This window comes from Pinus tabuliformis, chromosome 5_1 (assembly GCF_031772625.1).
Source record: "Pinus tabuliformis cultivar Carrire ecotype Pingquan chromosome 5_1, CPIR1, whole genome shotgun sequence".
Taxonomy (NCBI): Eukaryota; Viridiplantae; Streptophyta; class Pinopsida; order Pinales; family Pinaceae; genus Pinus; species Pinus tabuliformis.
The window spans coordinates 839,976,818-840,120,996 of NC_142305.1; the positions used below are offsets into that span (position 1 = coordinate 839,976,818).

At 39.0% G+C, this 144,179-nt stretch overlaps 1 pseudogene; it reads right to left on the reverse strand.

The window, feature by feature from the left end:
* Positions 1-1,069: 1,069 nt before the first annotated feature.
* LOC149167493 (phosphatidylinositol/phosphatidylcholine transfer protein SFH6-like) lies at positions 1,070-63,629 on the reverse strand (annotated as a pseudogene).
* Positions 63,630-144,179: the final 80,550 nt, after the last annotated feature.

The following is a 144,179-nucleotide window of genomic DNA, read 5'->3' on the forward strand; positions in this document are numbered from 1 at the left end:
TGAGGCATTCTAGTGAACAAAGCGAAAATTCTACGCTTCTCGATGCACATGCAATCATGGCTCAACACATTCATATTTTTTTCAGAATGAAAAAGTGGAGTTGAATTGTTCTAGCCACAACGTGACCTTAATAATCCTCAGTTGTCAAACTTGACCAAATTTTTTATGAATATTGTATGGTAGTTGAAGGGACCTGGTGTTGATCTTTTGTGATCGAGGGAAGGTCGTAGATCAACAGGTTTACCAAGGAATGTGGAGAAAATGTCTTCATGGATTTAGAAACAATGCTCCTATATTATGCTGGGATTCATGGGAGGCCAGAGTGTATGCTCTCTGACTTCGTCCCAATGAAAATTTTGGGTATGGAAGCTTTCACTGATGCTTTGTATTGTGCTATCATTGCATCAATTATGACAGAGTTAATGAACCTAAGGATAAAGAAACTTCATAAATTTCAACAGGCTATGATTCTGCCTTAGAAGTTAGATTTTTACTTTTTGGTCTTATCATTATGTGATAATATTGGCTTATAGGAGGATTCTTGGTAGTCAAGCAATAAATATACTATCCAAGATATTAGTTCCCAAGGTGAATATTGTGGAGTTTACAATGATTCCTAAGAAGTAAGAGATCTATCTAATCTGTATCGTCCTCAGAAGTAGATGGATTAAGAATTGTTGCTTTAGAATCTGTAGAGACAATGGAAAAGAATGATAAGATCCATGGAAAATAGAAAGAGAACCCATTTCTAAAGTATTGTTTTAATTTTAGATTCACAAACAAAAAAAAATGTCTTTGCAAGTGTGGTAAGAAGTTATGAACATTATTTAGAAGAAATCCATTTGGCATATTTATGTATCGCCACTCTTTGCTTGGAAAAATGTTGAAAGGAAAACAAAAATTACAATAAAAAATATATAGCAAGAAATTCTAAATGATAATCCTGACTAACTACATATGAAAAATTACAGAAACTTGATTTCACAAAGTATGAGTAAATTTATGTGGTTAGACAGAAACTTAAATTCAAAAAGTACCAATAAATTTTATGTGGTTAGATCAGAGGCAATCAAGTCACCTTTGTGTAATGTGGTTTACCATGTGAAATTGTCTTCCCATCAACAACGTCTGTCACAATTTTCCTTGCAATTCTAGCTTCACCAAGCACCAACTGCACAACCAAATATGAGCACATATTATAATTTTATGGAATATCAAATAAAGCTAACCATAAAAAATGCTATAGGCTTGAAAGCATATTTTGCGTTCTAAAAAAGAAAATGACTTCTTCCTCCCAGTAAATTTTTGTATCATTATCAAAATGAAGCGATAATCAATGGCATGATTCTAAACTCCACACCTTCATTATCTATGGATCCTTCCACAGTCCCTTTTCAGATGTAGGGTACCCTCATTCTTCATTACATCCACAGTTACCACCCAAAAAATCAAGTAATTGGCTGTTTGCAAAGAAAGCAAATGATATAAGAATTATCTATAGACTATTATTTTATGTACAAAGACCTGGATCTGAATGTCTCCAGATTAAAATTTCAAACAATTGAGCAGTAACAAGAAGGATACCTTGTATCAATGACTTTTAAGAGTCCGCTTTGATACTTATTTCCAAGTACCTACGCTAACAAGAAACATTTTTTAAATAGAATATAAAGATTAATGTCTTGGCGAACTGGACAAGGAGGAAGCAACAATATAAGACATTTACAAGAAATTTGATGTACAATAAAGGAATCCACTCTCACATACATGTATCTTTGCAGTTGTATTTAGATCAAGGAAACTTTTTATAGTGTTCCATAACAATCTAAAATTAGCCCCAACATTGATGATAAACATTGAACACAATGTCTACAACAATTTGCATTGCATATTGTGTTAAGTAATACACATAACAAAAATAATTGTATACACTATAATGATGCACATTACAAACTGAAAACTAACCATGGATGTCAAATTGCTTGCTGCAATTTTTAAGTATGCCTTTCATGAACTATTGACATGACTTGCTATACTTTAATTAAATATCACAAAGTACGATAGGATAGTTGTCCCCATTAATTTTCTGTATATGTAATATAAGTTCTCTTGTAGCCTTGTTGAAATTCCTTAGACCCTGAATCAAAAGAAAATATTAGGCCAATACACACAAGTAGCTGCAAAGCATAAGTAAATATGGGACAAGAAGCACAAATTCATGAGTGGAGTGTAATTTGTCCAATAGGTAACATGCAAAAGACTATTTACACATCAAAACAAAACCAAAATATCTTGAATGTTGATGAATTGAATCAATATGATCACTCCAAAACTAGTCATATCAAAGAAAGTAAGAAAATGATAGAATAGTAGACCTACTACACCCTGGACATTAAAAATTATTGTGGTGGAATCGATGTGACATTTTTCAACAATGGAATAGGCATAAAACTTAAAATTAAAAGTCTTCTCAAATTCCTAAACATGATACTACAGTAATGTCTCAATAGTTATAACCCGCAATAAGTTTTAATTGGATCAACCTTGTTAGTCCTCTCTATATAAAATGGTCTTCCATCCTTGTCTACTATGTTAGTGTCAATATCTGCATACTTCCATCAGGGATCAAATTTGCTCTTTGCATTTTCATTTTAGGGGTCCCATACTAAAATTTTTACATCATTTCACTAGGTCATGTTAAACTGATCCATTGATGGTTGTCTTCTCTTTAGAAAATCTAAATTTCTCCCTCATAGAGTGTACTTGCTGACCCTTAGGTTGTCTTCAGTTATGGTTTCATGGTCAATTTGCAATCATGCTTTCATTAGGTCATAAGGCATGTTTCATTAGGTCTTAGGGTTTCATATCCAAGGTCAAGAGCTTGATTTAAGAGTGTAAATAAAGGGTAGCAAGGGTATGAGGATGATAAATAAGTCAAACATGATGGCTTGTAGGTCGTAGTTACTATATCATTATCTTGTAACCTAATGCAATTTTCACCTCAAAAACATGTTTTTGAGGTGAAAACATAGCATTTTGAGTTAATTTGTATTTATTATGTAATTTTAAGTCACTTTATGTAATAAATGATCCCAACTACACCAAAGCATCTCTCCTTGCTGCAAGACAAAGAAACACTGCAAAAATCAGTTCAAGTTGAGCATTATCCACTTGATGTTTTTGAGGTGAAAACATAGCATTTTGAGTTAATTTATATTTCTTATGTAATTTTAAGTCACTTTATGTAATAAATGATCCCAACTGCACCAAAACATCACTCCTTGCTGCAAGACAAAGAAACACTACAAAAATCAGTTCAAGTTGAGCATTATCCACCTGAAAAGAAACAAATAAGAAAAGGCATTAAAAACAGAGTTTTGAAGAAGGTCAAGAAACATTAGAAAGTGGGTTTTTCAAGTGAAAAATCAAAATTTACTCCTATATAAGGCCTCACATTTCATTTTCAAGTTCATTATTTTCATTTGGAAAGCAAGAAGTCAAAAAGTGAGGAGAAGAGGAAAGGTTGAGTGAGTTTTGAGCAAAGGAGGAGTGGCGCTACACTTCTGGAGGGTGGCATTGCACGTTTGGAGTAGTGGTGGAGTAGCGCTGCGCGTAGGTAGACTGGCACTGCGCTTTTCAGGCAGACAGGTGTGGCGCTGCGCGTTGAGAGGTTTGTGCTACACGTTTGGAGAATTTCCGAGTGTAAATTTACACTGTGCTGCGCTTCTAGAGGTGGTGTTGTGCATCTATGTGGCGGCGCTATGTGTTGAGCAGAAGGGCCAGAAAGGCCTCAAACTTCAAAAAACTTTAAAATTCTCCCTTTCTTCCCTTCATACAAGCAAGTCTTCCTCCTATTCTACATTATGGGTTTGCATTTCAAAATTTTAAAAATCATTCCCCATGGCAAGTGCGAAACCCTAAATTTTCCCCTAGTTATGCCTAAAACCCTAAACCCCCATTGTTCCTCCTATCACCTATCACTACAACTCTAAACTTTTTCCCTATCCATTTATCCCCTTATACCTATATCCCTTTTTCCCTATCCCTTTATCCCTATTCCATAATATCCACATCCCTTTATCCCTCTTCCCAAAGGGCAATTTCTCAAACAAAACAAGCCCTCCCTCTCATTTTTATGATTCCTACTCCCTCATTCATTTTCTAGCCCATAAGGTCATCTCCCATCCCCTCACTCCTAAATCACTCTCACTCATTCCCTTCATACAACCTCAAGCCTTGCAAACATGGACAGAGAGGACCGAGACTATGAGGAGGAGGAAAACACAGGCAGTGACACCTCAGCAGATAGAGCTAGGAATCAGAGAAAACCACACAAGGGAGGAAAAATTAACAGAGAAGAGCCATCAAACCTTAGAGAATTGAAGGCCTCCCTGTTGGCTGTCACATGTTTCAGATATCTTGGCTGCTATGAGTTCTATGAGCAGGTGGAGAGAGTTCAATATCACCCTGAGCTCACCAGACTTTTTGTAGCTCATCTTCAGGACAACAAGGTGACTCTTGCTGGGGTAACATTCACAGTCTCACCCTCCATCATTGCAGATGCAACCAGGATTCCAAATGTAGGGGAGAAGTGGTACAAGGCCCAGGACCTAGATGAACACTATTATGAGCCTTATATCAAACCCTGGTACAAAAATGAGGTGAAAAGACTTTTTCCTTTCAGATTTCTTGAAGACAAGTATGTCCCCATGATGAAAATCATCATGAAATATTTCACTTGTGAGGGCAGATTTTCCAGGCTGTACACCTATCACATCAGGCTCCTCATGCATTTTACCAGGGTGAAGATGTTAAACCTCCCTTATTTCTTATTCAGGAATATTGAGAAGATGGCTCATTTTGTGCAGAAGAAGCCATACCCTCAACAAATGAGCAATCTCTATCATTATTCCCTGATCAAGATGATTGTGCTTCATCATCTCAGTCTCCTCAACATCTCTTGGGAGACATTTATTGCTCATGACATCTTCATGGGTCCTCAAATTCCTCCACCAGTGTCTCAAGAAGCAGGGGGACCTTCTAGCAGTGCTCAAGTGAAAACAGATGAGGAGGCCAAAGATACTAGAGACACTGAGGTGCCCAGGACTTACATGACATATCAGAGGGGCACAGGGAGATTGTTTGCAACCGATAGGCAAGTGTTTGCTCCATGGGATGTGGAAGGGACCTTGCCTTCTTCGTCAACCCATAGGCAAATGATTGCTCCACAGGATGTGGAAGGGGATTTTCCTTCTTCATCAGCACAACAGGTACAGGTGCAGCAACGACACAAAGGGAAGGAAAAGATGCTGGAGGAGAGTTCAGATGATGAGGAGGAAAGATACTTTGACTTGACAGAGCATGATGAGCCAGAGTAGCATTATACTCATCATGGTGTGGAAATAATTGACTTAGAGGCTCAGGACAAAGAAACAAGAAAGGACATCATCATACAAGAGAAGGTGGCTCAAGTCCATGTTGGGTTGTGTTATATTCTTTCCACGACTAGCCCACGTAGTTAACCGGGGGGTTAGAGGGGGGGAAGAGCCCCCCTTCATTACGTCGATTGTGTAGCGGGGGGGGGGGGGGGGGGGTCATAGGGGGTTTGAGGCCTACCCGTAACCCCACTTTATGGGGTTTGGGGCAACGCCCCGGAAAATTTTGGTTTTGGACCCTATGTTAGGATGGGCAGACCCACCTATGGTTTTGTGCATGATTTCGCACATGTTTTTGGATGTGATGGTTTTCAGTCCATGGTATTGGATACTTCGACATGTATAAATATGTATTATAACATTGAAAGGAACATAATGAAAAATCAAGCTGGTAGTCCCGGTTTTGGGATCCAGGGGAAATCTCTATGTATATGTGTTTTATGTGTACTGCTTTTGCATTGTTTATTTTCTGTGTTTTAGAATTCGTATGCAGGTAATTTATGTACGAGGTTAAAACCTACATTTGGTATCAGAGTAGTTTTGGCTTCAAGGGGATGCCTTTGTTGTTGAGGGGTTTTGCTGAGGCCTGTGGTAGATCCTATTCAGTGGGAGATCTGCGAGATTGATTCTGGTGGTGAAAGAAGATGACGAGTAGTGGAAAGATAGAGATCGAGAAATTTAATGGTCAGAGTTTTGAGTTGTGGAAACTCAGGATGGAGGATCTGTTGGTGGATAAAGATTAGTGGATCGCGGTAGATCCGGGTACTAAACCAATGGGAGTGTCCAGTGAAGAATGGAAGAAGTTAGATCAGAAGGCAAAGAACACAATACAATTGTGTGTCTCAGATTCAGTATTGCTAAATGTATTAGGGGAAGCTACGACGAAGGCTTTGTGGGACAAGTTAGGGACTTTGTACCAATCTAAGTCTCTGGTGAATAAACTGTTCCTGCTAAAAAAGCTGTATAACCCAGGATGAAAGATGGAGACTTGGTGACAGAGCATCTGAACGCATTTAATACTGTGGTAAGTCAGTTAGCATCTATTGATATTAAAATTTCAGATGAAGATAAGTGCATTAGTTTGTTGTGTTCTCTACCAGATTCGTGGGATAGTCTGGTTATTGCAATAGGTAGCAATGCAACTGCCTTGCAGTTTGATGAAATAGTCTCATCCTTGTTGATGGAGGAGATGAGACGAAAAAATATGGAGAGCCAGAATGGTGATGCCTTGTCTATACGAGGACGATCCCAGAACAGAAACAAAAATAAGTCATCAAGCGGGAGATCTAAATCTAGAGGGAGATCTAAATCTCAGGGAAAACCTATAAAGGTGGTGTGCTGGAAATGTGGAAAGGAAGGGCACTACAAAAGGGACTGTAAATATAAAGCTCCTAATAAAGGAAAGGGATTTGATTATGCTCCTTCTACAGAGGCGAAAACCACCTCAGATGAAGGTGGGGATGTGTACTTGGCTTCTTCAAGTACACATGTAGATCATGAGGCATGGTTGATTGACTCAAGTGAATCCTTTCACTTCACTCCCCATAGAGAGTGGTTCTGTGAGTATGAGAAATACGATGGGGGTGATGTCTTCTTAGGGGATGATAGGAAGGCTAGAATCATTGGTCGCGGAAAAGTAAAGTTGAACTTGCAAGGTGGAAGGGTTAGAACACTTCCGAGTGTTCTGCATATTCCTGGATTGGCTAGAAATCTGATTTCTGTAAGCAAGCTGGATGATGCAGGTGTAAAAACAGTGTTTGAGAAGGATACCTGCAAAATGGTTCAGGGAGCACTGGTATTGATGCAGGGAGTTTGAATTGGAACTTTGTACAAGCTGCAAGGTAGAACTGTTATTGATGGGTGCAACAGTTCTGTGGTCCCTAAAAGTGGAGCAAAAAATCTAGTGGTCTCTGGAGAGAAGACCATGTTGTGGCATCAAAGGCTTGGACATATTGGAGAGAAGGGCCTTCGAATACTTCATGGTAAAGGTATGAGTAATAACTCTCTAGATTTTGATTTCTGTGAAAATTGTGTATATGGGAAGCAGAATCGGGTGAGTTTCCCCTCTGGTAGTAAGAGGGCGAAACAAATATTAGAACTTGTGCATAGTGATGTGTTTGGACCTGTGAAGGTTCCATCACTGGGTAAGTCTGTGTACTATGTATCATTTATAGATGACTTGTCAACGAATACATGGATATATTTCCTTAAGAAGAAATCTGAAGCCTTTGACAGGTTTAAAGAAGTTAAGGCTCTTGTGGAAAATCAGACAGAAAAGAAGATAAAGGTGTTGATGATAGATAACGGTGGATAGTTTTGCAGTAAGTAATTTGAAGAATTCTGTAAGAAGTGTGGTATAGCATGACATAAGACTACTCCATATACACCTCAACAAAATGGAGTTGCAGAAAGAATGAATAAGACGTTGATGGAAAGGGTAAGAAGCATGCTCAGTGGTGCAGGGTTAGGACAAGAATTTTGGGCAGAGGCGGTGGATGCTGCATGTTACCTGGTCAATAGGTCACCTTCATCAGCGTTGGAGGATAAGACTCCACAAGAGGTATGGACTGGTAAGAAACCTTCTCTTTCACATCTGAGGGTATTTGGATGTGATGCATATGTACATGTTCCAAAGGAGAAATCAACCAAGTTGGATAGTAAATCTGAAAAGTGCATCTTTATTGGGTATAAGGATGGTTTAAAGGGTTATAAGCTTTGGAACCCAGTCACACAGAAGTTTGTGTACAACCGAGATGTGGTGTTCAGAGAGGTAAAATATGTTATTAAACATGAAGTCCAACCAAAGGAACTTGAGAAGATAGAGTTTGAGCTTAAGGAGGAAGAATTAGACTCTACAATAGAGGAGGAATCAGAAGATGAAGAGCCACAAACTCCGGGTGTGAGAAGATCAGTTTGAGAAAGAAGGCAGCCAAAAAGTTATAGTTCGTCTGCTTTTTGTTCAAATTTTTCTTTATCTATTACTAACGATGATCCCAAAACTGTGAAGGAAGTAGTAGATTTAGAGGATGGAAAACTCTGGAAAGAGGCCATGGTTGATGAAATGGAATCTTTGCATAAAAATGAGGCTTCGGATCTGGTGGAGTTGTCGGCTGGAAGGAAACCCATTGGCAGCAAATGGGTGTTCAAGAAGAAGACAAATGCAAAAGGAAAGGTGGAGAAATACAAAGCTCGGTTGGTAGCAAAAGGTTATTCCCAGGTGTCGGGAATTGATTTTGGTGATATTTTTTCTCTTGTTGCCAAGGTAACTTCTATTAGATTACTTTTATCTGTTGCTGCTGCTTTTGATTTTGAGGTAGAACAGATGTATGTGAAGACAACATTTCTTCACGGGGATCTGGAAGAGGAAATATACATGAAGCAACCTGAAGTCTTTGCGGTGAAGGGTAAGAAATAACTGGTATGCAAGTTAAAGAAGTCTCTGTATGGGTTAAAACAATCACCAAGGATGTGGTATCAAAAATTTGATACATTTATACGGGGACTTGGCTTCACCAGAAGCAAATTAGATCACTGTGTGTATTTTAAATTAATTGGTGACCATGTTATTTATCTAGTCTTGTATGTGGATGATATGTTGCTTGTTGGAAATGATAAAGAAATTATCCAGGATTTTAAGACCCAATTGTCCTCCAAATTCGACATGAAAGATCTTGGTGCTGCAAACTATATTTTGGGCATGGAAATTAAAAGAGATCGGGCAAAGAGGAAGCTCTGGTTAAACTAGAGGAAGTATGTCGAGAAAATACTGCAGAGGTTTAATATGCAGGATAGTAAACCGGTGAAGGTTCCTATTCCTGTAGGTGCGAGGTTATCTGCTGAATAGTGTCCCAAGACACAAGAAGAGGAAGAGGACATGTCCTGTGTTCCATATGTAAGTGCAGTCGGTAGCTTGATGTATGCAATGGTCTGTACTAGACCAGACATTGCACATGTAGTGGGAGTATTGAGTAGGTTTATGTCAAAACCAGGGAAAGAGCACTGGACAACAATGAAGCAGGTTTTCAGGTATTTGCGTGGCACTAGTGATTATGGTTTGTGCTACCAAGGAAGATCAGGATTGGATAGAATGTTGGATATTCATGGCTTTGTTGATGCAGACTGGGCTGGAGATCTGGATCAGAGAAGATCTACAAGTGGGTATGTGTTTAACCTATTTATAGGTGCAGTTAGTTGGATGAGTAAGAAACAATCTATAGTGGCACTATCAACTACAGAGGCAGAATACATGGCAGCCACTCATGCAAGCAAGGAAGCAATTTGGTTGCAGAGATTGTGTTCAAGTATGGGGTTAGAATAGGGAGCTATAAGAATAGACTGTGACAGCCAAAGTGCAATTTTCTTGGCAAAGAACCCCACATATCATTCAAAGACAAAGCACATTAATGTTCAGTATCACTTTGTGAGGGATATGATAGAAGACAAAAAGGTGTCGCTGGTAAAGGTGGACACTTTGAAGAATAGTACAGATGCATTGACAAAATCTGTGAGCTCTGAGAAGATCCCCTGGTGTAGAGAAACAATGGGCGTTTCAGGGCTGGAAAAATGACTTAGCTCTCTTGTGGCCCCCTGTGGAAAGAAAAAAACAAGTGGGAGAATGTTGGGTTGTGTTATATTCTTTCCATGACTAGCCCACGTAGTTAATCGGGAGGTTAGAGGGGGGGCGGAGCCCCCCTTTGTTGCGCCGATCGTGTAGCGGGGGGGGGGGGTGGTCACAGGGGGTTTGAGGCATACCCGTAACCCCACTTTGGTTTTGAATCCTATGTTAGGATGGGCAGAGCCACCTATGGTTTTGTGCATGATTTTCGCACATGTTTTTGGACGCGATGGTTTTCGGGTCCATGGTATTGGATGCTTCGACATGTATAAATATTTATTATAACATTGAAAGGAACATAATGAAAAATCAAGCTAGTAGTCCCAGTTTTGGGATCCAGGGGAAAATCTCTGTGTATATGTGTTTTATGTGTCATGCTCTCGCATTGTTTATTTTCTGTGTTTTAGAATTCGTATGCAGGTAATTTCTGTACGGGGTTAAAACCTACAGTCCAAGCTTTGATGGACAATTTGGAGAGGGCCAAGTATGTCATCACATATTTGGAACAAGAAAAAAAGTACTTGAGTGACAAGCAGGTCCTAATGGAGCTAGAACTGCTCAAGGTAAAATGACAAAGTGACAAGGAGGCACAGGTCACTTTGACTCCTATTGAGAAGGAAGTTGAAGATGATAGAGAGAATTGGCTTGAGAGAATCAATTTGCACCTTGAGAAGCTGTTGCAGAAGGCCAATAGAGATAACCAGATGATCAGGCACATGGCCTACCACTACAGGACCCAAAACAAAATTTGCAACATGAGGATAAAAAAGATGAAAGCTAGGCTAAGGCGGGATCAAAAGGACAAAAAAGAGGAGGATAGGCTTAGGTTTCTTGCTAAAGCTTCCTTGGCTCATAAAGATGCTTGATGGTGGTGCTGCTCACCAATTTTGGTCAGGTTTGGAGGAGATTTTTCTTTTTGCAAATTGCACACACAGAAAATCTGGCTCAACGCGCAGCGCCACTAGCGCTGTGCTTTTCCTACGGGCACCCAATGCACAAATGGCTTACATTTTTGGATTCAGAGTGATGAGTACAAGCACCCTATGGATTTGCTAAGTTTTTGGGGTAGAGCTGGTCCACCAAAGGGTCAAAAAACACCCTAAAAATGACCTTTCTGCCACTTTTTGGACACACAGAAGCAGTATTGGGAGAATGAAGTTCTGAGGGATCAAATGAGCTTAAAATGGAGAAATTCCAGGTTTTTTTGGAAAGTAGACTTGAATACATTTCCAATGAGATATCATGAGCTCAATTTGGATGCTGGGAAGGCCTCCAAAAGGGACCTGAAAGTGGCGCTACGTGTTGGGCTAGTGGTGCTGCGCGTAGGCCAGATTTTGCAGAGGATGCCTATTTTTCCATATTTTGACTGTGTTCATGGATTTTCTCTCATGGAGGATGATTTAACATTGTAAATGATGACTTGGTATGTAAATATGATGGATAACTAGTAGTAGAGGGTAGATTCATTACATTAGAAGTCAATTTGAGCTCAAATGAATCAATTTTTCACTTTTAGAGGCAAGTTGTTAGGATGCCTATATTCCCGTTTCTTGTTCAGTTTTGGTTAGATTAGCTCCTCATCTTAGGGATTCGACCCCTGAGGATGGGAGGCGGTTGAAACAATGTCTATATCTTCTTCTTCTTTCTCATTGTAAAGGGTTGGACTCAGCTAGATGCTTAGACCTTGATTGTACATCCTTTTGTAGCATTTTAGTAGGAGATTAATAAGAATTGTAGCTATTTTTATGGGATCCATGTGGTATGGAGTTTTAGTACAATTTCTTCTTTTGTGATCATATGTTTATGTGTTTTGTATACTTTGTTAATCACTTCATTGCTTTCCAAGTGAATGCTTTCAAGTTGATAGGCATAATTCATTATATCAATGCTCTGCTTTGGGAAAACATTCGCCATTTCATGTTTTCTGCAGTCTAGGAAGGATCCATGGTTTTCACATGCTCTTCTTAGCTTCTCACCAGTCTTAAACATCTCGCCCCATCAAGCCTTAGAGTGCTAAACCTTATGCCTACCTTTCCCCATTGAACACCTTGCAATTCTGACCTAATTCCCTAGCCCTAACTGTCCAGCTCCTCCTAATCCAGCAAAACCCTTTCAAAATCAAATCAAACCTTATGCTACTATACCTAGCCTAATATCCTTTTCCTGATCCAGTCATCTTGGCTGAGATCCTTATGGAGAGAGCCCTCTCCCAGCCTAGTAGGGCTAGCTACTTGGCTAAGCATGGTTTGTGGTTACCCTAGCATTTGTTAGATAAACTTGACTTAGGATAGAGTCAAAGTTGACCAAGCTAAACAGTGATGGTTTTGGGGCACATGGTATTGTGCACCCATAGTATTCTGCCCATGGTATTATATGTAATGGAGCTTATAAAAGGCTGGAAGGACTTCATCGTAATGCAAGACCTGGAGGTGAGTGGTGAAGGCTCACTTGGTTGGATTGGCCAGGGTTTTGGCCAAGGATAATGAAATTTCATTATGGTTGGGTTTTTCCCTAGATTTGGGGTTTTCCCGGATAAACATTTGTGTTTATGTGTTTGTGGTTGTTGCCGATTATTTTTATATTTATTCCTCTAAGTAATTCTCAGTAGTTATTTATGTTATGCAGTAAATTTCGTAACAACTGGTATCAGAGCTAGATATTGGCTTCAAAGGAATTCTTTGATGCCAGGGGTTTATAGTGCTTGATGAGATCAATGCAACCTTTTTACAGATTTGGGTCTAAAAATAATGGTGGAACAATCGTAGGTGGAAGAACCTCAAGGAGAATGTGCGGAAGATAGTGCCGTAACTGCTAGGGATCACAGTGCATTTGCGATATTTACTGGTTTGGAACATGTTGACGAATTTTTCGGGATTCATGCGGCTATTTAAAGAAGGTCAGCAGAAGACAATTGTTCATGCAGCTTTGAAAATTGTTCGTTTTGTGCTACGTGAGGCCACCGGTGCTGGAATCTACAAGGTTCTCGACGGGCTTGCAGTTGGAGCGGTTTGATAGAAGTTTTTGAGCACATCAAATTGAGAGAGGATGGATCAGAATTGCAGCAGCAATAAACAAAAAAAATTAATGAAGTCAAAATTATTGCATGTAAATGGGCATACTACTGTAAGACCTGGTAAGGCATGTGTACCTCTCGGTGATCATCGGTAAAGTCTGGGTTAGACCTAGGTGATAGGGGGGATGTCAGGTTAAAAATACCCCGGGTAAAAACTTTGAGAGGGGTAAGAGCTAGAGTGAGCGGGATTGTCTCACTTAGCAGGTTTGGCTGGAGTTAGTCAAGGAACCCCAAGTCAAGTTTAAGGGGGGAATTGTTACATAAACTTGACTTAGGATAGAGTCAAAGTTGACCAAGTTAAATAGTGATGGTTTTGGGGCACATGGTATTGTGCACCCATAATATTCTGCCCGTGGTATTATATGTAATGGATCTTATAAAAGGTTGGAATGACTTCATTGTAATGCAAGGCCTGGAGGTGAGCGGTGAAGGCTCATTTGGCCAAATTGGCTAGAGTTTTGGCCAAGGATAATGAAATTTCATTATGGTTGGGTTTTTCCCCAGATTTGGGGTTTTCCCGAATAAACATGTATGTTTATGTGTTTATGGTTGTTGCTGGTTATTTTTATATTTATTCCTCTCAGTAATTCTCCGTAATTATTTATGTTATCCAGTAAATTTACTAACAGCATTGCCTTCCTTTAGCCTGAGGTTCAGTCAAGGTGATAACATAGTGGCGACCATACTGGGGAACGAAATACTAATCACCCCGGTAGTATCTTTCATTTGAATTCTTAAGCTTATGGATGATGAGTTTTAGAATTTACTAGGTTGAATTGGAAAGTTGTAAAGCAATATATAAAACTTCGAAATTTGAGCACACTGGCTTCGAGAAAGTACACTAGGGCCAATCCAGATCCAAACCCTGCCCCAGTAGTGGATAATCCCAATCTGATTTCGAGAAGACTCAAAAGACAAGAAAGTTCAGTCAGTCCCACACCTTCAATAAAAGTAGATTCCTGCCCTGATGAGTGGTTGTTTTTAGAAGACCTTCCCTTTGATCTGTCGTTTGACCTTTCCCTATTTAGAACTAGGTCTGAAAGTGCACTTGATGACATAGTTCTAGATCCAGAGTTTATTGCAGATCTCGAAGTCCAAAAGGTGAACCGGTCAATTGATGAGTATATTCTAAATTCCCCTCAATCATCCCTCACTACTGCTAAGATCCCCGAGCTTTCTGAACCAGTGTCCACTACCCTTAGTTCATCATTATTCCCTTCAACCTCTGAAGTTCATTCCCCACCTCCATTTATACCTTCACTTCCCTATCAACCTACCATTCCCCATCAATCACCTATTACTCCCAGTTCTCCATCAACTACTGCATCAAATCCTAGTAGCCCAATCCTTGCTTTAAATCCACCTCCCCCACCTCGAGTTATGGCTGCCCGGTATGCACCCCTTGTTTTACCTCAGAATCTTGGTGCCATGCTCGCTGATTATCAAACCAAAATACCTTTCTTTGATGCCACTCAAACTGTTACAGCTCAACCACATGTTGATAAAATGAATGATTTCTTTGACCTCCATGAAGTTGAGATTGAAGATGTGACGATGAGATTGTTTGTACAAAGCTTTTGAGGTGAAGTTCGAAAATGGTTCAGAGCTTTACCAGTAGCTTATATCACCACTTTACCAATCCTCCATAGGCAGTTCCTGGATCGGTGGGAGGTGAAGACGAATCCACTTTAGATTTTGTCTGAGTATGAGAACATCAAAAGAAATGTCAGCAAGAGTGTGCAAGACTATTGTGTGAGGTTTAATGTAGTATACAATTCTATTCCTGCCAACATTAAACCACCAGAGGTATTGGCTTTGCTCAAATTTCCAGATGGTTTTGATGCTAATATGGCATATCAGTTGTGGGAACGAGATCCTACCACACTAGAAGACATGCAAAAGAATGTTGTGAGTGTAGAAGCAAACTTGCTGGCCAAAAGAGCAAGAATGAGATGTGAGAAAAGAGTGACCATAAAAGAAGAAACATCTACTTCAGAGGTAAAGATGGATACACTGATTCGAACAGTGGAGAGGATGGTTGACTGGTTAACCATCACAGATAGACCTGAACTAATAATCCGGAATCCAAATTTTAGAGGACAGTAGTAGCAACAATTTCGAATCAAGCGGAGAGAACAAAAGGCACCAGAGCAACCAACGCAACAACAACAGATAAGAAATCCCTTACATCAGACTTATGTTCAAGGAATGGAAGAAGAAGATGAGGAAGATCCGGTAATTGAAATAAATCACTTTTTCACTGCTGATGGTATGCCTATATTTCTGGCTGAAGATGAAGAATATCCAGAAGTTCCAAACATTCAAAGGGATGAAGATTACATCTTAGCAAATGATGTGGTTTTGGAGGCTGAATCTGATGATTATCAGCGTGGTTATATGAAAGCCTTGACTGCACAGCAGAGGCAATACTCTTTAAGGAGCAGAGATGTACCGGTCAATCCCATTCAGAAAAGAAAAGATGTGCAATCAAAGAATGATTCCTCAAACACTCAGAAGAAAGGGAAAGAGCTTGCTGATCCGAATCCCAGCAAGGTACCATCAACAAGTATCATTGCAAACGAGAAGAACAATCAGCAAAAAGATAGTGCAATGAAAGAGCAAGCAGATAAGAAGGACATTGGTGTCAAAGAGGTAAAAAAAATTTCATCCTTTAATTTAGAAAGTGAAATTGCTAAATTAAAAGTGTCCATTCCTTTGACTGAGCTTGTTAAGAATAGAAATTATAAACACCATGTATCTAGAATATTGCAAATAGATCCTTTGTCAGACATGGTGAATGTCGAGGATGATCATCCTGAACTCATTTTTGGTCCAGCCATAGAAGGTCAGCCTGAAGATAGCGAAGTCCCTCCCTTTTATCTGAGTCTTAGATTGCATGAGTATATTCTCCATAATGCTATGTTAGATTTCGGAGCTTCCCACAATTTGATGCCTAAAGCCATTATGGAAAAGTTGGGCCTGGATATCACCCGGAAATATCATGATTTGTACTCCTTTGACTCTGGTAGATTTCATTGCATTGGTCTCATCAAAGATTTGGTGGTTTCTTTAGATCAAATCCTAGCCAAAAATGTCTTGATGGATGTGGTAGTTGCTGATATACTGCCTCGATTTGATATTCTCTTATCTAGATCGTGGGGTGATAAACTCAAAGGCACTTTACAACTTGACTTCTCTTATGCTACGATCCCTGTTTTCGGTCAATTGAGGAAGTTGTACCGGGAAAATAAAATGAAGTATATGATCACTAGTGAAGAGAAGCCTGTGAATCATCTGATAAATGTTTTACATACTGATTTAGAGTCCTTTGTTTTGTCCTCTGATAGTGGATTGAATGATGTAGATATTCAGCTTGTAGAAGTAGATGTTGTACCAGAAATTTCTGAGAATTTTAGAGCAATTCTTAATCAAGAAAAAGAAAAAATAGAAATTTCTTCTGAGCAGTCTACACAGCAGCAAAAGGTCAGTGAAGAGCAGAAAAATGAAGTAATCAACAAAGGCAAGGTAGAGAAAGAGACAGAATTTCAGCATCTAGAAGATGAAGCCGACCTTTGGAACATGGACTTCGACGGCACTGTGGGTAAGGATGGTGCTGGTATTGGAATTTGGATTCAAAGCCCTACTTTCCAGCCTACCAAAGTCCCAAGTAATGTTAGAGTATGTTCCTACAAGTTAGCTTTTGATTGCTCTAATAATGAAGCAGAGTATGAGGCTTTGATTACAGGTCTTAAAATTTTGAAGAAACTGGATGTGAAAAGGATTTCTGTTTATGGTGATTTAGAGCTGGTGATTAAACAAGTAAAAGGAGAATATCAAGCAAAACATCTGCGGATGAGAGCCTACAAAAATGCAATTTTGGATATTTTGAGGATGTTTCCAGAATATACCTTGACAGCAGTACCCCGGACTCAAAACATCATTGCAGATTCACTTGCCACTGCGGCCAGCAATTTGAAGATTCCAATGAATTCTAGCAACAAATTTGAAATTCATGTCAAACATAGGCTTGCTGTTCTTGATAATTTGAGGTATTGGCAAGTTTTTTGTGGTGATAATGAAATTAATGCCTTTTTGCAGAATGAAGGAAAGTTTAAGAATGCTTCCATTGATGATGTTTGTGATTTCGATGAACAAGATATTGAGGTAAATCAGATGGAGGTTTTACAGCTAAAGGATAATATTATTCCTAGAGGTCTCATACCTTTAGAGGAGCTTTTTGATCAGGATGATGTGGCGAGAAAACCAACCTTGGTTCCTACAGACAAAGGAGTAGAAGATGTAAATCTTGGAACAAATGACCATCCCAAGCTTGTAAAGTTATCAAAAGCATTGTCTCCCGAAGTAAAGGCTAAGTATGTTAGATTACTTTCTGAATTTTCTAATGTTTTCGCATGGGATTATTCAGATTTGAAAGTGTATGACAAAGATATCATTCAGCGTACTATTCCTATCAAGATGGATCAAAAACCTTTTATACAGAAGTTGAGAAGAATCAATCCAAAGCTGTAGCCATCCATCGAGAAAGAGGTAAATAGATTGTTTAAAGATGGCATCATTGTTCCAATTAGATTTTCTGATTGGATTTCAAATTTGGTCCCGGTACGAAAGAAGACCGAAGAGATAAGGTTGTGCATAAATTTTTGGGACCTCAACAAAGTATCCTTAAAGGATAATTACCCTCTTCCTAAGATGGACCATATTCTGCAAAGAGTTGTTGGAGCATCACGAATGTCAGTAGTAGATGGTTACTTAGGCTATAATCAGATCTTGGTGCATGAAAAAGACCAAGACAAAACTGCCTTCACAAAACCTTGGGGAACTTTTTAGTATGCCAAAATGCCATTTGGATTGAAGAATGCCAGAGCCACTTTTCAGCGGGCGATGGACATAACTTTTGCTAATAAAAAGGATGTTTTCTTGGTAGTTTATTTAGATGACTTGACGATATTTTCTGGTTTTGATGATGAACATTTGCAGCACTTAAGGATTGTCTTTAAGAAATGTAGGAAGTTTGGGATTTATCTAAACCCAAAAAAGAGTATTTTTTCCATGGACAAGGGTAAACTCTTTGGTCATATAATTTCTAAAGATGGTATTCGCATTGATCCTTCAAGGGTGGAGGCAATCCAGCATATAGACTTTCCGCGCAACAAAAAGGAGATTCAAGCTTTCAATGGTAAGATGAATTTCTTACGCAGATAGATACCAAATTTGGCTGAGCATTTACGTGAAATAACTAATATGTTGAAGAAGGACAACACTGTGAAATAGACTGAGGATGCCATGAAATCATTCAATTTGGTAAAGTTTGCTTTGACCACATCCCCAATCTTGATTAGTCCTAATTATACTCATGATTTTATTATATTTTCATTTGCGTCCGAGCACACCATGGTTACGGTATTGATGCAAAAGAGGGATCAGGTGGAGCAACCCATTGCTTTTTTCAGTAGGACTATTCGAGATGCTACCTTGCGTTACAATATCATTGAAAAACAAGCGCTGGCTCTTATAAAAGCATTGAAGGATTTCAGAGTATACATTCTGCATTCACATACTATAGCATATGTTCCTAATGCAGCAGTCAAGGATGTTCTCATGCAAAGTGATCTGGAGGGAAGAAGAGGTAAGTGGATAGCAACAATGTTGGAATATGATCTTGAGATTAAACCTACCAAACTGATCAAAGGACAAGGCTTGGAAAAACTGATGGCTGAATCAAATTTGCATGCTCTAGACATAAATATTATTGCAACAATGTCAGAGGACGAAGATGGTGGCTCGCTTATTCAAATATCAGAATTTTTTCTCAAATCACCTTGGTATTCTGATATAGTTTATGTTCTTCAGCATCTTTTGCCACCTCCTGAAATGTCGAGAATTAAAGGTAGATCACTAAAACTAAAGTCTGCAAAATTCTACATTTTAAATAGTGCTCTCTATTGGAAAGATCTGGGAGGAGTTCTTCTTAATTGTTTGGTTGAAGATGAAGCTCAGCAGGTAATGAATGATTTTCATAGAGGTGATTGTGGCGGTCATTAGTTTTGGAAAACAACAACTAACAAAGTGTTGAGAGCAGGATATTATTGGCAAACTTTGTTTTCAGATTTATATAAGACAGTGATGGGTTGCCATGAATGCCAAATTTTTCAAGGAAAAGGAAGTTGCTTCCTCTTCCTTTGAAGCCAATTGAAGTAAATGCACCTTTCCAGTAGTGGGGACTTGATTTCATAAGGGAAATCCATCCCACATCATTAGCACAACACAAATGGATTTTGATAGCTATTGATTACTTCACCAAGTGGACTGAGGCCATTCCGACAAGGCAAGCCACGGACACGGTAATTATCCAATTTTTAGAATCTAATATCTTGTCTCGTTTTGGTTGTCCTCACAAGATTATAGTAGATAATGTAGCAGCATTTAAGTCCAAGAAGATGGTTGAGTTTTGCAACAAGTACAATATTACATTCGGTCATTTCACGACATACTACCCGCAGGGTAATGGATTGGATGAGTCATCAAATAAATCCTTGGTGAACATTATCAAGAAAACGTTGGAGGCAAACAAGAAGAATTGGCATCGAAATCTTGTTAATGCCTTGTGGGCCGACAAAGTGAACAACAAGAAATCAATTGGTATGTCACCTTTTGAGTTGGTTTATGGTACTGATACAATGTTTCATACATCACTTGTAGTCTCGGTCATGAGATTATTACAGGAAGCTAGCAGCGAAGAGGATGATATTCAGCATAGAATTAATCAAATGATTCACCTTCAACAAACAAGGGAAGAGGTTTCCAAAAACACTTTCCGGTTGCAAGAGAAGATAAAGAAAATTTATGACTGCAAAACCAAAGTAGAAAAGTTTCGGCTGGAAGATGTAGTGTTGCAGTGGGATGCACAGAATGAAGAAAAGGGAAAGCATGGTAAGTTTGAAAATTTATGGAAAGGACCATATAAAATCTCAGCTTATCGCGGACAAAATGCATTTTTGTTAAACGAAATGGATGGTCAAGAATGTTCAGGAGGGTCAGTGAATGGTAGGCTCCTAAAGCACTACTACTTGTGAGGTTGTTCCCTGAAGTTACTTCACCTTCATTGTATATACCAGTTTGATTTTCCTTGCAAGGTTTCAAGTACATTGTCATCTGATCTTGGGGCCCGAAGTGAAGGCTATAAAGTTTGAATGATTAGTGTCAATTTTGGTTGATTTGGTTTATAGTCAAGTTTAGAGTCGGTCGTGAGTCAATTTTCAGATTGTATTGAGTCATTTTTCATTTTTTTTGTTTTTTTGTTTTTGTTTTGACCGTATTGCCCAATGGATGAGGAAATTGGTCTATGGTGTTCTTGACACCTCCAAGGAGCTTCCATCCCCAATAAGGCCAATGTTAGTGTCAGTATCTGCATACTTCCATCAGGATCAAATTTGCTCTTTGCGTTTTCATTTTAGGGATCCCATACTAAAAATTTTACATCATTTCAATAGGTCATGTTAAACTGATCCACTGAGGGTTGTCTTCTCTTCAGAAAATCTAAATTTCTCCCTCATAGAGTATACTTGCTGACCCTTCTTCAGGTTGTCTTCAGTTATGGTTTCATGGTAAATTTGCAATCATGCTTTCATTAGGTCATAGGGCATGTTTCATTAGGTCTTAGGGTTTCATTTCCAAGGTCAAGAGCCTGATTTAAAAGTGTAAATAAAGGGAATAAAGGGTATGAGGATGATAAATAAGTCAAACATGATGGCTTGTAGGTCATAGTTACTATATCATTATCTTGTAACCTAATGTAATTTTCACCTCAAGAACATGTTTTTGAGGTGAAAATAGAGTATTTTGAGTTAATTTGTATTTCTTATGTAATTTTAAGTCACTTTGTGTAATAAATGATCCCAGCTACACCAAATCATCTCTCCTTGCTGCAAGACAAAGAAGCATTGCAAAAATTAGTTCAAGTTGAGCATTATCCACCTGAAAAGAAACAAAGAAGAAAATGCATTAAAAACAGAGTTTTGAAGAAGGTCAAGAAACATTAGAAAGTGGGGTTTTCAAGTGAAAAATCAAAATTTACTCCTATATAAGGCCTCACATTTCATTTTCAAATTCATTATTTTCATTTGGAAAGCAAGAAGTCAAAAAGTGAGCAGAAGAGGAAAGGTTGGGTGATTTTTGAGCAAAGGAGGAGTGGTGCTGTGCTTCTGGAGGGTGGTGCTGCGCATTTGGAGTAGTGGTGGAGTGGTGTTGCGTGTTTCAGGCAGGCAGGGGTGGCGCTACACGTTAAGAGACTAGCGCTGCATGTCTGGAGAATTTCCCAGTGTAAATTTACACTGCGCTGTGCTTCTAGAGGTGGCGATGCGCGGAAGGGCCAGAAAGGCCTCAAACTTCAAAAAACTTCAAAATTTTCCCTCTCTTCCCTTCATACAAGTAAGTCTTCCTCCTATTCTACATTGTGGGTTTGCATTTCAAACTTTTAAACATCATTCCCCATGGCAAGTGTGAAACCCTAAATTGTCCCCTAGTTATGCTTAAAACCCTAAACCCCCATTGTTCCTCCTATCACCTATCACTACAACTCTAAAATTTTTCCCTATCCCTTTATACCTTTATCTCTATATCCCTTTTTCCCTATCACTTTATCCCTATTCCATAATATCCACATCCCTTTATCCCTCTTCCTAAAGGGAAATTTCTCAAACAAAACAAGCCCTCCCTCTCATTTTTATGATTCCTACTCCCTCATTCATTTTCTAGCCCATAAGGTCATCTCCCATCCCCTCACTCCTAGATCACTCTCACTCATTCCCTTCATATGAACTCAAGCCTTACAAACATGGACAGAGAGGACTGAGACTATGAGGAGGAGGAAAACATAGACAGTGACACCTCAGCAGATAGAGCTAAGCATCATAGAAAACCACACAAGGGAGGCAGAATTATTAGAGAAGAGCCATCAAACCTTAGAGAATTGTAGGCCTCTCAGTTGGCTGTTACATGTTTCAGATATCTTGGCTGTTATGAGTTCTGTGAGCAGGTAGAGAGAGTTCAATATCACCCTGAGCTCACCAGACTTTTTGTAGCTCATCTTCAGGACAACAAGGTGACTCTTGCTGGGGTAACATTCACAGTCTCACCCTCCATCATTGCATATGCAACCAGGATTCCAAATGTAGGGGAGAAGTGGTACAAGGCCCAGGACCTGGATGAACACTATTATGAGCCTTATATCAAACCCCGGTACAGAAATGAGGTGAAAAGACTTTTTCCTTTCAGATTTCTTGAAGACAAGTATGTCCCCATGATGAAAATCATCATGAAATATTTCACTTGTGAGGGTATATTTCCTAGGCTATACACCTATCACATCAGGCTCCTCATGCATTTTACCAGGGTGAAGATGTTAAACCTCCCTTATTTCTTATTCAAGAATATTGAGAAGATGACTCATTTTGTGCAGAAGAAGCCATACCCTCAGCAGATGAGTAGTCTCTATCATTATTCCCTGATCAAGATGATTGTGCTTCATCATCTCAGTCTCCTCAACATCTCTTGGGAGACATTTATTGCTCATGACATCTTTAGGGGTCCTCAAATTCCTCCACCAGTGTCTCAAGAAGCAGGGGGACCTTCTAGTAGTGCTCAAGTGAAAACATATGAGGAGGCCAAAGAGACTAGAGCTACTGAGGTGCCCGAGACTTACATGACATATCAGAGGGGCACAAGGAGATTGTTTGCAGCCGATAGGCAAGTGTTTGCTCCACGGGATGTGGAAGGGACCTTGCCTTCTTCATCAACCCATAGGCAAATGCTTGCTCCACAGGATGTGGAAGGGGCTTTGCCTTCTTCATCAACACAACAGGTACAGGTGCAACAACTGCACAAAGGGAAGTAAAATATGCTAGAGGAGAGTTTTGATGAGGAGGAGGAAAGAGACTTTGACTTGACAGAGCGTGATGATCCAAAGCAGCGTTATAATCATCATGGGGTGGAAATAATTGACTTAGAGGCTCAGGACGAAGAAACAATAAATGACATCATCATATAAGAGAAGGAGGCTCAAGTGCAAGCTTTGATGGAAAATTTGGAGAGGGCCAAGTATGTCATCACATATTTGGAACAAGAAAACAAGCAGTTGAGTGACAAGCAGGCCCTCATGGAGTTGGAACTGCTCAAGGTAAAACGACAAAGTGACAAGGAGGCACTTGTCACTTTGACTCCTATTGAGAAGGAAATTGAAGATGATAGAGAGACTTGGCTTGAGAGAGTCAATTTTCACCTTGAGAAGCTGTTGCAGAAGGACAATAGAGATAACCAGATGATTAGGCACATGGCCTACCACTACAGGACCCGAAACAAAATTTGCAACATGAGGATCAAAAAGATGAAACTTAGGCTAATGCGGGCTCAAAAGGGGAAAAAAGAGGAGGATAGGCTTAGGTTGCTTGCTGAAGCTTCCTTGGCTCATAAAGATGCTTGATGGTGGTGCTGCTCACCAGTTTTGGTCAGGTTTGGAGGAGATTTTTCTTTTTGCAAATTTTGGAAATTGCACACACAGAAAATCTGGCTCAATGTGTAGCGCCACTGGTGCTGCGATTTTCCTAGGGGAACCCAATGCACAAATGGCTTGCATTTTTGGATTCAGTGCGATGAGTACATGCACCCTATGTATTTGCTAAGTTTTTGGGGCAGAAATGGTCCACCAAAAGGTCAAAAAACACCCCAAAAATGACCTTTCTGCCACTTTTTGGACACATAGAAGCAGTCTTGGGAGAATCTAGTTTTGAGGGGTCAAATGAGCTTCAAATGCAGATATTCTAGGTGTTTTGGAAAGTCTACTTGAAGACCTTTTCAATGAGCTATCATGAGCTCAATTTGGATGTCGGGAAGGCCTCCAAAAGGGACCTGAAATTGTCACTGGGTGTTGGGCCAGTGGCACTGCGTGTAGGGCAGATTTTGCATAGGATGCCTATTTTTCCATTTTTTGACTATGTTCATGGATTTTCTCTCATGGAGGATGATTTACCATTTTAAATGATGACTTGGCATGTAAATATGATGGATAAATAGTAGTAGAGGGTAGATTCATTACATTAGAAGTCAATTTGAGCTCAAATGAATCAATTTTTCACTTTTAGAGGCAAGTTGTTAGGATGCCTATATTCCTGTTTCTTGTTCAGTGTTGGTTAAATTAGCTCCTCATCTTAGGGATTCGACCCCTGAGGATGGGAGGAGGTTGAAACAATGTCTATATCTTCTTCTTCTTTCTCATTGTAAAGGGTCGGACTCAGCTGGATGCTTAGACCTTGATTGTACATCCTTTTGTAGCAGTTTAGTAGGAGATTAATAAGAATTGTAGCTATTTTTATGGGATCCATGTGGTATGGAGTTTTAGTGTAGTTTATTCTTTTGTGATCATATGTTTATTTGTTTTGTATACTTCGTTAATCATTTCATTGCTTTCCAAGTGAATTCTTTCAAGTTGATAGGCAGAATTCATTATATCAGTGCTCTGCTTTGGGAAAACTTTCACCATTTCATGTTTTCTGCAGTCTAGGAAGGATCCATGGTTTTCACATGCTCTTCTTTGCTTCTCACCAATCTTAAAAATCTCACCCCATCAAGCCCTAGAGTGCTAAACCTTATGCCTACCTTGCCCCATTGAACACCCTGCAATTCTGACCTAATTCCCTAGCCCTAACTGTCCAGCTCCTCCCGATCCAGCAAAACCCCTTCAAAATCAAAGCAAATCTTGTGCTACTATACCTAGCCTAATATCCTTTTCCTGATCCCGTCATCTTGGCTGAGATCCTTACAGAGAGAGCCCTCTCCCGACCTAATAGGGCTAGCTACTTGGATAAGTGTGGTTTGTGGTTACCCTGGCATTGCCTTCCTTCAGCCTGAGGTTCAATCCAGGTGATAACATACTCCATGATGACCTTGTGGATAGTACTTGAGAACTTGAGTTAGCTCTTTGAAGTCAAAATCGTGGAAGGAATTGAAACAAATACGAGTGAGTGCAATTGTAACATACAAATACCATGTCACAAAGATCATAACACATTTCAATATTCTAACATGTGGTTAGATGTCTCGTACGAAAATTAAAACCAACTCTCAACTGGGCAACAATAATGCATTATAGGAACATAAAAGGAATTTCGTTTGTAATATAAGAAACATTTGTTCAAATTTACTGCAAAAGAAATGAAAGAGAAACAAAATATATGTAGAGGATGATCATATCTTCAACACAACATATACCATGCAATTCAATTTTGCAACACAAGAAGTCAATTAAAAAAATAATAATGGGAGAAACAGAACAATACACATGGAAAAGCCTATTTCAAATTCTTATACATTATATAAAAGGATTAAGAATATATGGAGATGCTTAGAGCCACTCCTATGGAATTGTAGCAATCAATAATATGAAAAAACGATGCATATAAAACCTACTAAGAAATGACCGTGATTAAAACATTGAATGCAAGAGAAAAATGTTAGATATCTACTACTAATGCAACATATGTTAATTGAGTGTACATCTACATTACAATGATTAGCTCCTCAATAATATGAGCACCATACTCCTTTCTCCAACGAAGCATCTCGACTCACATTTGCTTGGTTTTATCAATGCCAACTTTCCTTGCTTTCAAAGATCTGCATTATGCATCATTACTTAATATAATTTTGATCAATATGCTCTTAGCAAGAGATGAGAGGCCTATGATGATGAAATTTTGTTTATAATAACCGATCAAATTTTGTTTAAAATTGTTGATGTAATGTCCCTAGCTTAAAATGTTGGAAAGAAATATGGAAAATGTGTGGCTACAACAGTAATCCTACCTAAGGCAGTAGTCTTGTAGAGAGAGATCATTACATTCTACAATCACAATTACTTGGGGAAGAAAATTTTCTCTATCTGCAAATTCAAAAAATATTCTGTGGGTTTCCAAATGGTGGTCAAGAAAAATTTCCAAAGAATAAATAGAAAATGAGAAGGTGAATGATTACATGAGGTAAATAGAAGAATCTAATACCATCTTGGTTAATATAGGCTAGGAATATGAAAAAAATGCTAATTTTTTAGGCTTTTATAATCTCTGGACTATCACAAAACTGTTCAAAAAAACTCATTGTATGATAGCCTTGCATTTCATACAAGGTAAACTATTCCTACTTAGTAAAAGCCCTTAGGACTCACCAGATGAGTCAAAGGAAAATCCTATGGTAAAGATACTTCATTGAGGCATTTTCATATTTTCCTACCACAAAATAAAAAAATATATAGCAAATTCTTCCTTTTATAAATAGCAATAGATAGCATAAAGAATCAGGGCACTGTAGCAAATTCCAGTCTCAAATTCCAATCATAGTATAAAGTACCCTTATAGAGGCAAGGTCCACTAAATTTGTAGATTGGCATTTCATACTATGTCAACAAGATGTGTTATCCACATCATCAATTCACTAGGCTGAATGTGATGCAAACATAGTATAAAAATAATACCACCACATATAAAGGTTGCTAAACAAGCTAATCACTTTGAGGTAGAAAAGTGATTGGACAAATTGCAATAGTGCTTATGCTGGCCTAAGATGGAACAATATCTCCAAAAATTTGTTAAGAGGATGCTTGGTGTATGGCAACACATCAAACAAGGCTTTGTCTGATGTCTATCCCATAAGTTGCACCCATGGTGGACCCCGACCATTTGCATTTCTAGAAACACATCTCATGCTATGCTTCTAATTCTTGGGGGCACTGTTAAATCCATAACTATTAATTTGTTAGCTTGGATAGGGCCTAAACCACATATATATATATATATATATATATATATATATATAGATAGAGAGAGAGAGAGAGAGAGAGAGAGAGAGAGAGACCTTAAAATGAAATATAATATCATAAAATAGTAACAATTAACAAAAATAATATAAATTGTTATAATGTACATGGAAACTACAAGCTTGAGTTGTGGCACTAGGTTTATAATGGATAGGGAAAAGAAATGATGACTTAGTTAACACCCATGAGGTTCAATGAACCTAAACAAACCTCACTTTTTTTAGGTTTACCATATTCCAATCCTCATGTTTGAAGCTCCGTGAACCTTCTAACATAGGATAGGGCTATCTTATTTTTAATAATGCATAAAATGTTGTCTAATAGAATAAATAAAATGAAGCAGAGGAAGTTATTTCAACTGTGAAAGAGTGACTAATAGAATAAGTAAAAGAACCAGAGGAAGTTATTTCAATTGTGAAAGAGAAAATTGAATCAACCAAGGATATCATTACATTTACTTGTGTACATTATCCAACCAAACTTAAACATAAAATATCAAGGTCACCTCAACATCATATGATAATCATCATGTTTGGTAGGCAACATGTCTTCAACAATAAGTGCTTGCCGAAATTTATCAACAACCACTTGTTCCTCGACATCTCATACATCCTTAATTATATTAACCTTCCTTATAGGATTCATTTTCTTTAAGGAGTGCCGAAACTTCATCAAGGCATTAATTGCTTTCTTTTAAGAGCTCCAATTTTAGTTTTTCTTTGCTTATCTTCAGAATTCTCCACATAAAATTCCCTCTCTCTCCTTTCATCTTGAGAAAAAGATCCCTCAAAAACTAAACATTAATGAAGTCAACCACAAACTCTATCAAGACAGAAAGTGATGCGTGTCAATCAAAATTGAGATATACAATATACAAATATACAATTGTAATAGACAAAAATAAGTAACAAATATGGCCAATTCATCACAGTGTGGTCATTATAGGGGATACACCCTATACAAAAATTATTCTACTTGTCATTGACAAAAAATATATATTTATCTTATAGAGAAACTAGTACAAGTTGGACATAGAACATAAGTTGAGCATATGGGAGATGGGGTCTACAATTTTGCTAGGTTTGTGCTAAGAAAATATTGGGCAATAGTAAATTTCAGGCCTAGGTTAATTCAGGCTTGAGGATTTTGTCTTGCAACACTAGGCATCATAGGAGACAACCCTAGGACTGCTCCAAGTCAACTATGGAGAGGTTTACCATCCAATCCTCTCCTCAGTTTTATGATCTCATGAGAAACTATTGGGTGTATAGAGGAACTCCCAAAGGTTGAATGAGGATTTGACATGTCTGAGGAATGAACTGGATTTCAAAGCTACAATGACAGATGACACTAGTAGAAAAGGTGAAGGTCTTTTCCAATGATATTTTAGTTAATGAGACAACAATATCAATACAAAAAGGGATTCTAGAGGGTTTGAGTTGATTATGTGCAGAAAGTCAATCCTTATCTAAATTCTCCCAAATAATTTATTTCTTATGTTAGCACTCCTCAGTGTCCCAAGGCTGAGAAAGGAAGCCAAGGAGGTAACCTCAAACCAACTTTGGACTATGTAGCTAGCCTTACCAAATCAGAGAGGGCTCTCTCAAAAACAAATCTCAAAATCAATGGAAGTCACTGAGAATATGTAGATCTTAGGCTAGGTATTTAGCACAATAAGGTTTAATTTAGGGTTTGTTAGACATAAGCACTAGGTCTGAGAACTAGGTCAAGTATCCCAAATGATCAGTTGTAAAGATAAGATGGGGCAAGGTAGATACAATTGGTGGCACAAAGTAAATTTGTCGTTGTAGTATGGTGAGGGAAAAAGAAGAAGATAAATGAGCATATAAGTATGAATTCATTTACTTAGAAGAGAAAACACTAATGTGAAAAGCTTAAACAAAATATAGCATATTGATCATGAAATCTGCTTTAAAACTTAAGAGATAATCACCAGAAGAATATAGATGGATGCTAGAAATACTTAATCATAAAACGCATAAACAAAACTGAAGAAACACAGTGCCACAAACCACATCAGAAGAATCCCATGAAAATAGCTACAACTGCATATATTTATGCAAAAATGTCTAGTACACTAGTCCAAGAGATGAGCTTCAGGAATCCAACCCCCTCTATGAGTTCATTCTGACTACATATAGATGTAAAACAACATTCCCCCTCTTAGGGGTCGAATCCTCCTTCTTAGGAACTGATTTCCTACTCCTACCTAATCCCTGCCACATCATGAGTAGTTAGAAACTACTTGCCTCTTTTACATTAAATGATTTGAGTTTGACTTGAGAGCATTTAATTACAAAATATCCACTCTAACCATCATTATAACATTCAATTACATTAGGTGAAAACACTTAGAAACTAATTACATCGACCAAAGTTGACTTTTGACCATGAAAACTGAGAAAAAAGCTTCCTCCACGGAAGCGTAGCGTGCAGGCACATAAGCGCAATGAAAGTTTGAAGATTGATTGAATGACTTTGGTGCATCTTTAAGATGAAATGAAGACTGGTACTGGTAGCTGGGGATGTCCTCTATATCACTGAAGCTTGAAATTAGCAAAAACACTTCTCCAAGACCACTTAAAACTCAATTTTCCACAACTACTCCAGAAGCGCAACGTGGGACCAAAAATAGTGGCAGAAAGGTGAAATTTTAGTGGTTTTCGACCTTTTCCTACAAATCCATGAGCTGAAAAGATACCAAAAGTAGATTTATGAGATATACTAACCATAAGACACCTGTACATGTTTTCCATTTGTCATTTGGAGGTCTTGGGAAAAAGCACAGTGTGGGCACGTTGCGTTTCTGTAGGATGCTTTTTTGCCAGTGCACACAAAACTACAAAATTTTTCAGAACTTTACCAAAATTTGTCTCCTTTCCCATTTTCTGACATGGCTTCAAACAACTAAGGAGGCATCAACCAAGAGATCAAGATTATCTCTCTTCCTAAGCTTCTTTAGGGTCTTCTTAAGCTTCTTCTTCATGTTCTTAACCCTAATTCTGCACACCATGTTTCTTATGTAATAGTGCCTTGCCATATGCCTCTACAGGGCAGTGTTTATGTTTGCCTTCCTCACAAGCTTATCTAGGTGCACATTCACTCTCTCAAACTAATATTCCTTGTTCTCTTCAACTTTAGATGCTATGGAGTCATGAAGGTTTTTAGGGTTTGAGGAGGAGGAGGATTTTTTGCTTGCTATCCCTTCTTAGCCATGGCTTTGGTTGTAGGTCTCTTTGACTGTACCTGTGTGCCTTCATCCTTTTTTGCTACATCAATGACCGCCTTAACTTTGTCCTTAGCTTCCTTGCTGGATGATGGAGGTTCTTCATATGATTTACCTTGCTGCATTAGGCTTAGCTTTAGTTTCCTATTCTCTTGTTTCACGAGAGACACCATGAAATTGGCTTTATAAAGGTCATCCTGTAACTCTTTGATCAGTGGCTGCTTCTCTTTAATGATGTCTTTTGCTGCCTTATTCCCATGATCAGTCATATTTACCTCAGGAGGTACCTCTCCATGATGCTGCAAGTGTGAATCTCCTCTACCCCTAGGTAATTTATCTCTCATGGCTTCAACTTAAACTTCTTCAATGATAACCTCCTTAGGAACTTTTTTTGGTTGAGCCCTAGTCTTAGGTCTAGGAGTAGGTATGTCTCTTTCTATCTCAGGGGAAAAAACCAGCCTCTTCTCCTTCTTGTATGTTTGTGAAACCTCTGCCCTAGTCTGTCTTTCCGTGAGTGATGGTATACTAGATGGCTCAGGTCCTTGTGGTCCAGATGATGTAGGAGTATTGAAGCTTTTGGATTGATGAGAGACAAGCAAGAGAGCAGTTGCCTCCATGAATGCTTCCCTTGATATATTAACCTGTGTGAGCTGGTGGAGAATTATGACTTTAATCAAAGCATGATGGAATAATTTTGCTCAATTATCTTTCCCTTTAGTCTACATCTTTTCATCCATCTTGACCAGGATTCTAAACAAGTAATTTGCTAGGTTTAGTGGTTTGATGGATATGAAATGCATCAACAACTTGATGTGGTATTGATACAACCTGCTGAACTTGCCTTCACAAGTGAAATATTTCATAATCATCTTCCTCAAAGGAGTATACTTATCCAACAATTGCCTGCTAGGAAAGATATGAGATGAGGTTTCCTTATACTGGGGTTTCAGGAATACTTTGTAGTTGTCATCCCCTTAAACCAAATTTCTTCTTGATTTGGGATACTATTGGCTGAAGCTATAACCTCTCTAAGACTTGGAAGTCCATCCCTACTATTGTGGTCTTGTTCTTCTTGAAATTGGTGGCAAATAGATTAGTCAACTCACAATGGTAGCCCACCTCTTGTACTTTCTCACAAAACCCTAGGTAGCTTGCTTGTCTAAATGACCTCTTGATGAACTTTAAAGCATTGATCTCTTACATATGAGTTAGTTCATATATGGAAACCTGTCCCCCCTTGTTGTATTTCTTCTTTTGACTGGCCATGCTATTGGTTTTGCTTGACTGAAAATCTTAGTTTGAGAGGAGAGGGGGTAGGGGTCTAGGGCTGCAAAACAGGCGAAAAAGAGCAGCTATTTTAGGGAAGGAAATGAAGGGGATAGGGATTAGGAAAAATTATAGGAAAAATTCAGGGGGTAGGAGTAGATGTTAGGGACACATGGGAAGTGAAATCTCACTATATGGATGAGGGAAGAAGGGCAAAAAGTGCCAAACACAGTCAAAACCTAGAAACGCAGCAGAAGCACAACGCGGGCTAGGTTTTTTGGGGAAATCCTGGTAGGAATTGAAATGAGCATGAGTGAGTGAAACTGTAACATACAAATACTATGTCACAAATATCATAGCACATTTCAATATTCTAACATGTGGTTAGAAGTCTTGTACGGAAATTAAAACCAACTATCAACTCAGGCAACAATAATGCATTATAGGAACATAAAAGGAATTTTGTTTGCAATATAAGAAACATTTGTTCAAATTTACTACAAAAGCTATAAAAGTGAAACAAAAGAATATATGTAGAGGATAATTGTATTTTCAACACAACATATACCCTGCAATTCAATTTTGCAACACAAGAAGTCAATTAAGTAGAAAGCAAATAATGGGAAAAATATGGAAAATCCTATTTCAAATTATTATACATTATATAAAGGATGAAACAGATATGGATATGCTTAGAGGCACTCTTATGGAAATGTATCAATCAGTAATATGAAAAAATGAAGCATACAAAACCTACTAAGAAATGTTTGTGATTAAAGCATTAAATGCAACAGAAAAATGTTAGAGATTTGCTGCTAATACAACATATGTCAATTAAGTGTATGTCTATATTACAATTATTACCTCCGTGATAATATCAACACCATACTCCTTTATCCAACGAAGCATATCGTCCCACATTTGCTTGGTTTTCTCAATGTCAAATTCCCTTGCTTTCAAGAATCAACATTGCTTAATATAATTTTGATCAATATTATCTCATCAGGTGATGAGAGGCTTATGATGATGAAATTTTGTTTATAATATTTAATGAAATTTTGTTTAAAATGACTGATGAAATGTACCTAGCTTAAGTTGTTGGAAAGAAATATGGAAAATGTGTGGCTACAACAGTAGTCCTACCTAAGGCAGTCATCTTGCAGAGAGAGTTCATTGCATTCTACAATCATAATTACTCAAGGAAGATGATTTTCTCTATCAACAAATTCAAAAAATGTTCGGTGGGTTTCCAAATGGTGGTCAAGAATTTTTTTGCAAAGAATAAATAGAAATTGAGCAAGTGAATGATTACATGAGATAAACAGAGGAATCAAGTACCATTTTGGTTAATATAAGTCAGGAATCTAGAAAAAATCCATTTTTATGCTTTTATCATCTCTGTACTATCAAAGAATTGTTGAGAAAAGCACATAATGAATTAATACATAACAATCTAGGGTGGCACAATTTAAAAAGCCTTTCTCACATCTTTGAAAACATTTATAATAAAAGTTTGTTGATTTTCTTTCTAAAAACAAAACATGCTTGTTAATTCCAAACCTAACGCTTCACAAAAAGTCATTGTATGATACCCTTGCATTTTATACAAGGCGAACCATTGTTAATTAGTAAAAGCCTTAGAATTCACTAAATGAGTCAAAGGAAAAGCCATGGTAAATATACTTTATTGAGGCATTTTCATATTATCCTGCCATAAAACAAAAACATATATAGCAAATTATTCCTTTTATCAATAGCAATAGATAGCATAAGGAATCATGGCACAATAGCAAATTCCAGTCTCAAATGCCCATCATAGTATAAAGTACCCTTATAGAAGCAAGGTCCACTGAGTTTGTAGGCTGGCATTTCATACTATTTCAACAAGGCACTTTATTCTCATCATCAATTCAATAGGTTGACTGATACAAATAGAGTAGAAAACAAATACCACCACATATAAAGGTTGCTAAAAAGGATGATCGTTTTGACATAGAAAAGTGATTGGCCAAATTGCAACAGTACTTATGTTGGTCCAAGGTGGAACTATCTCCAACCATTTCTTCAGAGGATGCTTGGTGTATGGAAACACATCAAACAAGGCTTTGATTGATGTCTATTTCGGAAGTTGCACCCATGGTGGACCCTGACCATTTCCATTTCTAGAAATGCATCTCCTGTTGTGATTTTGATTCTTGGGGGCACTGTTAAATTCATAACTATTAATGTGGCACCTTAGATAGGGCCTAAGCCACATGATTATGGTTCGACAACGATTAGTAGTTATTTGACTTTTCCATTGAGTTTCACATGAGGTTCCCATTAGGTTCTTATATATAGATTTTTCATACATATATATAAAGAGAGACAAATAAACTTTAAAATGAAATATAACATCATAAAATATTAAGCATCAACAATAAAAATATAAAGTGTTATAAGGGACATGGGAACTACAAGGATAAAATACAAGCTTGATCTGTGCTGGAAGGTTTATAAGGGACAAGGAAAAGAAATGATGACTCAGTCAATACCCATGAGGTTCGATGAACCTAAATGAACCTCACTTTGTTTAGGTTCACCAAATTTCAAACCTTAGGTTTGAACCTCGGTGAACCTTCTAACATAGGATAGGGCCATCTTATTCTTAAGAATGCATGAAAGGTTGTCTAACAAAATATATAAAATGAACCAGAGGAAATTATTTCAAATGTTTGCCCTTTGCAACACCCTAATACTATAGTATTGATTTTTTAATGTCATCATAAAAAGGACCCGAAAATTTTAATGTCTCTAAGACCTTTTTCAAATCCCTTTTGTTGTAATACCTATAGGTGGTAGTTGGATTTTATGAAAAGTCAAACCTGCAACAACATGTTCAAAGAAAATATTGAATTATGAGAAAATTTGAAAAAACAAACCAAAGGAATAAAGAAATAATTTTCTGCAAACTAACTGAGGGTTAAATGTGAAAACAATCTCAAATGAACCCCAACGATAGTTATCCCATGTAGGTTATAGGAAGAATTGCAACAAAAATACTTTTGAAATTAGTGAATATCATTAAGCCTGAAATATACGATTAACATCGTGCTACGCCAAACACTTCACTAACAAATTTGAATTACACGAGTAAGTAGCCACACGTGCTTCTTTGATGCTCTTGATCCCTAGGCTTCAATTTTCTCCATAAATCATTTAAGACAATACCATGTCACTTCTGGTAAATGAGCTTTGGAAATACCAACACAGAAATTCCCATCAATTACACATGAAACATTCATCGCTATTGAAATCCTCTACATCATATATCTTAGGACTCATAAACTTGGTCTCTCCATTCTTAGAGTCATTGTTCTTGTTTTTTGAGATTGAACTATTTGAATGAAAATTTGTCTTCTCAAGTGTCACTTGACTTAAATTTTACCTCCTCTTCCCATCTTCTTTGGCATAAGAAACCCTCCTTATTTTCAAATAGCAAGGATTTCTTCTAGTCAATCCAATTACATTAAAAGAAAATTTCATTTTTGTAACTACATCTTCGTCTTCTTCAAATTTTACTCACATGTTGATCTATGTTAGAACTTCCTCATCCTCCATGATATCATCACAGAAATTGCAAAACTTTAGCTTTGTGGAAGGAAATATGGTATAGTACTTGCAATTCAAAAGTTTCAAATCCAAGACATTTTGTCCCAACCAACTACTAAGACCATGAGCCGAGAGATATTACACCAAGAAAATTGTCCATGTTATAGCCTCTAGGAAATTCCAATCAAGTTACTTGAAAAAATATAATGAAAACAATAATGTTTTCATCAAAGACTAGTTACCAAGTACATGCCCTGAACAGTCACTTATAGCATGTGTATAAAGGTAACAAAACTTTCATATAAGCATGCTTTAATGACAACCTACATAAAATATTACCAAAAGTAGAAATTTCAAAAATAAGTTCAGCGAGAAAAACCTATATATTTCAAACATGGAGGAAATTTGAAAAGGAAAAGCAATATCAAAATCCCAATTTCAAGAATTAAGTGAAATGGATCCCAAGACAATTGATGATGGACTTGAAGTTCAAGGTATGCCTGCTACATCCAAGGAATATTTTTACCAAGCAAATCTATCCAAAGGAATCACTTCCAGTCGGCTCAACCATGGAGCCTGACCTCGAGAGTGCCGAGATAATTGAACCCGTGACCTCCCAATAACAGAGGTGTTTTATTGACAAGGACTTGACCAACTGAGCTAACCCTCAGGGCTAAGTTTAGGGTATGTTTATTTTCTATCTTTTGTTTTTTGATTTTGGTTTTTCCTTGGGGTGGGCATAGGTGGTGTGGTCAAAATGAGTTGACAGAATCATAAACAATCATTGAACAGGGTTTAACCATAGTTAAGTTCCATTTCCTGTGTTTTGTTTAATATATTGAAAATTCAACTAAATATCTAGTTCAAGAATGATATTTAGTAACTAGGGTAATTGGCAAGATAATGCAGAGTAGATATTGAAAGTTGAGAATAAAATATACCTAAAACATTTTGATGCCTTCTCATTGCCCTCAACTGAAAGTGTTTATGCATTTACATAGGTCGGGGCTGACCATGACAGAACCTTCGAGTAGATGCCAATGGTAAAACCTTAGGTCATTGGTGCGACGATGCCAAATCAAATACATAGATGGGCATGAATATTACTTGCTAAATATTATTATCGATTTCCAAGAACATCCACCTCGCTCTGATTCCTCCTCTTCGCCTTCCTCCTTCCCTCCCTCCATAACTATAACTATAAGTATTAACCTACCCTTTTTTCCCTCCCCCTTCCTTCTGTACATAACTATAACTATAAGCATTAATCCATCCGCCTATGAAAACAAATGAATCTCTTATATTTTTCCACCTATTATAACAATTCAAACCCTACACTATCATACAACTTTTTCCTTGCATTTCCATTCGTTTTCATTAATGAATGGGCATATCTCTTGATTTCAAGCCTAAATTTTAGTGCACACCTTCCTTCTCTTACTCTCTTTGGAACAATGGTCTCTTTTCACAAGTTTTACAAATAAAATGGAGGGAATTTGGAATGTGAGCTACCATTAAATTTAGTTTTTTCTTTTCTTTTCTAACTATGCTATATTGGATTACGGATGAAGTGGTTTTTTTTTAATAAAATAAATATTATTTTTAATATAAAACATACATTTTTTCTTTTTAATATTAAGTTTATTTATGAGATTAAAAAGGAATATGTTATTCTCCTCACTCATATCCAATTCTTACTTGTAATATATTAGTTCTTCATGAATTTATTGTTGATCATAGTTTTTTGTGAATCAACTATTGGTTGAGGTTGGAAAGGTACCAATGATCTCATTCTCACCGTTGGATTGGAGGGTGATACAAATAGTTACAAGATTGATAATGAATATGATGAGAGCCACTCATCTCCCTCTCGACTCAATGACACCTCCTTTAACCGTTGTAGGGTTTCACCCATAGATTACATAAGGCTTCTCGATTACGAAGCAAAGCGAGAGAGTCATTGAGTTCAAGGGAGAAGCAGAGACACACCACCTCTAAATAACACTTGGATTCTTGTTGTGTGTTTTCTATGACCAAGCTCAAAGGCTTTCTCTCATGTTATATGTGATTTTCATAGTAATTCAACCTTGTAGACCTACTTCAAAGGCACATTATCTTACACAATAAAAACCTTCCAATGATGGCAATGGGCATGTGTATTTTGATGATGGCGGTTTTCATGTGTTTTATATTGATGACAATGGAGTTGTGTATCCTATTGAGGGTGACGAACATGTGTCTTACAATGATGACAACATGCATGTGTATTGTGTTGATGGTAGTGACCTTATGTCTTTTTTTGATGTTACTTTGAGCTATATGTTGATGATGGTGGGCTCTTCCTATGGGCTTGAATATTTTACTCGTCATTGTTCCTAATGGATTTATTTTCATTGAAATGCACCTTGTTGTACATAATTAAAATGACTAATAAAATGCCTCATTCATACTATTGTAGTACTTGTTAGGTAGTTATATTTTGTTCCTAAACTAAATTAGTCATTCACATTAGTCATTTTTAGTTGTATGCTTATTATCTAGTCGTATATTTTAACATGGGACTAAATTAGTCGTTTATGTTAGTCATTTTTAGTTGGATCAACTAATATTGCTCATTTTTGGTAGTATTTCACTTGGAAAAGCTACGGTGACTAAGTTTTTTAGTCACCTAGTCACTAATTTCTCATTTTATACTAGTTTAATATCTATTGCACAGCAAACACTATCTTGATAAGGACATAACAAAGATCAAAGGGAAATTGCCATTTTGAGCAGATCAATCAACATCGAAGCAATATTTTGAGGCAAGAAACAAGGGATTCTCCAAATTTTTCTACAGATTATTAGTGACCTGTTTCGATCCACATCTTCAGCAGATTTCACAGCTACAGGGCCACTTTTTGTATTCATGAGAAACACATTGATTTTTCCTTGTAAATGTATCTTCAGTTTTAGTTTTAATAGATTAAAGATATTTAGTATTTTGTAATTAAAACTGCCCAAAAACTATGGATTTCAGTTTGTAAACTTCTATAAAGCTGTGAGAAATGAAGAACCAAGGGTTGGTTTTTTTTGAAAACATACTTATGTTGTGTATGTTTTATTTTTGAGATTAATAAGATTTTCAAGGCAAAAGTATTAAATCTTTCGTGTCAAATATTCCTTTTGTGGTATTTATCAGTCTGTTTCCTTAGTTATGTTTCTTTCCTATTCGAGATTTCATGGATGTTATGTCTTCATATTTGATCTAAAGTTAAGTTATGTAGAATTAATCTCTATTGAGATGGTCTACTATTATGAGATTCAAATATTTTCACCATTTCTGCTAAAGTTGCACAAAACTCATTGTGATGCTCTATTGTAATGGTTTGTTCTCGTTTCCTAACTACCAACTTGATAATCAAAGGTCTAAGTAAACATTATCATCTTTGCCTCTAATCTCTTTTTGTTTTATATTCCACTAGATCTTAAAAGTCTTTATTGAAATCAACTTGTGACTCCATGCCCAATGGTCCTTTTCCTTAATCCCCGACCAAGTTCGTTTGAATTCTTACATTAGAACCGGCCACTGAGCACATGAATGACTTATTACTAAGTGACCTTGAGTATTTGAGTGAAAGAGAGATCCCTCTATAAATAGGAAAGTCCAGTTTCCAATCTAAAATTCTGGTTCGAGGTTATATTGGTAATTTTCTCCTTCAACCAAGAAAATTACAGAGTGATAACATAACCAATCCACCTCACGTGTCTAGTTATCTGCGAACATCTCTTGGAAGATAATTCATGTAGCCTATTTTGCCAATGATCTAGTGCATCTTTTGAATCTATGTCATATGAGCATATGCTCCTCCAACTTAGTTGTTCATATGTAGTGGGGTTTACATAGTCTTCCCTTCGCAAAGTGATATAATATAATATTCCTAGCTCTGCGTCTCTTTCGCTTCTTGTTGTGGATCTTCCTTGATCTTGTTTCTTAGCAGTTCATTGTACAAGTCCTCAATCACTCACACTCTGTTGGACGTGAGCACAGGCTACAATTCTTTATATTGGCCAATTTATTGGCATACTCAATCCCTCTGATTGTGCAAATCATCATGCACAACTATAGTCACAACTGATAGCAATCTGATCCTCTAACACCTGTCCCTGCTGAACTGAACATGCACTGACATGCAACTGAGTTAACTGATGTATTCTATAGTTGCATTATGAGTTAATAACTTGTGAATTAATTAATAACTAATTCACCCAACTCAGCTCTAGTCTATTGATCAGTTAGACTAAATACAACTAGTTTAACAAAGCTAAACTGAACACAACTCCATCAACTGCACTTCCAGTCCACTAAACTCAACTCACTTGAGTTCTAACTGAATTCCTGCATGCAGATATTAGTCATCCCATAGGTAACCACGTATTTCCTTCTGGGATCTGCATGTACCACATCCGTAGCTCATCCTGAAGTGCTCCAAGAGAATAAGATCAAGTTTATAGTCCAAATATTATTATGAGACAATAATATTTGACTTTTCTATTTTTGACAACCAGTTTAAAAATAGACTTTGATCACTCACACTGTGGTCACCCAAATGTGATCACCCACACTATGATCATCCAAACTGTGATCACCCACACTGTGATCATCCCTGCTGGGATCAAAAATAGAACTTGCGCCATAATTTTCCTGCGGGCCCACTTAATGAAGGCGACTCCTTTCCACTAAGCTCCATCATCTTGTTGCATTCTCAACAAGCATTTCTTGTTGCACACTTTTCAACAAATATTCTGTTATAGGATCTGTGCATCTTGTTCCTTCCCTGAGATCCAGAGGGATGACCAATCTAATTAAGTTAGATTTGAAGGCCATTGTTCTTTTGTTCAAATGTTGCTTGAGTTAAATATGATTTAATTGGATTAATATTTGTGGGCTACAAGTATGAATATTGGTGTTAAGGGACATAGTTTCCCTGACTAAAAACATGTAAGAAAACACTTTAATGTACTCTGCAATACAATGTCACCTAGAAACAACATGATAAAAGGATTGATCCTTGCATTTCTGGAATGATGCACTTCTAGTATCATTGTGAAAATAAATATAAAAGAAAACAATGATGTCTCAAAAACTCAATGATTGTTTCCAATACAATTCATTAATTAGTTGTCAATGCAATTCATTTACAAAACTAGAACTTTGTCAAGCCGAGTTCAAGGATCCTTTGTTAGTCCAAGCGAGTTAAAGGATCCTACCCATGATGCATGGTTGTAATTCATGTAACGAATGCTCGACCTTCAACTTGTATATAATTAATGAAAAGAAACATTTGTTGGGATCAATGCTCTTGATCAACAAAGGGAATAATCGACTATGTTTACATTAGGTTTCAACCCTATTCCAACACCATTATAATTCATCAATAAGAGGTTATTTCATAAGGACTTTCGATTTATTTAGTTGAAAATTTCCAAGACATCTAAAATCCATAGATTCACCACTGAATAGAGGTATATCATGCCTAATCTGTCAAGTAATCAATGCCAATTCATAGATTCCAAGGATTATCTTGATTTTGACTTTGACCATAATTAATAGCCTTGAAAAACTCTACCTTGAATATGTTCTCGAACTCTTAGGAAAGCACAAATAATTTATAACAATAATGTATATGGAAAGCGTTTACCCTGTAGAAGTTGCAATGAATAATCAACTTACAGTTTTAGTGCAGATCTGTAACAACCCTTTAAGTCAACCCTCGTTCAACTCTAAGTCACCTTCCTTGCCTTCATTCTTAGATTAAAGTCAAGTTCTTCTGTCCTCCCATAATTTTTTGACTTGTTTTGACCTCTAAGCCTAAGCCTAGGGTGGAACGATCCCTTTATCTCCTAGTTATTCTACAAGTGAGATTCAAACACAACCATTTCTCTAGGAAGTGACATAGACAAAGGGAAGCTCCCTTGCAAACCTTCCTCCTTCACTTCCACAAGTGAAGTGACTCCTTGACTCATTCTTCCCTCCTTCCTCTGTGAGACTTGTTCATATAAGAGAAGAAATTGTATAAGGTTATAGGCTTGATGATTGATTATCACTTTCTCTTGTGAACCTGTCTCCCTCCTTAACCATTGCAAGAGACTTGACAAGGAGAAGCCTCCTTGATCCAACTTGGCCTCTAGAAGCTCCACCCCTCTCCTTGCCAACTCTCTTACCCAGGGATACCCTCCTTGATTCCTTAGTGAATCTAAAGTGAGAAGGCTAGTTGTCAAAGTGACATTGGGAAACAATCTTTAGTTGACCCAAGCTACCCCCCTGTGAGCCTTGCACAACCCTAGGGTGCTAGTTTGCACGTCAACACCCTTCATTTAAAAAAATGTGGTAGGGAAAATGTCATGGTATTCTTTTAGCAAGTCCACCACTTGGTTCATGGTCTCCTCATCCCAATAATCTCCAATGATCACCATTTTGGGATTTTCCTCTATGCCAATGTCATGTTTTCTAGTCTTGATTGGCTTGTTATAATCAGGGGCACTTGGGCTGGTGGTCGCCCCTTCTACTGCACATTTTTCTTTCGTATCTTCAAATTTCAAGTGATACAGGTCTTCTTCATTTAGCACTTCTTCAATATTTAGGCAATGTACCATGTGTTGATGCTTGTATTTCTGTAAGTGTTATGTGCAACCAGAGTATTTAGTTGTAGTTGTCTTCTGTTTTTCCTAGAATGTAATTTCCCTGACGTGTTGTAGCACAACGATCAGGATGGGTTCTTCTTAAATGGGTCCAAAAGTGGCCCCAAAGTCTTCAACGATCCTTGTCCATGTTGTTGTTGCTCTTCTTAATTCTTGTTGCACATACTAGCTCTTTGGTATGGTCAATGTCATAACTTTTATGTTTCCAGGGTAATTCAATTTCGGCCTTAAGATGTAGCCTCTATTAAAATTTTGTGTGCATTGCCATTTAATTTAGCAGTGCTGATTCTAGTGATATAAAAGGAAGGTGCTCCCAAATTAAATGGCAATGAATGGTTTGATCATTAATAAAGGAGGTGCTGCCAAATCAATAGACACCATGTCATACACGTCATTCGACAACAACGTTGTCAAAATAAAAGCCACAATATATCATCATTTTAATTGGTCGAATTAAATCCGCCAAAAGAAGTGTTGATGATCGAAGCTTAAGTGGCCATGATGAAAGTGTGAGGGAATGCAGTTATTATTTGTCCACTTGTTATTTTAAAGTCTGATATTTTTATGGTTAAGAGAAAGTTAGTTTTTTATTTGTTTCTCCCGCTTGTTTTCCGAGGAGCATGTCCGTTAGTTCTTTATTTCAAAATCAATGCAAGTGAATCCCTGACTTTTCTCCACAATGTTTGTTGCCAAATTTGTTTTCTGCTATGCGGAAAAGCAGATACCTTTGTAAGAACAAGACTGAAGGCCCAATTTCTTTTGATGCCATTATAGAGCTTCGTGAGAAATTTATCCAAGCAGGCAAGGCAAAATTTTGTTTGAAGGGCCAAGGGTTTAACGATGAAGTTGCTCGATTATTCACAGAGGGTTTGATGGGAGAAATGTCACCATTGCAGACCTTTGTTTCACGTTCACAAAGAAAATCTTCACCGAGGCTACATGCCTACTTGTTGATGGTGAGCGTTGGTTTAAAAATTGAACCCTAGTCGACATTGATATCCCTTTTTTCTTAAAGGATGAGCATAAAGACAAGGATTGGCGACAAGGAGTTCAGAGGTCTTGGCTAAATCCCACATGAAGCGAAACCCTCAAGGTTATTTAATGGTACTTTACTTGTGAAGACTGTTATGATCGAATGGGTATGTACCACTTCAAATTCCATGCACATTTGGTTGGGCAGGTTCATATGAACATGCTTTATTTTCTATTGAAGAGTATCAGTAAGGTCAACTAAAATTCGAATGAAACCTTCTTCTTCTCCTCATTGTATTTTCCATAAGGGTTGAATTAGAATGTTAATTGTTAATTACTTGGAAAAAATTGGTAGAACATGGGAGCACTTCCTATTTTGGGGAGAGTTTGTAGAGTCAATTTCTGCCAAGCCTAAAGCCAACAAGAAAAGGAAATAGAGAAAGGTTCCCAACATTTCTCCAGAATAAACAACCTCTATGTCCTTACTAGAAACATAATGAAATCTTCTTTGGGAAAACACAATGAAAATCTTGTTTCAGTTTTTATGGTAGAGAAGGTTTATGTAAGAAAAAGTAAGAGACTTCTTGAGGAAAAACTTCCGGCCTCCCTCAAGAGCAACTTCCAGAGATGTACTAATAACCCCATACAAGGCCCAAAAATAAACTTAGCTTAATTTTCAAATTGCAGCACCCAACCTTGAAGGAACAAGTCATTGATCTTGATGACACACTTGTGAGGGATTTACTAATCAACAAAGAGGAGACTTTGAGTTCCTCGAAGAAGAAGAAAACTTAAAAAAAGGATAAAGGATAAAAACAGGACCCCAAAGCCAATAAAAGCAAAAGAGCAAAACAAATTCAAATAGACAACATGTACCTTTTGTTAGAAGAAAAAATACATTAAAATGAGCACCAAAAGATAGCGCTACCCGATATTTTGGTAGCAATGTCAGATATTTTGACAAGCGTTGCCAGATATTTTGGCAGAAATTTCATTGTTTTTATTTTAACATCGTATGCCCAGATATTTTGTCAGCACCTAAATAAAACCTTCTAGCAACACAGTTTTGGTAGTGATAAAGGGATAGATTTTGTCAAACTTTTTTGAAGGTTATCCTTTGCACAATAAGCATTATCTTGATAAGGCTAGGGCATAAGTCAAGGAGAGGTGGATATCATTCAATATCAAAGCAGATTTTTAAGGCAGAAAATAGGGGATCACATATTTTATTCAAGATTGTTAATGATTAGTTTGAACCCAAATCATCAACAGATTTTACAACCTACTAGCCCACTTTTTGCTATTTGTTCAACATGGATTATGTTTTAAATTTGTCAATGCATTAGTTGTTTCTTAGTAAATATACTTTTCAAATTTATTTTTTGTCATCAAGATATGTATATATATATATTTAGCATTTTGTAATTAAATCTTTCCATAAGTTATGGATTTCAGTTATGTAAGCTTTCTATAAAGTTGTGTAAAACAAGGAAGCAAGGGTTGGTATTTTGTGAAACAACAGACTGTGTGGTGTGAAAGTTATTATTTTAATCAAAATTTCCTCAAAGCAGAAGTACTTGTGACATACGTTCTCGCAGATTCTGTCAATTATTTTTCTTTCAGTATGTTTTCCTAGTGAAGTTCTCCTTCTAAATGTTCATCGAATGTTATATTCAATATTTGAATAAGAGTAAATGAATTAAAATTCATCTTAGATTCTCTTTTTCATAGTATTCAAATGCTTATACCAAATTCATCTAAATTTTCTTGTAGGATTTCCTCTTAATTTATGCCCTATTTGAGATGGTCTGTATTTTCTCTTTCCTCTGTTTATCTACAAAGCTTTAGATCTGAAAGATTGCATTTTTTGCCTGCAAATTATCAATGCTACTATCACCATTCTTTTGAGCAACCTAGATTAATACTAGATCGACTCCATGCCCATTGGAATTTTGCTTGGTCCAACCACTTCATTAAAACCTAGTAGGGTTGGATATGGTTATGTCTCAGCCACTATTTTAATAACTTCAAAATATATTATAATTTCCACTCCATCAAGGTTGATATGCACATCTTTTAGCTTCCAATTGGGAATATTTTATACTGGTTGGCCAGGTGCAATTGAACTAGTGAACAAACTAGTTGTGGTCTTCCCATCCGTTACCATGATCTTTTGGGCACAATGTTTACATCTAAACCCAAGTCCAGAATGACATTCTCCATTATGTAGCCTCCTATCTCTGCTGAAAACTTGAAATACCAATTTGTTCTTTTCTTTTTATCTACCTATATCACTTTCTCTAAAGAAGTGGGGCTGAGATGGGCTTTTCTTCCTCATCTATACATTTCTTGATCAAATTTGTTATCTTTTGAGTTGTTATAGGAATTTCCAACATTCTCAAGTAGTATTAAAAAAATTATTTGACTTGGCCCTCTAGATTTTCCTCCTTTCCCTGTGTTTTCAATTCTCGCCAAGGTCTTGAAGTCTGGGGGTCTTCTCCTTCATCATTGTTATACTACCATCTCACAAAATAGAAGAAAAGATAGAACAACGACTTGATAAATAACATCTTTGAGGGGACAACCTCCTTTACATCACATAAATGAATTTATTGGATGATACAAATGAAAAGACCTCCTTGGTATATAGAGGAGTCTAAGGGGTCACGATATAATCATAGCCTACATAAAAATAATAATTTAATGGCACAATAATAAAAATAGTGCTTCTATGGGGCACACCAATAATAGTATGGGGGTTAGATGGGAAGAACAATAATACTAGGGGCTACACTAACAATACCAATAAGGGGGCTACACTAATAATAATAATAAGGGGGTTGTACTAGTATTATAGGGACCTAACAATCGTAGTACCTTCGCACTTCAAACATAACTTCCTTTTGTTTCTTCACATCAAACTTAGGAAGTGGTATTGCTTTCTTAATTACCTCTTCTCTTGTTGGAAACAACTATAGTGACCATTGCGGGCTCTCCGATTTCTCTCGTCACGCGTCGCATTCGGTGTGTGCTCCTCCTCTTGTGACTACTTTGACATTAGCAAGATGGTCCTTTGTTTCAAGTCTCTCAGCTGTGACCAAATGCACATTGCTTTCTCTTTTGGCCTCCAGTTTTTCCAAAAGACCAGGGTAATATTTTGTTTTGTGTTTTGCGTTGTAATGGTACCCACATAGAACTCGTATTGAACTTGAGGCTTAGTGCAAAATATTTTCACATGCCCAATCTCTCTACAATATAAGCATGAAGGTGGTTTTTCACCTCCTCTTCCGAATCCTTCTCTACAATGGGTCCCAAAACCTCCGTCGCACGCAGAGTAACATTGTTGCTGCATTTTTGGTGTGTTTCTCTATGACTGAAAGTTTCCTTGTTGAAATGTCTGGGCCTTCGCCACCTATGGGTCCGCTCCTTGGACTTTGTATTCTTCAGATGTTCTCTCCGTCATTATTTCCAACACGCGACATGATTGAATGTCATGGCCTATACTTTTGCATAACTCATAGAATGGAGTGTGGTAGGTCGTTTGATATTTCTCCATCTAATAGATGAACATTGAAATATGTTCCCACTTCTGGCATAACTCATATTATTATGCTTTTCCTTCTCTAAGTGGTGGGTTTTCTTCCCCTATCGCAACATAGTTATCCATAACTAGGAATTCGTTTCTCAAGTGTCCTTCTCTGCAACACAAAATGCACCAGACATTCTGACACACATCCTTCCCTTTCACCACTTCTTGCAACAAGAGAGTCAACACTACCAGTTGCAATTGCACTTGTGCCATTCATATTGATCCTTCTGGTCCACTTGGAGTTGACTCTAGTCTCATTGCTATTTCCAGTGCCTCCGACTGTGATGTCACTCTTTGTTGAGTGAGAGGTATCCTTATATGAGGAAGGAGTTGTACAATAAACCATTCCCTGTGTTGTGCATTGGGAATTGGAAATGAGAACCTGCCCAATAATATCTCCAACCTCTAGTCATAGTCCCAGACTGGTTCTCCTTTCACTTATTTAATTTCTTTGATGTTAGTAATGCACTGAGATTTTGACTTAGGGTTCTAAAATTCCTTTAACAAGGCCCGATTGATCTAAAAAATTCCTGGTCTAACCTGTAGGGGTGGTTTCTTTGTATTTCATATACTAAGTTAATGCTTTATCTTAGAACGTTGTTTCAAGCTCTGCAATCTTAATGTGGTCATATCGGGTCTGCTTCGTCACCCAGATTTCTTGGCATGTGAACGAATGGTGCTCAACATCATCCCTTCTTGTTCACCACATTTTGTCTAGAAATAAGGCCCATAATAATTTCATCTTCAACACCTTTACTAAATCTAGCTACTCAATATTGAAAGGAAACATTGACCATCTGTTCACTTGAGTGTGGAAATGTAGTGTATATCCTAGCAATGGATTCTAGTGTTGTTCTATCCAACTCATTAAGTTATCCCCTAAAATATATCAAACATATAACCTCCCTATCAAATATTTTCATCTCAATCCTAACATTTGATCAATGGTTATGTCCTCACAAAGATACAACTTGGTTTTATCTTTTAATAGTTTCACAGACCTACAATTTTCGTTATCACTTATTTATGTTGTTTAATTACATGAACAACTGGTTAAATCCCAAAGATGGAAAATAGCTTAAGGTCATACCTATGATTTCACTCCAACAAAATGATTTTGGTTATGCATATATCTCTTGTAGTGATGAAGATAAAAATTTACTTGGTGAACACTAGTTGCCAATGTGTGCCTAGTGCCAAGTGCCAATGCATGCTGGTGTGTGCCAATGAGTGCTCGGGAATGCCAAGGTGTGCCAATGTACACTAGTGAGTTTTAGGGAATTACAACGCACAATGGAGTGCCAAGGAATTCCAAGACATGACGGTGCATCCAAAGAATGCCAGTGGATGCCAAGTGCTAAGACATGCCAATCTATGCTAGCCAGGGAGTGTCGGGGAGTGCCAGGGCAACACAACAAAACACTGGGTTAAAATGCATGGAAATTAACAAATAAGAGGGATGACATCAATTACCTATGGGTTCCATGGTGTGATAGGGAGTGCCAGCGAGTGCAAATGTGTGCCAGGCATGCATAAATGTGCTAGGTGTTAAGCTGTGCCAAGTTCTAAGGCATTCTAGTGTGTGCAAATACATGTTAGGGAGTGGAAAAATGTCATAGAGAAATATTAACTTCTGAAATATAAGAGAAGAAGACACATAGACTAGTTAACTCTCAAAATATCTTCAAAGCAAACATAATCGTATATAGCACAAGAGGGTTTGTACTTAAGCTTATGTAATAGAAATTACAATTGATAGTTAAATTGTATAACAATTTTTTTTTTTTTTTTTTTTTATGATCTTTACTAATGTTTATTAGATTTGTTGAATGCTTTACATCATTGAAATGACATATTAATTGTAACTTACTTGAAATTTTATTATCGTATGTGCACTTTGATATGATGTAATATGATTATCATTTCATTTCATATGTTTTAATATTAGATATATAATAGAGACATTAATTATTGCATGAAATAAATAATAACTTTTCATTCTAAATGTTTTTTTTTTTTTATAGAACAAGGATCTTCCAGAAGTTCTAAATGATCCTCATCACATAGATCCAGATCACGTTGGGTCCGATGCTAAGATGGTAGATGATGCTCATGATGACACAAACACAAATGCCAACAAGGCCGATGCCAATACATATGATGATGATGATGATCATGATGGTGATGATGATGATGATGAGGCAGTTGTTGGTACCAGCGATTGACGTTCATGACCATATAGACTGCATCATGTATAATTTTTGATATATTGAGATGATGTCGATTTTTAGGTTTACTATCATATGTATCATTTTAACAACCTCCAACACCATATTATTGAGTTATCTTTTTGACATGTATCATTTTGACTTATATCATTTGTACATGACACATCATATTGACTTGTATAATTTTGTCTTACATATTTTATCATTTTTTTTGTATCATTCGTACATGATGTATCAATTTAAATTATGTCGAATGTTGGGCATGTAACATTTTCACATGTTATTGACCTACTAGTATATGTGAATTTCACTTGTTTTAGTTATATATGATGATGATCTTATCAGTATTGGCTCGTCCATTTTTATATATTGAAAGTGGTTGATGATTTGGATGAATATTTATTACATATGATGGTTTAGATTTAATGCTCATGATGGATGTTGTCCAATTCACTTAAATTATAGATATTTGACTCATTTGTTTTAATTATAGATGATGATCAATTTAGAATAATTATCTTGTTATTTTATATATACTGGATGTTGTAGATTCTATTTTGATGGAGATTTAATAAGTATAATGATGTTGTTAATTTGTATGGATGTTCGTTTCCCTAAAAATTCTTTATAAATGTTATCCTATAAAATATATCAAATGCATTCATATGACTTAGTATATATGTTGGAAATAATACTGAGAGGGGGGGTGAATCAGTATTATCTAGCAATTTAATAAATCTTCCTTATTTGATCTTTGAATTATTTTAGCATGTCAGTACCATAAAATAATGAGCATGAAAAACAGATAGTCACACCAAAGAACACAAGATGTAAGGTGGAAACCCAATGTGGGTGAAAACCACCTGCTGCAATATGTCTCTATCTTCTTTCAATTTAGAAACTTCTTTTACAATGATTTTGTACTGGTGCAGTCCTTTACCAGTACGCAGGCTGCAACCTGCAGAGAGCTACAACTCTCTCTCTCTCTCTTTTCCAGTCTACTCCTGGAAGGGAGCTACAACCCCCTACTTCTTTTCATAAAGCATCAGATGATCAACAAGTACATAACAGATATAGATCACTACAGATATCAGATCAGCAATAACAGAACTAACCCAGAACACCTTATCAACAGAGAAATTCAATCAACAGAACATCTTAAAACAGAGACGCAGTTTTTCTTTCTGTGGCCTGCGACCAGACGCCGTTAACCTTCTGCTACTCTGCGTCCACACACAGATATCCTTCTGCTCCGCTGCGTGCCCACGCACTGTTCCTTTGACTGCTCTGCGTTCTGTTGCTTCAGGGACGCACCCAAAGATACTATTACGCCGCGTCTTTCGCTACAGAGACGCACCTGAAAACACTATCGCGCCGCGTCCTTCTGCTTCAGAGACGCACCTGAACCTTGATCGCCCTGCGTCCTCACGCAAGTCTCTCTCTACTGTACTGCGTCTCGGTGCACTTGCCCTTTACAGTACCTGCGTCCCGGCGCACTTTCCCTTCACTGAACCTGCGACCCTTCAGATATAAATGATATGAAGACTTCAGGACAGACCCAAACAGTCAGATCTACAGATCTGATCATGCGCCATAGAGATCACAGTCCATTAGAAGATTCGCCCTCTTAGATCTGGACTAGATCTCACCAAATAAGATATTCAACCCAAGACAATTGCTCAATCCAAATGAACTCCTTTGCTTTATATAGGCAAGCTCCTCCCCAAAACATGGAACAATACCACGAGCCGACACCATAGAAACACAAAACCGTCGGCTAGATACCACACAAGAAACCCCCACGTGCTTTTCTCTGTCTTGAAATGTGTGCACTGGGTGGACGCACCCCCTGAACGGCCGGCCGGCGTCCCTGGACGCGGTTTCTGCATGGTATACCTGCGGAGACGCACTTTCTGAACCGATTGCCTGCGTCCTTCTTAATTTTCAACAAACTGAGAGCCTTACCACTGGAGTTGCCATCAAGTACAACATCTGTAACATACAGTCATACCAGAAAACATAATGCCAACAATCTCCCCCTTTGGACTTGATGGCAACCTCACAAACTTCAGCTTCATTCTCCCCCTTTGACATCAAGAGCAAAGGGTATGCTCCCCCTAAGCTCATGCTCCCCCTGAATATGAACCAGATCTGTAGCAACGCAGCACCATGAAAGAGATAGAGACATATTGCAGCTATTTCCAAGATCTCCTTCTCCATAATGCCAACAATGCATTATGTGCTCCCCCTGAGCCTATACCACCAATAAGAAGAGCTTCAACAAGATGATGCATCAACAACCCCCAGCTTTTGCCTGAGGTATTCAAACGTGTCCCTGGGCAATGGTTTGGTAAGAATATCAGCAACTTGTTCCTTGGAAGGAACATACTCCAACTTGACTTTTTGTTCAAGCACTTGTTCCCGGAGAAAATGGTACTTGATTGGTATGTGCTTGGTTTTTGAATGCATGACCGGATTCTTTGAGATGCTGATTGCACTTGTGTTATCACATAAGATGGGGATAGGTGGTGTACAAGTGATTTGAAAATCCTGCAAAGTCTGCATCATCCAAAGGAGTTGAGTGCAACAAGATGCAACAGCAACATATTCCGCTTCAGCTGTAGACAAGGCAATCGAACTCTGTTTCTTGCTGAACCAAGATACCAGTCTGGAACCCATAAAGAACGCACCACCACTTGTGCTTTTCCTGTCACCCACGCTTCCGGCCCAATCTGCATCTGTATAAGCATGAAGAGTAAGATCTGTATCTCTAGGATACCATAAGCCATAATTTTGAGTCCCTTGAAGATATTTGAAAATTCTCTTTACTGCCTGAAGATGAGTCTCCTTCGGATTTGCCTGAAATCTTCCAACTATTCCAACTGCATGCATGATGTCCGGTCGGGTACCTGTCAAATATAGTAAACTTCCAATCATAGATCTGTAGGTTGGTTGATGTACTGCTGCAGATTCATCATTTGCACTGAGACTACATCCTGTGACCATGGGTGTACATACTGGTTTTGCATCTTCCATGCCATATTTCTTCAAAATCTGCTTGAGATACTTGGTTTGAGATAAAAAGATTCCTCCTTCCTTTTGTTGGATTTGCAAACCAAGGAAATATGTCAGTTCTCCTAGCAAGGACATTTCAAATTCTTTCTGCATGACCGAGGCAAAGCTTTGACTCATAGCTTCTTCATTGCTGCCAAAAATAATGTCATCTACATACACAACAAGTATTAGCAATTTGTCATTTTCAACTTTTATATACAGATTGCTATCTGCTGAACCTTTTGAGAAACCTTGTTGATGAAGATATTTGTCCAACCGGTAGTACCAAGCCCTTGGAGCTTGTTTGAGACCATAGAGAGCCTTTTTCAATCGGCATACAAGATTTGGATCATTTCCAAGAATGAACCCATCTGGCTGTTCAATGTACACTTCTTCTTCCAAGTCTCCATTCAGAAAGGCTGATTTCACGTCCATTTGGAATACTTTGAAGTTTTGAAAACTTGAGAGAGCAAGGAACATTCGGATGGCCTCAAGTCTTGCAACAGGAGCAAAAGTTTCTTCAAAGTCTATTCCTTCTTGCTGCGCATACCCTTTACAAACAAGTCTGGCTTTGTTTCTAATTACTTCTCCATTTTCATTCAATTTATTTTTGAAGACCCATTTTGTTCCGATAACATTCTTATCCTTTGGTCTAGGAACCAGCTCCCAAGTGTTGTTCTTTTCGATTTGCTCAAGTTCTTCATCCATTGCTTTCACCCAACATTCATCTTTGCATGCTTCTTTCACATTTTGTGGTTCAGTAGAGGAGAGTAATGCCAAATAGCTTGAGGCTTCTGCAACTGTTCTTCTTGTTTGTACACCTGCTTCTTTCTGCCCCACAATCTGAGATTCTGGATGATTCTTCTGAACATATCTGGATGGAGTTTTCTCTTCTATTCTTGTCTGCTCCTCTGGTTCTTCTTGAAGTTCTCCTTGGGGTTCTTCTTCTTCATTATTCTGTCTTTGAGGGTAGCCTTCATCTTCTTCTATATCTTCATGATGTACTTGCCTAGGAATATATCCCTTCTCATCAACCACTACATCAATGCTGTCAACAATTCTGCCAAGTCTTTTATTGTAGCATTTGTATGCTTTGCTATGTGGAGAATAGCCAAGAAGAATGCCTTCATCTGCTCTAGGTTAAAGTTTGCCAAGCTGCTCATCAGTATTCTTGATATAGCATTTGCTCCCAAAGATTTTGAAGTGCTTTACCGAAGGAGTTTTACCACTCCAGAGCTCATGAGGAGTTTGAGTGCTGTTCACCCGGACATTTGTCTTGTTGAGAATAATAACTGCAGCATGTGCAGCTTCACCCCAGAAAGTTGCGGGAGTTCCTGATTCATCAAGCATAGCACGAGCCATTTGTTGGATTGTTCTGTTCATTCTTTCAACAACTCCATTTTGCTGAGGAGTTCTAGCTGTAGAGAATTCTCTCCTTATCCCATGTTCATCACAGAAATCGAAAAATTCATTTGAAGTAAATTCCCCACCTCTGTCGGATCTGAGGCACTTAATTTTGTGACCTGATTCATTTTCAACCAAGGCTTTGAAGGATTTGAATTTTTCGAATGCTTCATCTTTGTGCTTCATAAGTCCTAACCAGACAAACCTGGAGAAATCGTCAATAAATAATATCAAGTATTCCTCTCCTCTAGGTGTTCTTTTCCTGAATGGACCACATGTATCTGTATGTACTAGCTCAAGAGGCATGCTAGCTGATCCTTCTTTCTCTGGAAAGTTAGTCCTGGTTTGTTTTCCAAACTGACATGATCTGCATATGGTGTTGTCAGGAATTTTGATATCTGGAAGATTGCGAACTGCCTGATATTTGCATGCTTTCCTTATTTGTGAGAAGCTTAGATGTCCCAACCTTCGATGCCATAACCAGTGCTCTTCATCCTTGCTTAGATAGCATTGTTGTTGTCCTTCTTCAAATATGTACAGATTATTTGGAGTTCTTTTGCCTTTGAGTACTGTTTTACCTGTATCAAGATCACGAACAAGACATCCATTCGATCTGAAAATAACCTCGGTTTTTTGATCACACATCTGGCTAACACTTAGTAGATTATGCTTCAATCCATCAACATACAAAACATTTCCAGCCTTGACCTTTTCTTTTAAAGGAGCAATACCTTTTCCTTTTATAGTTGCAGGAGTATCATTTCCAAAAGAAACTTTCTTTCCCTTTTCTAAAGTAGAATAAGATTCAAGTATTTCTTTGTCACCTGTCATATGTTTCGAACATCCACTGTCAATGTACCATAGATTTTCCTGTCCTTCTGCATAAAATGCTATCCCACATCTTTCTGTTTGAGGTTCCTTTATTCTCCATGTTTTGGTGCTTGTGGCTTGTTCCTTTTTCTCCTGAAACCTGCTCCTGCATTCAGAATCTTCATGACCAAAATTATTGCAAATAGAACATTCAACTTCATTTTCAAGAGCCGAAAAGTTGTTATAGGTCCTTTTTGTAATCCCTGTCATACTTCTTTGTTTTTGAGCTTCCCTAGTCATGATTGTTTTATATGCAACACATTGAGCTGCTTTGTGACCAAAGTTATGGCAAGAAAAGCATTGTCCATTGAAGAAGCTTCTGCGGTTATTGAATCTACCAGCCAACTGATTGTAATTTCTATTTTCATCTATTCTTGGACCAAACTGAGAAGATTTTACCTGTGGCTGGTTGTAGCTTTTGTTCACCCTTAAGATGGATTGTCCCTGATAGTTTCTATTTGTAATTCGTCCCTGCTTTACCTGATTATCTTCATTGTTCTTCTGCTCATTTCTTCTTGCTGCATCAAGATAACTTTTTGAGGTGGATGCTTGAGAGATTTCTCCATTATAGCCCAAACCTGTCTTGTTTAGAGGAGACCGCTGCACATTGATAATCTCATCCAAAGTTTCAGATCCTTTGACAAACTTAAGATTAATAGCTTTTGTTTTCTCAATTTCTTTTCTGAGACCAACAATTTCACCTTCTAGTTTTTCAAGATGTTTTTCCTTTTCATCAATTTGAAATTGCAGAGTATCAATGATCACATTCTTTTCTTCTATACATCTCTTGAGTCTAGTAATTTCATCATAGAGATTATCCACATCTACAGCATCCTCATAATCATCATCTTCAAATGCCATTAACAACTTATATTTATTACCTTGTTCATCTTCATCACTGTTTGATAAGCCATCACTATCTTCATGGGTGTAGTAGCTTTTCTTATTTGCACTTTGTTTCTTGTTCCATCTAGCAGGTTCCTTTCCTTTATCCTTATAAGGACATTTTGCAGCATAATGACCTACTCTTCCACAAGCAAAGCATTTGAAAGGTAGCTTACCTCTGAACCTTCCAGAGCCCCTTTGAAGATTTCTGACAAAATTTGATTCTTCTTCCTCTTCTTCTGGAACATGGCTTGCTTCATAGTAATCTTCTTTGCCTGATGCCTTAAAAGCAGCTTCCCTTCTGTCTGATGGACCTCCCTTTCTCATTTCATAAGCAGTTAGTATTCCATGTAGCTGAGACATAGTGAGAACACGGAGATTTTCCTTTTCTTCTATTGCAGATACTTTAGATTCAAACTTGGGGGATAATGATCTTAGAATCTTTTGAACTACTATAGCCTCTTTTATTTCTTCACCCAAATTTTTCATACAATTAACAATCTCATCTACCCGAAGAAAATAATTAGCCACACTTTCATCATTATACATCTTGAGAGTCTCATATTGAATCCTGAGAGTTTGAAGTTTAGCTTGTTTTACCTGTTCATCTCCTTCATAGCTCGTGACCATTTTGTCCCATATCTCTTTTGCTGATTTGAAGTGCATTACCTTCATGAATTCTGTTTGGGATATACTTCCTAATAGAGTATTGACTGCTTTTGCATTTGTTTCATACTTCTTTTTCTCAGCTGGATCTGTAGGAGTAGCTGAAGGAAAAGCATAGCCTGTTTCTACAATGTCCCAAACTTCTGTACCAAGAGATTGAAGATATGCAGTAACTCTTACCTTCCAATAATTGAAGTTTGTCCCATCAAAAATCGGTGGCCTGATTGATGCTTCTCTCTCGTAGTTGCTCATGATGAACGATCTACCTTCAAGCGATCAAGATTCTCTGAAGGACCTGCTCTGATACCAATTGTTGGAAATAATACTGAGAGGGGGGGTGAATCAGTATTATCTAGCAATTTAATAAATCTTCCTTATTTGATCTTTGAATTATTTTAGCATGTCAGTACCATAAAATAATGAGCATGAAAAACAGATAGTCACACCAAAGAACACAAGATGTAAGGTGGAAACCCAATGTGGGTGAAAACCACCTGCTGCAATATGTCTCTATCTTCTTTCAATTTAGAAACTTCTTTTACAATGATTTTGTACTGGTGCAGTCCTTTACCAGTACGCAGGCTGCAACCTGCAGAGAGCTACAACTCTCTCTCTCTCTCTTTTCCAGTCTACTCCTGGAAGGGAGCTACAACCCCCTACTTCTTTTCATAAAGCATCAGATGATCAACAAGTACATAACAGATATAGATCACTACAGATATCAGATCAGCAATAACAGAACTAACCCAGAACACCTTATCAACAGAGAAATTCAATCAACAGAACATCTTAAAACAGAGACGCAGTTTTTCTTTCTGTGGCCTGCGACCAGACGCCGTTAACCTTCTGCTACTCTGCGTCCACACGCAGATATCCTTCTGCTCCGCTGCGTGCCCACGCACTGTTCCTTTGACTGCTCTGCGTTCTGTTGCTTCAGGGACGCACCCAAAGATACTATTACGCCACGTCTTTCGCTACAGAGACGCACCTGAAAACACTATCGCGCCGCGTCCTTCTGCTTCAGAGACGCACCTGAACCTTGATCGCCCTGCGTCCTCACGCAGGTCTCTCTCTACTGTACTGCGTCTCGGCGCACTTGCCCTTTACAGTACCTGCGTCCCGGCGCACTTTCCCTTCACTGAACCTGCGACCCTTCAGATATAAATGATATGAAGACTTCAGGACAGACCCAAACAGTCAGATCTACAGATCTGATCATGCGCCATAGAGATCACAGTCCATTAGAAGATTCGCCCTCTTAGATCTGGACTAGATCTCACCAAATAAGATATTCAACCCAAGACAATTGCTCAATCCAAATGAACTCCTTTGCTTTATATAGGCAAGCTCCTCCCCAAAACATGGAACAATACCACGAGCCGACACCATAGAAACACAAAACCGTCGGCTAGATACCACACAAGAAACCCCCACGTGCTTTTCTCTGTCTTGAAATGTGTGCACTGGGTGGACGCACCCCCTGAACGGCCGGCCGGCGTCCCTGGACGCGGTTTCTGCATGGTATACCTGCGGAGACGCACTTTCTGAACCGATTGCCTGCGTCCTTCTTAATTTTCAACAAACTGAGAGCCTTACCACTGGAGTTGCCATCAAGTACAACATCTGTAACATACAGTCATACCAGAAAACATAATGCCAACAATATAATCATCTTACTTATTTAAGAGACATGATATATTTAATTAATTAAATTGAAGTAAAACATATTAATTTAACTATATGCAAAACAATAATCATATTTGGAAGCAAAAAAAGAAGCAACAATGGCATCCAAATTGGAAGCCACACTAGAAGCAAAACGGGAAGCAAAACTAGAAGCAAAGCTGGAAGTAAAATTGGAAGCCAAATTGGACGCCAATCCTGGTGCTTACCTTGGTCCTATTCCTGACACTTAGAAGCAAAAAAAGAAGCAACAATGGAAGCCAAATTGGAAGCCACACTAGAAGAAAAATTGGAAGCAAAACTGGATGCAAAATTGGAAGAAAAATTGGAAGCCACACTAGAAGCAAAACGAGAAGCAAAATTGGAAGCCAAACCAGAAGCCAAATTGGAAGCAAATCCTAGTGCTATTGCCGACTCTATTGCCGACGCTCTTTTGGGCACGATTCCCTGCATTATTTCTGACGTTATGCCTGGCACTATTTTCAATGTTATTTTCAGATATATTCCTGGTGTTGATTCTTGCGCTATTTCGGGTGCTATTTTTCTGGTTAATTGTATGAGGTATTTTTGATGTTATTTCTGATGCTAAATCTGTCTTTATGATAAACATTCCCGATTGTGCCCATTTTTTTCGTGCTGGAAAAGGTGTCCAATTTGTGAACTGAAATACATTAAATTCCGGTGCTATTTTATGTGCTATTTTCCTATTTTGTTGTAGTGACACACCTTTTGTCGTATTGGCTCACTTGGGGCTATCACAAATCTCTGAACATATTTTGAGGGTGCAATTTCACTAGCAGAGTTTCTAGGTAGGTGAATAAATAGGTGGCAACCTCAAAATAGATTTTCAACTTAATATTCTTGAAGTATTAATGAATGGATTTTCAATAATATTTTGTTGGTCTCATTTTGACACACAAAAGATCAAATAGCGACTTTCACAAAATTAAGTCACTTACCACTATCAAACTAGCCTTTAACATTGGATCTTCTTTGTTAAATTTGAGGGCATTATTGATGTCAAATCAAACTTTCAATTGCTATTTGAAATGTGCTAATCAAGGCATTCCAAACAATCTGCCCTATGTCTCAATATTGCAACCACCCAATTTTCTCCCAATCTATAATTGTTATTATGACTTAGTGTTGTTGTAAATCGTGACATAGACACTTTGGTTACTTTTTAGTTATTAGGGATAATTTTTTTAATTATGTAATTATATTTTATTAAGTAATGAAAAATCACTAACCAACTCACTAAAGCGTGGAGAACTAGTACTAACCATGATACCATGAGAAGAAATCAATGAGGGGGTTGGGAAATCACCTTGCCTATTAAGAAAATAGGCATACCAAAAAAAATGTATTGCTAAAAGGACAAATTTTGAATTTGAAATTATTTCACTCCTTCCCAGTTCCAAAAAATCAGTTATTGAAGGGAGTTGGGTGGTTGGGCAACCAACTACCCACAATTATGGAAGCATGGAGATGGAGTGGGTAACTAAAAATGGTAAGAGGAGGCTACAACTAGTACCTATCTCGAGTTCTATGATTTGACCCATTAAATCCTTTGTTATAGGCCAAAAAATATGGGTCTTTCTTGGTTGGAATAGGGGAATGCATATGGGGGTCGAATGACAAGTTTTTTGAGTGTAGAGAGGGTATTTAGGGCCTAGGAAGTGCAAGAGAAGAATGAAAGAGAGCAGGGAACAACCACAAGTGAAAAACAAGTTGTTTTGTGAGTGGGTTTTCTATTCATAATTTATGACAAACAAAGCTTCTTAGGGAAACCAAAATTCACACCCAAATGATGCTTAATCCAATTGGAGACCATAATTGAGTGTTTTGGCATGTTGAACTCATATTTGACTACTAATTTTGGGCAAGAAAACTCCAACCCAAGCTAGGGAAAAAATGGGTTGAAAATTCCATGTTGGCTGGGTTGAAGAGTAAACTTTGAGAGGGGAGGTCATTAAGGATTGCATTGGAGAAGGGACTCCCTTATGCCACTACAACCAACTAGGAAGGCATCTAGAAGTTTTTTAGAAATCCTTGCCCATTGGATAGAGGGTGATTGCCATTACTTGTTTGTGAAGGAGATTCACTTTCACAGGAGAAAAAATTCTTGAGAAATTGAGTTTTCCCTTGGTGGTATCATACCTTGGCTTGGGGGTGGCCATTTGTAGGCATAACAAGTCTAGTTGAACCTATGGTTGAATGGAAAGGCACACAACTTTATTTAGTTGTTGGAAGCTCGTTTTATAAAAGTCAATGGACTTGTGCCTAATTTAGTGTTTTTTAATTGTGTATGTATCTAGTTAATTATTTGACATGATGTTACTGGTGGTGCATAAGTTTTAATAAAAATTATATGCCATAATTGAATAAATTGGGAGCCAAGATATTGGGTTGATTCATTGGGTTCATAGATGAATTCTAAGTCTTATAGGAAGACTAAATGGTTTGTATTGTTTGCAAAAAAATTACGGGGTAATGAAGCATTTTCATTAATTCACACAATATCCCTAACAACTTTGTTATGAGGATTAGCTGAGGCTCTTGAGGTTGTGGGAGCATGGTAATGCTCCTCAATCACCGTTAGATTGTCATAGTTCTTCCTAAAACACTTTTCTATAGCTCGATGTAATTATGGGGAGGAGATTCACAACCTTGTATTCTCAGGGGGCTGGCCTTGGGCACGAATATTTGAAGGCCAAGGTGTGATGGGTTACATTCCCATTCAATATATATGGGTAACACATGAACATGTGCATATAGATATCTCTTTATTGCAATGATGTACAATGGTGTCAATCACTTATTGTCCACTCAATTTATATGGGTAACACATGAACATATGCATATGCAATGATGTACACTCGTGTCAATCACCTATTGTGTGGGATGCCACCCCCCCGCCCCTCTCTCTCTCATATTGCCCTTTTTGTCAATGTCATGGTGCCAACAACAAGGCCACTATTGCTTTCGTTCCACTCTATGCATTTGAGTTTACTTGAATAATGATGGGGACATAATGTATCCAAATGGATGTGATTTAGGCTTTCATTACTTCATATATTGTTGCAGTGATATAAGAGGTTTTTAATGTTGTTCACAATTATATTATATTTATTCTAATGTTATAAGAGTATGAGAAACTCTCAACCACTCTAAATCGAACCCACAACATAAGGGTGAAATAGTCATTGTGAGTTAGTTCATCCCATTGTGGAATGTTGATCTGAAATGGATCATTATATTGTTTGTCATCCATCTCGATGCATTTGTAGTGGAAAAAAAGGAGGAATTAGCTCACGAGACCATTTTTACCGGCAGGACCTAGTTTGGCAAAACGAGGTCTAAAACCTTCCGGGAGAATTTTGAGGCATCAAATGATGTTTTTGGTGATCTGGATCTTGGGGGGAGAGACCCCCAAGATTTGAAAAAATGAAATGCTAGAAGAAAATAGGAGAACACACAATAACAAAACCACAAAGAAACTTTTTTTTACTAAAACAAATAATAACTGTAAAGACTACATTGTGACGGACAATATGTCCTTTTACAAAATGTGACTTGTTACTTAAAACCTTTTTTGGTTACAATACCACAAGTAAATTCCATGGGTGGGTAAATATAATGGTTGAATGAATACCATGGGCTGATGTGACTTACAATACCATGGGAAAATACCATGGGTGGATGCCACTTACAATACCATGGGTAAATTCCTTGGGTGGATGAATACCATGGGTAGATTCCATTTTCCATTCAGATCATTCCTCCCTCCTTAATAAGCAATGGTCCCCATTGCATGAAATCCCTCCTGAGAAGCCTTTGTTGAATATGAAGAGCCACTGACGAGAAGGGTTTTGTGTGGTTAACCCATAACCGTGATGAAAGAAGATTCAATGATAGAGATACACTGTAATTCTTGTGACCAACTGTGATACTGACAGTGGGCGGCCTAGAAAATGGACTTCGATAAAGTGTGGATTTGTGGATGACCCATAACCATGACAAATGAAGATCCGAGGACAGAGGTACCCTGTAATGCTTGTGACCAATTTTGATACTAACAATGTGCGACCTAGCAAATGGAATTTGATGAATTGTGGGTTTGTGGATTACCCATAAACATGAAAAAAGAAGATATGGGGATAGAGATACTCTATAATTCTTGTGACCAACTGTGATACTAACAGTGTGCGGCCTAGCAAATGGACTTCGATGACAAGGATTTTGTGCAGTTGACCCATAACCGTGATGCTAACTATTGATGAAGTAGCAGGTGCCTACATATCTTGGAGTGGGAGGGCACATCTCCAAAGAACCCAAGCCGGATGCTGCTATGCTAAAACTAATGAATGTGAAGCAGGTGCCTACTAAAGTGGGGTGGGAGGGCACATCTCCGAAGGGAACCCACTCCGAATGTTGCTCCAGATTTAAAATGGGCATAACTCATTCAATATAACTCGAAATCCTTATTATAACCTATGTTTGGAAATAGAATGTCCATTCTGAATCTTCCCATGTGTTTGAAATCCCTACCTGGCCACTTTGGAAACTCATATTCGTGCTGCAACTGTCCTGCCGTCACAAAAGTTCTGAAAAAAATAGTTGATTTTAAATCAGCTATATCTCCCACATTCAGACTCCGATTTGGCCGATTTGTTTTTTGAATTTGGGTTATTTTTTGCAAGGAATCCAAATCCATTATTGTTTTTATAAATTTTGCACCAAAAGTTTCATATCTGATATGCAAGCTCGTCGCCCAAAAAAAACTTCTTGCAAAAAAATGTAAAAATAAATGTCTTCCCGTTTTTCCCAAGAAAGTGCTTTGTGGAGGTCATAGCACATGCATGAAGTTTGGTGAAGATATACGCAAAAAAAATGAAACTGAAATATACGTCAAACTCTCATTCCCATGGAGTCGTAACCTGGATTTGATACCACTGATCCGGATCTTGGGAGGAGAACACACAATAACAAAACCACAAAGAATTTTTTTTATTAAAAAAAATAATAATTGTAAAGACTACATTGTGATAAACAATTTGTCCTTTTACAAAATGTAACTTGTTACTTATATCCTTTTTTTGTTACAATACCACAGGTAAATTCCATGGGTGGGTAAATATAATGAGTGAATGAACACCATGGGTTGATTTGGCTTACATTACCATGGGAAAATACCATGGGTGAATGAATACCATGGGTGGATGCCACTTACAATACCATGGGTAAATTCCATGGGTGGATGAATACCATGGGTAGATTCCATTTTCCATTTGGATAATTTGGGGGTAAAACGTTGTCGCTTAAATGCAATCCTTTTCATGCTATTTTATACACATAAAGTTTTCCAACGGTGCAAGAATCGTGTCAATCAGAGTCTGTATGCAAAATTTATGCCACTCAGAAGTTGACCTTCTTGTTTTCACACCTATAGTTCGGGAGGATGCCATGTCAGCTCCCATTATTCATGGAAAAGGGGCTAGCCAGGTGTTTGTGATGTAAAAGACTCTAGAAGAGTCTATTTTGTAACTCTACTTAAGAGTTGATGTAGTCAAACCTAACCACTAGTAGGCTATCAGGCTATGTTATAACTGTGCCACTAGGAGGAAGAGGCATTCCATTATTTCGAGAAAATTTTGTTCCATAGATGAGAAAAGAAAGCTAGGAGAGATAGGAGGTAGATCACACAGAGAGGATTTGTGCACTGTAGTAGCCCACGTGCCACAGACAAACTTCTTTGTATCTGCAACCATATTTCTAGATAGAGAAAGAGAGCGAAGCGACCTCACCTTCCAGCTAGGTTTTCTCCTGGAACGGTTTCCCAAAGAGCATATATTGTGTATTATGTGTGTGTGAGCTTATTTTATCGTTCTCTACTTTTCTGCTTGATTTAATTTTTCTAAATTAAGCTAAATTCTATTACTAAAAAATATAGTACACTAAGGCTTTAGCCTGTGCATGTCCATGCCTGAGTGTGGGGCAAAAATAGCAAAACAGAGTCTGGATTGCCAATGATGGGAAACCAGTCTGAATCAAAAATAAGATTACCAGTATTATCGTGCTACCCACACAAGGGAAACCAACAATTACGCATAGTTTTTAATCAGTTTTTTAGAGAAAAACAAAAAGTCTACCAAATAACCAAATAACAGCAAGTTTTCTTGAAAGCCCCGTAAAAGAAACCAAAAAGCATAATTCCCATAACCTAAGAATAGTAGACACGTGGCAGGTTGTGTGGCCAATCAGGTGCATTGCGGAGACGACGGGTGTTCCTCAACAACGAAGCACCTGTAATCCTCCATATCGTCATCTGCCTTCTTCGAAGCCTTCGTGTCGTCTGCTTGCTTCGTCGGTTGTTCCTCCACGATAAAACAATGGTAAGGATCCATGTATTCTTCGTCATGCTGGTCCTGGTCCATCTCCTTCCCAGTTTGCTTCATCTCTGCACAGTGAGTGCTCTTCTTGACCATGGCTGGCTCTGCTCTGGTGTGGCAACCACCATCTGTGGCTTGCTCCTCCTCGTGGGAGGTGATGGAATGTGAGCTCCCCGCGACTCTAGCTGGCGTCGTTCTGGAATGGCATCCACCCTCTGTAGCTTGCTCCTCCTCATGAAAGGTAATGGAGATGGTGGCGGTAATGATGGGCTTGTTGAGGGAGCAGCGGTAGAGGAATTGGGATGAGAGGAGGGGTGGCTGTGGAGTGGAGGGAATTCCGCTGGGTGGCAAAGTAGGGGGCATTAGATGGAGGAGAAGAGGTCATGAGCAGCCTATACCACTACGAGTGTTTGGGTAGTGACCCATAGTTAGATGAGCCGAAGAGGAGGTGGTTTCATAGGTCGGAGGAGGAGGGGACCGAGTCATTCTTCCTCTGCTTCCACCACTGCGACTACGCATTCTATGGCATGTTCTCGGCATGTTGACACTATGAGTATGAGAATTTTTGCAAGGATAAGGCTCAGAGTGATGAGAAGGCTCAACAGGTTCAGCGGCTGGCTCAGAGGAGGGATTAGCTGCAGAGGTCGAGTGGAAGATGAAATTGCAGACTAGGCTTTGAGTAAAGTGGATTCCTGGGCCTAGATCAGTGCAACAAAGGACGCTGCAGTGCCTCCCCATAGCAGTGCGAGAGCTAGGTGCTGCGGTTGCCTGAGGGCATAATCATTGCAGAGGCAAGGGATAAGAGACAGGAGCGATGGAGCTAGTATCCCCAGAGGTCATCCTTGCGCGGAGCCAAGGCGGGAAGTTGCAGGCTGACTGATGACGGTTCTTGATTAGAGTACCTGATCATGTTCAACTTCTATGTTCGGCCACCTTGTTGTTCTCTCTCTTGACGTGAATGAAGGTCGTGGCTCTTCTATTTTTCATCCATTGCTCTATTAGTTCGAGCTGAGCTGCTAGTCTCCAACTGGTAGCGACTCTCGAAGCCGGGGTTCCCATTTGTATTTGGGTAACCATGTGTATAAGGATTTGGGAGTCCCCTTCTATTATTATAGGATGAAAGTTATGTTGATGCGCTAGATTCATACCTTGCCATAATCCTTCTAGTTCTGTTGAATTATTCATGTCCCATCCAATTGAACCAAAGTATACTAGTAGAGGTTGGCCTTTTTGATCTCTGAATATTCCGCCATGTCCTGCTTTGCCTGGGTTGCCTTTTGAGGCCCCATCAAAGTTTAGTTTGATCACATTTGTTGGAGGGGGATTCCAATGTGAGGGCTGCTTGTTGATAATGGTTGCTTTGTTGTGATCATTTTGAACCTGTTGGATTCTTAATTGCCAGTTGTCCCATATACTCTGTTCCTGTGCCTGAGTGGGGAAGTCCTCTGCATTCCACTATCGGAGTGCCAGGGTTTCTTGAATGTTCTGACATAAATTGTTCCAAATGATCTCCAATGGAGTGCTTTGATTTTTGAAAATTCTTTTGTTTCTTTCCTTCCAAATTGTCCAGAAAAGGAAGCCCGGGAGGATTTTCCATAGAGCGTTTAAAAGCTTGCTATTATAGGGAGCAGGGGCCCAGTTGTGAATGGTGCTTTTGATATCCCCCGAAATTCTGCAAGGTCACTGACACCTGAAGGTGAGTTTTTCCCATAATTGGTTGGCCATGTGGCAAGAATCCATGAGATGCTGAATAGTTTCTCCTTGTTTCTTGCAGTTAGGACAATATGAGGGTCCCTGGAATCCTCTTTTAATTAGATTGTCCCAAGTGAGAATTCTTTGATGATAAAGCAGCCAAGTGAAGGTAGAGACTTTGGGCCATATTCCAGTAGTCCAGAGACGAGTCCAAGCGGGATCTGCTGGTTCCTGTGTTTGGAGCATCAACTTATATGCTTCTTTTGTTGTATAAATTCCCCTTGGAGTGTAACCCCATCTCAAAACATCTTTTTCATTTGTACATCTGATTTTCTTGCTGGTGAGTTCCTTGTGTAAATCTTTATAGTAGTCTTCAGTTTCATGATGTATTATCTGTTCAGTTGGTTTCCATTGCCTGAAGCCTTGATTGAAATCTTGAGTCCAGTGCTGTGAGACATGGTCAGTTTGGTTGATGTTATTGCCATCAAGATTTGGAGGAGGAAGGACTTCTAAAATTTTTGGCCGCTGTTGCCAAGAATCCACCCAAACGCGCAGTTCGGCCATCACGTATCTCCCAGAAGCTATGCTGTTGTATTAACTCTTTATGCTGTTTTACTGCATTCCAGATTAGAGATCCTGTGTCTGTAGTGGTGATTCTGATCAGTTCTTCCTGCAGACGATTATTCACATATTTTGCAGTCCATAGTTGGGCCCATGGCTTATGTGGGCTTGATACCCAATGCCACCATATTCGTGCTCCCATCAAAGTATTACTGTGTTGAGGGTCTCGCAGTCCTAGACCCCCTTGCTTTTTGGGTGTGCATACTGTTGCCCACTTTACTAGTGCCCATTTATGGTTTTTCCCTATGGAGCCCCATAAAAAGTTGCATTGCAAATATTTGATCTTTTTGAGTGCCCATTTTGGCGCTGCAAGAACTGAGAAGAGATAGAGAGGCATAGATTGTAAAACCGCCTTTATCAAAATAAGCCTGCTTGCCATGTTGAGAGTTCTGTAGGTCCAAGACGATAAGTGACTTTCAATTTTCTCAATGAGTTGGTTCTAGGAGGCATGCTTTAAGGTCGAATCTATCAGTGGAGCACCCAAGTATTTAGATGGAAGTTTAGCTTGCAAGAAGCCTATGATTCTGGCAATTATTCTTTGGGTGGCAGGAGGAGTATGGAAAAAAAAGATTTGAGATTTAGCAGTATTAATGGTGGTTCCTGAGGCCATGGAGAAGGTGTCTAGCAGAGCTTTGAAAGCATGGGCTTCGCGAACAGAGGGATGTCCGAACAACATATTGTCATCCACAAATTGTTGATGAGTGATGGCAGAGGTTCCATGGGCAGAGATGCCTCTGAGGTGTGGGAGTGAACAACATGCTTTATAAGGCGACCCAAACCTTCTGCCATAAGAATAAAAAGGAAGGGGCATAAAGGGTCACCTTGACGAATTCCTCGGGATGGGAAGTAGGGTTTGGAGGGGAATCCATTAACTAAGATAGAGAAGAAGGGGGATGATATGAGATTCATAATCCATCTGATCCAGGTCGGGCTAAAGCCGAAGGCAGTAAGAAATTGTTTTATATAAGTCCAGCTTAATTTGTCGAAAGCTTTAGAAAGATCGATTTTAAGAAGCATACCTGCTTGTTTGTTGCTCTTTAAGGAATGAATAATTTCATGAGTCAAGATGATGCCATCCAAGATTTGACGACCTTCAACATAGCCTGATTGTTCTGGCAAAATGAGGAGAGGGAGTAGCGGTTTGAGGCGGTTGGAAATGACTTTCGAAATGATTTTGTATATGACATTGCACAGAGCGATGGGCCTGAACTTCTCCGGAGTACTCGGCTGATCTTCTTTGGGAATGAGAGCTATGAATGTTGCATTGAGAGAAGGAAGTAGCCAATGCATAGATCTTGATTCTTCTACCACCTTCCATACTTCCTCTTTGATTAGATCCAAAAAGTGATGGTAGAAGTTAGAGGTGAAGCCATCAGGTCCCGGAGCCTTCCCATCTTTCAGTTGAGTTGAAGCTGATTCTACTTCCATCATAGTTACCGGTCACAACAAGAGTTGATTGTGATCTTCTGTTATAATTCTTGGAATATGCTGGAGTATTTTGTTTATAACAGGCTGTCTACTTGTAGGTGGCTCTTGATGTACCATTTTGAAGTGATTAGTGAGCTCTCTCTCAATGTCTTCATGTTTCTCCTTTCGTTTTCCCTGTGGATTTTGAAGATGCGCAATGGTATTATTCATTCTTCTTTGGATGGTTGTGTGGTGAAATAATTTGGTGTTTCTTTCCCCTTCTTTTAGCCATTTGATTCTTGATTTTTGTTTCCAGAGTATTTCCTCTTGTTTCCTTGTTTCTTCTAGTTGCTTGAGAAGAGCTTGTTCTTGACTTACTAATGCTTTGGTTCTACCGTCTGTAATGATCTTCTACTGTAGCTCTGCCATACTTTGCTAGAGCATTTTTTGACCTTGAAATATATTGCCAAAGATGGTATGATTCCAGTGCTTGATTTGCTTTAACCTTTGTTGGAATTTATACATAGCTGAAACTTTAGAGGGAGTAAAGTTATCCCAAGCAGATTTGACTGTATTTTTGAAATCAGGGTGGGTGAGCCAAAAAGTTTCAAATCTGAATGGTTTCCTGTTTGAGTGTCCAGGTCTCATCCATTGAAGGGAAATGGGCCAGTGATCTGAGCCTGTGATGGGTAGTATTGAGGCAGTGATGTCACCTCCCAAATGTACTGAGTTATCTGAGATGAGGAATCTGTCCAGCTTAGAGGTGATTTGTTGAGAGCCTGACCTTTTATTGTTCCACGTAAAAAGACCATTATCAAATGGTAAATCAATTAGCCAGTTATTTTGTATGTATTATTTTTCACTATCCAACTTCCTTCTGCCTCCTTTTTTTTCCTCCAGCCGAGTGATCATATTGAAGTCACCTCCTGTGATCCAGAGTGGATGGTTTCTTGTGGAGTTGAGAGTTTCCAACGATTTTAGCAGCACATTCTTTTGCATAGAATCTTGAGGGAAGTATACATTTGTCAAATGACCATGTATATTGGTTCCTATGACGTGAAAAGTGGCCTAGATGAGATGATGAGAGGCATGAAAGTCTGTGAGGGAGATGTTTTGTGTATTCCAGGCTATAGCAAGCCCTCCCGAAGCTCCAGTTGCATCTACCGTGACAGTTTGGCATCCTAGCCAGGCTCTGGATAAAATAGAATCTAATGTACTAGTGTTACATTTTGTTTCCTGCATGAAGAGAATATGTGGTTTTTCATGCTGTATCATGTTTTTTATCATCCTGTATTTCCTGGGACTATTGAGTCCTCGTACATTCCATGAGATGAGCTTCATGGTTGACCAGTTGGTAAGGATCTATAATATTTAGTCAGCTTGGAGCACCTGCTGGACTCCACTAGCATTTCCCTAATGAAAATGGTGTGTTGTAAGTATGTCTTTCTTCCCATTTTCTTTCCATATTTGGTGATGTGTTTCCCATCCCAACTGCTTCCTTGTTGTATGCCTTGGGTTCTGTGCTGGTGAACCCTTGAGAGTACCACTTCCAGATTTTCGAGCTGCCTGTCCGGTATTTTGTCGAACTCTTTCTTTTTGCAAGCTTGTTCTAGACTGAAGATGTCTAGGTCTCCTAGATCAAAGCTCTCAGGTTCTTCTTCCATGTGACTGTGTTGACTACTTTCAGCCATTTGGTGGTTTGTTTTGAGAGGGTCTGTCAAAATGTTGTCAATGTCCATTCCTTTTGCGGACCATAGGGCTTTGTTGTCATCTTGAAGGGGGATAGGTTGAGAAGCTGTTGGTTGCTGATCTGAGTTAGTCTCCGAGGATGGTTGACTAACATCATTGGGAGTAGGTACAATGAATGGTTTGGTGGATGGCACAAAAGTTGTCTTAATTAATTTGGAATGGTCTGATTCTGGCATATCTGGGTTTGATAGAAGGTCAAAACTGTTGCTGGTGGATGGAGCAGCAGAGGATGGCATTGCGTTTTTTGGTCCGTTAGGGGGTTTTTTGTTATGCTTCTTTCTATTGGAAACTTTAGTGAACCCTTCAGAGTCAGATTTTTCCACATGGTCTGTAGGTTTAGGAGAGGCATTTAGTGGACAGTCACGGAATAAATGTCCATGGGCGTGGCATTTCCTGCATCTAAAGGGCACATGTTCATAATCTATGGATTGAATCCATTCAAAGTCATCATGAAGGAGACTTACCGAATCCGTAAGTGCTTTTCCTAGTCGCATGTAAACGCAGATGCGAGCATATGATGTGTACCGGTGGAGCTTTGTTTCCTCTGCAATCTTTATAAACTCTCCTAGCCCGTTGCCTATAGCTTTGAGTGATTCTTCATCCCAGTATTCCAGAGGTAAGGAGTACATACGAATCCAGACTGGTGCCTAGCTGAAGTCTTCCTTGTCTGGAGTGAATCTTTCTATCCAATCTCGTAGATATAGACCCACGACATTGAAGAAATAGGGTCCTCCATCTAGGATGCGATTTCTGTCTTCAATACAGTTGAAGATGGTCGTGAAAAATCCTTTGGGGCCTAGCTGTAGGGTAACATGCCCCTTGGGCTTCCATTTTGAGGCTATCCATCCTTGCAGGGCCTTCTTAGTTGGCCAGTAGCCTATGAATTTACCGATAAGCGCATGGTCTTTCATATATTGGATTTGTGCATTGATTCTATGGCTGGGTAGATCAATCTTGGGGTGTTCCGCTGCAATGGGCTTGCAAGTGGAAGATGTTGCCTTCTTTGGTTCTTCAGGTACCACAGAGGTGTTCTCTTTTCCATTGTTCAGATCTACCGTTTCATTCTCTTCCTGCTGCTGCACAGGTTGGACCGGTGGCTGTTCTGCGCTCCCAGTTGGGGGCTGTTCATTTTCGTCCCCATGAGGCCATTTTCCAATGTTGCAGCCTGTAGGGGGAGGCCCTATGGCCTCCCCCATCTGAAGGTTCATTGATTGTTTCTGTCAAGTCAGCTAGACCCGCGCTGGCCGTGATACTGCTTGATTATGAGAGTCTGCTACCTCTGTAGCTATGCCATGGAAGGGTTTGTCAGAAACCCTCGTCCACCATTTTCCAGAGCTCCAGCTGAATCTTCATTAAAATTAACGTTAGTTTGATTTAATTTTACATGCATGCACTAATTACATTAAATTTTATAGATCTAGAAATTAAATAAAGTTGTAATAGTGTAGAATCTCAGATTTTTTTAATATAATATTATCATATTTGTTGTGACGAACCGACCAGTAGAATATCCACGACAGTTTACGGATCAAATGTGCAGTTGAGTTATCCTTTCTAATTTGACCTTGCATTGTACCTCTACCATAAATTAATCTAATACGATACTCTAACACGATTCCATAATGACTAAAACTATGTCAGGGCATGGTGTTATTGAGGAAATGATAACTTAATGTGTTGAAGTCCTCCATGTTGCTAGCAAGATCACTAATGATGTGATACCTCGATGGAAAGTATACTGATTAGGCAATACAGATCCTATCACCAAGAATCGTCTTTTTTGAGAAATGTAGATATTAACGCACATAAATCCACTTAATGAGTGGTAAGTGAAACTCTGTCTTTAACAACCCTTTTTGTTGCACCCTATGTAAATGTCACAATATGAAATTGTTATGTAAATTTAATTGAAAATTCAATTGATGATTGAGCTAAAGGAGAGGACATGGATTAAGAGTTCATGGGAAAAAAGGTTGCTTGTGATGTGTTAAAATCAAGCCACACCCACCAAATTTACTTCTATTAGCTATCATCCTGACAGATTTAAGAGCCTACAAAGATAGGCAATAAAGTTTTGGTATGGAAGTTTGAGTGGATGATGGTGCCCATTTTTTCCCTTCCTCATTGTACATGATGGAGAGAGGACGATTGTCTAGATGGTAAGGGAATTCAACATGAAATCAAGGAAAAGAGAATAAAAGAGAGAAAAACAAGAGCACAAGAGGAGGATGAGGAAAAAAAAAGAACAGAGGAGAACAAAACAATATGCAACTGGAAGAAAGTTCTAAAGAGGAAAATGTTTGAGTAGTTGTGGAAGAAAGACATCCTTAAGCTAGTTCTCTATGGTTGCGGATTGTATTTCATGTGATTGCGTGGAGGCTTGGATCATGTGTCTATGTCTGATTTGCTAGTGGGAGGCTCAATGGAGAATTAAGTCACTTAGTGCTTGTTAAGTAAGCTAATAAGCCACTAATTGGATAAGATGATAAACCACTTAGTGTTTGTTGAATGAGATGATAAACCACTTGGGTGCTTGTTGGAAGGTTGGTAAACCACTCTAAACGTAAGTTGAGCCACTCTAGTGCTTGCTAAAAAGAGCTAATAAACCACTAAGTGCTTGTTGAGGAAGTTGATAATCTAACACTCCCTCCCACCCCCTTGTTTTTCTCTAGGTTGTGGGAGGTGTTGCTTTATGAATTAACTTGACCTCCAAGGTATGTTATGAAGATGGGGCTACAAAAATCCTCTTTTAAAAACTTCTTTAAATCTCAAAACAAATAGCACCATCTCATTCAACTCATGAGAGCTTTTCAATAATTATAAATTTTATCTTAATCCAACTCTCGAATTGAAAGTTATGCCTTCCTGAAGTTTGACCAATTAGATAAGGCCACATCAACATTGGATTGCCACATGGTAACCACATGTTTCTCTTATTGAACTCCCACATCAAATTGACACAAATCCATGTTATTATGGTACTTCCACGTGGCATCCACTTGGCATTGCAATTTCATGTTAGGCATGAGGCCCACATGGTCCTCCCACTATGTGTTTGCGAGGTTTTCCCCGTTATATACATTTTCCATCGAGGTCAAATTCCAATGGGGTCCATAGACCCACATCATGCTGCTCTAAAGTGATAATGCCCTTAACATATAAGTCTCAAGACAAGGTGGTAGGTGGTGAGAAATGGTGTCCACATCATTCTGCTCACATATAATACTACCCTCAAGGTATAAGTTTCAAGATAGGGTAATGGGCGGCATCAGGATTCTGCAACAAAAATTTAGTTGGGTCAGTCTAGCCCTTATTGACACACCCCCTCCATTTCACATTGAACAAGTATAAAGTGACGAGGAGTGAGCGATGAGTGATGGGTGGTGGCAAGATTTTTCACTCAAGGACCCCCTCTCATCCACTCCCAAGGTGTTTTTTGGAAAATTCTCATTATATCCAAATCAGGGGCAATACAATATTATTGAGAGCTCCACACTTAACATTCCCAAACCCTTGGATCCCATGATATTCAACTACACTTCAAGGTAATCCGGCTCTAACAGTTATCCAACCATCACAAGAGCGTGCACTCTCATGTCATCTCCGGATACCAGATTCCTCAGATCCAACTTCCCTCCAAAGCAATCTAGATTTTAGCCACATCTAACCTTGCGCTTATGAAGGTAATCCAGATCCATTTCTTGCACATCATATATAGTGTAGGACCCATAGGATGAAATCCGATTGACCACCAATTTGACTCATGACAGGTGTATGCACCATCACCACACCCTAGATACCTATATTTTGGATACGATGATATTTCGATAAATTCAAAAACAAACTCAAATACAAAGGGAAATAAAGATGGTAATCCAACCCTAGATGTGATATACTTATGGATGATTTATTCGGTTCCACGACATATTTGGGATGCAGACAAGGGAACTCTAGATTGCCAGTCTGGATATCTAGATCATGAAGTTTCCTGCAAAAACATTAAGGCAAGGAAATAAAGGAAATTAAAGGAAATTTACAAGGTTTTCTTAAGATAAGGACGTTTTCCCAGAGCACCAATTTTTTGAGGTATCAACTAAGCCTTGAGAAAGGACCTTCAAAGGTACTAGGACACGTCCAAAAAACATCACAGGTGCCAACAAAGTTTAATTTACCTTACAATCTAGGTAAAAGAAGGAAGTGGCTCCAAAAGCCATAATTTTTTAGAAAGCTTCAGACCAAGCTTTGATCAATGAATTTCAAGGTATCATAACGGTATACAAATGTGCACAAAACCATCATTACAATGCTTCTGAACCAAGTGACTATCATCACAAGCTAAATCCTCAATTAATATATAACACATAAGTTATCTTCTCATCATGCGAGATGGTCCACAGTCTTAATTATGGAAATGAACCATTAAATTCATAAACATGTCAAAAAGATGAAAACACCTGATCATAAAGACATATATGGAAACTCATTCACTATGAACATGCAATGAATGCAACAATCTTCCATGGGACATATGGAACTACGCATCAACTAATAACATAATAAGCACTATCACAACTCATAATAAAATATGCATAAACCATTATACATATATGATTGAGTTAGATTAACTAGCAATTGAAGAAGGGACTTCCACTCTCCACCCAACCATAGGCCAACTACAATGTAATCTCTCTTGCATCTGACCACCCCTGAGCCATGTCCAAAGTCCGAGGGGATGCTTGGATATGGGAATTTTCACCAATGGATTTGATCAAACACTCAGGAGATTGATCTAGATCTTCAGGTTTAAGTTCTAGGAACCATGAATGTTGAGAGAGGAGGAAATAAACATATACGTTTGCCAATAAACTAATCACAAAAACATTGAACAAAAAATACCCACAGTGAATACCTCACAAGATATGAAAGGAAGACAATTTTTTATTAAATGGAGAAACCCTCTATAACTACATCGTGGTTGACAAATCTTTCCTTTTACAATGTGAGGCCTATTATTTATAGCCTTATTGTGTTGAATAGCATGGGTTAATACCATGGGTGGATGCCACTTTCCATTTAGATCACTCCTCCCCCCTTAGTAAGAAATGGTCCCCATTGTGTCAAGTTCCCTCCCAAGAAGCGTTTGTTGAATATTAGTCAATGAGGAGAAGGGTTTTGTGTGGTTGACCCATAATTGGGGTTTGTAGATGAGCCAAAACCAAGTACTGCTGAAGGAAAATATTTTGTGTGGTTGACCCATAACCATGGGTTTGTGGATGACCCATAACCATGATGAATGAAGATCCGAGGATAGATATGCCTTGTAGTGCTCGTGGGCCAACTGTGACAAAGGGAAATGTGTGGCCTAGCAAATGGAATTTGATTGCAAGTTTTGTGTGGTTGAACCACAAATGTGGGTTTGTGGGTGTCCCATAACCATGATGAACTAAGGTTCAAGGATAGAGATTCCCTATAATGCTTGTGGATCAACTGTGATACTGATAATGAATGGCCTAGCAAATGGACTTCGAGGGAAATGGTTTTGTGTGGTAGACCCACAACCTTGGGTTTGTGGGTGAATCATAACCCTAATTAATTATAGTTTGAGGATAGAGATACCTTGTAATTTTTGTGGGCTAACTATGATACTAACAATGTATGGCTTAGCAAATGGACCTCTAGATAGTTCACTTGTCGGTATGCTTGGTAGAAATCTAGCAGCTTATCTTTGTAAATTCTCACCATCTAATTATATGTTGTAAAGGCTTCCTCCTAGTGCTCAAGTTTCACATTTTTTATTCCCATTGTTGTGATTTGATAGTCCTGCCATGACATTACCTTGGCATCATGAGGGATATTTTGTTGTAGCCAAAAGCACACTTTAAAATAGTCAGCAAACATAGCCCTATCACCATGGGAACCCCTAGCTACTAAATGCATAGCTAGAAAGCATAATACAAATCCCCAAAATGCCTTGTATGGCTTGAGAATATATAATGTATCAAGAAGTATGATGCCTAAATAATTATTATTAGATTTCCCAATGAAATCCTTAAAGCAATACTTGCCACAAGATTGGAATTATGGTTGTCGAAGGAGAGTTTGGAGATGCATCAAATTGTAAGACTTCTGTACACATTATTAAAATCCAAATAGGTCCCACAAGATGTTCTGGAAACCATTGCTGAAGTGACACATAACCATGATGAACTAAGGTCTGAGGATAGAGATACCCTATAATGCTTGTGGACCAACTGTGGTACCGATGGCGAATGGCCTAACAAATGGACTTCGAGGGAAATTGTTTTGTGTGGTTGACGCATGACCTTGGGTTTGTGGGTGAACCATAACCTTGATTAATGAGAGTATGAGGATAGAGATACCCTGTAATTCTTGTGGGCTAACTGTGAGATTAACAATGTATGGATTAGCAAATGGACCTATAGATAGTTTGCTTGTCAGTCTTCGTGGTAGAAATCTAGCTGCTTAGGTCATCATTGTAATTATGGGATACTGTGAAACCTTTATCTAGTCCACTCCCACAAATAATAACTTCAACTTTATTGAATTCAATAGGGTAATCCTAGACGACGTCATGGGTCTCTAGGATCGGAAAGACCCAACCATCAAAGGAGAAATTTAGGTTGTTCATGGTGTTGTCCTAGGTCAGGACACTGGTGGTGGCACCGATAGTTAATCTGTGTGAGAAGAAAAGGATTATGAGAGTTTGTAGCCAGGCGTGGTCATGCTTCCAACCTGGTGGGTAGGTGCTAATAATTTGGTCATTTATATGGAGGTTAGTGTCAAAGACAAGGCATGATTTTTCCCACATGACATCGTGAAAGTAGAACATGACCCTATCACCTCGCTTGAAGCGAGGATTGTAGCAAATGAATTCATAACCATTGCAACCACGCACACGATCTCTATAAGAAGTTTCACACTTAGGACCATGATCTGCAAAACATACCTTGGATTTTTCAGCTTTAAGTATTCCCTGAGGGAGCTCGAGTGGGTATTGCAATTTATTTGGGAAAGAACAATTTATAACGTAATTATCCATTTTAGACAAGACTGACTCCGAAGGTTTCACTACAGGGGGTATTTCAATGTTACAATTATTATAAAACTCCAAAATCCTATTCCATTGTTGATAAAATCACTTACAAGTATTAATGAGCCTTATGAATTTGTATTTAGGCATGCTAGCCATGAAGGAATCTACTAGGTTGTATATAAAATGGTTAATAATCCCATAGATATTTCAACTTTCCTTCACCAACAAATCAGGGGCGTATTGAATTAGTGGGTTCATCACCACACAACTTCACTGAGGGGTGAAATTTAAGAGGCATCCCAAGCGTTGTTGCAGAGATGGCAAGATTATGATAATGTAATAAAAATCCAAATACTTTGTTCTCTGATGGATACTTTTAGATTGAATGTTACAGTTGAAAATCATGCTACAATAGTCTTTGGTCAGGTATTTATAGACCTAGAGAGAGAAATTGATGGTAAGGGGGTTGGAGAAATATTGGAATTATAGCGATGTGATGGCGAGTAATGTTGCATGAGAGGAGTGTGACATATCCTATTCTTCATCCTCAACAAAAACATAGGAATTAGTATCTCTCATCAATCAATGAATAAGCGTTAGGGTCTTCAAAATGACCATCCAATCTTTTTTTTGCCGTAAATATTCTTAAACCATGCATTTTAGTCGTGATTGTGACCGATTAGAGTTTGTTGGAGACAAGGTGGTGAGAACATGGTTTTCCTTGACATGACTATAATTATGTTTAGTGGCTTTCAAAACTGCCTCATCAATGAAAGCCATAGGGCTCTTCAACTTGGAAAACCTTATAGAAGCAATGTCCTTGATCGCCTCAACTAATTTTTTCCATTGCGGATCCATCTCCCATGCTTTCAGCCTATCTTCTTGTTGGCTCGAGCGAGTCATCAGGGAAAATACCTCGGGTTCAGGCACAGAAGGCCAACAATGGTGCATTGTAGTTTAGGACAGTGCTGGCATTTTCACCTCACCTCGAAGGGAAAAGAGTCTCACCCAAAGTGTGCCGCGACCAAAAGGGTAGAAGGGCCCAACATAGGATCGAGGGGCTTAATCTATACACAGATGATCATACACATATGCGGTCATAAAACATGGAACCAAAATAATAATATCTTCAACTCATACACAGAGACTAATCATATATGCCACAGAACTTGGCAATATACTAGTGTCAATCTATTAAGCACCAACCTCATGTAATAAGGGGACTAATTAAAATTTTGATAAGCCATAATATAAGATGTGCAGTGCACTTATGGGTCTTAATAGTCATCAACTTTGAATTACATTAAAGTATCAAAACATAATACATTAGAACTTGACTCTTGGCCATCAACAACATAGAGAATACCCGACTCATTAGCATGGGTTAGATCCGCTCTACAACTCAGTTCCTTAGTTCCTAACCCTTCCTGCTCCTGCTCTGGTATCTGCGTACCTCCTCAGCGGCCCAATCCTTTAGTGTCTCAGCAACAACCCCGATGATCAATGAAACTCAACAAAAATAGTAGAAACACCATCAACAACTCATAGTCCAACCCCTCCTTTTCATTCTTCCTCTCTTTATATCCTTCTCAACTGCCTGGACTGCCAGTTCTCGCTTGGCTGCTTGCTTCCTTGGATGCCTCTGCGCTTTCCCGTTTACTCGGTTGCCTTTGCCTTTCACTGCCATCTTGCCATCACCTTCCCGCAACTGCTCGTTGTGCCACCCAACCATTTCTGCCATTTGTCCTTTACCACCCTATGGTTGGTCAAAACTGGTTAAAACTCAAAATTAATGAAGGATCCAATAGGCCCCAACCACAATTTCTTGAATCGTCCCCGAGTCAAGTCATGTCGACCTCTGGTGGCTCTAGTGCTATCTCCATGGGTTCTACGGGTGGCGGATGTGTTGCTATCAACGCTATTTCCTCTGTCTATTGTGCCGACACCTCTGTTGCTGTAATACCTTCTTGCGGAATAGGCATTCCTTTCGTTTCCAACATAGCCTGTGGTGTGGCATTTGTTTATGTGCCCCTTTCCTAACCTTGTAACTCCTCCGTTCCAAACGAAGGCTCCAACTCGGGGATTGTTGTTATCGTCTGCTGCCTAAACTCACTGTATCATTAGATAGCCAAGTTCTAATTTGCGAGGATCGCATTTGAACTTTGTGTAAATGTCTTGGCTGATTGTGATGTCAGGGTTGTCGCCTGTTGGACCTGCACGTCGTCCAGTTTCTGGCTGCTTGAGTCACATGCCTCTTTCAATTGTAGGACCTGCATCCACACCAGGGGCCAAAAATCTCGGATTAACCTCTTCGTCCTGGCCGACTCCTCCTCAATTGCGTCAACGTGGGCTTGGAGGATGTCGATTTGTTCATTTAGTTGCTGGAGCTGAATAGGATCAGTGCATGCCCTTGTGTTGGCAAATAGAGACTGAATCTGCTCTCACAACAGATAGAATTGGTGGTTTTTTAGAGCAAGAATGCCCGACTAGTCGTGGACTTTTCCCATTATGGCATATCCATCGGTCAGGGCGTCAGCTAGTGCTTGTTTCTTCGTCTCTAGCTCTCGCATCTTGCTTTCAAATGAACATGCATATATTTCCACAGGGTCTAGGAGCACAGACCTTACAGTCTCTAGCTTCTTCTTCATCTCTGCATTTGTGGTTGCTAGGCGTACACACACCGTCTATATGTGATTGCAGCAGTTGATCAAGGAGCAGGCAGACATGTCTGCCAGTGCTTTGGTGTTGGCTTCGACTACTATTGGCCACATGGCTTGGAATCGATGTGTAAGTTATTGCACTTGTGATTGCAACCCTATATTTGCCTATTGCAGGCGATCTCCTTCTTCTGTCACTTTGAGCAATTGCATCGTCTGCTTCTCATGCTCCTTAACCAATTTCTCATGCAGGCCCTCAGCCTTGTGGGTGGCTTGCTGAATGAAAGAAAATAACTGGGCTGATGACCAGTGATACAATGTATCAGCCCTCATGGTGTCTGGTTCTGGAAACTGTTGTTGTAGGGGTAGGCCGCTTGCAATGGATTTATCAGAATGTGAGGCGGGTGAATGCTCTTGCTGGGATGGTTGTTGTGATGGTGGGGTGAACTGTGGTGTGGCTGGGGTGATACTAGGGTTCGGGGGGACTGTGATTTTTATAGGGGTGCGGGTAGGTACGGGCTAGTCCTTTCTCCCTGCCAACTGGAATCCAGGTGTCTTCTAGTTAGTGGGTCCAGTCCTAGCATTAGTGTTGTACTCTCAGTAGGTGGCATTTCTAAAGTCGAGGTGGCAACTTCCTTCCGCCCAGTTGACTGAACTTCTGCTTCCGCAGATATTCTCTTGTGGCCGAAGGGGAAGAGCTCGGACACCGTTGTAGAGGTAGAAGTATTTTTGGGGATGACTCTCGTGACTGATGTATTGTAGTGGTTGCATTATTGGGGATTTCCTCGACTATGGCAGTTGTTGGAATTTGATGCTCGACCTCAATAATGAGATCGACGACTGGGGGCTGGGGTGATAACTTTCAACTTTTTGTTAGCTGGCCTTTTGGCTTGGGGGGTGCAGATAACCCACTTCTTTTGTGGTTTGGGCACTTGGGTAGTGGAGGGGGCCTGGGCTAAACCCGTGGGAGGAGTCGTTGAGAGGGGTGGTGTTATAATTGGGAACAACATAGTTGAACCTTGAAAACATTCAGGATATTCACCCTCACGTGGCTCAAAGCTTGCGATTTTCCTCCTTACCTCAAACATTTTCTCCTCCATTTGGAGAAAAACTAGTTGGATTACTTCCGTTGCCACCCTTCTACTGCTGCTTTCTGCCCCCTCACATTCTTGGCTTTGTCGCGCGATAGCTCTGAATAGGTACCTGGGATTTCCCTCTGTTATTTCGCAGGCCACTCCCGACCATGACTCGAATTCTCTGCGTAAAGCCTCCTCTATCAGACCAAATCTTTGTGGCCTTAGCTTAAATGTAGTGGGGTTGACACACCGTGGTATGATATAAGAATGTACGTGTGAAGCCTCGAACCAGAGGTCACCCAAGAACTCATCCAGGAGAGTCTTGGGTATTCTCTCTGCAGACTGAATGGCATCCACCATCTGGGCGTACCAGCTCCTGAAGGCCACTTCCTCGACATTGGGAACCCCCGATGTCCTCCATGGTTCATATCTGAGTGCAATTGGCTGATCTTTAGCAATGGTTTCCATATGCCTCTCTGGGGTGGCCTCCACTTCCACATTGCCAGTGTCATTACCAAATATCCAAACACAAATCTAGTGCTCCACCGGTAGACATCTTCGTACGCCCCAAAGAGTTCGATGAGTACAAAGGCTGCCTAGTTGAGCAACTCACCCTGAAAGCAATGTTCTGTTATTGAGACTATGTCCAGGATGCACTCGCTTCTTGTGAAGTGCCTCATCGTCTTTCTTGCATTCAGGTAGCAGGCAAAATGAATGTTATCCTTGTTAATTCTATTTAGCTTTGCACCTTTCGCCCCCACTATATTCCATAGTGGGTGTAGATGTTGTCTTCTGTGGGTTTCTTGCCCCGCTTGGCCCCACCTTGGAATGTTGTTCTGACTGCATTCCCCATGTTTACCAGCCTGGTCAATCGGTAGATATCCTCGGCATGGATTGGGTATTCTCTGTCTAGCCATAGGGAACCTCCATGCATCCTGCTTGCCAACAGCTTGGTACACTGCATGGCGGCCAACTGGGTGCCGAACATAGGCATATTTCTTAAGCTGAACAGTGTGGACTTTTGTAGCCCTTTGAAATCTCCCTTGATTCTAGAGGCCCTGGTGCCATCCTCCCATTGAAATTCTTCTGCATATACCTCCCTCTTCATGGCTAGGAATTGGAACCCGTCTGTGAAGTCATTGTTGATGAGGTTCGACCGGTCGTATTTCCCATACAATTCGTCCATAACTTCGATTCTTGCATCTAAAGCAATTTGTGGAACTGATGTGATTCTCTTGGCCATTGTTCCCCTTCTTTTGTAGACAATTTTCACTGGTGGGCTTTTGTTTCTCCTATCATGCTCCTGTTCTTTCGAGCTCTTCTAAAATCCTTCTAGTGTTTTAAATTATACCATTCCCTGCATTCTTTTGAGAGTTATGTAGCCGGTTCTGACACGACATCCCCCATGAGGCTTTAATCAACTAATTATTCCGGTGGCCTTTCCATGTATTCTAGCTATCTTTTTGCTGCCGTTGGCTGACTGGTATGTGCCAACTATAACGTGGGCTTGACAAGCATAAAGTGGGCTACATGGAATCTTTATTCTGCTGTGATGGGCTTATTTATTAACTAATTCTATGCTTAATGGGAAAGATTTTTCAACACTATCATGATACTTGCCTTATTGATTACTTAATTAGGAAATAACTACTGGTACGACGAATGGGATGGGTGCGTGTGCAACCATCAATTTTGGAAAAAGTTTGAACCTACGCGGACTCTGCTGACGATACTTGACACACATGGCTATTGTTCCTGCCAACTAGGCCTGTTGACTCTACTGGCACTATTCCCCCCCAACCACAAATGGGTTGTGGTATCTGTCTACTGACCACAACCTTATTATGAATACTAAAATAAAATTTATTATTATTATTATTATTTTAATTTTTTATGGCTTGCGCCATTCACCCATCTTGGCAGTAGGACTCCATCCAGTTGCGCGAGTCTCACCGCACCTGATTCCTTTATATGTGAAATTATGAACGGGCCTAACCAGTGCATCTGTAGTTTTCCTGGGAACTTGAGGAACTTACTGTCATAGAGGAGCACTTGGTCGCCAACGCCGAACGATTTCTTCTTGATGTGCCTATCGTGCCAAGCCTTCTGTCTTTGTTGCTCGACAGATTGATGGAACTCCGCCAGGAACCGCGTTTCGTCGAGCTCTAACAGCTGGCTCAGTCTGTCCCACAAGGCACTGCTATTTGTCATTCTTGTTGCTTCTGAAATAAACATGCTGGGTAGTAAAAACTCTGTTGGCACCACCGCCTCTCTGCCATATACCAGCTGAAATGGAGTTTGTTTGTGGAGTCTTTTAACTGTTGTTCTATATGCCCAGAGCGTCGTTGGAATTCTTTCATCCCAATCATCTCTATTGGCTAATATGATTTTGGTTAGCCCTTTTTCCAGTATCTTGTTGAATGCTTCTACTACACCATTTGCTTATGGATGTTAAGGGCTGCTCTTGTGATGCTATACCATAAAAGTTGTTAATAGGACATGGATCGTCTCGTTCATGAGGTGTGTACCTTGGTCGCTTGTGAGACTTATTAGGCATCTGAACCTTGAGATGATGTTTTAAAAAATGAAGTGCGCTGCGGTTTCTACTGTACAGTCTTTCACTGGCATGGCTTCTGCCCATCTTGACAGGTACTCTGTGGCAGTAATTATGTATCGGGCTTTGGAGTGACGTGCTGGTGGGGATATTGGACCAATGAAGTCTACCACCCATTTATCAAATATTTGTACTGTATGGACTGGGTGTAGTGGTAGCTCATTGCATTGGGAAGGCCTTCCAAATCTTTGAAAGACATCACATTCATTGGCAAATTCCTTCGAATCCTAATGTACTGTAGGCCACCACAGTCTCGCTTGTAGTATTTTCCTCGCCATTTCCTTACCCTCTACATGTCCTCCCGCAACCCCTACGTGGCACTCCCATAAGATATCTTCTCTTTCGTGCTGTAGGAAACAATGCCTGAGTATCTGGTCCAAACCCATTTTGTAAAGGTGTCCTGCTATGAGTTGGTAATTCGTTACTCTGACCACTAGGCACCTTTTTTGCGTTGCGGTGTAGTTCTGTGGACAATTTCCTGTTGTGAGTAGAGAAGCAATTTCCTATAGGTGGTCTGGTATAACTTCTATCCTGAACAAATCGACATCGGGTAACCGGTCATCTATTGCTCCATCGCTCTCCCCTGTCTCCAAACGACGAAGGTGATCCGGGCCTACATTCAGTCTGCCCAGCTTAACAACTACTTCAAACATGAACTCTTGAAACAACAATAGACTTCTGCATATGCTTCCCTCCAGTACAAGCTTGTTTACTAGGTATTTCAGTGTAGAATGGTATGTGAAGAATTTGAATGGCGCTCCGAGTAGGTAGTGCCTAAACTTTTGGAGAAAGTAGACCATTGCTAGAGCCTCTCGTTCTATTGTTGTATAATTATTTTCTACCGTGGAGAGCTTTTTGCTTGCGTAGTATACTGGGTGATCCATCTTCTCTCCTGGTTGCACCAGGACTGCTCCTAGTGCTATTCCAGGTGCATCAATATGTACATGGAACATTTTGTTCTAGTCAGGTTATACTAAGATGGGTGCACTTACTAACCTTTCTTTTAGTTTATCTAGCTCTGCTTGACAATATGCTGTCCAGATGAATTCCTCCGTCTTCTTTAGAAGTCTCTCCATTGGGGCTATTATGGTTGCATAGTTTCTGATGAATCTTCTGTAGTACCCCGTATGGCCTAGAGTTGCTCTTAATTGCTTTATGTTGCGGGGTGATTCCATGTGGATGATTGCTGCTATTTTAGTAGGGTCCACGTAGACTCCATCTTTGCACACAATATGGCCTAGTATGGTTCCAAAGGGAACCGCGAAAATGCATTTCTTCAAATTTAAAGAGATCTGTAATTGTTTACATCTTTTGAAGATTACTCTCAACAGGCTGGTGTGATTTTTTAGTAGGCTGTACACTGTCTAGTCATCCATGTAGACTTCTAGGAATTTATGTATATAGTCCCTGAAAGCTGCTATTACAATCCCTAAAAAAACTACCGGCGCATTCTTCAATCCAAATCGAATTACGTTATATGTGTATGACCCCCACTCCATCATGAATGTTGTTTTCCTTTTGTCTTCTTCAGTTATTCGGACCTAGTCATAGCCCGAGAAGCCATCTGTGAACCAGTAAGCCTAACTCCCTGCAACATTGTCTAGGACTTCGTCGCTGAAGGGTGTGGGGAATGGGTCGTGCACACATGCATTGCTCAGGTTCTATAGTCGACAAATACTCTAATCTCGGTCTCATCCTTCTTATTTTGAATCACTATAGGGCTTATCCAATCAACTTCGTTGACTGGAAAAATGATTCCTGCATCCAACATTTTATCAATTTCCCTTTTAACTTTTTCTTTGACCCTTGGGTTCAACCAGTATGGTCTGTGCTTCACTGGTCGGACCCCTGGTTTCAGAACAATTTTCATTTCTCCCAAATTACCTTTTATCCCCTTAAGCTCACCTACCGAAGCTGGGAACAGGTCCTGGTATTCTTGTAGCAAGTCAAAAATTTCTTTAGTGGTCTGTTCATCCCAGTAGTCTCCTACCGATGCTATCTTGGGTTTATCCTCCGTCCCTACTGATGAGCCCCAGAAATGGGTGATTATATGGGCTCATTTTACCTCTTAATTCGACTTAATCCACCATTCTCATTAGTTTATTACATGTTTTTGATTATATTTATGCTAATAGAGTGAATTGGGCTAGTCATTATGCCAAAAAGTCTAATGTGTGCTTTATGTAGATTTTTGGTCAATTTTAAGACAAAATCAAAGGTTTAATGAGCATTTGGCAGCCAAATTCGTGGAAGAACAAGGGAGAGGATTTGTAGGAGGGTGTCCCCTTCATTTATGAGCCCTTACCTCGAATTATCCATCAGAAACTTGGAGTACAAAGGCCCACATTGATGATTCCAAGGGGCAGCCGAGCAAGTCAAGTAGGACTGCTGTTATCTTCAGTTCTAGGAAGCCGAGTTCCTTAATTTTAGGAGGACTATTGGGAGTCTCCATTTGTATAAATAAGAAGGCTTAGGGCCTTAGTTTTTTTAGTTATATTTTAGCCATTTGATAGTCTATTTTCACACTTTAGTGCAGCCTTGTACTCAACTCATTTTCGAGCTCTTTTTGCAGACAGTTTTGTGATGTAACTATTATTTTTTTGATCAATGAAGATGAATCCAGCTTTGAACCAGCACTGATCTTTCCTAGGGGGCTGTAGCTCTTTGGGTTGGGCCCAACCCAAGTGCCCAACACCTCCTTTGTGTATTTATATGTTTTTTTCTTGCATTCATGAAATAATTTCTGTTGTTTAGGTTAAATCTTGTTTTGTTAATTAGGTTGCTTTTGATGATTAGAATAATTGTTCTTGCTTCAGGTTGATTGGATAGTTTGCTGAAATAACACAAAAAGATCCATAAAAAGGCTACCAAGCAGGCCTTGATCTCCTTTCTCCCTCCTTGGGACCATGAATTGAGACCAAGGCACTCTTGCTGCCACCAAAACACTGTTTTTGCTTTCCAATGCAATTGCTAGTGTGAGATCTCGAGCTGGAGAAGTTGATATTAGTTGTACTTACATGCTTAGATCTATTCTTGTTCAGTTTCCATGGCTTTCTTGCATAACTTCTTGTCCATAGAGTTCTGTTTAGCACTTTTCTGGTTTTTAGGTCAGAATTAGGTTAAATAGGCAAAACTCTGTTTTTTTAGTTCTTGCTTGGGTTAGTTTTGAAAAGTAAGTGTGCAGCTCACTTGTAGAAAACTCCAGCTTATCATTCTTCCATCACACAACCTTCTCCAGTCCATCTCTCAAAATTTCCCCACTCATTCGCCATACTTCCCAAATTTCCCTAATTTGTACGTTTTTGTGCAAAATTGCTTTCTTGACCTTTGAACAAATCCAACCATCTCTTTCATTTCTGATCTTCATTGACAGAGTCCTGGACCCTTTGAAACCTCCATCCAGCCTTAATTTCCCTTTTCCATCGTTTTTCTACCTTCAAACCTCCAAAAAACCACTTTCGGCCTCCTCTTGTAGATCCTCCAATAGAACCTCCTGTAGATCCCCTGCAGCCTCCTGTAGAAGTTCATGCGAGTGATTTTTCGAAGTTTGATCGTAATGGAAGTCTCTAGAAGGGTACTAGGGACTTCTTAGGACCTATCCACACCTTCCACACATCCTGCAAATTCCAACTCGATCTCCCTTTTCCACCAAACCTCTGCACAATCACAAATAGTTAAAACACAAGAATAATAATTCTGCATAAAATTGCTCAAAAGTACAAAAAGATGATTTCTTCTCATTTTCCTTCAGAAGTAGCTTGAATAAATGCATTTTACCTTTTCAATAGTCAATGGCATCCATTTCAGTAGTTTCCATCTCTTTTCTTGCAAAAGTAGGGTTAGTGGGTAAAACTAGGGTTTGCGTTTCCTTTCAGTTTTCATTATCTTTCTGCAAATAGAATAGCCTCTTTTGAGTTAGCTTTCTTCCATCACAGTTAAAAGCTTCTTCTAAGAACTCATAGAAGTTGGCTTAAGCTCCTAGCGAACTTGTGCCAGCTGATCAAGTGATAACCTGCAGTAAGAGCTAGTACTTGTGCATATAGCACCGCCGCTTCCAAGTTTGTTACGAACTACCGGGTTGATAAAAGTAAAGTAGGGAGTCCCAGGAGTTGCAGCATCATCACTACAATACTAGAGCTCACCATATTTTTGGCGCCGTTTCCGGGGACGCGTCAGAGTATTTTGTGATCACTGCTTTTCTTCTATTTTCTACTGCAACCTTCTGCTAAGTAGTTTATTTTAGCAAGAGTAGAGTAGTTGTTTTCTTTTAATTCTGCAATTTCAAATTCTGCAATTTTCATTTCAGCAGGCGTAGATTAGACATTTCCTACTTTCATTTCAATTATGCAATTTTCATTTCAGCAAGCGTAGATTAAACATTTCCTGCTTTCATTTCAATTCTGCAATTTCCATTTCAACAAGCATAGATTAGGCATTTCCTGCTTTCATTTCAATTATGCAATTTCCATTTAAGCAAACATGGATTAGTCATTTCCTGCTTTCATTTCAATTCTGCAATTTCCATTCCAGAAAAGTAGATTAGTCATTTCCTTGCTTTCGTTTCAATTCTGCAATTTCATTTCAGCAAGTTCATTTCAGTTAGTTGCAATTCGTTGTTCAATTAATTTCAGTTTTGCAGGTACAAGCAGAAAAAAAATAAAAAAATCAACAAAAAATATTTCCTTTCATGCCTCGTAGGAATAAAGATAATTTAGGAAAATTTTTGCCCAACACCCCCACTGCTTCACACAACCAACCTTATCTCTTCTTCAATGGCTGTGATTAGGAAGAACCCTTAGGTGGACAACAAGAATATTTGAAGAACCTATAGGGGAGAAGAAGAAGAAAACATTCTTCTGGAGCCCATGGTTGAAAACAGAAATGTTGGGAACAATACCTTTTCTTCCAACTCATCCCTTAGAGGTGAAAGTGAAAATCTGTTGGAAGATTTCAAGAGCGAGATGAGGCAGATGCTTGCCATAGGAAGCAAGAGGAAGTCGAGAGGGCTTTGGCCATATTTTTTCCGAGGTGCACTAGAAATCATCCTAGGAACAAATGTCCATTGCACTCCATAGAAGTGTGTTTTGTCTGTGAAAAAGACCATCCTACGAATCAGTGCCCTTCCTTGCCCAGAATTAAAGCTGCATATCAGAGGGCCAAAGGCACCACTGAACCACTCTATTTCATGAACCAAAAGAGGCCACATGGACCCAAACTATACTAGCAGGGGATGCAAGGGACATCTCAGACATACTACAACCCCAACCAAGTCACTTTCATATCTTCTTGGGGTCCCCCTCCTCATCCTTCCTGGTCCACACCCCCTCTTTGGTCATATTCTCCTCAATATCATGCTCAACTAGCTACTCATTCATTTCACTCATATGCTCAGCCATAGCCTCAGTGGAATGCACCTCATTAGGGGTGGAGGCTTGAGTAAAAATCTCCTCCTGCTCCTTTGCCTCCACCACCTACTCAATCACAACCATTGTCCCCTGCTCCACCAAGGCAACCCCAAATACTTGCTCAACTAAACCCGAACCTGAATAACAGACATGCCCAACAAGTATATAGTGGGGAACCACCATTTCCAAACCCACACATTGGAGTAGCTCAACCCAATTGCAAAGATGAGGTACAACACTTCCAAACAACTCCTCTTGAGCTCAATGATATTCACCATAGCTCAGGAAGAGTATTGCAAAAAAGAGATTATATTGATATCATTGAAGGACCACATCTAGCAGAAGAAGATGCAAAAGAGAAGGTCAAAGAACAATTGGATGCACTTGATAAAGAAAAGACAACAGAATCAGAGATCGAGAGAGCTCCTTCATGGTTACCATCAAATCCTCCACGTATTCAAAAAAGAATCAACAAAAAGAGGAAGATATGAAGGTCATGGTAGAAGAAGACACGAAAAATGATCCAGATCAGCAGAAAGGCCAAGGACATCACAAGTATATTGAGATATGGTTCTAGACGGTCACTAAGGTGCAACATCACTCTCTTTCTCAACTATGCTTGATCCCTTCAAAGTCAAATCATTTGGTCTCTGAAATCCGGATACCTGTCAAAGCATGCATTTCAAGCCTCCACATCATTTTGTCTATCATCTCGATGTGCACATGGCTCCATTGGAAGTATTCTTATACATGAAAAGGATTTTGTTTTTCAAGAAGGGTAGGGTAGAGAAAAAAATAGAAAAAAAAGGAAAAAATGAAAAATAAGAGAAAAATAAAAATCTAAGGTGAAAACCTCTTCGGAGGTGCCGCAGATTGGCTCATTGATTGAAAACCTCCATGAGGCGGTCAATGGGTTATAAAGAAGAGAAAAGAAAAAAGGAATAAGATCCCTGGGTGAAAACCTCCCTTGGAGGTGCTCAGGGCAGACAATTAGGGTGAAAACCTCCTTGAGGCGCCCTAGTTGTTTTCAAAAAAAAAAAGAGAAAAAGAAAAAAAATGGATTTCCAGTTGTATTGCACGTTTGCAGGAGAACTTCAGGAAGCAACAGTAGGTGCCAAGAAAGCTCTGAAACCAATAACAACACCTATCCTACCTTCCCTCACCCTTCTCCATCATTTTTGACATTCTTTCCACCTCACTGTGCTTCTTTTCTGAAAACTGTGTTTTCTACAGGAGACTCCTATAGAAATTACAAAGAGCAAGAAAGGGATTTTAAAAGCAGTTTGGTGAATACGGAAGCTTCATAAAGAGTTTATAAATCCCCCTACAATCTTCAAACCTCTCTCCCATCAATTCCAAGTCTACATTACAGCCCAAGCTCATTTTTTTTACTGTGCAAAAACTGCAGAATGCTCTGATACAAAAATACATAGAGCAGAAATTTGTTTTTTCCCTAACTTGAAAACCGTGCATCCATTTAAAAAAATGTTTCATGGGGAGTTGTATAGGGATGATGGCAACATGCCCAAGCAATTTCAGCCAATTCTAGTGCACGGTTTCCAAGAAATCAGCCTCCATCACCTTCAGCCATTTTTGCATTTTCTCCATATCCGTCCATCCATTTAAAAACATGTTTCATGGGGAGATGCATATGGGTGATAGTAACATGCCCAAGCAATTTCAGCCAATTCCAGTGCACGGTTTCCAAGAAATTGACCTCCATCACCTTCAGCCATTTTCAATTTTTCTCGAAATCCGTGCATCCATTGACCACAATTTTTCTATGGGAGGTGCATAATGATGATGGAAACATGCTCAAAAAATTTCAGGTCAATCTAACTTATCGTTTGGGAGCTATGGACAAAAAAAATCGCTGTCCTACAAAAATATAGCATCAACAGCATGAGGGTGCAAATCTGAAGGTTGAAGCAGACTCGTGAAGATCAAATCTAGCCAGAAAGGAACCTGCACAAAGCACAACCACATATCAGCAACCAGACAAGCATGCATCCATAGAAAAAAAGACATGCAACTCGCTCCTCTGTTGCACGAATGTAATTTAAAACTGCATGGACAATGAGATGGTTGTGATTAAACGAGATTGATGGCCAACTAAGTGGCCACCCTCATCCAGTTCAGACAGCGCCTCGTCCAGTTCTACAACACTCAGCCGGAAATCATACAACACACGTGTCTAGTCAACTCACGGGAAATTTAAAAAATAGGTAGTGGCAGATGTTTTGAACTCTAGCGCAAATGATGTTAAGTGATTAACAGGAAGAAAACATGAAGTTTCATAATAGCACTGCAGTGGGGACCAAAGGTTTGCATGGGGCTAACGTACACTTGGCCAGCTCACCCTCCATCACCGGAAGTCTCCATAAACAACTGTAAGAACTCCTCTTTGAAACACTCTCACCACCTTTGTTTCCATTTTATCATCGTCCTCGAATCTGCAGCAAGCTCTATACCACCTCCATAGCAGCAAACCAATTTTTCTCTACCATTTTTCAAAACCCTCCTGCTTATCGGGTTCTACAGGAACGACAAACACAGTCTACAGGAGCGGAAAACACCATATACAGGAAGATTTCTACAAGAAGGGCAGAGAGCAGCTCTGCAGAAGAAAAATTCGAGATTTTTGTCAAAATTCGAGCTTGAAACGAGGTAGGCTTGGGAAACCTCTTTGCATATGACCTATTTGTATAAGGTGTTGGATTAAAAACATAGTATTGGGTTGAAAGAAAGGAAAGTGAAGCTTGAAAGTCTGCTTGTATATATATATATATATATATATATATATATATATATATATATATATATTATTTATTTATTTATTTTTATTTAGTTTATTTTTATTTTATTTTTCTCTGAGTTCTACACAGTCTCTCCGTTTTCTTCTCTGCATCCAAAATCTGTCTTTTCCTTCCTCACATTTTTCTGTAAAAAAAAAAGAGAGATGCAACCATAGAAACTAAGTGTGTGTGAAAAAAAAGGAATTTGCAAGACTGTCCACTCTATGAAAGAAAAAAAACTGTGTTATTTGTTCTCTGTTCTGTCAAAAAATTGATTTCTTTTCAAAAACTGAGAAGCAAATTCAGGTTGAAAATAGTTTGAAGAGAGGAAAAATTGCAAATTGTTGTTGTCAAAAAACACGAAAAAATTCCCTCTCTGGTTCCAGAAAGACAAACCTTAGTTGTTCCTTTGTTTTCGGTCTTGAAAGTTTGTTGCCTTCCTCCTCACCTGAGAATTTCCAACAGTCACTAAACATCATGACAGAAGGATTCATAGACTCCAGCATTAAGTTTAAGGCAGGGAGTCTAGATTAGCTGGCTCACCATGGGTTAATTAAAATTTTAGTGGAAGAAGCCCTCCATACATTCACACTCCCTAATTGGGAAGTCTTCAGAAACATGACAACAGAAGGTGACATAAAAGCCCTCACCTATGATATCAGTCCTTCTGATAGTGAGGAAGAAGAGTAGAAAGGGGGAGAAGATGAAGCAACTGATGACTCAGCAGGACAAGAAAAGGAGAAGGAAGACACTAAAATAGAATAGGAAAAGGATGAAGAGACAGAATAGGAAGAAATAGAGCAAACACAGAAAGAAAAAGAGACAAAAGGAGGAGAAAAAGAGGAAGCAGAGGCAAAACCAAGAAAAGGGTCCCCTGAGACTCTGGAAAGAGAGGCAGCAGTTGGTCTCACTGCCCTGAGCACACTAATTAAGTCAAAAGAAAAGAGAAAAAGGCAGGCCTCCATGTATTTCCAGGCCAGGAAAAGCACAAGAATTCAAACAAGTAGAATAGGATGAGCAGTGGAAGGACATGGACAAGAAGGAAGAATTTTATGGCACATATGAGTAGACCACATCAGAAGCTTGGGATGATAGGGAGGCCACCAGGGCCATCAAAGATGAAGAGATAGACTAGTTGCTCAGAGGATGAGCAACTCCTTTCAGTAGGGGGTGATGATGAGCCCCAGAAATGGGTGATTATATGGGCTCATTTTACCTCTTAATTCGACTTAATCCACCATTATCATTAGTTTATTGCATGTTTTTGATTATGTTTATGCTAATAGAGTGAATTCTGTTAGTCATTATGCCAAAAAGTCTAATGTGTGCTTTATGCAAATTTTTGGTCAATTTTGAGACAAAATCAAAGGTTTAATGAGCATTTGGTAGCCAAATTCGTGGAAGAACAAGGGAGAGGATTTGTAGGAGGGTGTCCCCTTCATTTATGAGCCCTTACCTCGAATTATCCATCAGAAACTTGGAGTACAAAGGCCCACATTGATGATTCCAAGGGGCAGCCGAGCAAGTCAAGTAGGACTGCTGTTATCTTCAGTTCTAGGAAGCCGAGTTCCTTAATTTTAGGAGGATTGTTGGGAGTCTCCATTTGTATAAATAAGAAGGCTTAGGGCCTTATTTTTTTTAGTTAGATTTTAGCCATTTGATAGTCTATTTTAGCACTTTAGTGCAGCCTTGTACTCAACTCATTTTTGAGCTCTTTTTGCAGACAATTTTGTGATGTAACTATTATTTTTTTGATCAATGAAGATGAATCCAGCTTTGAACCAGCACTGATCTTTCCTAGGGGGCTGTAGCTCTTGGGGTTGGGCCCAAACCAAGTGCCCAACAGCTCCTTTGTGTATTTATATGCTTTTTTCTTGCATTCATGAAATAATTTCTGTTGTTTAGGTTAAATCTTTTTTTGTTAATTAGGTTGCTTTTGATGATTAGAATAATTGTTCTTGCTTCAGGTTGATTGGATAGTTTGCTGCAATAACATAAAAAGATCCACAAAAAGGCTACCAAGCAGGCCTTGATCTCCTTTCTCCCTCCTTGGGACCATGAATTAAGACCAAGGCACTCTTGCTGCCACCAAAACATTGTTTTTGCTTTCCAATGCAATTGCTAGTGTGAGATCTCGAGTTGGAGAAGTTGATATCAGTTGTATTTACATGCTTAGATCTATTCTTGTTCAGTTTCCATGGCTTTCTTGCATAACTTCCTGTCCATAGAGTTCTGTTCAACACTTTTCTAGTTTTTAGGTCAGAATTAGGTTAAATAGGCAAAACTCTGTTTTTTAAGTTCTTGCTTGGGCCAGTTTTGAAAAGTAAGTGTGCAGATCACTTGTAGAACAATCCAGATTATCATTCTTCCATCACACAACCTACTTCAGTCCATCTCTCAAGATTTCCCCACTCATTCACCATACTTCCGAAACTGCCCTAATTTCTACGTTTTTGTGCAAAATTGCTTTCTTGAACTTTGAACAAATCCAACCATATTTTTCATTTCTGATCTTCATTGACAGAGTCCTGGACCCTTTGACACCTCCATCCAGCCTTCATTTCCATTTCCCATTGTTTTTTACCTTTAAACCTCCAAAAAACCACTTTCGGCCTACTCCTATAGATCCTCCTGTAGAACCTCCTATAAATCCCCTGCAGCCTCCTGTAGAAGTTCATGCGAGTGATTTTTCGAAGTTTGATCACAATGGAAGTCTCCAAAAGGGTACTAGGGACTTCTTAGGACCTCTCCACACCTTCCACACATCCTACAAATTCCAACTCCATCTCCCTTCACCACCAAACCTCTGCACAGTCACAAATAGTTAAAACACAAGCATAATAATTCTACATAAAATTTATCAAAAGTACAAAAAGATGATTTCTTCTCATTTTCCTTCAGAAGTAGCTTGAATACATGCATTTTACCTTTTCAATAGTCAATGGCATCCATTTCAGTAGTTTCCATCTCTTTTCTTGCAAAAGTAGGGTTAGTGGGTAAAACTAGGGTTTGCTAGGGTTTGCGTTTCCTTTCAGCTTTCATTATCTTTCTGCAAATAGAATAGCCTCTTTTGAGTTAGCTTTCTTCCATCATAGTTAAAAGATTCTTCTGAGAACTCATATAAGTTGGCTTAAGCTCCTAGCGAACTTGTGCAAGCTGATCAAGTGACAGCTTGCAGTAAGAGCTAGTACTTGTGCACATAGCACCGTCGCTTCTAAGTTTGTTATGAACTACCAGGTTGATAAAACTAAAGTAGGGAGCCACAGGAGTTACAACATCATTGTTTCAATACTGGAGCTCACCACCTACATTCTACTTTCTCAGTTTCACTGGTAGGAGATGAGCACCTTTTATCGAAGGGCTCTTGCAAATCCCCCTTTCTCCCTCTATTTCTTTAAAGGCTAGATGTCTAAGCCCTTCCAATCCATCTTCTTCTGGTTCTGCATCAACTCTGTCACAGGTTACCAGGAGATTCCATATTAAATAAGTATTGTAGGAATTTTTCTTCGTGCTCCCCCTCCACTTGCATTTCTGGGGTGATTAAAACTCCTTTCACCGCTTGAAGCGCTTCAGTCATTTTGTCTTCACTATCCTTGAACGAGAAATCACTAATGAACTGTGTTTTCAAGGCATCCCAAGCAAATGTTTGTTGTCATAATTGTTCATGGATGTACCACGCCCGGGGGATGGCGCTGAGGGTGTGTATAAAGGCATGCACCCACAGATTCCTTGGTAGTCCTTGGCTTTCCTAATGGTTGTGCATTTTTTTACGTGTTCCTCGGGACTTGAATTCCCCGTGTATTCTTTTTTGCCTGGTGGATGCTCTTCCTTCTTGCTAAACCTTTCCCTTAATGCCCGCTTTGGTTTCCATAAGCGCAATGTCTAGAAAGGGAATTCTTTGGTCTTCTGGTACACCCTGGTCCATCCTCTGCAGGAGCTGATCTATCGATTCAAGGCCATAATATTTTGGGATGTCATCCTTTCCTATATCGCCCCCATTTACTCAGCGTATCATTGCGCATCACCGGGTTGTTAATTCGTATCCCCCCTGCTACCATGCATCCCATGCAGCTTCTAAATTAGCTTCAGAACTTTGGATGCTCCTCCAGCTGTAGGATTTATGTAATCTTCCCTCTTTCCTGCCGTGAGAGTATACAACTGGTCTAACAAGGGTGGTTCTTCCCTATCATCTGTTGGTTCTGTGAACCTGGGTCCTTGATAAGGGTCTAGTGGTTGAATGAACCTCAGGCCTTCTGCTTCAAATATCATTAGTTCCTTTTTCAAATCTATGATGGCATAGTTTTCGTATGCCCAGTCAATCCCTAGGAGTGCTGGATATGGGTCTTTATCCCCCATAATGTCTATTACTTCGAACTCAGTGTGTGTTTTTACTCCTGCTACATCAACCTCTACATTCTCCAATCTTCCGATGGGCAGTATGCAGTATTGATTTTCCATTCTCAACTGAATTGGCAAATACTTTAGTTGTGGTTTCCCCATTGCCTCCCAGGTTTTCAGGGTAGGATGTTTACATCTGATCACAGATCTAGCATGATTTCTTTTATCTAGAATCTTGCCACTTGCGCATTGATTCAGAATTCCTTCCTACTTCTCTTCTTATTCCTCTTTACCCTCCTGGATGCTTTCTATGGCCAGACTTCACAAGGTGGTCCCACATTCTCTTGCTCTACGGATACCGCGGCTTTCAAGCTTTTCCATAATTCCCTTAGCATGGTCTCATCTTCAACAATTTTTAAGAACAATTTAAACCATTCCCCAATGGGTTGGGCAGGGCCGGACCCGTAGACTTGCGGATCTCGGGTGTCCCTATATTCAGTCATTCCTTTGAAAAATTTAGCTGCTTCTTGGTAATATTTCTTCTGGCGTTGAGGTTGATATACCTTTTGTGGTCATGCCCCTTTGACAATCATGGGGGTCTCCTTAGCGTAACGATCTTCCCCTTTCTTCTTCCCTCCTTGGGTGACTATATCGATATTTGTTGCGAGGAGACCTTCGTCGACTCGAGGCTCGACATTCACCAGGTTAGATCCTCACTGTCTGGTCCTCTCTTCCCATTTCACGATGAGCTCTGGGCAATCTTCTGTCGCATGGGTATTAACTCTGCATTGTGAACACCATGGTATTCTCGGGAGCGTGCATTCCCTTGTGACATTTCCTTCTTGATTGTAGTTGTAGCATCTTAGAGGTCCTCTGCCCCTTGATCTCCCTACGCATCCATTGCCTCCTCACCCCCCTCGATTTGCTTCATTGACTCGGAACATGGATCTATCCAATCTTTCTGCCAGAGCATCTAGTGCCCGACATTGATCAATGTGATGAGTAGTCGATGTGCAGATCTCACAGTAGTTGTTATTGGGGACGCTAGAGTACTTTTGTAGAACTGGACACATCCGTGGCATGTGTCCATTCGTTCTACAGATTTCGTAGAAATCTGCGTTATTCCTTCCTAGGAAGGGTCCTTGTGCCCTGATGGCTACAACCCCTACAGTCGGAGTGGTTCCCAATGAACCCTCCACCCCTCCTGCTTGGTTAAGACCTCGCAGTTGTAGGTGTTCCGTTGCAATGTGCCCCTCCACCAGACAATGGGTGTACCAAAAATTGGGCCTGGTCGGTCATACGGGCTGAAGATCCCTCAATAATCTGGCTTTGCAAGCCTATGATTGCTGGGTCTTACAGACTTGTGCCTCCCCAGTATTCGTGGGGATATCCTCCCATCGCTTCTATCTGTGATGCTTGCTCTAAAGCATCCTGTAGGGTTCCTATCTTCAGTTGTGTAAGTGGTGTTCTGGTAAAGGGCAAGAGCGCCTTTATGAACCAGTCCCGCTGGTGGTTTGGTTCCAAAGTATAACTTAGCTTGGCAATGGCATCCTTAAATCTTTGCATGAGCTCCCACGCAGTCTCTCCCTCCCTCTGCTTGATTTCCCACAACTTCGACAACCCTTGCTGATCAATTTGCAGTACTTTGAATTCTTGCGCAAATCCCCTCACAATGTCATCTATGGTTGGGTTCTGGTTTTTCTCCGCCCACTTTATGAACCAACATAGAGCCCGTTCCCTAAGCGTGGTCTAGAATTCCCGCTCGAATGTTATCTGAAGTCTGGTGGGCTCTCTAGATGGCTTCGCAGAGGTACCAGTGTTGCTCCACATCCTCATTCCCCTTGCCTGCAAACTCTGGGCATCTTGTAAATGATCCTGCCATACTGTTCTGAATATTAGCTAACAATACAAAACCATTGGTTCTCGACTGTAGTGACCCCTGTAGTCCCAAATTACTGCTGTAGCCAGTTTTGGTACCACCCCTAGTGCTGAGACCAGTCCTGTATTTTTCTCGTGCTTTGTATACTCACACTACTTTTGTTAGGTTAAAGATGAATTCTTCTGGTTTGTGATAAGGTACCAGGGGAAGGTCAGGGAAAATGCCGATTGCACTTTGGGGTTGGGGCTGCTGAATTTTGGTGGATGTTGGTTCTTCATCAAATAACTTCCTCATTCTATCACCCATGTTGTCGTCATCCTCATGCTAGCATGGGTGCCGATCCTGCGGTTCTTCTTCTGCAGCTTGCAGGGAGGATCCTTCATAGGGTCCCAGTTGCGATCCCATATCTGCAACATTCCGGGATAGTCCTCCTCCCGTTCTCTGTTGCGATCCTATTTTCGCAACCTACAGGGAATGTCCTTCCTCCTCTTCCCGACTCCGACATCCTTTTGTCCCATCTTCTGATGCCCTACCGTCCTCTTCCCCCTTCATTTCAGCTTGGGGTTTTCCCATCGCCACTCCTATCGGGTGGGACCCTCTCCTTATTTTCCCTAGGGTCAGAGCTGCTCTCACCTACCACTTATTTGCTAACAACTCTCTTCTTTGTGCTCTAACATCCCTCACTTTCTTTAATCCTTATGCATCCATCTCCCTGCAACACCCTTATCCTCTTGTGGGCAACATTTTCCCCTTTAGTTCCTTCCCCCGATACTGGGGTTTTACGCTTCCATCCAAGCAGTGGTTAGAGGTAACATTCCCTCCTCTACCAAGAACATCTTATTCCACGTCAGGATTTCTCCTATCAATTCCCCCCTTAGCTCGTAGTGGAACACCGCCCCCGCCTTTGAGTAGAACTGATAGCTTTCTGCAACAAACTCGACTACCTACCCTTCTACCATAGTTCTCACACAGAAATCAATTGCTCTTGTCCACTCATCATCCAACTCTTGTAATAGTGCAATATCGTACGAAGTCCAACTATGGTAGGTGTTAGTGTCAGTTAGTTCAACCTATCACCAGTGATCAAATATGCTCTTACAAGGTGTTGTTAGGGTGTCAAGTCAAATTTTTGTCATTTCAGTGAGTCTTCAAATAAAAATTTGGTCACTGGTTATCGTGTCTAGGTCACTGCAGATCCCTTCACTTACTTATGGTATTCATCACTCATCGTGGTCAGTCTTCTTCGAGGTATCATAACTTCATTTAAGTGTCTTGGGTCATGAGATGGTTAAATTCCTCATTTTAGGTCATGGTCTAGGGTTTCACTCCATGTGTCGTCACGATACCATATGTTTCCAAAAATATTTCCATCCTGTGATTAAGTGGCTAAAGGGAGTTATCAGCTTAGGGAAGGAAAAATAAAGTAAAGGTAATGTTTTATTTCAAATAAGATAATGTTGCAGTACACTACCTCGCCTCATCATTCCTCATAGGGACATGTTTGATTCAAAATATGTTTTTGACCAAATGGAGAATAATTTTACAAAAGTGAAATAAGTTTTGTCCATTATAGTCCAAGGAACAAAAACCTCCTTCAGTTTATGCACAGGTGTTATGATTTGAAAGAAATTCCCAAAATACACTTGCTACGGGAGAGTTAATGCACTTCTGGACAACTTGACTTCAAGACAATTTTTCAGGGGTTTGGAGCAGGTGTTGGTAGTTCTTAAGGACTCTATTGTGTAGCTGACATCCTAAGCTTTCCAATGGTACCTTTAGATCATGATTTGGATTAGTGAAATGCATCCAAAAGTGCTCTACAAGTTGGAGCTTCCCTTTTGTCAAAGAAACACTGAGTTTTTGGAGTGACCTTGGGAAAATCATTTTTTCTCCCTCATTGGGTGTCAAAATTACATGCTTGAGGTGTCCATATTATATTAGACTTCAAGATATTTCCAACAAGCTATCAAGCTCTCAATTTGGAGCAGTTTAAGTCCTCCAAAAGTGGTTTGGAAGATGGCACTGCGCTTTTATGAACCGCACTGCGCTGCGCGCAAGATAGAGTGCCCAGAAATCCTTCAAAACTCTCCCAAATCTCAATTTTGCACTTGCAAGATTGATTTTATTGACTTCTAGGCCAAGGGACAAGATTTTGTGTCATCATGGAGATTGATTCTTCACCAGAGAGAAAAAGACAACACAAAGGAGGGAGGATTCTCAGATATGAACCATCAAATTGCAATCAGATCAACTCCTATCCTTTCATCAAACAATGCTTTGAAGATGTTCACTGTTTGGAATTTTGCAAAAGAGTAAGTGAAGCAAGGTTTTATGAGCAATTGACATATTGGGTAGCTACACACTTGAAGGGGGAGACTGCTGTCATTACTGGTATTGAGTTTAGCTTCTTAATGGCCTCCATATCACTAGCAACTGGCCTACCAGACAATGGCGAATACTGGTTCAAAGGAATGAATCTAGAACTTGAAAACTACAATCCCTTCTTAAAGACTCCATACAGAGATGCACATACTCACCTTATGCCTTTCAAATATTTGCTTGAGAAGTATGCTCCTTTAATGAAGACCATCATGAGGTTCTTTACCTGTGAAGGTAGATTCTCAAGGTTGTATGCATATCACATTCACCTCTTGATGCACTTCACATCTCAAAAGCCACTCAACATGTGAAATTACTTGTTCAAGAGTATTTCAAAAATGTCTGAAAAGATAGAGTTTAAGGACAAGGAGCACTCTCCAAGCATGTTCCATCATAATCTCATCAAAACCATTGTCCTTCATCAGTTGGCAGAGAAGGGTATGGCTTGGGAAACCTTCTTAGAAACAGCTCTAAAATGGCATGAGGAAAATGCAACATCTTAGTCCACAAGCGCACCAAAACAAAAAAAAAAGATGGGGTCATCTAGCAGACCAACAGAGAAGATTCAACTACCTAGGCTAGAGGTCACCAAAGTGTATAAGAAAGGGCATAGGCTTGTGTTTTCTTCTCACAAAGAGAAAGGGGCCAAGCCTTCTTCATCGACAAAGTAGGCATCAACAACAAAGGGAAAGAAGAAAGTTGAGCAGGAATTTCAGATCATTGATCTAGAAGAGGAAGATGAGATTTCAATCATGAAGCAAACCTTTGGGACAAGGACTACCAAATCATTGAGTTGGAAGTAAACATGGAAAGAGCTAAGTTCATTATATCATTCCTAGAACAAGAAAACAGTCAACTCAAGGAAAAAGAGTTGATCTTAGAAAAGGAAAAAACCAAGTTATTGCAACAAGTTGGAAAAGGTAAGGAGATCATAGAATCAAGTGAGTCTGAAGGATCAAAAGGTACAGGAAAGAGGAAAAGACCAAGAACCAGAGGTCTCAAGGAAGCTTTGCAAGAGGAAAAAAACAAATATTGCTCAATGAAGACCTTGGCCTAGAAGAGAGAATTTCCCTTGAGGTACATCAAGATAAAGAATATTGGCTCAACAGGGTGAATGAACATTTGGAAAAGCTCCTGGAGAAGGAAAATAGAGATAATCAAATGCTCAGCACATGGCACATCATTATCAAGCTCAAAACATGATCGCCAATGGCAAAGTGAAATAGCTCAAAAACAAGCTGAAGGAGACCAAATAAGAGAAAAAGGATGAGGGAAACTTGGAGATGCTTGTTGAAGCATCCATGAAGCTTTAATAAACTCATTTTTACACCTTCCCTCCAATTGGCCTTTCCAGAAGCGCAACGCCTTGGCGCTGCGATTTTTCCTCAGGTATCCATTTGAAGAAAATTTTATATTTTTGGAATGGTCTTGGCATCCTATAAAACCCCATTTTCCCATATTTTGCAGAGGTGGCTTAGTTTGGGAGAAAAAGGCAAAATAGTGTCAAAAAACTAGCATTTTGGACCATTTTTTGACAGGCGCTGCGCTTCTGGGGGGACCTTGGGAGAATGGATTTGTGAAGGTCTTCCCCTGCTCCAAATTTAGAAATTCAAACTGTTATGGAAACTAGACTTGAAGGGCTAGTTGAATGTTCTCCCATATTTTCATTTTGACCCCTGGAAGGCACCTAAAAATCAGCTCAAAGTTGGCGCGACGCTTCTACATTTTCTGTGTTTTTAATTGTAAAATTTCATTATGTAAAATTTCTAGTTTCTAGTTTGACTTGGTCAAAGTCAAGATTCTCTTTGTAATGGCACAAGTTACGAGACTAGGTGAAGTAGGCATGAATAAATGCATATAATAGGTTGTTTTTGATGTTTATTAGGTCTCATAAAAGAAGCAAACTCTTAAACAAACTCTTCATGAGGTGTTTGAGTTGCACCTTCTCACTCTCACCTGTTGGTTGAGAGAATATTGGAGTCAGTTCCTCCACCAAGGAGTTCAACTCTTGAAGGTGGGAAAGAGGTCAGGAAGTATATAAATACTATTTCACCTCAGGAGAAGGGGGTTGAACTCATTGTGAAGGAAGGCTTGCATTGTAATCATCTTTCAGCTAACACAGATACAGGTTGCAACTATTTTCAAGGAACTCTAGCCTAGTGAGTTCATGGTGTTTGTGCTTCACTTTTTTTGTTTCATCATGGCATAAACATATTTACATAGATTATATTTCTTCTCTTTATGAATACCTTGTGATAAAACACTCAGAATTATTGTTTTCACAAGCTCTATTATCTAGGTTTTCATGGTTATATGTTTTGTCTTCTTAAGCTAATGAAATCATTTTTTAATGCTCATTAGTTTATTCCATTCTATATCCTCTATACTACACTGAAAAATACTCCAATTACACCATGGCTTCTGATATCTAGCTCCTTCTTATGCTCGCTCATGTATTCCCACAACCTAGACCTACTTGTGGCTCCAAACCCTAAGTTCAGCAAACCCTTTACAACCAAATTTTCACAAACAAATATACATATCTAGCCTAAGATTCATTTTCTTTAAAGTCATATCACTGATAAGAGACTTAGAGAGATCCCTCTCATGCTCAGTAGGGCTAGCTACTGAGTTGAAATGGTTTGAGGTTCCCCTTTTCGATTTCCTTTTTAGCCTAGGAGATTGTAAGGACTAACATTTTTGGTGCCACTGTCGGGGAATGATTATTAAATTATCCCTGGGAAAAATCTTAAGAGATTTCAAGAGCTAGTTCTGTACCTCCCAATTTCCAGTATCCGAAGATAGGTTGAATTCATAAATCTCATCAGTTTAGGGTGTATACATTCTGGCTTCCAAAAGGCATACCAGGTCAAATATTGACCCAAATCCACCCTTTATTGTTGAAGACCCTGAAAGACTACTTAGAAAACTTAAAATACCTATCACTAAAAGTGCAGTTCAAAAAATTAAAAGAACAACTTCTCTGCCTAAAAACCTATTCGCCTTTGAACAAATTCCATTCGAAGAGTAGATAGAATTATCACTTACCAGGTCTAATTCTGACTCCTGCATCTCTAATACAACACTAGAACCTTTAAAGGTTGAAACTCACTCTCTTTCTTTAGAATATTTGTCTTCTAAGACTGATCATGAACTATGGTTAAATTTTGATAAGCTTCAAAGCCTTGCTGACGAACTCCAAATCACAACCGAAAAATCTTTTGTTCAATATCAACTTGAATACTTAGCCATAACTTCATCCTCTTTTACACCTCCAAGCTCATCTACCACATCTTCTAAAGCTTTAGTTTCATCATCTTTCTTGCCTCCTTTGTTCGTTCCATCCTTGCCTCCACAACCCATTTTAGTAGTTCCATCATCCTCATCACAACCTTCACATACACAAACCATTGTAACACCTCCACTTACACCACCAATTGTAACACCTTCACTTCCTCCAACAGTCATGGCAAGATTTGCACCTCTTTTACTGCCTGCTCAACTTACTGCTTTGCCTCAGAACTATGGTCAAAGACTTCCTTTGTTTGATGGAAGTGTAGAAATTACAACTCAGCAACATGTTGACAAGTTAATAGACTTCATTGATTTAGAAGAAATTGATGAGGAGAATGATAAAATGAGGATTATCGCTCAGAGTTTCTTAGGAGATGTCAAGAAATGGTTTCGAAGTCTGGCTGCAAATTCCATTAACAGTTCTCAAAGACTGATTGAATTATTTCTAGCTCGTTGGCAAGAGAAGAAAAATCCATTACAGATATTGGTTGAATATAATTCAATGAAAAGGAGTCCCAATGAAATAGTTCAAGAATTCACATCAAGATTTAATACAATATACAATTCTATACCTGATGATATGAAACCTCCTCTTGGTTTAGCTCTTCTTCATTATCCTGATGCTTTCGATCCAGAGATGGCCTATCAGCTTAGAGAAAGAGACCCAACTACTCTTGAAGAAATGCAGCGGAATGCAATCAGTGTTGAAGCCAATCTGCTCATTAAGAAGTCAAAATCAAAGCCAGAGAGGGTAGAAAAGAGAGTTGTTTTCAGAGAAGAACCTGCATCATCATCTGATGCAAAGCTTGATAGCCTGATAAAAACTATGGAAAGGATGATGGATAAAATATCCATAACTGATCGACAAGCTGAACCATTAGTGAGGAATCCTAACTTTCGTGGACAACAACAACAACAGTTCAGAAATCGACAGAGAGAGCAGTGAAATCAAGATCCTCAAGGTCAGGTGAAAGCTCCATTTCAGCAAAACTATACTGAAAGCCAGGAAGAAGATGAAGAGGAGATGGTAGAAGCAAATCACTTCTTTCAAGAAGATGAACTGCCTACTTTCCTAACTGAAGAAGATCAGTTTTCTGAAGACTCTTTTATACCAGATGACCAAAAATTTGTGCTTGCAAGTGAAGATCTATGGGTTGATAGGACTGAAGAGTACCAAAGAGGATATCAGAATGCCCTCAGTCATCTCCAAAAGCAGTACAATTTGAGAAATAGAAATGTTCCTGTTACTATAATTCATAAAAGACAAAATTTGCAAAAGGACGCACCAAGCAAAGAATCCCCTCCTACAGGCCAGAATAAAGACAAAGCTATTATCACACAGAATTGAGATAGAACTAATGAAGCTTCCACTAGCAATGTGAGGAAGGACAAAGAAATGCAAACTGAAAGCCAAAAGAAGGAAACTCAAGCTAAAGGCCAAACAGAAAGGAAGGACATCGCTTCAAAAGAGGTAGATAAGCAATCTAATATTTTTAGTTTGGAAAATGAAATTTCTAAATTAAAGATAGCCATTCCCCTCACTGAATTAGTAAGGAATGACAAATACAAATTCCAGATTGCAAAAATGCTTACGGTTGATCAAATGTTTGATACAGTTAATGTAGCTGATGATGAGCCAGCCATCCTTTTTGGTCCAGCCTTTGAAGGAGCTCCTGAAGATAGTGAAATTCTTCCTTTTTATCTGAGTCTTAAACTTCATGACCTTATCCTTCATAATGCTATGCTAGATTCTGGTGCCTCTCATAATTTGATGCCTAAAGCCATCATGGATAAACTAGGACTGAGCATCACCTGACCTTACCATGATCTTTATTCTTTTGATTCTGGAAGAGTGAAATGCCTTGGCCTTATTAAAGACTTGGTCGTGTCCTTAGATCAAATCCCAGCTAAAAATGTACTTATGGATGTTGTAGTGGCTAATATTTCTCCTAGGTTTGACATGTTGCTTTCAAGATCTAGGGGAGCAAAATTAAAGGGCACACTACAGCTTGACTTTTCATACGCCACTATGCCTGTTATTGGACAACTCCGAAAACTTTATAGAGAAAATAAGATGAAATTTATGATCAACAGTAAAGACAAGCCAGTCAATCATCCTATACATGCTGTTCATACTGATCTTGTCTCTTTCATTTTGTTTAGTGATATGGATTCTGTTGTTGAAGGAAGTCAGTTAGTAGAAATTTCAGAAGTTCCTAACCTAATGGGCAACATACATGAAACTATCAAAGCAGAAAGTAAAGAGATTGGTGAAGAATCTAGACAACCTACAAATCCTATTAAGGAGATTCAAAGAATAGTGCAGAAAGTAGAAAATTCTGAGCTAGCCATTCAAGATCGTAAAAATCGAGAAATTCAGATTTTAGAAATTCTTTTTCCAGAAGACGAAAATGGTCTTTGGACTATGGAGTTTGATGGTGCATCAGGAAGAGAAGGAGCAAGAATTGGTGTTTGGATACTTGGGCCATTACATCAGCCAAACAAAATCCCTCCAAATGTGAGAATGAGTTCTTACAAGCTGGCATTTGAATGTTCGAATAATGAGGTGGAATATGAGGCGTTGATTGTTGGCCTCAAAATTCTGAAGAAGTTGGGAGCAAAAAAGATTTCTGTTTATGGCAACTCCGAGTTAGTGATCAAGCAAGTCAAAGGGGAATAACAGGCCAAACACCCAAGAATGAGAGCTTATCGCAATGTTGTACTTGATATTCTCAAAACTTTTCTAGAATATACATTATCTCTTATTCCTAGAACTCAAAATCTCATAGCTGATTCACTTGCCACTGCAGCCAGTATGGTGAAAATTCCTTTTCATTCTAATCATAAATACTCCATCCATGTTAAGCATCGCCCAACTATTCCAGATAACATGAGGTTTTGGCAAGTATTTGGTGATGATAAGCAAATCAATAGTTTTCTGCAGTTGGAAGGAGAATTTCAGAATTCTCACATTGATGATGTGTACAATCTTGATGATTCCCACACTCATTTAGCTGACACTGAAGTCTTACAACTCAAGGAAAACAACATTCCATGAGGCTTGGTGCCTTTGGAAGAGTTATTTGACAAGGATGATATCACCAAGAAGCCCACCATGGTTCCTACTGAAAAAGGAGTAGAAGATGTTAACATTGGCACAACTGAGAATCCTAAATTGGTCAAACTATCAAAGTCTCTATCTCCTGAAACAAAAGGTAAGTACATGTCTTTAATGAAGGAGTTTTCTGATGCATTTTCTTGGGATTACTCAGATCTGAAAGTTTATGATAAGAGTATCATTCAGCACATCATTCCTATAAATCCAGATCAGAAGCCATTTCGCTAGAAATTGAGAAGACTCAACCCCAAGTTGCTTCCATCAATTGAAAAAGAGTTAAATAGACTTTATAAGTCTGGAATAATTGTTCCCATTCGGTTTTCTAAATGGATGTCTAATCTAGTACCTGTGAGAAAAAAGACCGGGGAAATTTGTTTATGCATTGATTTCAGAAATCTTAATAAGGTGTCCTTGAAAGACAACTATCCCCTGCCTAAAATGGACCACATACTTTAGAAGGTGGTTGGATCCTCTAGGATGTCATTGCTTGATGGATACTCTGGGTACAATCAAATTCTGGTACACAAAGACGATCAGCTCAAGACAACCTTCACAACGCCATGGGGTACATTCATGTATGCTAAGATGCTTTTTGGGTTGAAGAATGCAGGAGCTACCTTTCAGCACGCTATGGAGCTACATTATAGCGTGCTATGGATATATTTTTGGTTATTTATCTTGATGATCTAATAGTATTTTCAAAATTTGATGAAGATCATTTGCATCACTTGAGGATTGTTTTTCAGAAATGTAGAAAATTTGGCATCTCACTTAACCTAAAGAAGAGCTTGTTCGCCATGGAAGAAGGTAAGCTACCAGGACACATCATCTCTAAAGATGGCATCCGTATTGATCCTGCTAGAGTGGAGGCTATTCAACAATTAGACTTCTCTAGGAACAAGAAAGAGATTCAGTCATTTAATGGGAAAATTAATTTTTTGAGGAGATTTATTCCAAATCTAGCTGAGAACTTGAAAGAAATGACAAATATGTTGAAGAAGGACAGTGAGGTAAAGTGGAATTTAGAGGCTAAGAAATATTTTCATGTAGTAAATTTTGCATTATCTACTGCTCCTATTTTAATTAGCCCAAATTATACCTTAGATTTCATCATTTTTTCTTTTGCTTCTGAGCACACATTAGCAACAGTCCTAATGCAGAAAAAAGATTAGAAAAATGAGCAGCCTATAGCATTCTTCAGTCGCACTATAAGAGACACAACATTGAAATACAATATTATTGAAAAACAAGCATTGGCATTGGTAAAGGCCCTCAAAGATTTCAGAGTTTATATTCTACATTCACATACTATTGCTTATGTCCCTACTGCAGTAGTAAAATAAATTCTGGTACAACCAGATCCAGAAGGTAGAAGAGGAAAATGGATTACAACAATGTTAGAATATGACCTGGTAATCAAACCTACAAAGCTCATCAAAGGACAAGGGTTAGCCAAGCTTATGGCGGAATCAAATCTACATGCACTGGATATTAATTTGATGGCTGCACTATCAGAAGAAGCAGAAGAAAAGGACCCTTTCATGCAAGTGTCTGATATGTTCATGTCTTCTCCTTGGTACACTGACATTGTCTATGTCTTGTAGCACTTGAATCCTCCTCTAGAATTTCCCAAAGGTAAAGTTAGATCACTGAAACTCAAAGCTTCAAAATATTGCATTCTGGATGGTGTTTTATTTTGGAAGGATCCTGGAGGTGTGTTGCTGAATTGTTTAATAGAGAATGAAGCTAAAGATGTAATGAAGTATTTTCATAAGGGAGATTGTGGAGGTCATCATTTTTGGAAAAATACAGCAAACAACATCTTAAGGGCTGGTTTCTATTGGCCCACCCTCTTTTCTGATACATACAAAACAATCATGAGTTGCCATGAGTGTCAAATTTTTCAAGGAAAGAGGAAACTTTTGCCATTAACATTACAACCAATTTTGATTTTATCTCCTTTCCAGTAGTGGGGCCTTGATTTCATTGGAAAAATACATCCATCATCTTCAGCACAACACAAATGGATATTAACAACCACCGACTACTTTACAAAGTGGATCGAAGCTATCCCAACCAAGAAAGCTACTGATTTTGTCATTATTCAATTTCTGGAGTCTAATATAATGTCTAAAGTTGGCTGCCCATAGAAAATAATAACAGACAATGCTGCTTCTTTCAAATAAAAAAGAATGGTGGATTTCTGTGCCAAATATCATATTGTGCTAGGACATTCCACTGCATATCATCCACAAGGGAACGACCTGGCTGAATCTTCCAACAAATCTCTGGTCAACATCATCAAAAAGGTCCTGGAGGAAAACAAGAAGAATTGGCATAAAAAACTCATCAATGCTTTGTGGGCGGACAGGGTCAGCACCAAAAAGTCAATAGGTATGTCTCCTTTTCAGCTGGTATATGGAGTTGACACAGTATTTCCTTCATCTCTTGCTGTCCCAGTAATGAAAATCCTACAAGAATTGGATAGTGAAACTAATGACATACAAAGGAGAATAAACCAGATGATTCATTTACAGCAGACAAGAGAGGAAGTTTTTCAGAACACATCCAAACTCCAAGAGAAAATCAAGAAGATTTATGATCGCAAAACCAAGGAGGACAATTTCAATTTGGGAGATGTAGTCCTTCGGTGGGATGCTAGAAATGAGGACAAGGGAAAAAATGGTAAGTTTGAGAACTTATGGAAGGGACCATACAAAATTTCTACATTCAGAGGAAATAATGCTTTCTTGTTGGAAGAGATGGATGGAAGAGACTATTCAGGAGGGGTGACCAATGGTAGGCTTCTCAAGCACTACTATGTCTAAAAATCCAGAAAGGTCATCATCATTGTACATACCGGTGTGTATTTTACTTCTAGCATTTTAGATAATTGTCATTAGAGTTTGAAGCCTGAAGTGAAGGCCCTAAGGCTCTTTCAGTCAATATTGTTTTCATTTTTTTTTTTTAGTTCTTTTGTCAGTCAAAAATTAGTTTTTATGCATGTTGATTCCATTTGCCCAATGAATAAGGCTACTTGGTCTACGGTGTTCTTGACACCTCCAAGGAGCTGCCATCCCCAGTTGGAGCCAATGTTAGTGTCAGTTAGTTCAGCCTGTCACCAGTGATCAAATATGCTCTTACAAGGTGTTGTTAGGGTGTCAAGTCAAATTTTTGTCATTTCAGTGAGTCTTCAAATAAAAATTTGGTCACTGGTTATTGTGTCTAGGTCGTTGTTGCTTCCTTCACTTACTCATGGTCTTCATCACTCATCATGGTCATTGTCTTCTTCGAGGTATCATATCTTGATTTAAGTGTCTTGGGTCATGAAATGGTTAAATTCCTCATTTTAGGTCATGGTCTAGGGTTTCACTCCATGTGTCGTCACGATACCATATGTTGCAAAAAATATGTCCATCATGTGATTAAGTGGCTAAAGGGAGTTATCAGATTAGGGAAGGAAAAATAAAGGTACAGGTAATGTTTTATTTCAAATAAGACAATGTTGCAGTACACTACCTTGCCTCATCATTCCTCATAGGGACATGTTTGATTCAAAATATGTTTATGAACAAATGGAGAATAATTTTACAAAAGTGAAATAGGTTTTTGTCCATTATAGTCCAAGGAACAAAAACCTCCTTCAGTTTATGCACAGGTGTTATGATTTGAAATAAATTCCCAAAATACACTTGCTATGGGAGAGTTAATGCACTTCTGGACAACTTGACTTCAAGACAGTTTTTCAGGGGTTTGGAACAGGTGTTGGCAGTTCTTAATGACTCTATTGTGTAGCATACATCCTAATATTTCCAATGGTACCTTCAGATCATGATTTGGATTAGTGAAAGGCATCCAAAAGTTCTCTACAAGTTGGAGCTTCTCTTTTGCCAGAGAAACCATGAGTTTTTGTAGTGACATTAGGAAAATAATTTTTTCTCCCTCATGAGTGTCTAACTTACATGCTTGAGCTGTCCATATTATAGCATACTTCAAGAGATTTCCAACGACTATCAAGCTCTCAATTTGGAGCAGTTTAAGGCCTCCAAAAGTGGTTTAGAAGATGGCGCTGCGCTTCTGTGAACTGCGCTGCGCTTTGGTGCTGCGCGTAGGAAAATTGCGTTGCGCGCAAGACAGAGTGCCTAGAAATCCTTCAAAACTCTCCCAAATCTCAATTTTTCACTTGAAAGCTTGATTTTATTGACTTCTAAGCCAAGGGACAAGATTTTGTGTCATCATGGAGATTGATTCTTCACCATAGAGAAAAATACAACACAAATGAGGGAGGATTCTCATATATGAACCATCAGTTTGCAATAAGATCAACTCCTATCCTTTCATCAAACAATGCTTTAAAGATGTTCACTTTTTGGAATTTTGAAAAAGAGTAAGTGAAGCAGGGTTTTATAAGCAGCTGACAGATTGGGTAGCTACACACTTGAAAGGGGAGACTGCTGTCATTGCTGGTATTGAGTTTAGCTTCTCAATGGCCTCCATCTCACTAGCAACTGGCCTACCAGACAATGGCAAATACTGGTTCAAAGGAATGAATCTAGATCTTGAAAACTACAAGCCCTTCTTAAAGACTCCATATAGAGACGCACATACTCACCTTATGCCTTTCAGATATTTTCTTGAGAAGTATGCTCCTTTAATGAAGACCATCATGAGGTTCTTTACTTGTGAAGGTAGATTCTCAAGGTTGTATGCATATCACATTCGCCTCTTGATGCACTTCACATCTCAAAAGCCACTCAACATGTGCAATTACTTGTTCAGGAGTATTTAAAAAATGTCTGAAAAGATACAGTTGAAGGAAAAAGAGCACTCTCCAACCCCGTTCCATCATAATCTCATCAAAACCATTGTATTTCATCAGTTGGCAGAGAAGGGTATGGCGGGGGAAGCCTTCATAGAAACAACTCTAAAATGGCATGAGGAAAATGCAGCATCTCAGTCCATAAGCGCACCAAAACAACAAACAAATATGGGGTCATCTAGCAAACCAGTAGAGAAGATTCAGCTACCTAGGCTAGAGATCACCAAAGTGTATAAGAAAGGACATAGGCTTGTGTTTTCTTCTCACAAAGAGAAAGGGGCCAAGCCTTCTTCATCGGAAAAGCAGGCATCAACAAGAAAGGGTAAGAAAACAGCTGAGCAGGAATTTGAGATCATTGATCTAAAAGAGGAAGATGAGATTTCAATCATGAAGCAGACCATCAGGGACAAGGACTACCAAATCAATGAGCTGGAAATAAACATGGAAAGAGCTAAGTTCATTATATCTTTCCTAGAACAAGAAAACAATTAACTCAAGGCAAAAGAGTTGATCTTAGAAAAGGAAAAAACCAAGTTATTGCAGCGGGTTGGAAAAGGTAAGGAGATCGTAGAATCAAGCGAGCTTGAAGGATAAAAAGGTACGGGAAAGAGGAAAAGACCAAGAACCAGAGGTCTCAAGGAAGCTTTGTAAGAGGAACAAAAACAAATATTGCTCAATGAAGACCTTGACCTAGAAGAGAGAATTTCCCTTGAGGTACATCAAGATAAAGAATATTGGCTCAACAGGGTGAATGAACATTTGGAAAATCTCCCAGAGAAGGCAAATATAGATAATCAAATGCTTAGACACATGGCACATCATTATCAAGCTCAAAACGATCGCCAATGTCAAAGTGAAACAACTCAAAAACAAGTTGAAGGAAACCAAAAAAGAGAAAAAGGATGAAGGAAACTTGGAGATGCTTGCTGAAGCATCCATGAAGCTTTAATAAACTCATTTTTACACCTTCCCTCCAATTTTAATCCAATTCTGAGCATTTTGAGTTTTTTTTGAGAATTTTTGGTCTAAGTTCAGAAAATTGGCCTTTCCATAAGTGCAATGCCTTGGGGCTGCGCTTTTTCCTCGGGCATCCATTTGAAGAAAATTTTATATTTTTGGAAAGGTCTTGGAATCCTCTAAAAACCCATTTGCCCAAATTTTGTAGAGGTTGGTTAGTTTGGGAGAAAGAGGCAAAATAGTGTCAAAAAACTAGCATTCTAGACCATTTTTTGACAGGCGCTGCACTTCTGGAGGGATCTTGGGAGAATGGATTTTTGAAGGTCTTCCCTTGCTCCAAATTCATAAATTCAAACTGTTCTGGAAACTAGACTTGAAGGGCTAGTTGACTGTTCTCCCAGATTTTCATTTTGAACCGTGGAAGGCACCTAAAAATCAGCTCAATGGTGCTGTGCTTCTGCATTTTCTGTGTTTTTAATTGTAAAATTTCACTGTGTAAAATTTCTAGTTTCTAGTCTGACTTGGTCAAAGTCAATATTCTCTTTGTAATGGCACAAGTTATGAGGCTAGGTGATGTAGGCATGAATAAATGCATATCATAGGTTGTTTTTGATGTTTATTAGGCCTCATAAAAGAAGAAAACTCCTAAACAAACTCTTCATGAGGTGTTTGAGTTGCACCTTCTCACTCTCACTTGTTGGTTGAGAGAATATTGGAGTCAGTTCCTCCATTAAGTAGCTCGAATATTGAAGGTGGGAAAGAGGTTAGGAGAGTTTGTAAATACTATTTCACCTCAGGAGAAGGGGGTTGAACTTTTTGTGAAGGAAGGCTTGCATTGTAATCATCTTTCAGCTAACACAGATACAGGTTGCAGCGATTTTCAAGGAACTCTAGCCCAGTGAGTTCATGGTGTTTTTGCTTCACTTTTTTTGTTTTATCATGGTCTAAACATCTTTACACACATTATATTTCTTCTCTTTATGAATACCATGTGATAAAATACTCAGAATTCTTGTTTTTACAAGCTTTGTTATCTAGGTTTTCATGATTATATGTTTTGTCTTCTTAAGCTAATGAAATCATTTTTTAATGCTCATTAGTTTCTTCCATTCTATATCCTCTATAATACACTGACAAATACTCCAATTACACCATGGCTTTTGACATCTAGCCCTTCTTATGCTTGCTCCTGTATTCACACAGCTTAGACCTACTTGTGGCTCCAAACCCTAAGTTCAGAAAACCCCTTAACAACCAAATTTTCACAATCAAATATACATATCTAGCCTAAGATTCATTTGCTTTAAAGTCATATCATTGATAAGAGACTTAGAGAGATCCCTCTCATGCTCAGTAGGGCTAGCCACTGAGTTGAAATGGTTTGAGGTTACCCTTGTCGATTTCCTTTTCAACCTAGGAGATTGTAAGGACTAACAGTAGGCTCTCACCAGTTCGCTCGAAGGACTCTGTCGCTTCAGTTCCCTCAACCAATTGTACATGTCTTCAGGAATTTGCACCAAAAAATTTCATATCGGTCATCTGAGCTATCAACATATAGGATCTGCTTACGCACCCTACCAATATGTTGATTCCTATGGGAAGCTTTTTTTACCACAAATTGGTCTATCTTGTGATTCCACCAGTTTTTGATCTCTTTCTTAAACACCCTCGACACCATATTTTGAACTAGTTCTCCTAATTTCGGGTCCCGACAATGGAACCATTTGTTGGCTCGAGCAAGTCATCAGGGAAAAGACCCCGGGGTCAGGCACGGAAGGCCGACAATGGTCCGCTATAGTCTAGGACAACGTTGTCCTTTTCACCTCACCCCCAAGGTCAAAGCGTCTCACTCGAAGCGCGTCGCTACCAAAAGGGGGGAAGGGCTCAACATAGGATTGAGGGGGTCTAAACTATAAATAGACGGGCATACACATATGCGGTCATAAAACATGGAACCGAAATAATAATATCTTCAACTCATACACAAAGACTCATCATATATGCCATAGAACTTAACAAAATACTAGTGTCGATCTATCAAGCACCAACCTCATGTAAGAAGGGAACTAATTAAAATTTTGATAAGCTATAATATAAGATGTGTAGTACACTTATGGGTCTTAACAGTCATCAACTTCGAATTACATTAAAGTATCATAATAGAATACATTAGAACTCGGCTCTTGGCTGTCAACAACACAAAGAATACTTGGCTCAGTAGCTCAGGTCAGAGCCTCTCTGCAACTCAATTCCTTAGTTCCTAGCCCTTCCTGCTCCTGCTTTGGTATCTGCATACCTCCTCAGCGGCCCAATCCTTCAGTGTCTCAGCAACAGCCTCGATGATCAATGAAACTTAGCAACAATAGTAGCAACACCATCAACAACCCATAGTCCAACCCCTCCTTTCTGTTCTTCCTCTCTTTATATCCTTCTCAGTTGCCTAGACTGCCAGTTCTCGCTCAACTGCTTGCTTCTTTGGCTGTCTCTGCGCTTTCCTGTTTCCTTAACTACCTTTTCCTTTCGCTGCCATATTGCTATCACCTTCCCACAACTACTCGTTCTTCCACCCAACCATTGCTACCATTTGTCCTTTCCCGCCCTATGGTTGGTCAAAACTAGTCAAAACTCCCGAAAATTAACGAAGGCTCCAACACTTCTTCCTCCACTTCCAGGAACGCTTCTTACACACAAAATACATACCAAATAAGTTATACTAATGAAAAAGGCAACAAATTCCTTGCCATTTTGGTGCATCAAGTCAACAGACAAATAGACTAACTGATGATATAATCCCTAATATGTACAACACACATTTCGTTATTCGAAAACTTACACACAATCCATTACAACTTCCTCCTGACATCTTGTTAAGACTTGCAATATTGAAATGTATGGAAACCATCCCAACCAATGTACATAATTATTTTTGTCACACGGAATAAGTCGATCTTGCGGACAAGATAGACCTTCCTAGAATCTAAAGAAGACCTAATGACAAGCAAACCAACCAGACACTATCTTTCTCTAAATATGCTTTGATGAACAATAGCAAACAAGTGTTTTTAGGACCTACCTTAGGTCCAACGCAAGCTTGTGGATTCCCTCGCTCCTTTGATCCAAATGAGCTCCTTTTCGCGAATCTGCAAACACAAACAAGGCAAACAAATTAAATAGCACCTGAAAAGCCAATTGCATAAAACATATTTAACATGAAAGTCAAGGAGTCCATGAAACAAATAACATGAGATACTTGTTGAGAAAAATGAGTTTGATTGTATTAATTCAAAAGAAGAAGAACTTTACAACCTTTGCCTTGACGCTGTACAAGCTCCTCCCAGGGTCCAACAAGAAGTCTCCTCTACTTTGACAAGTTTCACTCACTCCCCAATGAAGCCAAAAAGATGTGTGATCTCTCCTCTTAAGCTCAACTAGGAAGTCTTGATTTCACCAACATTTACCCTAAAAAATGTTCAGCTTCTAACCTCTCTAGCAACCAACCCAATGCTTGTATTTATAGTGCAATGGAGGGAGGTTACTAGGTCCTCCTTCAAAGGGATAAATCTCTCCTTCAAAGGGATAACTCCTCTCATCAAGGGATTAGCTCCTTCTCTTTTGGGATACATGAACCACCTAAGAGCGGCAAATCCACGTCAAAATTCCTTCTAGAATCATCTAGAATTAATCCAAAGTGAGTTTTTTAGAATAAACTTGTGCCTTTTTGACTTTCACAGGGGTTCGCACCCACACCTTTAGGGACAGAGCGGGCAGGTCCGCAGTTTTTGTAAACAGAAGGTGCGGGACCGCAGGTGATAGTGAGAGAAAGTGCGAAACCAGAGTTACATTGATTTTTAATGTCTTTCTCTCATTTCCAAAGCTTGACTTGAAGAGCTGAGGTTTGAGACTTGCTTAGGAGGACATTACAAGTGATGATAGACCCATACTGACTGCAAATAATCGTGGTGACGATATTTTTGTGTAACAGATTGCCCCCTAAAGTGCGAAGTCTGTAGTAGATGAGGATTTCATTGATCATTTAGGAAGAGTGAAGTACTTTATCATTTCGAGGATCATCTTGTGGAGAGCCCGGTTGGAACCTGTAAAAACATTCAATGCAAGATATATATATGAGATCATATCATCGCTGAGGTAGGCATTCCCATACTCAGATCAAAACTGACTAGAAAAACTAACTACTGCTATGATATAGGAATGATCTTGTAAAACATCACAAGTATAGACACAGTATGGACGCAGCCATCTGTTTATGAATAGTCCATTATATAATGAATACAAAATTCCTCGCAGCCTAGATTGTGGAAACTAGATCCAGGGTCTTCATTTCTACTTCCCGAAACAGTACGATTCTATCCATGCGAATGAATGTGTTGAAGTCGAACATGGTAGAAACCACTTGATTACCAGTCAATGATGTAAACTGTTAACAAGTGTGAGAGAAACCACCAGTGATGTCAATGGCTCTCAAAGTACCCAGTACAATCCATGAGATGTGAATAGATGTGTTGATGTCGAACATGTCATGGAATCCTTTGATCGAAGGTCAATGATGCAAATTGTCATCAAAGGCGAGAAACCTGCCATTGAGGCATGCAGATTCCAAGGTATTGACAATTTCTAGATCATCTTTCTAGATAATGAGCTGAAGCCGATAGAAAGCGATCTGTCGTAGGCAAGCCCACAACACGAAATCATAGATCAAGTTGAAGAAATTTAGTTGCAAAGACTGACTCAGGGATGGTCAAGATGGATGACAGATATTTTGCAGATGAATGGCTTATTGGCAGTGACCTCTTGAACACATAACGACACAACAGATGGCTTGGTGACAATTGACCCAAAGTTAATACCCAGAAACCGGCTGAAGACTTTCAATGTGGTTTGATCAACTGTTAGGCAAAGGATTTCCCAACCCAGGTGAATAAAAGTGTCGTGTTCAAGAGTGGTTACAAAGTATGACAAACAGGCTCATTTTTCTCTCTTTTCCCCCACCATTTCTGGCAAGTACCTCTTTATTTTTGACAAGCTTGAGGAGGATAACATTTGCTTGATTATAAGCTCATCCTTCGGATGAGTCCAACTTAGTTTAAATTCGAACCCTAAGGAGTGGTTCGTTCCTGTTTGTAAATGAATAGGTCCTTTATTGTGAAATTTTAACGAGTCCAGTATAGGAGAAACTCGATGTTTTTCAATTTTAGAGAGTCTGAAAAACTTAAGAAAACTCCAAGGTTGACCTTTTTCGTAAATTTGTGTCTCCCAAGCTCGAAAAAGTATAAAATAATACTTGAGAGAACCGCTTGATCATTATGAACAAGGAGTACTTTTCGTAATTAGTGCCTGTGATCCAAAAAAGTAAAAAAGCGATCAATGACACGTCGTTTTATAACCAATATCGAATTTGAAACAACAAAAATCCGACAATCTTTTCATGTTTTTACGGTCAGGAAAAGAGCTGTAAGTGGACCATTTTTTTAGTTCCGTTTTAACGAGTTTAAAAAGAAAAACTCGACGATCTTTTCATGTTTTAGGAGTCAAAAAAGAGCTTAAAGGTGACTCTAATGTTTCACTTTTTCGTAAGTTTTAATGAGTTCGAAAAAATGATAAAAATGTACTCATAGTTTTCACTTTTTCGTAATTTTTAATGAGTTCGAAAAATGATAAAAATGTACTCATATGGCCGACTTTCAATTTAATTTACGAGCAGGAAAAGACGGAAAGAACTCGACATTTTCATTTGTTTTACGAGAATGAAAGATAGCAAAATAATCTCGAGATTTTCATGAGTTTAACGAGTCTTGAAAATAACTGAAATTGACTCGAGATAGGTTTCATTTTTACAAAAGCTTGAAACAGAGAAAAACTATGCTTCAAAGTAGTTTCATTTTTACACAAGCTTGAAATAGAGAGAAAACTATGCTTGATGCCCCCTAAGCATAACTGCTAGAGCGCATGCCCCCCAGCTTCATTTCATTCAACTAAGTACATTAATTAATAGCTGGATGGAATGAAGGTTCAGTTACGAGATCATTTGAAAGACTCCATAAGAAAATTATGCGAAAAACTGAAATAACTAACCTAAATATACAACTTAACATTTATGAGATCTAGCCAAACTCTCGACTCAAGTAGAGGAGGATTTGTTTCATTTTTTAACGAGCTTGACACAGGAAAAGAACTATGCTCGGATTCGGTTTCATGTTTACGCAAGCTTGAAACGAAAAACTATGCTTGTTATAAGTTCGCATGCCCCCAGCATAATGACGCAAATCGAGGTACATGCCCCCCAAGCTGCATTACATTCAAATAGGTGGATGCAATGAAGGTTTACTTTCGAAATCTTGGAAAGAATCGTAGGAGTTGTTTCATTTTTTAGTGAGGTTGACACAGGAAAAGAACTATCCTCAAAACCCTTGTTTCATTTTTTAAACGAGCTTGACACAAGATAAGGAACTATGCTCATGACTATTCTCTACAATCTACCTATATATCCTAAAATCTACTTGATTCATTTTTTAAATAAGGTTGACTCAGTAACAGGAACCATCCTCTAACTCCCTGTCTCATTTTTTAACGAGGTTGACACAGGAACAAAACTATCGTCGCTTCTACTCTCTACAATCTACCTATATAACCTACCCTTGTTTCATTTTTTAAAGAGCTTGACACAAGACAAGGAACTATGCTCAAGACTCCTTGTTTCATTTTTTAACGAGCTTGACACAAGACAAGGAACTATGCTCCAGAAGTTCGCATGCCCTCAGCATAATGATGCAAAGCGAGGTACATGCCCCCAAAGCTTCATTGCATTCAACCAGGTGGATGGAATGAAGGTTTACTTTCGAAATCTTGGAAAGACTCATGGGAGTTGTTTCATTTTTTAAGGAGGTTGACACAAGAAAAGAACTATCCTCATACCTGATTCATTTTTTAACGAGGTTGACTCAGTAACAGGAACTTTCCTCATCGCAGCCTGTTTCATTTTTTAATGAGGTTGATACAGGAAAAGAACTATCCTCAAACCTGATTCATTTTTTAACGAGGTTGACTCAGTAATAGGAACTATCCTCTAACCAACTGATTCATTTTTTAACGAGGTTGACACAGGAAAAGAACTGTCCTCAAACCTGATTCATTTTTTAACGAGGTTGACACACGAAAAGAACTGTCCTCATCAACTGATTCATTTTTTAACGAGGTTGACACAGGAAAAGAACTGTCCTCAGACTCACTGATTCATTTTTTAACGAGGTCGACACAGTAAAAGGAACTTTCCTCGAAACTAACTGATTCATTTTTTAACGAGGTTGACACAGGAAAAGAACTATCCTCATGACAACCTGTTTCATTTTTTAACGAGGTTGATACAGGGAAAAACTATCCTCGCAACAACTGATCATGGCTTCCAACTGGAAGAAAGAAATGTCAATGGACACACCTTGATCATGGCTTCCAAGAGGTCTTCATCAGAAGGAAGAATAGTTCTCTGGAAGGAACACATGTCAAGGGACTCAAAAGGGATAAGAACATCGTGTTCAAGTAATCCCATAGAGTTTTCCATGTCAATTACCGGATCTAAATCAAAGGAAGATGAGCAAAGAGTGAGAGGCTCACTTACATCAGTAACTGAAAACATGGGACCAGTTGCCACATAATTAACCCGTGGCGGGGTAGATACCACTTTAGAATCAGGAACATTTAGGGGTGTCATATTATTGGTAGTTGAAACAAGACTAGGGAACGAAAGCTGGTCTACAGTCACAATATTGCCATTGTGAGGGAAATACATCACGCGAAAGAGTGTCGATACGACAGCTTTCATTGCATAAACATAGTCTCGTCCAAGGAGTAAATTGAAATCCAAGGGTCCTCGAACTACCATAAGATCAATACAGACAGTTTTACCTTCCAAGGTAATGGAAAACTTAGGAAGGATCCCTAAAGGTTCACTAATGGTTCTGTTAAAAGCTTTCAGATTCTGCATAATAGGCGCAAGCTGAGGGGAACCCAAAGCTTTCCAAGTAGTTGAGGATAAAATACTAACAGAAGCACCTTCATCTACCTGTGTGCGATGCATGTCTCTACCACCAGCCTTGACAATGATTTGGAAAGGGATGGAGGAAGGAAGACGAGGTTCTATTAGTCTATTCCAATCAAAGGAAAAGACCTCAGTACTTGGAGGGGGTTCTGTAGAAACAGGTGAAATGCCCCCTGGCATAGAAGAATCTGATGTAACAAAAAGAACCTGAGCGGTATGAAGTTCACTCTCTAAAGAGAAAGTGGGATCGACCGAATGTGAAATTGAATCGACCACTTGATCAAATAATGGATCATCAACCTGAGTGACATGAGTTTCACTCTCCAATGGAAGAGTGTGATCGACTGTACTTGAAATTAGATCAATCAACGGTTGTTGGGAGAAAGTTTATGGTAACCAGTTGGAAATTCTTGCTGTGGAACAGTAAAGTTTTCCAACAATTTTGAGGCTTCACCCATGTGAGGGCAAATGTGAGTTTGATGACTCCCTTTGCATAACTTACAAGGAAACCTAACTTTACCCTTTTTCCCAGGAACCTGACTATCACTGGTTGATGGATCAATGGAAAGTTGATGAGATTTTTCTGACCATACTTCCAAGACCTTTGGAATACCAGGACAATTGATAAGGAAATGGTCACCCTTACAAAGCCTGCAAGGGTATTTGGGTTTACGATTCATGTCGGAGTTTTGCTCAACACAACTAACACTTACATCCATGGTTGGTTGGTTGACTTCTTTCTTATCTTGCTTCTTCTTCTTCTTCTTCTTCTTCCCTTTCTTCTTCTTCTTAGACACCTGGTTACTAGTGTCAAGGCTTTTACCAAGCGAAGAGGAAGAAATGGAGGAAGAAAAATTAGGTGAAGAAGGTAAAGGGTCAACAGAAGGTTGGTGATGTTGAGATGGTGAACTCTGTTGAGGTGAAGCATTCGGTTGAGGTGGAACAATTGGAGTATTTGGGGCCAACGAAGTTGAAAATAACCATATCGGTAAACCTATTGTAAATCCAGGTAATGACAAAGTAGCCATATAAGGAGGACCAACATTTCCAAAATAAGGAAAGGTACTAGGATTCTCGTTAAGAGGGGTTCCTTGGTCGGTAAATTCCGGAACACTTGCCATTATATTCAACTTCAGTGAATTTAAAACTAAAATTAACAATTCACAATTCACACCTAACAATTAAAATTCACAATTCACACCTATGGTCTCTAAAAGTAAAAACAAACAAATTAACACGCACTATCAAATCTAGGAGTCAAACCACACACAAACAGTAACTTTCCGTACCGAAAACACTAGTTGGTGATGAAATCCAACGTCGCAGAATCCAATACAGAAATGGTGGTTGGAATAGTTACCCCGACAACCTGCTTAATGAATAGACTGGCACAAGTTTCTCCACTAAACTGTCTCGAGTGAAGAGAACCCCCCAGAAAATCCAAGTGAGTCTAGCCGACGTCTGCTCCAGGTACAGTGGGATCTTCCCACCACTGTCACCTTAGGAAGAGTCCTAAAGAATATGGCCACTAAGGTTACCAACTGAGACAAATATACCTGGGGGAACAGTCTACGATCTGATACGCACGCAAGGGCAGAGTAGCAAGCTCAATCCCCTTGAAGGCTCCTTGACATAATCCAAGGTTTACCAACAAGTGACCCTAGGCTCCTCGACAATGGTTAATCCGAGGTTTACCATTTTTAATACGTGAATATCTGGCATCGTTTCCAATGAGGAAGGATTGATTCCCACACTGGTTCGGACACGATCTCGTGCTTCTCCTTTAAGAGAAGCTTTCCCAGAGCATAAATGCAACAATTGGATTTCTTCCCTACCACAAGATACAGCTACTTGTTTGTTTTACTGTCTTGGAAAGTTAACTAAAACCTATTCCAAGACACTAGCCTAAGCTAGATTGGTGGAAAGAGCCCTAAAAATGTAAAAATTACTAGATGAATTTTAATTAAGCGCTGTGTTATTTAGGCTGTTATTACTCAAAAGGGTAAATGGATACGAAACCAATGGTGTTATGACCCGACTCAAAACTGAATGCAATCGAATATGATAATGTAATCCTTTCAATTCGATGAATCCTAACTAAAGTAAGGAGAGAGTTTCCTTTCACTAAGAGAAAATATAAGAAATTATCTAATGCACTAATTTCATCAAGAAAAACTAATGCAAATCAATTCCCAAACAGTTTTTTATTTTTATTTTTGTATGTTAAAAACAAGCATAAAAATATGTAAATTCAAATCAAAGAAAGCTGATCTAAATCTACGATTGATTTTTCAGAATGTAAACTATGCAATTGTAATCTATGCACAATTCACTTGAAAAGTATGCAAATGTAATCTATGCACATTTTTCATTCATATTCTGAAAATGAGAATTCTAATTATGCAAATGTGATCTATGCAAGAGAATTCTCAAACACAAGATGATTCTAATGTAATCTAAGAACCAATCAAGTGCAAGTCAAGAAAATTGGGTGAGAGTTCCAAAGATAAAAAATAAAAACACTCAAAGGCGATTAACACTCATACACAATTTAGCCCCCCCCGACGAATGAGGGGGAATTTTTTTTTGCAAAAACAAAAGCAAAAAGATGCAAAATTGTGAAAAGACTGAGACAAACCTCCAAGTAATGACCAAAGGAAATCAAATTAAGAATTTCTCAAAAAAGAGACTCAAAACACCCAATTGATAAAAGCTTAAAACAGGAATGCCAATGGAATTAACCTAAGGAAAGCTTCTAACATGTTATATGCAGGTCTGGGCAGTAGACAATAACTTCTAAACAAAAACTAAGCTGACTAACAGAGGAAATCTTAGGTTTTTCAAAATTTTGACAGGGTCCACAGGCCCACAATTAACACAGGTGTGGTCCCGCTCTGTGCTAAAAGCAAAAGTGCGGATAAGTACGCACTGTGTCAAAAGGCTAGGGTGCGGTCCTCTCCCAAAGCTATGAAAAACAAAAAATAACCCTGGATCTACAAACTCTACACAATTTTACACACAACAAGCCAAAAATAGAAACAAAAACACAGTTTCTCAGGTCAAAGTAAAAAAAAGGAAAACAATCAAGTCCCCAGTGGAGTCGCCATTTTGTCACACGGAATAAGTCGATCTTGCGGACAAGATAGACCTTCCTAGAATCTAAAGAAGACCTAATGACAAGCAAACCAACCAGACACTATCTTTCTCTAAATATGCTTTGATGAACAATAGCAAACAAGTGTTTTTAGGGCCTACCTTAGGTCCAACGCAAGCTTGTGGATGCCCTCGCTCCTTTGATCCAAATGAGCTCCTTTTCGCGAATCTGCAAACACAAACAAGGCAAACAAATTAAATAGCACCTGAAAAGCCAATTGCATAAAACATATTTAACATGAAAGTCAAGGAGTCCATGAAACAAATAACATGAGATACTTGTTGACAAAAATGAGTTTGATTGTATTAATTCAAAAGAATAAGAACTTTACAACCTTTGCCTTGAAGCTGTACAAGCTCCTCCCAGGGTCCAGCAAGAAGTCTCCTCTACTTTGACAAGTTTCACTCACTCCCCAATGAAGCCAAAAAGATGTGTGATCTCTCCTCTTAAGCTCAACTAGGAAGTCTTGATTTCACCAACATTTACCCTAAAAAATGTTCAACTTCTAACCTCTTTAGCAACCAGCCCAATGCCTGTATTTATAGTGCAATGGAGGGAGGTTACTAGGTCCTCCTTCAAAGGGATAAAGCCCTCCTTCAAAGGGATAGCTCCTCTCATCAAGGGATTAGCTCCTTCTCTTTTGGGATACATGAACCACCTAAGAGCGGCAAATCCACGTCAAAATTCCTTCTAGAATCATCTAGAATTAACCCAAAGTGAGTTTTTAGAATAAACTTGCGCCTTTTTGACTTTGACAGGGGTCCGCACCCACACCTTTAGGGACAGAGCGGGTAGGTCCGCATTTTTTGTAAACAGAAGGTGCGGGACCGCAGGTGATAGTGAGAGAAAGTGTGGAACCAGAGTTACATTGATTTTTAATGTCTTTCTCTCATTTCCAAAGCTTGACTTGAAGAGCTGAGGTCTGAGACTTGCTTAGGAGGACAGTACAAGTGATGATAGACCCATACTGACTGCAAATAATCATGGTGACGATATTTTTGTGTAACACTTTTACAACTCAAATTTCACGCACTTCAATAATTGAAAATTGTCAATGCGCACGCTAAGATTTCTTAAAATTTTCTTATTATTGTACATAGTTAATTCACAAGTAATTTGCATTATACTTTCGATGCATTGAACCAAATGGTTCTCTTATATTAGGTTGAGCTCAAAAGAACGATGCTTCACAATTTCATATATATAGATATATATATATAGATATAGATATATATATATATATATATATATATATATATATATATATATATATATATATATATATATATATATATATATATATATATATATATCTATATCTATATATATATATTTTAAATTCCATTCACAACAACACAAATATAGCAGTATAGAAAACCTAGATGAACAACCAAGCATAGCCATAACAGGACCTCTGAGCTTTACCGACTTCGCAATGTTTAGATTTATCAAGACTCTGAGAGAATGGATAATAAAACCATGATTTTCACCCGCTCTAATACCATTGATCCAAATCTTTGGGGTTAAGATCCATGAACCATGAATTTTGATAGAGAAGGAAAGAAACATAAACATTTACCAATAAAATAATCACAAAAAAATTGAACAAAAAATACCAACAGTGAATACCTCATAACATATGAAGGAATCCAATTCTTTATTATATGGAGAAATCCTCTATAGCTACATCATTATGGATGAATATGACTTTTTACAAAGTGAGGCTCGTTGTTTATAGCCTTATTGAGTTACAATACCATGGATGCATGCCACTTTCCATTTAGATTAGAGATGGAGTCCACTACTTGGGTGGTTCATCAAATACTCTCTAGTAGTAAGAACCCATGACTCACTTACTCTCCGAGATCAAAACATAGGGATTCACTCGAAATCAAGTAATAAGTGAGTTTCTTAGTTTTCAAGAATTTAACTTACTATAAGGATGGTTTAATAGCCAACTGGAAAGAACCTAGTGGTTTGTTTAATTGTTTGGCAAGCACTAAGTGGTTTAATAGACAAGGCAAACACTCAATGGTGTAAGAGCCAAACCACAAGCACTAAGTGGTTTAGTAGATAAGGAACACACTCAGTGGTGTGTTTAATTGTTCAATAGGCACTAAGCGGTTTAATAGACAAGGCAAGCACATAGTGGTGTAACAACCAAACCACAAGCACTGAGTGGTTTAACAGACAAGGAAAACGCTCAATGGTGTTTTTAATTGTTTGACATGAACTAAGTGGTTTAATAGATAAGATAAACACTTAGTGGTGTAACATCTAAAACACAAGCATTGAGTGGTTTAGCAGACAAGGCAAGCACTCAGTGGCCTGTTTAATTGTTCGGAAGACACTAAGTGGTTTAACAGACAAGGAAAACACCTAATGGTGTGTTTAATTATTCAGCAAGCACTAAGTGGTTTAACATTCACGGCAAGAACTTAGTTCTGTAACAACAAAATCACAAGCATTGAGTGGTTTAATAGACAAGGAAAATGCTCAGTGGTGTGTTTAATTGTTCAAATGCACACTAGCAACACTGACTCACACAAGGAATTCAATGGCCTCAAAGACAGTAACAATAGTTAACACCCACGGTCACAGGGTACAAGCCCAAGGTCGCAAGGTCTATGAACCTAGAATAAGAAGAAGAATCCAATTCCATTGGAAACAAAAAACAATGGATTGTCGACCAACTGACTTCTATTCCAATAGTTGGACCAAACCATCGCATTAACTCCAGTGAACGAACCCCAAATTTATTGCTACTATGTGTATATGTAGGGTTTCACTTGCATCCCTTCACACAATTGAGATAATACCATTTGTCTCTTCGGTGCCTTTCCCCCTGGGTGCTCTCCTTGATTTGTAATGGGGGAATAGGGCATGAGCATCGCTTGCCCCTTCACAGTGCCAATCCAGTCTTATCAAGACCGTGACTGAACTCTACCAACTAAGCTTAGCCCCAATCACATCACATTAAACCTATCATATAATGGTATATGTCATTTACAAGCAACTCCTGCATTTAATTCAACAGGATATGGGTCATGTCTTTTCAAACTAGGTGAGAAAGAAGGTAGCTTTAGAAAAAACCAGTGAGCAAGCAAGCTTCCCTCAGACCAAGGATTCATAAGGTTGTCTCTTATATATTTATTTCAGTTAATTAATTTTAAATTATAATTGTTAGATATTTAATTAGAGGTTCAAACCAGTCATGAATCTCTCCACGCCGGTGTGGCAATCATAATTATCATTACAATAATAAGGGGTATAATAGCGGGATGTTCCAAATTCTAACCCCTTAAAATAACACCATCTTCGATGTTCTATCATATAAAACAAAAAAAATTGAGCCTTATAGCTACAACTCTTTACATCAACGACATTTTTCTATGTCTTGAATCATTATGTATGATCATGTTGTTTATTGTCCTCTAGGCTTCTAGAGGGAACAAACTCAACTCATTGCTTTCTGGGACACACTGTTGGGTCCCTATAATACTAGTGATTACCCCATTACTATTGTAGTTGTACCCCTTATTAATATTGTTGTGCCCCTATTATCCCCATATTGTTATTACTGTGCCCCATAGAATCCCTCTATTGTTATTTTTGTGGCTTTATATTATTATTGTTAGGTCGGCTGGGTTATATTGTGACTCCTTAGACTCCTATATATAGAAAGGAGGTTTTGTCATTTGAATCATCCAAGAATTGTTCATTTATGTAATGTAAAGGAGGTTTCCCCCTCGAAGAGGCTGAATTTTAAGGCGTTGATCTATCTTTTCTATCTTTTTCTTGAGCTAGTTTCATAACATTTGGTATCAGAGCTTTGGATTCTAGGGTTTCGCTGCTCCAAACAGGTCATCGTGGCATTTTTGCTATAACTTTTTTTTTGCGATGTTTCAGAAGTTTAAAAAAAAACCCATTTGAGAAGAAATCGCGCTGAACCTCGGGTCCAAATTTCAGAGCTGTTCGCGCTATATTTGCGGAGATATGATCTGAGGAATTTGGTCTTTTTGCAGACTCCTGAATTACATTCAAAACAGGTGACCTGGGGAAAAACGTCATAACTTTCTCTCTGGGGATCAGATTGAAATTTCGTAAGAAGGTACAGAAAGAGGACAGACTATAGTTTCTTGCATGCATTTTTCAAATCCAAAGGTCGAAACAGTGACTCGTGGCACGTCGTACAATTTCGCTCTATTGAACTAGTCTATAATCAAGTCACTGTGGGAGATTTTGCATAACTCTTCCTTGGAGAATCCAATTTGGGTCAGACTTGTAGCATTGGAAAGAGGACACAGAGGACTACTGCAGGTCACAAATTTAGATCTAGATTATTGGAAAGTACAGAGATACATCAGAGGCAATATCGAGCTCCTACAAAGTGAAAAAAGGTGTGTAGATTTTCTTAAATTTTTGTTTAAGCCTGGTTTGAAAATTTATTTTGAAGGAATTCAAAGGGCATAGTAGAGCATTATTATTGGTAACTGATGCCCCGAGGAAAGAAAATGCAAACACCTAGCAAGGAACCTGAAAGCTCTAGCATGACTCAGGAAGAAGAGGAAGAAATGCAACATGATATATCAAAATTACAAGACCAAGTGCAACAACTATCCCTTGCACAAAAAGGAATCGAATCTAAGATGGATGGTTTAAAGAAAGGCGTAGAAGCTAAGATGGATTGTTTAAAGAAAGGTGTAGAAGCTAAGATGAATGACGTGGAAGCTAAAATGGATGATTTGAAGATAGATTTGAAGACAAACATGGAAGAATTGAAGATAAATATGAATAAGTTGCTACAAGAAAGGGTCACTAATGGTGAAAGGGTAGTAAAGGAAACTCATGATGAGAACAAAAGAAATGTTAATCATGATTCCATAGACTCTAATGTTGGATCAAAGACCCACCATATTCCAAAAATCGATATGAGGAAGTTTGATGGCAAGGATCCCGCAACATGGATATTACAGATGGAGCAATTTTTCGATCTCAATAATGTGCAAAACACTCAAAAGGTATGTATGGAAACTTTATATTTGGAACCAAATCAGTTTGTATGGTATCAATGGCTTTGCTCTCGTAAACAATTTATCACTTGGGCAATTTTCACGGAAGAATTGATAGCACATTATGAGGATACAAAAAGCAACACTTTTTTTAGCCAATTGATAAGTCTCAAACAAAAGGGTTCAATAATGGAGCACATTGAGGAGTTCCAAAAATTGAACATAAGGGTAAAAGATATTCCAGAGGAGCATATGATTGATGTGTTCATAGGGTCTTTAAAGGATAATATCCAACATGATGTTCGCCTTTGGGAACCTGATTCATTAGAGAAGGCATTCAGGTTAGCAAGAAAAATGGAAAGCAAAATTATGGCAACCAAGAAGCATACCACTCACAACTATAAAGACGGAAATGTTGTTGCCGCTAGTCTTCCACAACCTATAAGGTTGACACCACAACAATTGGAAGAAAAAAGAGAAAAATGACTTTGTTACAGTTGTGATAGAAAATACACTAAAGGTCATAAGTGTGCCGAGAAGAAATTATTCTATATAGATTGTGAAGAGGAAGAAGAAAAGGAGCAAGAAAGGTCAAAAGAAGAGGATATACTCCAGGAACAAAGCCTAGATAAAGAAGAAATGAATCCGACCATATCTTGTAATGCATTGGCGGGAATTACCACTCCTCAAACCATCAAGATAGAAGGACAAATCAAGAAGAAAAAGGTAATAGTGTTGATTGATTCAGGAAGTACCCACAATTTTATTCATTGTAAGGTAGCAAGAGAATTGAATTGCTTCTTATATCCAGCACCAGAGTGTCAAGTGATGGTTGCAAATGGAGGAACAATAAATTGCTTGGGAAAGTGCCATAATATCAAGCTATCCATGGGAGAATATGTATTAACTAGCCCAATGCTTTCCATTCCAATGGGAGGTGCTGATGTTGTACTAGGAGTCCAATGGCTACAATCCTTGGGTACAATAGCTTTTAATTTTCAAGAACTTTTCATGAAATTTTCTGTGGAAGGAAAGGAAGTTGAATTAAGGGGTATTGCAGGGAAACCGAGAAAGATAATTAGCTCTAACGGTATGACAAAGCTTCTAAAAAAGGAACAAAGAGGTGTAATTGCACAATTATGTTCGCTAGATGTGTCCACAGCGGAATCATCTATTTCTCCAGAATTCCAAAAAGTCTTGGACAATCATTCCAAGGTATTTGAGACTCCCAAAGGTCTCCCACCTATTCGTGATCATGATCATGCTATTCATCTGATTCCAGGAAGTGTTCCTCCAAACATCAGGCCGTACAGATATCCCTATGTCCAAAAGAGTGAAATTGAACGTATGGTTGCAGAAATGCTAGAGGCTAGTATAATTCAACCAAGTCAAAGTTCTTTCTCTGCTCCATTCGTATTAGTGCACAAGAAGGATGGATCATGGCACATGTGTCCGGATTATAGGGAGCTCAACAAGCTCACTATTAAAGATAAGTTTCCCATTCCTATCATTGATGAATTACTGGATGAATTGCATGGATCAATTTACTTCACCAAGTTGGATCTTCGTTCAGGATATCATCAAATCAGAATGAAGATTGAAGACATTCCGAAAACAACATTTAGAACTCATGAGGGTCATTATGAATTTTTGGTCATGCCTTTTGGCCTTACCAATGCACCTTCAACATTTCAAGGTTTGATGAATTCAATTTTCAAACCATTCCTTAGAAAATTTGTGTTAGTATTTTTTGATGATATACTAATCTACAACAAGTCTTGGAAGGATCATATTGAACATGTTGACAGGGTGCTACAACTATTGGAGGAGAAAAAATTATATGGAAAAAGATCCAAATGTTTCTTTGGAGTACAAGAGGTGGAATATCTGGGTCATATTGTATCTCATGAAGGAGTTAAGGTAGACCCTAGCAAAATTAAAGCCATTAAGGAATGGAAAATTCCCACATCCATAAAGCATTTGCGAGGATTTCTCGGGTTGACAGGTTATTATCACAAGTTTGTTAAGAATTATGGGAGAATAGTAGCACCTCTAACAACATTATTGAAGAAAGATGCATTTTCATGGACTCCAGAAGCAACAAAGGCATTCGAACATCTTAAAGAGACAATGTGCCAAGCACCGGTCTTGGCTACACCAGACTTCACAAAAACCTTTATTGTGGAATGTGATGCTTCAGGAAATGGAAATAGTGCTGTTTTAATGCAAGATGAAAGACCCATTGCTTTTGAAAGTCGTCCAATCAAGAGAAAGTTTTTACACAAAGCTATTTATGAGAAGGAAATGTTGGCAATACTCCATGCACTTAAGAAATGGCGACCCTACCTAATGGGAAGACACTTAAAGGTAAAAACGAATCATGATAGCCTTAAATACTTTTTAGAACAAAGATTATCCTCTGAAGAGCAACAAAAGTGGGTCACAAAGATGTTGGGTTATGACTTTGAAATCATCTACAAAAAAGGGAAGCAAAATGTGGTGGCGGATGCACTCTCAAGAAAGGATGAGGATGTGGAAGCATTGTTGTGCGCCATTTCTATTATCCAACCAAATTGGATAAACGAAGCAAGGGAGGAATGGAAGAATGACGAAGAAGTGTGGGCACTTATTCGAAAGTTACAACAAGATTCCAGTATGTCTGATACATTTAGCTGGCAAAATGATTCGCTATGGTACAAAGATCGCTTATACCTCTGTAAGAATTCCCAGCTAAAACAAAAGATTCTTATGGAATTGCACACTTCTCCCTTAGGAGGGAACTCAGGATTTTTAAAAAGTTACCACAGGGTTAAGAAGGAATTTTTTTGGGATGGCCTTAAATCAGATATTCAAAAGTTTGTGGCGGAATGTTTGGTTTGCCAACAAAATAAAGTTGAAACAATTAAGACACCGGGTCTATTACAACCTTTATCCATTCCAAGCCAACGTTGGGAGGAGGTTTCAATGGATTTTATCACAGGTTTACCCAAGTCTGAGGGAAAGAGTGTCATCATGGTGGTAGTTGACAGACTTACCAAGTATGCACACTTTTGTGCATTATCACATCCATTTAAAGCAGTACAGTTTCTACTGCATTTATGGAAACAATTCAAAATCTACATGGAAACCCAAAGATTATTGTAAGTGACATGATCCCATTTTCACTGGAAATTTTTGGACAGAATTATTTTCTTGTCTTGGTACTCAGTTAGCTCATAGCTCATCTTATCATCCTCAATCTAATGGGCAAACTGAGATAATAAACAAATGCTTGGAAGGATATCTTCGTTGCTTTGTATCTGATAAGCAGACACAATGGGTCAAATGGTTGCCTCTGGCTGAATGGTGGTATAACACTTCCTTCCATACAGCAACAAAAATGACCCTATTTATGGCACTTTATGGGTATCAGCCACCATCCATCACATCATATTTAAGAGAAAATTCTAAGGTTCAAGCAGTGGAACATCACATTGAACATCAACAACAAGTCCTCCAACTCTTAAAGGATAACCTCGTGTTGGCATAGAATAGAATGAAACAACAGGCAGATCAACATCGTAGCGAAAGAAGTTTTGATGTAGGTGATTGGGTATTCCTACGGCTACAACCATATAAGCAAATATCCCTCAAGCAAGCTAAGAAGGATAATAAATTATCACCAAAGTATTATGGTCCATACAAGGTGTTGCAAAAGATTGGTACTATGGCATACAAATTGGAGCTTCCTGCAACTTCTTGATTGCACCCAGTTTTCCATGATTCATGTTTAAAGAAGGTTATAGGCGACAAGCTCCTAGTTCAAACAATATTGCCAGAACTTGACGAGGAAGGAAAAATTATATTGGAATCAGAAGTAGTCATAGAAGCAAGAACTCGACAGCTACGAAATCGATCAATTTCGGAGTATCTTATCAAGTGGAAGAACTTATCCGCTGAAGATTCCACATGGGACGATGAAAATTTTATACAAAAGCATCCAGAACTTCTCAAGCGTTGAGGACAACACTTTTTTGAAGGAGAGGGGCATGTTGGGTCCCTATAATACTAGTGATTACCCCATTACTATTGTAGTTGTACCCCTTATTAATATTGTTGTGCCCCTATTATCCCTATATTGTTATTACTGTGCCCCATAGAATCCCTCTATTGTTATTTTTGTGGCTTTATATTATTATTGTTAGGTCGGCTGGGTTATATTGTGACTCCTTAGACACCTATATATAGAAAGGAGGTTTTGTCATTTGAATCATCCAAGAATTGTTCATTTATGTAATGTAAAGGAGATTGCCCCCTCGAAGAGGCTGAATTCTAAGGCGTTGATCTATCTTTTCTATCTTTTTCTTGAGCTAGTTTCATAACACACACCCAATGCATTTATGGTCCCATTGAGACATGAATCCTTGAAAAATATTTCACTCAAGTTTCCCCTTCTTTACAATCACACACCTTCCAAGTTCAGGCATTCTCTTCTCCGCCTCGCAAGTCCCTTAGGCAATCCATTTCTTGGGAAGGTGTACTAAAAATTTTCAAATCAGAATTTTCATTTGCCTAACATTGCTTCATTTAGAAGTAATATCTCATAAGTATGAGAATTTTAATCATGTTTTTGGGATCCCTTGTAGGTGGTGTTATTTTGTCATGGTGGTTTCTATCTTGCATCCCATTCAAAACTCTACCTGCAATCTAACCTTTTAATCAACCAAAAAATTGTCAGTATTCATACATACATTCTTTTCATTTCAAATATTCACAACATCCTAAAGTGATCTCAAAATTATTACACATATAACAATTCTATCAACCCATCTAATTTCAAATAGATTGAAATGAAACTATCATAGCATCATATGTGTGCATCACATTTATTTTAAGCATTTCATAATGCAATAAAACATTTATTACTTGAGGCTAAAGAGCCAAAACTGATAGTTGGGCATCTTTAAATTCATGGGTAATTGTTTCCACTTTGCTTTTGCATGCATTGCAAAAGTGATTGAAATATTTTGTACAAAAGGCTACATGTCTTAACCATAACACTTCTTGGGCATCCATACAATACATGCATTAATTTTGAAACAAGAAATATCAAATTTAGTTGAAAGGAATTCTTGTCCAATTCCTTTCCTTCATCTTTTTACCTTAGCTTAGTGCTTGCATCACTTACTTGGTTAACATTACCAACACTTTCATCTAAAGCCTTTTGAAGGGAGCTATCTAGCTTGCAACATATATGTTGTTGCAATATTGAACAATTCTTGTGGGTATTCATCTTGAAAAGCATGTGCTGTACATGCACATATTCCATGTTATTCATATGCTGTTATTTTTAGAGTCAACTTTTAGAAACCATTGTTTTCAAATATTTACATGATTAGGCTCATAAGCCCAAGCATGTCACATGCACACTAAAAGTGGTAGTTAACTAGCAAGAGATCATTCTTGCATATTCCCTCGATGGATATTCTACATGTGGTGCCAACTTTATCTTCTAACACCACCCCAACTTTCCTCTTCTCAGTGCAAGTTCTTAGATTCTAAGCCTCAATAATTAATTACAATACTCTTGCATGTAACCACAGTTATGTGTCCAAAAGAGAACTAAGAAAAGCACTAAGGTCATTGGCTTGTTAAACTCGTTATCACACTGCATATTTGAATGGTGTTGATTGCACACTAGCCAATTGATGAATTTTAGGAGCTTGTGCCTTTCTGAGGATTAACACACGAGAGACAAAGAAACCACTTCACTAAACCGCTAGAGTATGTGGACAATGAAGATCTATTGCAAAGATCCTAGTATAATTCCAAAAATAGTTATTTAACCCTCCCCCCCACACCCATGTAATATGCTCTTAGTTGTTGTCAATTGATTTCCTTTCCCAAATGGAAAAATCCCATGCACTATCAATTGGTCGAGTACTCGATTTGAGACTTGACTTCGACCTCCTTAGCTCTACAATCATTGATCAAACCTATAAACAAGCTAAGTGGATGCAACAAATATACACACCTCCTATGCAATGATGGTTCTTAACAAACAATATTTTCAATGAAAATGAAATCATTATACCTTTATCTCAACTTTTCATTTTCACATATTCATAAAACATAAAATATATATCAGCCAAGCACAAGCACAATTTTAGTTAAGGGGATTCCCTTCTTATGCCATTTTTACAATTGTAATATTGCTAACCAGTTGGTCCATATGGACCTAGTTAGGCCTTCTTAGCTAATCCTTATCCTATTCTACCCTCTAATGTAGTTTATCATATGCACATAATTTAATCAGGGTCTTGAACTTCTAGTTGGGTTTTATTTAGATCCTTTCCATGAGATTATTTCCTTTCCCACACCCAATGAATCAAACCAAGACCAAACCAAAAAGGGAACAAAGAGAAAAATGAAAAACAAGGAAAAAAAATAACAACACACGACAGACAACACAAAGCATGGCCATGCTCAATGTCAACAAAACATAAACATGTAGGAAACGAAAAACAAAGAATTACAATACATCTCAATTCACAACACATCCAACATTCTATATTTACTTCGACAAAAGCACTTAATACATGCACAATATGTTAATCAAAGTATTCATTGAGGTCTACAACAACTTTAAAATCCCAAAATATTTCTAAATGGTTAAAGAGAAACTTTTCAGTATCTTAGAGAGCTTGTGGGATGCTCCCTCATTTCTCTTCCTCCTTGATCTACTTCCCATGTGTTGTCACACACATACACAACTATTAGTTATGCCAAGCATAAACATATTAACTCATTACCTTGTCATGTCAACACTAAGCATGATGATTTGGGGCATGCTAACGTGATGTTATTCACACATCGAAAACCCATGTTAGCTACATAAATGAAAGACATGTAAGCATTTTATTGAGTTTATCAATCCAATTAGCTATAAATCCAAGGAAAATTAACACACACAATAATTAAACTTCTTGTATTAAATTTGTACATGAGCCTCTTTTGGTTCAATGTTGAAACTCAACTCTGATAATGCCACTTTGTAACGCTTCCTCCTGCCTCCTTATTCTACTTCAGGTTGTGGGTACCAAGGTCTATTATGAATATGGGGTTGTAAAAATCCTATTTTTACAACTTATTCAAATCTCAAAACAAATACCACCATCACATTCATCTCGTTAAAAGCCTTTTGAGGATATAAATGTTATCTCAATTTGACTCCTGGATTGAAAGTTATGCCTTCTTGAACTTTGGCCAATCAAATAAGGCCACATTAGCATTAGGCTACCATGTGACACCCACATGTGCCCCTTATTGAACTACCACATCAACATGACTCCAATCCATGTTATTATGGTATTGCCACATTATCTTCAGCATAGGGTCCATAGGCCCCCCCTATGTGTTTGCGGGGCTTTCCCCATTATATACATTTTTCGTTAAGGTCAAATTCCAATGGGGTATTGTTGACGGTGTTGGACCAGCCAACATGTCAGGGGATCTCCTCGGTAAGAAGTCCCAACTAGACCTCAGATCATTTGGAGTAGGAGTCCTAGTAGTGGTTAGTATAATATTGCCTTTGTTATGTAGAATTCTTCTTGAATGTGTACGAAAAGAAATGACTTTAGGCTGTGGATGACAAACAACCCTAATAATAAAAATGGATGTTAAACAGTGTAGATTTGCAGCAAATGATAGAAACAAAACCTGCCAAAACCCTGATCTATGCCACAGACGTAGTTAAACAACTAGATGGAATAGTAAAATAAGCGCAAATAACTCCAATAATCCAATGAAAACCAGATATATAAAGAATATATTTTATTAAACAACACTCGTGAAGGGAACAAATAATGTTACCAACCCCCCTCTATGGGATGGGTTCTTGGCTATCCTTAATGTCTTCAGCTTTTGTAGAGTTTCTCTCCTCTATAATGTGTAAAACCTAGCAAACAAAATGTTTGAGCTCAATGAGAACTCAAATGAAAAAGAAGATGGTGTGTGACAATGATAATAATAAGAGCTGCAACAATGAGTGCAACAACGAAAATAATCGAAAATGAAGAATGAATGGAAAACCCTTCTACATATAACAAAATATTATGTTATCCTCGAATAATCAACAATAATAAAATATTATTAACCCCATACTAGAATTAACCATTTGGAATATTTTATTATATTTGGTTTGGAGGCAAAAAATATTTAAACTTTTGTTTAGAAATAATAAATAAATAAATGATTTATTTATCATCTCAAGAAATATGGTTAAGGAATAATAAACAAATAATGATTTATTCAATTATTCCTAAGGGATTTGGTCAAATTTGACAAGGAATAATAACTAATTAGTGTTTAATTAATTATTCCTAGAGAAAAATAAGATAATTAATGATTTATCTATTTATTTCTCATAATTGGGTCAAATGTGATAAGGAATATTAATTAAATAATGGTTTAATTAATTATTCCTAGAAGATAATTAAATAAGTAGTGATTTATTTAATGATTCTTCACGGGTTTAATTATAAATGACTTAACAAATGTGGTTTATTAAGTAATTTCTCACAGTGAAAGCAATTTTACTATGGTAAAATTAGCCCTACATGGTGTACTTCGACCCATCTTGTAAATTATGGCTAGATGATCAATTTTTTGTGATAACAGGTTTCCCCCGAACATACGAGTGTTAGGAGAAAAACATATGACCAAAGTACATTGTAAGGACACAATCACTAGACAACAAAGTGGATTCAGAGAGAGAGAGAGAGAGAGAGAGAGAGAGAGAGAGACCAATGGAGCTGAAGCGAAAGAGGATAGTGACAAAGGGGGCAAGACCAATGCAAGTCTCCTTTATATTGTGGTACCGGATCTCAATGAGATGGGGGAGGCATACCTATACCCGTCGAGATAACTTAGTACAAAAATAATGATGCACCCAAAAACATGAAACTGAGCAATAAAATACATGTTGAATGGTACATGACATGCTGGCATATATGAGCCAAAAAACAATACAACGTGTCCCATATACATAATGCACCTAGAAAAAACATGAGCCGAGACTGAATAAAATAACATCTGATTACATGAGATATAGATATAATGGCCCTTCCCTCAAAAAATGGGTGGGAGAGAGGGTAGAACAACCAAATAATTCCCGCTGAATAGGAAAGGGCTCTGCAAAACTGAATGGATAATCTGAAGGAGACATGCATGCTATGAATGCTGTAAGTGGTAGGAACCAAACCCATCAAATCTGCAGAACTCCCTCTGAGGCTGTAGGATAATAGGAAGGCATATGAGCATGTGGGGGGCTACCTGAAGGGCCACCGCCTCATGAGGTCTGAAACATCTCTCACACACCCGGGAATCACTGGTACAATCTGCTGCATCATTGGACTATCAAGTGTATGAATCACTAGCATGAAACAACCAAGTCAAAGGGAAATGATGATTCCCTTTGCTTGATCCGAGGCACCGAACAAGAGTGAAATATGGAACCAAGATACACCATCCTCTAGGCCGTTATTATGGAATAGATGTGCCGATGTCGACAGAATAGGGCTCGCCATAGGCGAGGCAAGGAGGATCCTCAACGAAGGCACAAGGGAAAATAGTAATGTGACTGATGGACTGGCACCAGGGAGAATGTGGAAGATGGGATTGAGGGACAAACATATGACTTCCCTTGTCACAACATAAAGTGCATGGTTGACCTCGTAACGATTGACTCGACTCCGAAGGGGATGGGGGACAATATGAATGAAGGTCAAATTGGGTAACACAGGATGAATGGTATGGAAAGATGGATGGAATAATATGATATGATACAATGGGACACTAAACAGACTCCATGGATGCAAAGGTGACTCACCATGGATGCTCTGAACAAGGGTGACATGATGACGCTGCCACACAGAATAGGCCCGTTAGGGACCATAAAGACATGAGAAAATGATGGTTGCTCATGACGAAAATCAACATGTGAGACGACAAGTGTTAAGAGGAGGTGGTCCTCAAGGTACAAGTATCAAATATGAAGAAATTTGAATTTAAGAGGCGATGAAGTGACCTTTCTTGGAAAAATGGCTTCTTGGTGAAGTGTCAAATCATGAAAAACTAAGAGAGACCCATTATAATACCCAATGAGAGATTTCCAATGGTGCTGATGGTTGGCCAAACTGAGCTATGATTTGGTCACAATGGGCGACAAAAAAATTGTGGGTTTTTCTCTAAAAGGACGTTTTCCGTCCAATTTGAATTCACTTGCTAAGTGAGATGTGGTGAATTTGGAGAGGAGGAAATGGCCCTAAATCTTGTAGAGATCGTAGCAGACAAACCGACCATCAGAATCAAGATCTTTGACTTTTAGGAAAGTGGCCTTACTTATCTAAAGATGACCTTAATGCTTCTCTGAATGATGGTTCCCGTTGAAGAATTAAGGGAAGAGGAAAACGAGAATGAACTACTAGAGGAGGTCTAGAATCATCCTCACCCACTAAGTCAAACATGGGGACTATGTGGAAAGGTGGTATGACATAGAGTAGAATATTTGAAGATATGGTATCAAATTCCTATGATATGCAATGTGAATATGGATCACCAGAGAGGTCAGTAGGACAAACTATCTAGGAATGAGTGGATAATCGAGCATACCTAGATTTGGCGGGATCTAGGCCGAGACTTATGTTAATCAATTGATAAGATGGCCAGGAGAAAACCATCATGCCCCTAAGCATATGTGATGGATGAAACTGATCTAATATGCAAAGGTGGGAATGATGCCCCCTAGCAGGAGGGGTAGTCATGGCTTCCATGATGTCCTCATCAAAATGGAAGATGGGTGGATGGGAGGAAGATTGACTACATGATGTGGTGGAAGTACTTAGTGCATCATCTTGGGAAATAAGGTTCACAAACGCATCATCTAAAATGGTAGCCGATGAGCTAGTATATGGAAAATCTATCGATGTTGAGACCCGGGTTTCCAACGAAGGAGGTTTGATAGAAGCACGCGCGAGAACCTTAGAGGGGTTTTCCTGTGAGGATCTCAAGGATGATGATGAGTAAAGGATATGGATCGTAGAGTCCATCATCTCGACATTAGGGGGAGGGATCATGATGGTGGGGCTAGAGTCCCCTTATTCTGGTGTATTAGTGGTAGCAGAATCCACATGTAGAGGAGTAGGTGATCCACTACGAGTGGCCTCATACTCGCAAAGCGCTTGAAGGCAATCACGAATTTTTTCGAGACGAGGGAACAATGGGAATAGTGACCATAATGATCACACAAGGCAAAAGGGTGATTTGTGTGCAACATTTTGAGTTTCTTGGCTGGTCCTGGTAAGGTAACTTGGACCTCAGTTATCTTTGACTCAGGGAACGTTTCATGAACCAAAGGTTTGAGATGAGGAAGCTCAGGACAATTATTGGTGGTTTGCCCAACAACCTCACACAAAGTGCACAGAGGTGTCAGCTTTGGAGCTTTGGTAGTGGAAGGTGCTTGGGGAGCCTTGTCCTTAGGTTCCTTTTTCTTGGCTTTGCCCCCTTATCCAGATGCTTTCGCAACAAGAGTGGGTTCCTATTGAGGTTGCGATGGAACTGGAGTGGTGATAGGGGTCATAGGGATTGGTTGAACCGAGGTTAAAGCATGATATGGTTTGAGCTGACCAGGCAGAGTGTTCGCTGGGGGATCAATGTACCACATTAGGATCGCTAAAGTCATATTAGGGAGAATCAATGAAGCCATGACAAGGACAAAAAAATATTCCAGGAGGGAAACAAGAAAGGTATCTATCTTGCAAGGTAATGTCCCAGTGGAACAACTTCTAGATGGTTGAGACTTGGAGGAATAGTTCCTAGTAGGAACAAAGGACAAGCACCCACAAAAGGAGCATGTCCTGGGGGGATGGATCTAGATGGCTTAGTTGACATGGTAACAACACGGTGTTGAGGAGTCAACTATTGCTCAAATGTACCATACTTCTTTTGAGTAGCCTGCAAACACTCAAATGAGTTAGGCTCAGAGATATGAGGGGAGGACTAGGGAAAGCACCCAATAATGAGGAATCTTTGTAGACCCCAAATGAAACACTAGTGAGAGGGGTGGGAGACTGCTTGTTGGACATCGACAAGATAATGGACTCAGGGGAGGTCAAGGATGATGAATTGTAGTATGTCAACTGATCGATAGTGATGATCTTCCCTTATGGGGTTAACACATCTTGCAGAAAACCACAGACATGATGACTAACATGGAATAAGTGTAGCTACGACCCAATAGAATGTTGTAATCTAGAGGGGCATCAATAACCTCGATGTCTACATGAATAGTCTTGCCCACAAGAGTCACTTGACAATTGTGATACATGCTGAGAGGCTGGGAGGAGTGATCATCCAAAGCACGCAAAGTGGTGGTGGATGGGGACAATTTAGGTGACTTGAGTTTCTTCCAAATGACAGTAGACATCACGCAGGTGGATGCACCTTCATCAATAATGCATCGGGAGATGATTACATTACAAACTTTAACTGGTATCTAGAAAGCAACCGATGGACGTAATGGAAGATGTTTTGACTTATCAATAGGAAAGACAACCAAATGATCGTCTGAAGGATCTATTGTGCCCAAAAAATTTATTAGATCTTTCTTTTGATATGGGCAGTGTTAGCACTTGAAATTTCACCTCAGGCTGAAAAGGCAAACCTCAAAGCTACATCAAACCATTCAGCCTCGTAGCTAGCCCTCGGGGCAGGAGAAGGCTCTCTCCGGTCAATCTCGGTGGATTTTCAATAGGATGAGATGACCAAACAAGGTAACACTGATATTAGGCTAGTAAACTGATTTGAAGGTTGATTTGGGGGTTTTTGGTGGCAAATTGAGGAACTGCAATTTAGGGTGCGGGGATTGGACACAGTTTCTGCAGGGGGGTCTTTGGGGCAAGGTAGGAACCTGTATTGACGTCTTTAGCTGAAAGGGATGATTAAGAAGAAAGATGAAAGAGCTAAAGAGAGCAAACAATGGATTTGAATTATCTTTAGACAGCAGAAAACATAGAAATTAAACAAATTTAAAAGCAGAGCATGGCTAACATGAATTCTAACTTTATCACTTCATTTGTTTAATATGCAGCTGTATAGAAAGGAAATGAATCACATAACAAAGCTTACAATAACATGTAGAAACACACCATCAACACATGAGTCCACAAGAATCCCAAAGATGACTGCAAAACCCTGGTCTTCCTTAGCCAAAAATTGCAGAGATACAAGTGAAATATACAATGATAGCTCCTCCCTCAAGAGTCCAACCATGAAAATGAGCATGAAAGTACATAATATAGATGATCTAAACTCTTTCCCTGCCTCCATGGGTCGAGCTCACTATCCTAGGAGCTGTTTGAACAACTTCTAAACTAAGCACTACAAAATAGGCAGTCAAAACAACTTGCCTCTAAAAACTTGGAAACCAGTTCATACAGTCAATTTTACCCTTTTACATGAGAGAAACTTCTAGAAGAATAAAACAAGGGTAAAAGTATCCAAAAAGTGCCACAAGTACAGTCAAAAGGACCACCATCGACCTCAGAAAGTCAAACTAGAGCTAAACTGCAAATTCTGGGCTGAACTGGTCAAATCTGGCACAAATTCCTCAACGGGTCACGCACATCCTCCTCAACGGGTCGCGCACTTTGGAGCCCTATTTGGAGGTCTTCTCGGTGTCAGAATGAGGTGCAGGATAGCTCGTTGGAAAGGTCTCTGAGTCTAATTTCCAACCCAACCGAATTTTTGGATTTGGAGGTCATTTTCCCAGTCAAAAGTCAATTCTCCCAAGACTACTTCTGCAGCTCAAAAAAGGGGCAGAAAGTCAAAATTTGGCTGTATTTTGACCTTTTGGAGGCCCAAAACTTCATGAAAACTCAAGGTAATGCATGGGAATATGTAACTTTGCATGAAAAATCCAAAAATGCTGAGTTTTTGCAAAACGGAGCTACGATGACAAAGGGTCTCACCGGGGTTGAGACCCGTTGAGAAGCCAAAACCTGTAAATTGACCAAAAATGTCAAAAATGAGCCAAAACTTCCAAATTTTTTTGTACTTGGTGCTGTGAAGAGGTTAGTGAGTGTCATGATGAGTGAGAGAAGCTTCGGCCAAGATGCGGAGGGGGTTGGTATTCTTCTTCCTCTTAAGAGCCTCGGTCAACCTTCTTTGGAACATTTTCATCTTTGCTTTACAAACGTGCATCCTAGCCCAATAGTGGTTTTTCATGTTCCTTAGAAGATTTTTCTCTTGGTTGGCCTTAGCCAATAGCCTCTCCAAGTGGGCATTCTCCTGAATAAGCAATGACTCCCGGTCAACAGGCAATGGGTCACCGGGCCTCCTACGGTTTAGGACTCGGTCACTACGAATCCTCCAAATCTCATCAAGTGCCTTCTCCTCCTCTAGCTGTGTGTTCCACTGCTCTAGATATGTGATGGTCCATTGGGCACCCTCAAGTCTCCGCTGCAAAACATCATTCTCGGCCCTGAGCTGCTGAATGATCTCCTTTGCCTCTTGGCTAGGAGAACTGACCTCAAGATCAATCATCGGATCCTCATGAACCATGGGCTCTTTGCCCCTCTGCAATACCTGTGCTGGCAAAGAAAACGAGGCCCCTTCCACCTGCTGTGGAGATAACACTCGCTGCTCTGAAGATGAAGGCGAGACCCCTTCCACCCGCTGTGGAGATAATACTCGCCTAGCTGCTGCAAATAAGGCCCTTGGGCCTTTCTGATAGGTGACCATAGGAGTGGAGCTGACATGTCGGGTGATGGGAGCATCAGGTTGCTGAGATGGTCCTCCCTCCTCATGAATAGCCTCCTGATGTGGCTGAGGTGGCACTGTGAAAAACTCACGGGAGATGAACTCCTCCCATGAGATACCCTGCTGAGTCAACTGATGAGAGACTATACGCTGGATCAAACCATAGTGACAAAGGCTCCTGTACTGCTGGGCCGGGGTCTTCCTCTGTAACATGGGCACCATCCTCTGAATGTTCTGAAACAGGAAGACCGAGAGGTTCATCATCCTCACCCGGGTGAAATGCATCAACAGGCGAATGTGATATGAATACACCTGTGAAAATCTGCCCTCACATGTAAAATAATGCATGATAAGTCTCATGAGGGGGGCATACTCACTCTGAAGAAATCTGAATGGGAAAACACCCGTCAACAGTTTCACAAATGATGGCCGGACATAAGGCTCAAAGTGAACAAAATCAAGTAATCTGCGCTTAGGCCACACCTCACCCACATTTGGTATCCCTGTAGCCTCTGAGATCACCTCGGGTGTCAATATGAAATTCACCCCTGCAAGAGTGACATGTCCATCATGGAGGTGTAAGACAAACAAGCGTGCCAACTCTCTATGATGCTGAATTTGAGAGAGCCTCTCACAAAACTGATAGCATGACATATACCGGAAACAATTTAGTGCCAAAGGACAAGCCTGTAACTTTGCCAAAGAAGTAGGCTCCTCCCTCTTATAATGGCCTCCCTTACCTCCTCTACGAGGCCTCCTCTGTTCCTCAATCTCTGTAGATGATGAATGGTCATCACCTTGCTCATAAGTCTCGGTATCTGACATGGTTTTGGAGCAAGGTGGGCAAACTGAAGGACAAATTGAACTGCTGCCTCTGCCTGCAAAAGTACTGAACTCTATGCTGTTTCAAGGGGAAAAAACATGAGGGGAATGTTAGGGGAGGGAGCTTCTTAACGAGGAATGGGAATATATGAAAATAACAGGGAATTTTCAACGGAAACTTTACAAATTGTCATGCATATAGGAACACATTTTAACATTGGGAAATCATTTGCAAAGAACAACTCATATGGGACAAAAACATGTATGATAATGAACATGGTAGGGGCATACATGTATCAATAGGGACATAGGGACACCATACACCAAATTTGCTTATAGGAGTTCATGTGTGTCATAAGGCAAATTTTTGCTCTTTTTGTTCTTAAGGAGTACATGCACATTGTTTTCACATAGAGGAAAGGTTTTCATGTACAAGGGGATGTCAAGGGTATATAGGGGTTATGAACATGCCTCTAGATATACAGCAGCATTTATTTTCACATGACTCTTTCTTTATTTACAAATGTATCTTTTCTTTTTGTTTTATTTTTTGCATGTGTATGGTAGAGGGAATTAGGGTTTTGTGTGCTTATGAGAGGGGTAGGGTTTATAGCTTAGGGATGGGGGAAAAAGTCAACATTTTATGTACAAATAGTATGGGACAGAGATGCAAGCATGATTATGAATGAAAGAGGAAAAGAGGGAAGGGACCAAATGGGACAAAAACACTTGAAACAGTCACAAAACCCTAGCATTTTACAAACATTAGCAAGCAGCCATATTAATCCATTCATTTGCAAATTTAGAAGATGAAATCATAGCATACATCCTTATTTTCACCACCAATATCAACAACCATGCATTAAGAGCCTACCTCGACCGATTGAGCAAATTTGAAGTGGAATGAAGGAATTTGATTGAAGTTTTGGTGGCAGACAGTTGAACGGGTCGCGCACGC